The sequence below is a fragment of the Schistocerca americana genome, chromosome 5 (genome assembly GCF_021461395.2).
Source record: "Schistocerca americana isolate TAMUIC-IGC-003095 chromosome 5, iqSchAmer2.1, whole genome shotgun sequence".
NCBI lineage: Eukaryota > Metazoa > Arthropoda > Insecta > Orthoptera > Acrididae > Schistocerca > Schistocerca americana.
The window spans coordinates 155,754,402-155,898,580 of NC_060123.1; the positions used below are offsets into that span (position 1 = coordinate 155,754,402).

General features: G+C 39.8%; 1 protein-coding gene across 8 annotated transcripts; it reads left to right on the forward strand.

Annotated features, from left to right (window-relative positions):
* Window positions 1–2,483: 2,483 nt before the first annotated feature.
* On the forward strand, window positions 2,484–101,130 carry LOC124616037. 8 transcript variants are annotated; one of them, XM_047144260.1, is made up of 6 exons: window positions 2,489–2,603; window positions 6,217–6,369; window positions 42,310–42,454; window positions 49,161–49,379; window positions 99,919–100,024; window positions 100,135–101,130. In XM_047144260.1, coding segments are annotated over exons 3-6 (540 nt in total). In that variant the 5' UTR covers window positions 2,489–2,603; window positions 6,217–6,369; window positions 42,310–42,452; the 3' UTR covers window positions 100,348–101,130. The 8 variants fall into 8 exon arrangements, 5 of the variants coding, with proteins under 5 accessions (XP_047000216.1, XP_047000215.1, XP_047000217.1 ...); XM_047144259.1 differs by lacking the exon at window positions 6,217–6,369 and having other exon boundaries at window positions 2,491–2,603; XM_047144261.1 differs by lacking the exons at window positions 2,489–2,603; window positions 6,217–6,369 and adding an exon at window positions 36,035–36,094.
* The last annotated feature ends 43,049 nt before the right edge of the window (window positions 101,131–144,179 follow it).

Genomic DNA, 144,179 nt, shown 5'->3' on the forward strand with positions numbered 1-144,179 from the left:
ATCCTTTATAGAGAGCCCCTCCTCCTGCCAGCAGAATTCGTGGAGGACGCATCGTTGGCCGGCGCCATCGACCTTCTGGCCCTTGTAGAATGGGTGCGGGAGCATGTTGCTCGCCTACAACCACCCCCACCTCGCCCTCATACCATGCCACCGGTGTTTGTTCACAAAGACTTGGCATCATGTGAATTTGTGATGCAGCGCGATGACTCTCTGCGTGTGGCCTTGCAATCACATTACTTGGGCCTGCACTGCGTCTTATGTCACAGAGTGAATACTTTTGTAATACATCTCAATGGACGACCTCATACGGTTTCTGTTAACCGCTTAAAACCTGCATGGTCCCTCTCCAAAACGCATTGCGATGCTTCCGATCTACCTGCCGTCGTCACCGCCACGCCTGGTGACACTACCGACGTGACCTCGAGCGACGTTCTGCCACCTACGCAGCAGTCTGACGCACGTGACGCTGTCGGCGCGGTATCCGAGGCGCCCACTTCTCGCGGTGGACGCCACTTTCCACCGTCAATCGCCACGCTGGCATGAAGATTCGGGTTCGATTTAGATAGCTTCCTTCGGCCGTGCACTGCATTGCCGGGGGAGGGGAGTGGGGGGGGGGGGGGGGGGGCTCTGTGGCTCCTCTTGCGTAAAGCACCATATATTTGATTTTGACTCGATCATCTTTGATTTATCTTTGTCTGTGCTTATTTGGCGCGCTTCGTTTGTAGAGCCATGTTGAATTTGGTTTCTTATATGTTTAAATAAATGTATATCCGACATGATAATGGAATGTAGTCAAATTAAATCGGGTGATGCTGAGGGGATTAGTTTAGGAAATGAGACACTTAAAGTAGTAAAGGAGTTTTGCTATTTAGGGAGTAAAATAACTGATGATGGTCGAAGTAGAGAGGATATAAAATGTAGACTGGCAATGGCAAGGAAATCGTTTCTGAAGAAGAGAAATTTGTTAACATCGAGTATAGATTTAAGTGCCAGGAAGTCGTTTCTGAAAGTATTTGTATGGAGTGTAGCCATGTATGGAAGTGAAACATGGACGATAACCAGTTTGGACAAGAAGAGAATAGAAGCTTTCGAAATGTGGTGCTACAGAAGAATGCTGAAGATAAGGTGAGTAGATCACGTAACTAATGAGGAGGTATTGAATAGGATTGGGGAGAAGAGAAGTTTGTGGCACAACTTGACTAGAAGAAGGGATCGGTTGGTAGGACATGTTTTGAGGCATCAAGGGATCACAAATTTAGCATTGGAGGGCAGCGTGGAGGGTAAAAATCGTAGAGGGAGACCAAGAGATCAATACACTAAGCAGATTCAGAAGGATGTAGGTTGCAGTAGGTACTGGGAGATGAAAAAGCTTGCACAGGATAGAGTAGCATGGAGAGCTGCATCAAACCAGTCTCAGGACTGAAGACCACAACAACAACAACATATTCGACATCTAAAGTATGTTATTACCACTCTATGACACGTAATTTCCACAAGTCTCTCTGATTAAAATGAGGTCATCTTCCTGAATAGTAACACTGTCCATCATCAGTCGAACTGTTTCCTGTGCGATTTGCTCGCCCGTCACTATTGCGTTTGCATTTACAAAGTCGGAGGGGTTTTCAAAAAGGAGAGATCTATCGTTGTAAACAGACAATGCATAGCGTAAGGCGTTCATGAAAGTTCTCCTCGTAATTCATCAAATTCCTCCTTTCTTTCGTCATGACATTTGCTGGCTGATTAATTTGAGTTGTCAGACTTTTAAATGCCGCACACTTACAAAACCAATGCAACAGGAAAACGCAAAAAAAATAGAACTAAGTTATGATTGGGTAGAAATTCACCAACGATTTTAAGCCCAATGGAGAAATGAGAATAAATAAGAAAGATAAAATGACTTGGCAAAGGATAACAAAACTTAAAAACATTGCATATGAAGCAAATAAATGAAGAAAAATAAAATTAAAAAAAAAGAAAATTCTTTGAGGTATTTACCGTCTATGCAACTAATTGAAGGCAGTTTGATTATTACTGTAAAGGTTTCGCTTCTTTTATTTGTGAAGCATCTTCAGTGGCCTGTAATACATGTTTCTTCTTGGTAGTTACAATATTTTACGATTTCACATTTTGTCGTGTTTCTCCCTTGGTTTTTAGGCTGGATCCATTCTGTAGCACAAATTTCGTGATGTGAAATTATCGTTCAGTGTTACGATTTCCAGTGCTGGTAGTCATTATGTTTGGTCCTAAAAATGTGTTCGTTAGTCTCCACGCTCCAGTTGGACGATTTCCGGTGTTCTTTCACCCACATTTGATTCAACACATCGCATGCATCACTTGCATTTTACGTTTTGTGTTCCACATGTGACTTTTTCAGTGTGTAGTGTTGCCAACTTTCTCTGTGTGTTTATCATTCGTCTTTTGTTTGTACTGTGTGTGTGTGGTTTGATATTTCGTTTGCTGTGTGTGTGTGTGTGTGTGTGTGTGTGTGTGTGTGTGTGTTGAACCAAATGTGGGTGAAAGAACGCCTGAAATCGGCCAACTGGAGTATGGACACTATGAACACATTTCTAGAATAAACAATAAGGTCTCCCAGCGCTGGGATCGTAAGTAACACTTAATGATAATTTCACATCACGAAATTTGTGCTACAAAAGTTGATCTAACCCAAAACCAAGGGAGATACACGACAAAATGTAAGATAGTAGCATGTTGTAACTACCACATGATACATTTGTTGTATGTATAAAAAGATGCTTCACAAATAAAAGGAGCGAGACCTGTATGGTATTAAATAAACTGCGGTCAATTAATTGCATTGACGGAACATACCTCCACGGATTTTGATGCAACTGAGAAAACAAAAGAAAAATGACGAAAAAAAAAAGACATGAACTGAACCCACCATCTTGAGTTTTCTCATCTGTTACTCGATCCATTACACTACGGTGGCAGTCGATAGCATAGAGTTAATTTAATGCTCTATTGGAACACGCTAAATTATTTTTTCACCTTTTATTCGTAAACGCGGGTCCAGGAGGGTGAATGGCTACAGGTGTGACACCTGGGTTCTTTACCTACGCCACCATATAGGTTATTGCAAGATGTCGGTTGCACCATTGGAGACCTCTCCACGGAAGTGGTTAAAATGCGCTGCTCCAGAATCAGGTGACCTGAGTTGCACAAAATGTCCTGAACGGAATTCTCATTCTGCGCATCCAGTTGCTCATTCCATACATATTTATAGTCTGTCTCGCGTCCAACTGAGTATTTCTCAGATATTTTTGAATATGGAAACAATTGCGGGAACAAACCACTGCAGTAGTCCATGAAAGCATAACTATGGCTGTGTTTAACTGACAGTCAAACACAAAGGGTACATCTGCAGCTATTACTTTTCCTTGCTTTACACGTCCCTGTTAGGCAAAAAAGAACTTACTTCCATCTGCGTTCTTGTGGCTGACTGTTGAATAGAAGTTCTGTGTGTTCCATGTTTGCATGTTTTTTAAATAATATGAGTGGCACACAGTACAATGACGATTTATATCTTCTTGAGTTTCTACTTTTTGGAAGGCATGACCAAACTTCACTCCATTCAATATCGAACTTATTTCTCAACTTTTGTTTCTTTAAAGTACTGACTCTTCTTTTGTTTTCCTGTCTGATGACAAATCTGTGTTCCTAAAAATGTTTCACGAAGAAAACTGCATAACACTACTTCGTTACTCTTGCATCGAATGACTAAGCACTGTTCTGATCGACTTCTGACTCGCTACTCGAAAACAATGTCTGTTGAGTAAAGTTCACTAGCTTATTTCCTTGACCAAAACTAAAAGCAGAATCTTAGATTTGAGTAACTTTTGCAAGACTACCCCTCAGTTTTAAACCAATAATGAAAATTTTAAACTGGGGACCATAATATTAGTAGTAGGGCAACAGGGGTGTTGCTACATTTTGTTAGTGTGGGTTACCTAGGCAAGTACACATTCAGGTACAAACTATTGTTCTCTTTTGATTGACAGGTATTTAACCAAATATTCTGCTAAGTGGATTAGTACCCTCTAGGGATAATCCATCGTTTTGATTGACAAGTCCTTAACTTATTGTTTGGTTAACAAGGGGAGGCCGCCAATTGTGAAATTCAGATTCGATTCATACTGCGCATAATTGAAGCTCATGGCCAGAGGTGTAATGTGGCAAAGCACCAAGATGCACTTCTCAGCCGTTGTCGAGAAAATCTTGGTGCTTTGCCACATTACGCCTCTGGCCATGAGCTTTTATTATGCGCAGTATGAATCGAATCTGAATTTCACAATTGGCGGCCTCCCCTTGTAAGTGGTTTTCCAAAAACCCATAGCCCTTCTCCTCCTCCTTCTCCTCCTCCTCCTCCTCCCCCCTCACTTCCTCATATCCCATCCCTCTTGGAACTTCTCTCGCCGATACAAGCACATTTTTTATATCACTTTGATAGACTAATCATTTTAATCGATCTATTAATTAACCCCTGCACCTCTGGGAAACGAGCCCTCCCCTCCCCCACCAGGAAATTGGCGGGAAGAAGACTAAATTGATTGGCCATTTGGAAGGAAATAGATTGCAATGTATGGAATATTGTTTAAACAATTTAAACAATGTGTGGAATATTGCTTATTTAAATAATTTATGGGATACAAGGAAGTGTATTGAATATAGTTTATTTACTTAAAGAATTTGGTGGAAAATCAATTTCAGTGTATGGAATATGATTTCATTTTCTGGTGACAGGCTGTGTGGAATATTGTTTATTTAAACAATTTATGGGATTCCTAGACGGAGTTTGGAATATAGTTCATTTATTTAGTCAAAGAATTTGTCGCGAAACTGACTACTGTTTATTTAAATAATTTGTGAGTGACAAGGCAGTACAGAATATTTAAATAAAGGCTGATGTTTTTTATTCTGATCGCACATGGAAAGACTGAGTGGGCTTAGTTTATATCTGCCGATGGAGTCAGGGATGTTAAGTCTCTTTTTTTTTTTTTGTCTTCCTCACTTTTTGAAGCACACTGGTGTCTAAGAACGGACTGGAAAACCAGAACAATTGCATATCTAACAGTTCATGACATATTTCGAATCACACCACTAATTTTTGCAGAAGGACAAATTACTAATTGCACTGATAGTTAAAACCTGCAAAAGTGGTCTACAAATCACGAATGGAATGAAGTGCTGTATAATCGCCACCGTTTCGGGTTGCCCGCGCCTGTGTCTATAGTCAGGGAGCCGCCACGGAGGTCAAAACAGCCCAAGGTCCCAATTACAGATCACGTAACTAAATACCACGGACCGCATGTCGGCCTCATTTGATATCATGACCCCCAAACAAAGCATCACGCGGTAATAAAACATATACAAACGTTATGCAAATCAGTTAACGAAACTTCCATCGAAAATAGATCGTAGCATTAAATATACTCGAGGTCTTCTATGCACTGACTTTTCAAAGCACCCTCCTCCACCATAACGTTTCCACTAAACATACCTGGTGAAAAAAAATTCTGTCGATTTCACAAACTAGCGGTCACGAGGCGCGCGCCATCCAGCGACTACAGTGTAGCACCGTCCGCACGGGCCGAGAGAGAGACCACACAGGCCATGCCTAACGTACCAAATGCATGCATGCTCGCAGTACAACTATCGGAAACAATGAATTGATCAGTAGGGAATTTGACGATGCGATTGGGTTTTTAAAGACTATAGAATTCCTAAACTGGTTCTCTCTGCTACATTCGGAAGAAGGAAAGCTCTATTGCGTAGCAGGATAGAGACAACAGCAAATACCAGTGCAAGGCAGAATCCACTGCGATGCTTTGAGAAGCACTGAAAACGATACACTTAAACCACGACCCAGTCCATAGTAGGGTCAGACAAAACCGTTCTTTTCAGAGATTGCATCAGAATGGGTCGCTCACTGGAATGAACTAGCTCTTTTTCATCACTCAGCATTCACCATTCGCACACAAAAATAAGGAAAAGGAAGTTACATTACTTTTTTTAATTCAGGTCACTAAACCTGTATTTTTATATTATTTGGTCCTATTTTGAAAGAACATATAAAGAGGAGTAATAATTTTGCGTTATGTCCCTAGTAATTTTCAAATTAAAGTTTTGTCTACAGTCAATATTCTTTCTTGAGCTGATGCTGTCGAAAAATCCTTCAGCCCAGAATTTACTGTATAGGAGGAGTTGCAGTCCAAAAGATCAAGCTTAATTGTTGACCCACTGCTGCCCATAATAACTGCTGCTCCTTAGACCTTGAAGCTCTTGCCTGGACAACACAGCAGGAACACTCGTTCCTGTCAGACAAGAAGCACTAGAGATGTGATTGCTAAGGTGAGTAGCTAGATACCTTCTGTTTGACAGGTGAGCGAATATAGACATCATCAAAGCACTGAGAGTGAAAAACTTAAATAAGCAGTTTAAAGAATACAGAAAGAACGCGAAGGATTATCTCACAAGAATTGAAGACGGCAGTTTACCAAAACTGGTGATACTTATTACCCAGTAGGCAGAAGATATTTAGGAAGAGGGCGTAAAAGGCAAATGTCTATTACATGCTGAGAGAAGAAGAAGAGATATTATATAAAAAATATCACGATCTTTAAGAAACTGCGATTTTAATGAGTTTTGTAATTACATATAAAACTCTAGTCTGACATAAGAGGCCTCCTGAAGGCATGAATCTGTTCAGGTTAGATAAATAGATACAAAATTAAACATAATATACAGCTTGTCCCAAGGATGAATGGTCTGTGTTCAAGGATATGAAAGGAACGATCACAAAATGTGGACACATGTACTATTCTGAATGGTTTCAGGGATAGAACACATTTAATGTACTTTGTTACTTATTTTCTTTATTGTTCAGTACATTTTCGTCGTTTACAATGTACTGTAGTAGTGTATACGAAGTCTAGATGCAACAATTTTATACAGCACACGTGGTTTAACAAGTCAGGAAACCACCGCAGAGCCGGCCGAAGTGGCCGTGCGGTTAAAGGCGCTGCAGTCTGGAACCGCAAGACCGCTACGGTCGCAGGTTCGAATCCTGCCTCGGGCATGGATGTTTGTGATGTCCTTAGGTTAGTTAGGTTTAACTAGTTCTAAGTTCTAGGGGACTAATGACCTCAGCAGTTGAGTCCCATAGTGCTCAGAGCCATTTGAACCAGCCAAACCACCGCAGACTGCCTTACCTACACCTCAACGCATCCGTGTTGCGCAAGATTTTCTGTATTCTCTCGCTCTCTTCACGCAATCTGTAAGTCCTTGAGAAAAAATGAATAGGGCCTTTTTGAAGGAAATTTAATGTAGTTTAATTTTGTACAGCGACAAGTTTTCGCTATAATCCGCTGATTTCGTGTTTTTCAAGAAAAACCTGTAAAAGTAACTTTAAATACGTTCTATCCCAGAAATCATTTGGTATGGGGCATTGTCCATATTTAGTTTTTTGCTTCAAATGATCGTTCCTGTCGTATCTCGGATTATCGACCATTCCTCCTGAGACAACTTTTATACGTGTATGTTAAACTAATTTGCCTCGGTAGCTGCACGACCAACGTGGTGGAATGTGAAGTGAGAGAGTCGAGGTTAGATTCGCCATTCTGTTATGCGTCAGCGCATTGTCAATGTATGTTCGGACATTACGGAAGGTGAACTACTCGCTGTTGAGTGTGTCGACACTTGGATGATGTCGTCCAGGATACCGACATAGCACACCCCCGTTGGGCAGTTTGATCACAATAGCCATACATCAACACGATATTGACCTCTTGCGCAGTTGGTAAACGGTCCATTTTAACACGGGTAATGTATCACTGGCGGAATGTTACTTGATACCACGTACTTATACGTTTGTGACTATTACAGCGACATCTATCCCAAAGCGAAAAAAGTGGTCCAACTAAAACATTCATATTTTTTTACGTACTACACAAATATGTAATAAAATGGGGGTTCCTATTTAAAAAAAAAAACGCAGTTGGTATCCATTTGAACTATGGCAGCGCCATCTAGCGGGCCAACCATAGCACCATCTGGTTTCCCCCTTCAACCTAGATGAGTTTCGTTCTTTGTAGGGTTTTTTATGCTTATTTCGTAAGATATTTGGCCTGGTCACTATCAATGGACCACCCTGTATGTATGTATATATCTGTGTACTGGCATCGAGCATATGTGGCGATCCTATTAAACATACAGGTATCAATGCATTGGAGCAGGTGGCCAGTGATCGAAGTTGCTTGCACAGAGCCTTGTAAAGTTTCATCACATGTAGTGTAGGAGGACCATATCCCATAGACTACCAATCGCAAGAGAGGGTCCCTATTTTGTTCCTGATACATTCGTTTTTTCCGTTGCAACACGTCCAAGCACAGTATTACTACAGCTTTGTACACAGCCATACATTTTGTTCTTTCCACCATGACTTCAGGGTACGTTTCAGGTTCTAAACTGACATTAACATGTTGCGATCCATTGGCTCTCACAGAAAACTGAACATCACACTGTGTAAATCATGTTGGTGCTGCTCCCACAACACACAAACTACATGACTGAAATAAAAGACAATTTCAACAAAAGGAAACTGGAAAGTTTTTTGGCATTATGGAGCATTTCCAAAACAGCTATCCAAAATTGATTGACGACCTCTGCATTTTATCTCATCTTTCACAGTGTCACGGTGTTCCTTTTAAAATGATCCTCATATTTCAGTCATGTACGTGATCCATATTTCATGCCCAGAAGGTGTTGCCCCTCCATCAATACTCTTTGTCCATCTCAAACAATTGATATCAGTGAATCAGTTTGTGGTAATCAGCAGCATACCGGAGGATGGATGGGATGGAAAAGACACTGTCAATGTACTGTAATAATCATCACAATTGATAGTGCGATTAATTTTAGCAATTCTACCAGTTTTTCAATGCTGACCAGTGACACAGCAGCATGCTTCCCAAACAGCGATCTACATATTTCTAGCAACTCAATCGAAGGTCGTAATTTACAATTGCAATTGCTCATCTTTCCCTATGCAGGGGAGAGTCACAAAAAATTCTCGCATTCTTAGGATAATCGCTGATTTAATTTGCAGCTGACCAGAAGTAGACCACTACATTCCATGTCTCATGAAGGAGCAGTGCAGTTGGGTCCCATGACCCAGAGTAGAACTAAGTTAGTGTTTAAGTGTGGAACTGCCACCTGTTATATCTGGAGTGATACTGGGATGCAGATCCACAATCTATCACATCTGGCATAGTGTTTGAAGATGGATCTGCAGCACGTTATATGCACAGTGATGTCCAGAGACAGATCCACAACAGGTCACATCTTGAATAGCGCTCGATGGTGGATAAACCATGCATTACATCCAGAGATGTGTTCTGTGTTCAAAGTTGGATCCGCCAGTGGGAGGTCCGGATCATGGGAGCTGTCCATGACACATGCACCACCACAGACATGCAGAAAACAGAGCTAACACACTGCAACTGTAGAACATGTGGTTGTAGGTGAGTGGATGCTTTCGTGTACAGTGCTATACTACACCGTCCGACCAGAGTAGTAGTGCATTTGCGCTAGGTGTTGGCAACTGTACTACATTTATAAGCAATTTTAAAGTATGGAACCAGAAGTGATTTCATGATTGCATGGGGAGCAGTGACATAAAATCAAAAAATAACGGAAAATACAAATAAATTGAGGAAAATACCCCAAAATGTTGGGGGTATTGAGGGAGTACTTACATGTCTTCTGCTTAGTGCAGGACAATTCTTGCACATGGGAATGTATTTGCAACAACTAGAGGAATATGAGAAAATGTAGGCATGGAAGCACCGGGAACCAAGGAAGCAGTCATTCTTTGTCGACAGCGATAATATGGTTGGAATAGAATGCTTGCTGTGGATGACCGCCAAATGCAGAGTAATAAATTTATACATGTCGGATCACAAGTCCAATGTGACCCTGAAGTTATTGACAGTCACGTTATAAATTTTTATAAAGTGTCCTTAACTAAAGTGCATTGAATTACCAACTGGGGCAACTGTTGTGTACAGCTACAGAATGAATCGCACGTTTGACCCTGTGCGGGACTATTTAGGTGTTTTAAACCCTAACAAACAGTATTTACATGTGCTTCTCTGTACTCTCTGCCAGCCACACCTTGCTTCATCAGCTAACGAAAAGGGGAACATGACAACATTTGACTGTATGTCCACTGAAGTTATAGTGATACATGCAAGCCGACTGCTGTCTTTGATGCTTTCCTGGAAAAGTGAGCCATCTGCCTCTAAACTTACGTGGATCTGTGTTTAAGGACAATAAGAAGTAGATGGAATGATCAGTTGAGAGGGATAGAGGGAGATGTCGCTGCAGATCTTTTATCATGCTTTAACCATTTTTTTTTGGTTGTTCTCTCGGGGTGCATCAGTTGTGTGTTATAGTCTGTGATCAACTTGTATACAATCGCGTGTTCTGTGTGTGACTTAGAGCACTATCTGCCTGTGATCATTAACAGCAAACCTATCCAAAGCCCAGTCATCAGAGGACTTCCAACTCATGTGTGATGAAACTTGTCCATTGATGGAAAACATATTTCAGTACCCTCCTCTAGATAAAAGAAGATGTATGTGATATAGAGCATTTCTCTGTCACATCTTAGACATAAATCGAGTCTTCAGTTTCATATTGGTACAAAGTGACTGTTATTATACTTTTCCTCTGTCCTAAATGCATGCAAGTGGGCCATTGGGGAGCGAGCAAGTCATGCACCTATGGAAACCTATGTAGTGCTAGTGTTACAAAGAATTGATGTTTTCTTTGGTGTACAAAATAGTAGTTTCATCACTTTACAGTTTGTCACCATATTTTATTATAGAGAAACTTGCATGGAGAATGTATGTCAAGTGCTTGGGATATATTTCCTACACTGGGGTACAAACAGCATTGCATTACGAATGACCAACAGCTTGGAAGTCGCACCAAGCGTGTTTTAAGTGCAGAATGTGTAGCGTTAGGAATGCATGTGTTTATGTCCTCTCTTACCAATACCTTCTTGGTACTGACCACAGACACTAGGCAATACTTCTGAATCGATAGTGCAGTAAATTTACATAAAATATTTCAAACTACGTCTACCTGGTGCTCCATCTTGCATAAACCACACATTTTTTCTTCATAACCGTCTGTTGTATCACCACAATTTTTTCATATCTACGGTAGACAGATAAGGGATGCTAACCTCCTCGACGTTCATCCATCTGGAGAGATCTTGTGCACTTGGATGGGTGCTGTGAGTAAGACTGGTGCAGAACAACATTTACGAACTCTCGGCTCACTCTGCTCCTTCACAAGACGTGGAATGTAGTGGTCTACATCTGGTCAGCTGCAAATTAAATTGGCGATTATCCTAAGATTGTGAGTATGCTCTGTGACACCCATCTGTGTAGGGAAAGACAGGTAATCATAATCATAAATTATGCCCTCTGATCGCGGCACTAGAAATTTGTAGATCGCCATCTAAAAAAACAAAGATGATGTAACTTACCAAATGAAAGCGCTGGCATGTTGATAGACACATAAACAAACACAAACATACACACAAAATTCAAGTTTTCGCAACCAACGGTAGCTTCATCAAGAAAGAGGGAAGGAAAGGGAAAGACGAAAGGATATGGGTTTTAAGGGAGAGGGTAAGGAGTCATTCCAATCCCGGGAGAGGAAAGACTTACCTTAGGGGGAAAAAAGAGCCCGTCAGCAGCTGAAGGTATTAAATTAATTCTAAAGAGAGGGAAAGGCTTTTTTGGTTTATCTTGTTGCAGAAAATGTGCAGGGAGGCCACTGTGGCACAAAGCAAGATCCCTGCGTTTACTGATGTCAGTAGAGAATCTCTTTTTTTTTTTTTGTTAGGTGTACAAATTTGCTTCCACTGTTTTCAGTAGAGGACAGTAGCGCAAGTAATGGTGCAGGTGGTAAGTAGCAAGTGTAATACAAAAACCTTAGTTATTTGTAAACATAATGCCATCATAATATTACTCAATTTGTCTGTATTTACGGAAACCCAGTATTGGAAAATAAGAGAGAATTTTTTGAAAGGTTGACATCTTATTAAACACATTGTTTTTAATGAAAGTTAATGTAATTCTAATAGCTGATTTTAATATTAATTTCAACTCCAGTACTTCTGACAACTTGGAAATAAATAGCTTAGTTAAAAGCTATGTGATGAATATCATGCTGAAGAATGTAATCACCAGACCTGGTAGTGTAAGCATGGGTACTTGTATAGACAATACTGTTACAACTTCTCGTTCTTCAAAATACAATACAGATGTGATTGACACTCTTCTTTCTGGTCATCATGGAATTATTATTCATGTAAACATGGATGCAATGATTTTTAATGCCACCAAGCCTTCTGTGATTTATAAGACACAACGTACAATTAGTGACTGTAATATATCTGTTTTTATAAAATATCTCTGAGAAATTAATTGGTTGTGTGTGTATGGTAACACTGGAGCAGAAAACCAGTCCAACAACTTTTTTGAATTATTCATGTGGGCAGTTAACATTGGCCTGCCACTAAAGAACAAATGTGTTAAAATGAGCAGGGTATCAACTATCAATAAAAATAAGTGGTAGACACAGGAACTACGAAAACTTAAAGATCAATGCAACAATTTCTACTACCTAGCAAAGAATTCATCTTGTCTGCATGTCAAAGTAAGATATAAAGAATGCAAATATCAGTACAGAATGGGTATTAAGAAAGCTAAATTAGAATATAATTGCAAATTGGTTGCACAAGCTATTAATAAACCAAAAGAAATGTGGAAAATTATTAACGAGAATCTAGCATTGGGTAGCAAAGAATTTGTATCTAGATCCAAAATTAGTGCTGATAGTTTCAATAATTTTTTGTAAACAGTGTAGATAGTGTAGTTACTAAGATACCTGATACTAAACATGAACCTAGCTACTATTTGGATGTTGCCTATAAAAACCAAAATGCTATGGAAAATGTGTTTTATTTTGAACACATTTGTGTGAAGATGTACACTCTGTCATTCTTTCTCTTAGCAAAAGTGATTCACTGGATATTTACAATATCAGCTCTAAAATATTGAAACTTAGTAGTCATAATATAGCAGAGGTTCTCTGTCACATCATAAACTACTGCTTTGATGAAAGTTGTTTCCCTGAAAAATTAAAAGTAGCTAAGTAATCCCAGTCCACAAAAAAAGGTGACAATAATTTGCCTAGCAATTATAGGCCAGTTTCTCTTGTACCACTTTTATCCAAGGTCATTGAGAAACTAATGAGTATTCAAATAATCAATTTTCTAGATTCTCATCAATTACTTTCAAATAGCCAGTTTGGGTTTAGGAAAAATCTATCAACATGTGATGCTGTTATGTGCTACATACGTAACTGTCTTGAAGCAAAAGAAGAAAAATTTATTGTAAGTACAAAGTTTTTTGATTTATCAAAAGCGTTTGATACTGTGTGCCACAACACTCTGCTGCTGAAATTAAAAACTGTAGGTTTCCCTGTCACTGCTGTTAAAATTATTCAGTCATACTTATCTAATAGATCTCAAACTGTTTACTTCAATAACCAATATTCTAGTTTCTTACCCGTTAACCATGGTGTTCTGCAAGGGTCAACCTTGGGTCCTCTCTTGTTCATATTATATATGAATGACCTACCTACCAATGTAATATGTGATACTACAAACTGTTACTTGGTTTCAACATTCCATGAACTGTGATTTTGACCTCGAAGACCGGGATGGCATTGTAAGAGAGAAGGGTTTCAAAGCTGCTGAAACCGGCGGAAACAATCACAGGAGATTGTTATCGAAAGTAATTAATGTATGTGAGCTGAAAACTGAAAATGGTCACAATACAGCGATAGACATGAAAAGCTGTTTTGCAGCATCACAATGCTTGACCCCATGTTGCACACCCTGTCAAAACACACCTGGAAACATTGAAATGGGAGTTATTACCCCAACCGCCGTATCCTCCAGACATTGCTCCAGTCATGACGTTACTAACAGGTTTTCAACTATCAGCTTTTGTGAGCGTGTGTGACTGACACCACTTCCTTTGTAGAGTGTGTGTGTGTGTGTGTGTGTGTGTGTGTGTGTGTGTGCGCCACAGTATGCCCTTTCAAAGCAACAGCACATTGAAAACATATCACAAACATATAACATATAACACTTATCATTAAATATCAGTTAATTAAACATCAACCATATAAGCCTTCAAGAGATCTTATCATAAACAAAACATGATACAAAGCTTAAATGATGAAGTTGTGGCATACCAAGTTGAAAGTGAGGAGAAAGAAGGCTGAAATAAATATTTGGCTGTTTATTTCTGAATACATGGTGATTTTCGAGTGTGTGGTTAGCCAGGGACCTAAGAGGACAGCTTAAATTGCTGAAACATTTCTCACTACATCTGAGCTTTTCTGCCGCTAACATGTCCATAAACATCACTTCGGTGCATTGCGATCGACATATTGATACTGTAGTGTCATTTCTGGTCACCCTCACAGTGCCACCACATCACGATTACGTCAGTTCCAGCAAAAAGTAATGTGTAATATAGCAGATGCTGCTCTCTCTGACTATTATCTTTTTTTTTACCAATGGCACACGCCCTGGCTAACTAGCACTTCTGATTGTATGAAGAAATGCAAAATTGGATTGATTCATGGACCCCCTATGGGATTCGTATGCTGCTCGAAAGATGGGAGAAAGTAATGGCCAGCGATGGCAAATACTTCGAATCATAAATTTCTTTTAAGTTTTTCACAACAAAGTCTGGAACTTCAAGAAATAACAGCAGAAACAAGTTGTAGGATTGGACAGGCATGAATTTCATAAACATGCACCCCCCCCCCCCCCCCAAAAAAAATCCCGATCACCACACGGGCAAGTCAGCTATTGTGTGGAAACATGTAACATGACTTGCCCAAGTGGTGACGGGGGGTTTATGTGTATGACATTCATGTCTGTGGAAACCTGACCTTAGGTCAACAACTTGTTTCTACCGTTATTTCTTGACGTTTGAGAACTTGCACACTGGCATTCAACTGATGTGGAAGTTATGGAAGTTGAAAGCATTCTACTTTTTTGGCCAATGTCGCTTCCCCTACCATCAACTATGAGCTTCAGCAACTGCCAGTGGGTGAACCTGCTCTCATTCTGCTCTGGTTTGCTCGGCAGTATAGATGTAGAATCATTTGTATATGTATGTGGAAAGTTAGTGTCATGCTAAAATACTAGGTTTCAACTAAATAAATAAATATTTTCTAAAGCAGCAAAACATTCTTCAACAGTGTGATAGGAATATCACACTAGCATATAGCAACTCCTTATAATCACTCATTTTTAATAAAGACACCATCATTTGAAATGATGAAATAGATTATAATGTACTAAATCTGGGAGTGTAAACTTCCTGAGATTCATATTACCTCAGAACAGTCAATACTGTAAATGTATTTTTTATTTCAGTATAATAAGTTTTTGCTTTAGTCTATGACCATAAATATTACCATGAAATGGAAATTTATTTGTGACCTTAGAGATTTAAAACTACTCTTGATTCTCATTAAAACCCTATGTGAACATAACAATGTTTGTGTTGGTGATATCACTGAGTAATGCTTGTTCTGCAAAGAAGTACAAACTCTGGTTACAAAATCAAGCTCCATACTGGTAAACAAAACATATATTTACTGCACATGTGACATTTCACAATTTTGACTAACTCTGAAAATAGAAACAAAGCTGAACTTTTGAGAGAAAAACCTTGCTTTCCAAAGTATGTTCAGTGTATTGTAGACAACAGAAAAATTTAGAAATAGTGCTCTTTGGAATCAGTTGCATATTGCTGTGACTCAAGTTGCTAGATGCTTCAGTGTTACTTGTAATTGATGTGATCTGGCACAGCATCTCACATACTGCATCAGATGTTTTTTACAGGGCCAGAAATATGGATCAAAAAGATTTAAAAATTGATTTTACTCATTCAAAAATGATTTTTGAATGAAACATCATCCTCATCAGATAACTCCATGATTTGCACATTTCATGTTCTCAAACAATTCCTACGAGATGCTCATGTCGATATCCAACATCTGCATGTCTGTTTTTCCTTCATCAATGTAATTGAAAACTCTTCAGCTAAAATCTGTGCAGCTCCTGTAGGAATAATTTCACTTGTTGCTGTCTTGAAAGATGCATAATTGTTTTCCAACTCAGGCCTGTGGAAACACTAATGTGCGTGTAAGGGTATTCGTGGTTGGTTGGTTGGATGCATGTGTGAAAGTATGTTGACTACAGATCAGGAATGACCTCCTGTGACATCATATCCGAACTTGCCATCAGGATGTGCCTGTAGGCCTGACTCATTAGTCTCTTCCACAGCCCACTTGTCACCTCAGTCTGTTGTTGTGTACAAGTGGATTTGACTCATTTGGAAAGGAGAAAGTTTGCAAGTATAACTGCAGACTCGCATCAGTCCCGCTACATGTGCAACCATTTTGAAGGAAATTTCTACCATTAAACTGTAAATTAATATTCCTTTGTTTTGTACAATCATTATAGCTATTCTCACAAGGAGTTGATGTCACAAAATGTCCGACCTACGCAAATGACAGATGCAACCGTTGGGCATTACAGTCATTATATACCAGCATAATGAATGACTGGTTACAGTGAATATTGTTCTGTTTATGCATACTTAGATATTAGTAAAACTTTTCTGCTGTAAATTTACTTTAATATTTAATATCCATTCAGAGAACCTGCTCAACCAAGGCGGGAAGATCCTCAGTTGCGGCTGATGGTGAATACTCGACGAACGTGGCAGGAAGAAGGAGGGGTTCGCCGTATAGAATCCCAGCAAGTGAGGTGTTCAAATCTTCTTTAGGGGCTGAGCGAATACCCAGCAGGACCCATGGGAAGGCCACTGACCATAGGCCACTGTGGCACATTAGCGCGGCCTTGACTATGCGGTGCCACCACTCGACCAGGCCGTTCACCTGTGGGTGGTAAGCTGTGGTGTGAAATTTGGCTATGCTGCAGAGTTCACAGAATCATGCAAAGAGGGTGGACTCAAACTGGCACTGCTGGTTGGTTGTTAGAGACAGGGGACAGCCGAAGCAAGCAGCTCACGCTGAGACAAAAGAACGGGCGACAGTCTCGGCCATGATGTCAATAAGTGGACCACCTCGACCAAGCGGGTCACATGGTCAGTGATCAATAAGATGTATCTGTAACCTTTGGAAGGGAGGAGGGGACCAACAACATCAATATGAGCATGCTGAAAATGCCCTTTTGGAATGTCAAACTTGCCCAATGGGGCTTGAGTATGCTGTTACAGAACACAGGCATGGCTCAAAGTGTGACAGTCATGGTTCACACCAGGCCAGATGAAGCACTCTGTAACCAGCTGCATTATGGCTCGTGTCCCAGGGTGGGCTAAGGTGTGCAAGGCAATAAAGACCCTATGACACAAGGCGGTAGGGACCAGGGGGTGGACAGTGCCCATAGAGGCGTCACAAATAACAGGGATTGTCAACCCAGATAGTATATGAGCCTGGACAGAGAGCAATGATTCGTTGTCTGTTATTATTCACTGTGTATCATCATCATTGGCTTGTAGTCAGATGAGCTCCTCCAGATTCAGCAGTGCGGTTAGCATGCAGATGTGGGAAAGGTAGTCTGCCACAACGTTCTCCATGCCGCGGATGTAGCACGCATTGGAAGAGTGCTGACAGATGCAGTCCATATAGCGGAAACACCTCAGAGGAAGGTCCTTAGCCAGATTACGAATAGTGTCCATGAGTGGCTTGTAGTCTGTAAAGATGGTGAAGGGTCGCTCCTCAAGGTTACTATGGATTTGTTTAATTGCCTCGTACACACCAAGGGGCTCACGGTCAAAAGCTGACCACTTGCACTGGCTCTTAGTGAGTTTCTTGGAAATGAAGCGGAGGGGGTTGGTGGAGTTGGCTGTGAGCTGTTGTAAAACAGTGCCCACAGCTGAGTTGCTGGCATCAGTCGTGATTGATACACAGGCCTCAGGGTCAGGGTGAGTGGGTGTGATGGCTTTGGCTAGGGCAGTTTTAAGGTTACCAAAAGCATCAAGCATGGGTTTGGTCCAGCCCAACTTACATTTCCCAGTGGTGTGTTTGCCAGAGAGATTAGCGGTGAGGGCCATTTGGACAGAGGCAGCTTGAGGAATATGGTGGGAGTAAAAGTTTGCCATACCCAGAAAATGACAGAGCTGACCATAATCCTCAGGGAGAGGAAGATCAAGTATGGTTTTGACACAAGAATTCATCTGTCGGAGGTCGTTAGCAGAGACAGTATGACCTAGAAAGGTAACTGATTTATCATGGTTGATCACCACGCTGTTGGCAGCAAGAGCCAAACGGACTGCATCAAGGTGAACTTAATGCTCCTTAGTGGAGGAGGAAAAAGTCAGTATATCATCTAAGTAAGCATAAACAAATGGCAGAGGGAGCAAAAAGGGATCAATGAACCACAGCCATGTCTGTGCAGCATTTTTCAATCCATAAGCCATGTAAGACAGTACTGAAATAGGCCGATGGGTGTGAGATGGCTGTCTTCAAAATATCTGGTGGATGCATCGGGATCTGATGATATGCCTTGGAACAATCTAAAATGGAGAAAAAGTCAGAACCATGGAGAAATTGTGTGAAATCCTGGATATGTGCGAAGGGGTAGTTATCAATAATGGTGCGAGCATTAAGGGACCTGTAGTCCCTGCAGATGCGTTAGGTGCCGTCCTTTTTGGGAACAAGGTGAATAGGTAAAGACCAGTTGCTATCAGAGGGGTGGAGGATGCCTGAAGCCAACAGATCCTGAACGATCTCCTTTGCATGCAGAAGTTTGGAAGCATTAAGGTGCATGACCCTATAACAAACAGGTGGGCCGTTGGTGGTGCGAATCCAATGACAAGTGCCATTACTGATGGCTGACACTCACGTAGAAGGGTTGGCAATAGGAGTCAAGAAGCTACCCTCAGGCAACATCAGTTCACTGACCTAGGTGAACTGGGGCATCAGCTGAAATCAGTGATGGAAGACGCAATGCAGGAGGGGAGCATGCAGACGCATCTTGTAGATTCATCCATGGTGGTGGGAAAACACCAGCAGGCGGTGGAATGCTCGACAGGAGCAGATTGGTGAGAAGTTGTAGAGGTGTGTGATAGATCACCTCGTTGTGGGTCTGCAGATAGGCGATGTATAATATGTTGTGCATGTGACAATTCAGCAGAGGCACAGGCGATTCAGGTGCATAAGGCATTGTTGTGGATGCAGAGTTCATCAGTTTGTGAGCGCACATCTGACAGGTCAGAGAGCCATGTAATAATATGCTTGATCAGGACACACATGTGGAAAGCGTTGCCAAGGAGGCGCAGAGCAAAGTCATGCTGAACACATGTGAGCATGGAACAGCAGAGTCAGATGTGGGGCAGAGTGCAGCTGCTTGCAGATGTGGTGAAAGTTCGTAATGGTGTAGAAAATCCAACACAACCACAGATTCATCCACATCGGCAATGTGGAAGGTCCAATGGTAGGTGTGTACTGGTGCCAGGTGAAGTGACATCTGGATGGAGCCATGCACTACAATAAGAGAACAATTGGTGGCAATCAAGGCAAAGGTAGCATGCACTACAATAAGAGAACAATTGGTGGCAATCAAGGCAAAGGTAGAAGGTGACAGAGGATTGACAGTGTGTTTGACCAGGATTACACTATCATTGGTGCCAATGTCGACAAGGAAGCGGATGCCCGTTGACATGTCTGTGGCATAGAGGCATCAGACGATAGACACGGTGAAGGGACAAGGAGGAACATGGCACCTAAACATGGCCGCTGGTCTTGTTTGGGTAGGTGCAAGGCACGTTGCAGTTGCAGGCAGCATCCCCGTAAGTATCATGGAACCAGCACAGCAAGTAGGCCGGTTGGTGGGGCAGTACAGTGCAGGAGGTGGCCACAGCTGACTGCGTCGGGGCCAATAGCTGATTGGGTTGCTGCTCAGGTGAAGTTGGCGGCTGTCCAGAGCCCGCTGGCAGTACCTCATGTAGGCTGCTAGGTGGCAGCTCCTCACTGACAGCTGAGGTTGCTGAGGTGAGCACGCTGGCCTCTGCCAGCAGGGCATGGATCGGGAGGTGCAGGCATGCCAACTGATGGTGATGGAGAAGTCGTTTGTGACAGGCGGTGCTGGTGAAAAATGATAGCATAAGCCTGAACCGCTGTGTATAAATGGATCTCTAGTGGGTCGGCAACGTGAGACAGTAGAGAAAGATGCTGATCCAAAGGCATCTACACCATCCACAATGTCAGGTAACGCTTGATCATTGATTAGTGCATGTAATTGTTGCCAAAGCTGTGAAGGGGTGTGGTCGTCGAGGTTCTCATCATGATTAATGTGGTGGATAGCCTCCACCGGAGGGTGAGAAAGGCATTGGATAAGCAGTGCTTTCGCCATTGAATATTTGTGCGAGGCAGGTGGTGAGAGAAGTAAGTTGCTGATGAGGTCCATATGAGCATGGAGGTGGCTCACCAGCCAGACAAAATGGGTGGTGACATCCGAAATGCCGTGTATATCCAGTAGGCGATCCACTAAGATGAACCAAGTCTTTGGGTTATCTTTTTGCAAAGCAGGTAGCTTCAGAAACCTGCCAGGTAACACATGTTGAGGCAGCACCAGCAGACGGAGATCGGTGTGAAGAGAGGGCTGTGTCTGACACCGGAAGTGTGGCAGCAGTGGACAGTGCATTGCCCGAGGTCTGCATGGGGCAGTGGCTGCGTGCAGCCTACAGTGCAGAGGAAGCAGGCATATAAGTCAGTATGGTGTGTCCAATGTGCAAGCCTGATGAAGAACATGGTGCGAGTGTAACGGCCAGTGCCATTGCAAAAGTGGATGAGAGGCGGTAGCGGTGAAGCCACAGGGGGCTGAACCGGTAACCGGCAAGGGTGGAACAGCCAACGCCATTATGAAAGTGAGCGGAAGGTGGTTGTGGTGCAACCATGGTGCAATGGTCATGGAAGCTGGCACAGTCAAGGTGACTGGCATTGCCGAGATGGCGAACAAGGGCGTATTAGAATATGCTACCCCATGCATAGAAATGTTTGATTCACAGTTGTGGAACTTCGTTGGCACATTAAACCACCCCAAAGGTAATGACATAGATGAAGGATAAACCACAATGTCTTTAACTGGAAAGTTGTCCATGTTGTCGTTAGGTGGCGAGCACTGTTCGTGTTGTGGCTGTTGTTGTGCCGCCACAATAGGCGGTGACCATGTTGTGCTGGGTAAGGTTAGTTGGCCACCGGCATGGCCAGGCTAAATAATTGTTCACCTTTAACCAGCTTTGAAGTAGGTACACTTGTCCACTCATGGTTGCAAGCATAGTTAATGAGCCCCATTACACTTGCACTGAAAGACACTGGTAGATCCATTGTGGTGCAAACAATGTGGGCTGGTACACGAAATTTGTAAATGATGAAAACAAGCACAAAATAACTCGCAATGAGACGATGATGGTGTCGGGGTTACCATTGTGGTTATTACGTGGGGTCGGTCGGAGATAACACAAATTGTGTATCGAATAGGCATTTATTAATCACTGATACATAACAAACATGGCAGTAGAACAAGTTACATGCCAAAAGTGAACACTAGAACAAAGCAATCCAAAGAAGAAAAAGTCACAAAGATAGCGTACTCTGTGCCAGAGAAAATTAATATGTGTAATCAAAAAAGTGAGTCATATAACCTTTGTGATTTGTGAGACCAAGCATTTTATAAGTTGTGGATTAGATGCAAGAAATAGCTCCAGAGTGTGATGTGGCAGCTGTTAAACTAAAAATTAATTATTCGAAATGCATATATCAACAAATACAAAAAGATTCTAAAATTCTGGAAGGCTGGCGTATCTGTAGATGATATTTATATGCCAGCTGTTGGTTAGTTTGTCACTGCAGACAGTATTTTCGTCTCCTAATGTTATTTATATTATAAAGGTGTTTGTGGCCCTTGATTTATCCCTGTGTGAAATCTATTTTCAGATCCAACATTTGGATTTCATCTTTCTTGTGTTTAACTCTTATCATAACTTGAAAAGGCCATAACCTGCACTATGACATTCACATCTGCTCTTATGATTTCAATTGATGCCGTACTGATAGCTGTGCAAGTCGTAAAATTTGTGGTGTCCTGTGTGAGCAGTAGCTCATGATGCCACTACAGAAAGCCACAAGCTGTGGCGCCACATTAGATGCATGTGTGAACCTGGCTTAAGAGTGGCATGTTTGCAGGTCATATTTACATTCCAGCTGTTGGTTAGGTTGACATTTGCAGACAGAGTTTCATCTCTGAGTGTTATTGCTTTTATAAATATGTATATGGCCTCTGACTTATCCCTGTGCAAAAGCCCTTTTTGGATCCAACACTTGGGTTTCATTTTCCTTGTATTTATCTCTTGTCACAGCTCTAATGCCATAACCAGCCCATGTGATTTCAGTTGGTACCATATTTAAAGCTGTGCAACTTCAGCGAATTTGTGGTGTCCTGTGTTAAAGGTAGCTCATGGTCCACTACAGAAAGCTACAAGCTGTGGCACCACATTAGATTTTGTGTGAACCCGGCATAAGTCACGACTAACCCTACACTCCTACAAGTTGCGTAAGAGAGAACAAGCCGACAAGTTTGAAGTGAACGTGGCGCCACAGTTTTCCAATTTCTCATACTCGTGGATCTACAGCGGGAACGAAGGAAGCCCATTAACACTGATGTAATGGCGGCACCTTGATTTATGAAGTATACAACTTGGAACATTAAAATCATACGCACTCCATTTCTGATCTCTAATGTCCACTCGATGCCTCTCCCCTCATGTGCAGTTGCAGACACATGGGAACAAAAGAGCACTATCAATTAGCAATAGCATGAATGTTCATTCACAGTTTTCATATATATTTTTCATAAATTTCTGGTTTATTATGCTCTCTTTTCCTACTTTGAAACTTACGGAATTATATCCATTACTGTCACATTACCAGAGATTTTTTTATTTAATACTTGATGCTCAGGACATCATGCCTAAAATTTTTATTCAAATTATCTTTAAAAGCAGCTTTCCATAAGACTTATCTTTGTCAGGAATCATCTTCTATTTAAACGTGCTTCCTTTGGAATCAACAAATAAATAAATTGCTTTAGAGCATAACCTGAAAACAGTACACAATGAAATGCACCAGGCCCCCAGCCTCCTGTCGTCTGCTCTAAAAAGCACAAAGATTTCTACTGAAGATGGGTAGCAATGTGCTGAATGCACAGCCCTGTATTTGCAAAGTTGAACAGAAAAAAAGCAATGTGCACACTCATCTTGTGAAATTCATGTCTTTGAGACCAGGTGTTAATAAAGTAGGATCAGGATTAACACACCCTGTTATGAAAGAAATCAAAATAAGAGGAGAGCCCAACAAAGTGCTTGAGAATGAACAGAAAAGTAAGATTAGCTTATTTCATCTGAATGTTACAGGACTGAGTAATAAGGGAGCTCTGGAAAGATAGATATCCTGTGCCAGCCTGAGCAGCACGTAACTTGACTCCTGCAATTTGCAATTGGGCAATAGGGATAAGTTTATCCTGTCTTTTGATGCTATCTTTTAAGGTGTGTAGTCTTTGTTTCACTGCATCGAATGTAACATTACATACATTTTGAAATGATCCTAATTTTTCATTAAATTATACATGCCTTCAATATCAAATTCCAATTTCTGGGTCAACTGCTGAAATTGATCATCCTGCTTTTGGTTAAAGTCTGTAAACATATGATTTATTTGTACAGTTAAAGAATTACTTAATTCATTCTTTAAATCTACTCATAAATTTTCCACTTTATCATTTAACACCTCAAATTTAGAATTTAAAGCTTCAACCTGTGCTTCTAGTTTTTCACTTAAAGTTGTACTTATTTCATTTCTCAAGGAGTCAATTTGAGCAGTTGCAGCTACACTTTGTCTCTCTACTTTTTCCCTTAACGAAGAATTTTGAGCATTTAGTTCTTGCCTTGAAGAAGCTGAATCATTATCTAATTTATCACTTAAGAGGAAATTTGGCAGTTATTAAATTTGCTTATTTAGTGCAATCTAGGATCTCTCTACTAATTCTTATGGCCATGACCGGTTCAGAACTTTCTGTTGGTAGTTGTTCCTACTCCATATTTTTATTCTTTTTTTGACCTTGTGAACATTAAAAAACGACCTCTGTGAATAATGACCACACTACATTACATTCAAATAGTTATTGTCTTTAGCTCAACCGGCATAGAGTTCTACGCTGCACTGGTGAGGTTAGAATCGGCACCAGTGAATAGCACGGGCGCCAGTAGCATTGAACGTTGGTCGCAGCATCCGAGTTGGCAGGCAAAGTCAGCAACTCAAATGGCAACCAGCAACGGTGGCAGGTTACTGCATTGGCATCAGTGGCAGCTGGTTACTGCGTCGACATCGGCTGGTTAGTGCGTCGATGTCAGCTTGTTACTGCGTCGACGTCGGCTGGTTACTGCGTGTGTGAGGACTGCTTTCTTCCAACACCCAAATCTTCTTAATTGAATCCTATGAACCAATTTCTCTGTCTTGATATTAAGGTTTGCTATGACAACTCTCAACTTCTTCTTGTCTCAATTTACTCTTAAAAAAATTCCTCCTTTTCGAGTCCTGTCACAGTCGCCACATTCTGGCAGTTTCCGGCAACTAGAGGGAGAAGTGTGGTGCTGGTGTGCCAGACTCACACTCACAGTTTATTATTGAGGTTATGTGGAGCTCTTTCAGTGACCATCTTTTCAGGATAGCCAGCTGCGATTGTCTGCCCAAATTCTTCTCCGAAGATAAGGTGCTGTTTTGGAGGAATTTTTTATATTCTTAAAATAACTCTGTACACTCAGGATACTTTTAAACCAACCTCACTTATTTTCACTTCCACAAATAAGACACCACATAAATGATTCATTTTTTGTAAGCCCAACAATTACTGGTCTCACAGATACTCTTACATACTTTATAACAAATACAATCTAGAAAGCTCTAGCAAATCCGCCATCTGGACCTCACGAAAGTAAGTGAATAAGTAAGTGTCTTTTCTTCTCCTTAACAACAATTAACTGTTCTTAATAACGACTGATGTAGCACCATCATGGAACGTCACATTTGCTCCTTGTGCTGGGCGTGTAACTTCTGAGGCGAGCGCTGTGACTACCTGCCCGTGCTGATCAACTGTCCAATACATGCCAGTCCTGCACACACATAATCATGGCGCAGTAGACATAGTTCCACTTTCACACACTCATCTTTGAAATAATGTGTGTTTGAGATGGTGGAAGTATGACTGTCTCTAGAATTTACCCCGAAATTCTCAAACCACTACAAACTATGAATGTAAAACATCATGAACCATTTTTCATCAAACCATATGGAGTACCCATCTCAAAAAGAAAAGTTGTGGAGAAAGAACTACAAAAGATGGAAGAATGGGAAGTAATTGAAAGGTGCAATAGTGCATTCAATAACCTGTTGGTGGTAGTTTCCAAACGTGATGGTGGCGTAAGACTTGTGCTCGATTCAAGACATTTAAACAAATACCTTGAGAGGGAAACCCAGAGAACATAGATGAGTTATTACATAAGTTTGAACATATGAATTACATGTCTAGTTTAGGTTTCCATCCGGTACCATCGAAGATTCAGTCCATAAAATATACTGCATTTTTGTATGGAGGAAGATGTTATTGCTATTGTGTTGTACCATTTGGCCTTGATGTATCAGTTGCAGAATTTATCCGAGCACTGGATTTTGTTCTAGGAAAAGAACTGTTAAGCAAACTATTCCTTTATGTTGATGACATACTTGTAACAGGAGAGAGTTGGGAAGAACATATACCTTTGTTGGGTGAAGTGTGTTACAGACTGAGACAGGGCGGCATGTCATTGAAACTAGAGAAGTGCAAATTTGCAGTTAAACTTCTCAAATTTTTAGGCCATACCATATCAGAAGAAGGAATCTTGCCTGATGAAGAAAACCTTGAAGCCATTGCAAAATTTCCTGTGTCCAAGACTAAGAAACAACTTAAATCATTCTACAGAATTTGTGGTTACTACTAGAAGTTTGTCGGTAATCAAGCTTTAAAAGCACCATGTTTGAACAACTTGTTGAAGAAGAACACCATTTGGGTATGGGACAATGATTGTCAGGACAGATGGGCAATAGTAAAATGTTATACAGACCTAATCTTACAGAGCCATTTTGCATTATGACTAACATCAGTGACTATGGACTGGGAGCTCATTTGTTCCAAGAAAAGATTGTAGATGGTGTGTTGGAGCATAGATCAATAGCCTTTGCCAGTAGAACTTTACAAAAACATGAGAAGTCATATACTGTCACTGAAAAAGAATAGTTAGTAGTTTATTGGGCTCTCACCAAGTTCAAGAATTACTTGTTAGGACATCAAGTAGTAGTATACACAGACCATAAGGCTTTGATCTATATTCAAGAGTGTACTTTGCATCAGAGCAGGAGAACCAGGTGGGCACTATTCCTCTAGCAGTTCAACTATATGTAGTAGTAGTAGCAGTAGTAGTAGTTTATTCATCCAGAGACAATTTACATTGCATGGATTTCGTCAAAAAAATACATAGTATATATATATACACACATATAGGGTGAACAATACTATACAAAATACAGATGTGCATAGTAGACTACGTAACATCAGACCACATTGAAATAGCATGTACAACTTTGAACTTTGATTATTTACATTGATGTATGAGAAAGACTTCTTACATGGAATACACAGTTGATATTTAGATATAACACATACAATTCTAGCACTTTTGTACATATTATTTATTTAGATCATAGCAACAGTCAGATAAAAATTACTATTGGCACAGAGTACATAAATATAATTGTTTAGTATGGAGCTATTCCAGGTATTCTTTTACACTATAATAGCAGTTGGTCATTAAAAATTTGAATACTGCTTCTTTAAATGAAGACAATTTTTTTATTTCTTTTATCTTTACCGGTAGTTTGTTATACAATCTACTTCCTTGTATGTTTGTTTGTTTCTCCGCCAAAGCCTTGTTAACTCTTTTTATATGAATGTCATTGCACTTTCTTATGTTGTAAGTATGTAGATCCGAGTTGGGTATGGTGAAGTGTATAAAAGGTGAAGAAAATCTAATTGCTGATGTTCTGTCAAGATTGCCAATGGGAGGAGAAGGTGAAAATAACAGTGAAGAGTGTGAAACGGAATTTCGGATTATGTATCTAAAGGGGGCAAAAGATGAGAATGAAATTAGGAAAATTTGTAATGACATCCTTAGATATCAGAACCATGATTCCATCAGGAAGTTAGTTAAAAGTTGTCTGGGTAAGAGAGGATATGAAAAAGTAGAGCAGTATTATAAAGTGCACAAGGGTATACTTTTCAGAAGGTACAGTGCAGACAGTGATGCTTGGAGATTGTGTTGGCTAGATCAATGTTTTGAAGCATTGATAAAGTATGTACATGAGACTTTTGGACATTGTGGGACACTGAAATGGATCCAAAAGATCCAAGAAAATGTGTACTTTTACAATATTGCCAGGAGAGTGAGGAAGCAATTATCTACATGTGACAAGTGCCAGAGGGTAAAGGTTAGTAATCAAACCTACAAAGGATGTATGCAAAACATCTTGCCAAAAGAACAACTACAACTTGTAGCAGTTGATCTTTATGGATCATTTCCTAAGGCTAAAGGAGGATTTTGTTACATATTTGTCATGGTGGATCTTTTTTCAAAATTCATTAAACTATATCCGTTGAAGAAAGCCACAAGTAAGAACATCGTTTTGAAAATTAGAAGAGACTATTTCACAAAGGTAGGAAAACCAAAGAGCATACTTTCTGACAATGCAGCATAATTTACTTCTAAACTTTGGAAAACATTTGTTGAGGATGAGAACATGAACCATATTCTGATATCTGCATAGCACACGTCAAGCGATACAGCTGAATGTTACATGAGAGAAATGGGGAGATTATTCAGAACTTAATGCAACAAAAATCATGTAAGTTGGATAGAGTATGTAGACAGCTTTGAAGATGTGCTAAACAGTTTATGCGATTCGTCTACTGGGTTCTGCCCATATGAAATAATGTATCACAAGAAACCACCGAATCTGATCAATGAATTAATTGAATTCTCAGCATGTAAGGCTATGAGTCCACAGGAAAGAGAAGAAATAGTCAAGAAAGTAATGGAACAACAAGGGAAATTGAGGAAAAACAAACATGATAAGAAGCTGAAACCTACAAATTTTAAAATCAATGATCTGGTCCTGATGAAGATACATGAAAAATCCAAGGCTACAAGTAATGAATTTAAAAAATTCTTTGACATCTACATTGGTCCAATCAAAATTCAGTCTATGCCACACCCAAATGCATACAGGTTAGTGTATCCGAAGTCTGGAAGGTTATTTGGTCTACGTAATGTAACTGAACTGAAACCCTATAAGCAAGTGTCAAACACCAAGAGAAATGAGATCATGAAAAAGCCCTCAAGAGGACACCATTTCTTTGTGTCAAGTGTGTGGCGAGCACTAGGTCTCCGAGCCATGAAGCATTCTATTTTCTTCTTTTCGTTTTTTGGATGCTACACTTTTACTCATCTATAAACCTGTAATGAAGTTATCTCTTACTGAAAATACTATCCATTCTCTGTAGTATAAGTTTCCTGTATGTAATATGACTATTGAGTGACTTTATTTGAGGAATAATTTGAAGATGTAAATTGTGTACTAAATTTGCCTTTCCTACAGTAGTAATTGACCAGTTGTAGTTATACTCTGTAGAGCATGTATTTGATTTTGTGGGTGGTTCTTTGAGAATTACAGGCATGATCATGATTTTATGAATCTGCTAATGAGATATACAAATGGACAATGTTAAAGATGTACACGTGTTACTACATGGACAAGTTGCACTGTGACAAAAGACATTTTGTGAAAAGTTGGTTATTACAAGATGGTGTGATGATGAACAGTCTGTGAGTTCATGTTTGATAAGATAAAGAGTTAAATGAGATCGGGGGATCAAATATACTGTATAGTGGAATATACTGAAAAAAACTGAATCCAAACTGTAATTAATTACATAACTAAAATAATACAAGAGACATTATTGTAATTAAAGTTCAGATGATACTATAAAAATTATGTCAATTAATATTGTATTTTATACCTTATTCAGCTGTAACATCAGTTTCTTTACGTTTTGTAAATTTTAATTGTAACATCAAAATTGTACTAAATTAATAATGAGTTATTTTGAAATTTATTGTTAAAGTTCTATATAAAGAAAAGCAGTGATGCTGCAAGTTAGTCAGTTGTTGAGTTGTTTTGTCAGCCGGTCAAAGAGATCTGTGAAGTATGTCAGTCAGTGTTTTGTTAACATGACAAGTATGCAGTTCAGTTGTCAATAAATTTTGTGAAGTTGGAAACTGTTATCTTCTTTTATAAAATGATCTCCATGCAATAGAAAGTTAAATGTAACGATCCAAGGGGAATGTTATAGAGGTTAAGAAATTCTGGAAAGTTAACGGGGTGATTTGGGGGCAGTGGGCATGGATTATGGTTGGATGGAGGAGTGAATTGAGTCAGCCAGGGTTCAACATTGGTCTTTGGTTGAGTCTGATTGGTAGGGTGCGATGTGGGATCCAGGAATTTGGAATTGCATAACAGGAGAATATTATGAATGGAAAGGAGGTATTGCAAGGAGGTTTGGGCCTGACTGATATGATTTTGCACGACTATGTTGGTTAGGGTTAAGGACTGGTGGAATATGAACAGATGGAGGTTATTGTGGAAGAAAGGGTGGCAGCCAGAGATACGTAATTTGGTGGTAAGGCTACTTGAGGGGATTCCATGAGCCAAGCAACAATGCAGGGATACTTTGTGGGACTGGTTTCTGTCTAGGGATAAGGAAAGTTTTCTGCATTGACGCAGATGGAAGGAGCAAGGATCCATGGTGGAAGACAAAAAAATACATAAAAATACGCAAATAATGTAGAAACACACCCGAAACAGTTTGCAAAAATACACTGAAATAGGTGCAAAAAATCGCTAAAATGATGAAACAGATAAATCAAAGGGAAACAAGATGAAATCTGTGGAAGTTGGCCAGATAGTGAAAGGCAAAAACCAACTGAAATTGGTCTGAAGGCACAATGAGATCAAATAAAAAAAATGAATAAAAAGATTGTAGTGTGTGTGCAGCTCGGTGAAGTTTGAGAAGGGGGATGGCAGTTGTGACTAGATTAGACGATGTTAGAAGGGGGGGGGGGGGCTGTTGATAGGATGTGATGTGTATGTGGCACAGGAAGGTATTGGATATAACATGGGAAAATATGTGAGAGTGACGCAGGAAGAGTGATCAATTTGAAGGTATAGGGTTAATGATAACGGCAGCAATATTGAGGGACATGAAATGTTGCTCCAATAATCAGTGTGGTTGTGTAACCATCAGTTGTGTGCAGCTGAGATTGTTCTTACAGTGTGCCTGATAAGTTGAGCATACTGTGAAGTTTGGAAGGTGACAAAAGAAACATAGGAAAGAAGAGAAAGGTGGGTGCACACTGAGCATAATAATGCATTAGAAAATTGTATCAGAGAGAAACAGCACTGGTTTACGGGATGGAAGAAATGCCGTCACGCAAACTCAAACAGTGGAACATCCAGGATGGAATGTTTCAGTATTATGAAAGGGATAGTTGCTACTCACCATATAGTGGAAATGCTGAGTCACAGAAAGGCTATCAAAAAGTGAACTATCAGTCAACAAGGCCTTTGTGGGAAACAGACAATACTCACTCACTCACTCACTCACACACACACACACACACACACACACACACACACACACACACACATGCAAATGCAGCTGACACATTCATAATCACAGTCTTTGGCTGATGAGGTGAGATTGTGAGCAGCAGTGCACAATAAGAGAAGCAATCAGGTGGAGGGGTTAAGCAGGATGCTGAGGCAGGGAGGGGGAGGGATAGCTGCATCAGGGTTGTGGGGTGGTAAAATGCTGCTTGTGAGGGCATAAGCAGATGATGTGGAGAGTGGGTAGGGCAGCTAGGTGCAGTTGGGAGGTTGGAAGCTGGGTGGGGGGTGGAGGGTGGAGAGGATAGTGGAAAAGGAGAGAAGTAAAAATACTGTGGGTGTGCTGGCAGAATAGAGGGCAGTGTAGTGCTGGAATAGGAACAGGGAAGGGGCTAGATGGTAAGAACAATGACTAACAAAGTCTGAGGCTAGGAGGGTTATGGGAATGTATGATATATTCCAGGGAGAGTTCCCATCTGCGTAATTCAGATAAGCTGGTGTTGGTGGGAAGGGTCCAGATGGCACATGCTGTGAAGCAGTCATTGAAATGAAGAGTATTGTGTTGGGCAGCATGTTCAGCAATGGTGTGGCCCAGCTGTTTGTTGGCCACAGTTGGTCAGTGGCCACTTATGGGGATAGATAGTTTATTGGTTGTCATGCCCACATAGAATACAGCACAGTGGTTGCAGCTTAGTTTGTGGATAACATGACAGGTTTCACAGGTAGCCTTTGACGGGGTAGGTTATGCTTGTGACCAGACTGGAGTGCCTGGTGATGGGAGGATGTATGGGACAGGTCTTGCATGTAGGTCTATTACAGGGATATGAGCCATCAGGCAATGGGTTGGGTGCATGGGTTGTGTGAGGATGGATGAGGATGTTATTAGGGTCGGTGGGCAGTGGAGTACCACTGTGGGAGGGGTGGGGAGGATAGTGGGTAGGACATTCCTGATTTCAGGGCACAGCAAGAGGTAGTCAAAAACCTGGTGGAGAATGTGTGGGACTTTAGGATGTAATGGGTGATTGAAGAGATAAGACATGGCAGATCTATTTTTGATTACTCTCGCTGCATCACTCTCATGTATTTTTATGTATTTCCTGCTCCTTCTTGTGCCACACTCACATGTAGCTCATCCTACAAACCACTCATACATTTAAATATGTGTCATACATTTAAATATGTGTATGATAAATTGAGAACAACTGGATCTTTAATGCATCAGAAACATATCCGGCAAAGGAAAGTTACTAATGAGGAAATGGAAATTGGTACTCTTGCCACTGTTGTTTGAGGTCCTTGTGTTAGTTTGCATCAAATTGCAAGGGAATGTGGCATGAGCCAGAGTAGTGCTGTTCGTGTTCTGCATCGCCATGAATATCATCCTTACCATATCAGTCTCCACCAAGAATTCACTGGTACAGATTGTATGCATCATATTGAATTATACCAGTTGGCTCAACTTCAGATTCAGAGGGATGACACATTTATTAATTTGATTTTATTTACTGATGAGGCTACATTCACAAATGATTGAAATAATAATTTGCACATTACGCATTATTGGGTAACTTAAAGTCCACATTGGCTACAGCATGTTGCACACCAAAAACGGTGGTCAGTGAATGTATGGTGTGGGATTCTGGAGGACAGAATTATAGGCCCTTATTTAATTGAAGGAAATCATAGTGGTAAGAAGTACACCACATTCCTGCAAGAAACATTATGTCTGTATTTGGAAGAAATACCTTTAGGAACAAGGAACAGAGTGTGGTATCAACACGATGGGTGTCCGGCACATTTTTTGCTAATGGCTCGGAATGAGTTGCAGAGACAATTCCCAAATTGTTGGATTGAACACGGAACAGATGGGTCACGGCTGGCTCATTCACCAGACTTGACACCTCTGGATTTTTTCTTGTGGGGATTCATAAAAGACGTTGTTTATAAAGATGTTCTAACTATACCTGAAGGTATGGGGAGAGAATTGTCAGAGCACGTGCTTCGATAAGTGCTGATGTGATAAGGAATACCACTCAATCCATGATAAGAATATTGCAGCACTGCATTGATACCAATGGTCATCACTTCAAACATCTTCTGTAAATGGACATTCATGCCACCTTTGTGACCTTTGTTGACCTACAAAGACCTTACTGTTACACATTATTGGATTCATCTCGATAGCCACTATCAGAAAATAAGCACCAAACTATAGCATCCCATTTAAAACAACAAAGTTGACCTTCATATATCTGATGTGACCCTACCTAGCAACGAAAAACCAATGTCATATTATGGCCCCCGTTGTCCCATACAACTTTTGTCCCACAAACTTTTCAGCCCCGATCATACTTTCATAGTTACTCTTAGTGGCAATAGTTAGTGATTCATCCTGTATAAAAGAGATGGACAACAATGTGACAGATACCTTGTCCCATCTACCAATCATAGAGGAAGAGTGTGAGGAGGAAATGAAGTCTAAGAAAGAGTTCCAAATAATGTATATAAAAGGTGTTGGGGAAGAGAAGTAGATGAAAGCAATATACAAAGATATGTGCAGGCTCCAAAACAGGGATTCAACATTGAAATTTGTTAACATTAATTTTCGGTGTACAGGATATGAAAAAATTAAACAGTGTTATAGGATTTATAGGGGTACCGTATTTACTCGAATCTAAGCTGCACTCGAATCTAAGCCGCACCTGAAAAATGAGACTCGAAATCAAGGAAAAAAAATTTCCCGAACCTAATCCGCACCTGAAATTTGAGACTCGAAATTCAAGGGGAGAGAAAAGTTTTAGGCCGTGCCTCCAAATCGAAACAGAGTTGGTCCATTGTAATATGAGACACAATTTAGGTCGAACGAATGACGATACAGTTACAGTAGTTTGGTTCGAGTCGTAAGCTTAGCAGTTAAGCTTTACCAGATAACCATTGCTATGCGTCAGGCGCTCCGTCCGTATTTATACGGATACCATCCGTTTTCACGTGCTTCGTCTGGTTTGAATAGATTGCTTATTTTTCTTTGATCTGATAAGTGCCATTCTCTTTGTTATAGGTGTTTACGTCACTCTAAGCTGAAAATGCATTACTGTACTGTGTCATGCATTGTTTGTCGCATTCTGATAATGAATGTTTACGGCCTGTCACCGCTCACGGCATGGCTTGCTTTTGTGCACGCTACCGCCGCTTACAATAAAACAGAAAAAAAAGAAGAATCGTCTCATTAGCGAAACAATGGCAAGAGATTGCTATTTGTTGTTACTTACACTGCTGCTTTCTTTGATAATGATCAACAAGAACCAAATAATAGACTGCGTGTGGTGGATGATGTTCTGAACGAGAGTTTAGCGAAAATTTTTCTCCATTTGAAAATCTTTGCAGACATCTCTTTAGTATATTACATTCTGCACAGAAATTAGAATAATCTTAGATTTAAAAATCTAATCAATTGCCGTGCTTCATTTCTGACTGTATCACTATTAGGCATAAGAATAGTACGAATATAAACATAACATGATATATGTATTCTTCCGCGTTTGCTGTTGGCTCACTCCAGTTTCGAAGTTCATTAGGCAGGCAGGATTTAAATGAGATAGCAGCAAACACAAAAGAATACATGGAAAAATGTTTATATTCGTATTATTCTTATGGTGAAGAGAATACTGCATGTGATTCACAATTCATAAAAGTTCCTATTAGCAACCATCTCTTCTCACAGGTAGGAAAATATTCAGAAATTAGAGTTGGCCATATTGACAAACTTCCCAGTCTTGCCAGTCGGATTTTCGTAGTACATTGAATTGCTGCTACATTCGAAGATGAACAATATGGAATTTGTATTTATTTCGTTGGATAATGTACGAAAAGGCAGTGGTCGAAACTCGGGGCGGAGAAAAAAGCTCGTCTTCCACCTTTTTTTTTTAATTTATTTGCTGTCGCAGAGGTTTTGGTGCCAGTATTTATTTTTGTGCCTGGTTCAAATGGCTCTGAGCACTATGGGACTCAACTGCTGTGGTCATAAGTCCCCTAGAACTTAGAACTACTTAAACCTAACTAACCTAAGGACATCACACACATCCATGCCCGAGGCAGGATTCGAACCTGCGACCGTAGCGGTCGTGCGGCTCCAGACTGTAGCGCCTTTAACCGCTCGGCCACACTGGCCAACCTTTTTTTTTTTTTTTTTTTTTTTTTTTTTTTTTTTTTTTTTTTTTTTTTTTTTTGTGCCTGCAAAGCATGTAAATGCAAATGTATGAAAAGACAGTGGTCGAAACTCAGGGCGGAGAAAAAAGCTCGTCTTCCACCTTTTTTTAAAAATTTATTTGCTGTCACAGAGGTTTTGGCGCCAGTATTTATTTTTGTGCCTGCAAAGCATGCCTATGTAGCGCTACATGTATTCAACGGCAGAAGTTAGTTGTGGCGGCACCAACCAACATTTCTCAGAACTTCCGCTTACTTTGCACTCGTTTCTAAGCCGCAGGTGGTTTTTTGGATTACAAAAACCGGAAAAAATGTGCGGATTAGATTCGAGTAAATACGTTATATGATTTAGACAAAACATTTTTGAAAAGGGAAGAATGAAAGCAATTTTTCACAGATGAACAGCTGGAAACATTAATTAATTATATTCATCAAGGCCATGGGGACTGTGGAGAAGAGAAGTGTTTAGAAATAATGCAGGAACATGTCATCCTTAATAACATTGCTGTTTGGCACAGTAGCTATGCTCAGAGAAATCCAGAACACCATCAGCAGTAGAGCAGGTGGGTTACTGGCTATCGATTAATTTGGCCCCTGCCAGCAGGTCATATTGGACTGAAGTATATGTTATTAGCAGCAGATGTATCCTGTAAACATGTCAAATTGTACCCTCTAAAAAGAGCCACAAGGAAGAGTGCAATTAATAAACTACACTCATGCTCATAAATTACGGATAATGCTGATACATGGTGAAACAACACTCTGGTGGGCTGTTTGCAGGTTTAAATCACCTCCGTGTGTGACAATGCGGTGCATTTGCCCTACGGTCGTCGCACAGTGGCGCTGGCAGCAGTCCACATATGCAAAGGTGTGTTGGTGCATGTCAGAGTATGGTGCAGTGAGTAAGTGTGCAGATGTTTTCAGACATGCTAATGGTGACTGTGTGTTGAAAATGGCTCAAAGAACACATATTGATGACGTTATGAGGGGTAGAATACTAGGTTGACTGGAGGCTGGTCAAATACAGCAGGTCATAGCACGGGCCCTCCGTGTGCTCAAAGTGTGATCTCAAGATTATGGCAATGAGACCAGCAGACAGGAAACATGTCTAGGTGCTACAGTACAGGACGTTCACAGTGTACAATACCACAAGAAGACCAGTATCTCACCATCAGTGCCCACAGATAGCCACAGAGTACTGCAGGTAGCCTTGCTTAGGACCTTACCGCAGCCACTGGAACAGTTGTCTCCAGACACACAGTCTACAGATGACTGAACAGACATGGTTTACTCAACCAGAGACCTGCAAGGTGCATTCCACTGACCCCTGGTCACAAGACAGCCCGTAAAGCCTGGTGTCAAGAACACAGTACATGGTCATTGGAACAGTGGTTCCAGGTTATGTTCACAGACGAGTCCAGGTGTAGTCTGAACAATGATTCTCGCCGAGTTTTCATCTGGCGTGAACAAGGATCCAGATACCAACCCATTAATGTCCTTGAAAGGGACCTGTATGGAGGCCGTGGTTTGTTGGTGTTGGGTGGGATTATGATTGGTGCATGTACACCCCTGCATGTCTTTGACAAAGGAACTGTAACAGATCAGGTGTATCAGGACAGCATTTTGCACCAGTATGTCTGCCTTTTCAGGGGTGCAGTGGGTTCCACCTTCCTCCTGATGGATCATAACGCACAGCCCCACTGAGCTGCCATTGTTGAGGAGTACCTTGAAACAGAAGATATCAGGCGAATGGAGTGGCCTGCTTGTTCTCCAGACCTAAACCCCATTGAGCACGTGTGGGATGCTCTCGGTCGGTGTATCGCTGCACGTCTTCAAACCCCTACAACACTTCAGGTGCTCCAACAGGCACTGGTGCAAGAATGGGAGGCTATACCACAGCAGCTGCTCGACCACCTGATCCAGAGTATGTCGACCCATTGTGCGGCTTGTGTATGTGTGCGTGGTGATCATATCCCATATTGATGTCGGGTACATGCACAGGAAACAGTGGCATATTGTAGCAAGTGTTTTTCGGGATGGTTTTCTCAACTTATCACCAGTACCGTGGACTTACAGATCTGTGTCGCGTGTGTTACCTATGTGCCTATACTATTAGTACCAGTTTTGTGTAGTGCCACTTTGTGTGGCACCCCATTCTGCAAGTATCCTTAATTTATGAGCATGAGTGTAGAAAAGGACTGCATAGTGAATGTCAAATTGCCTGAAACGATCACATCAGACAATGGAGCACAATTTACTTCCTAACTGTGGGACAAATTTGTAGAAAGGGCAGGCATTAGACACACAAGGATATAAGTGTGCCACCTGGCAAGCAATCCTGCTGAGGTGCACATGCAAGAACTGTGTAGGTTGTGCAGCACCTACTGCAGTGAAAAACACATTTCTTGGGTGGGACATGTGACTGTATTTGAAAATCTTATAAATAAGTTAAAAGTAGTGCCACTAGTGACTAGTTACTCTCCATATGAAGTGATGATAGGAAGAAAACCTGATAATTTAATAGCAGAAAATATTGAGTTTCCTTCAGCTAACCTTTTAACCGGGCAGGAGAGGTATGCACTCATTAATAACATTTGCTAAAGAAAGATTCTGAAAGAAAGAAAAGACGTGATGGAAAATAAAGAACAGTTAAACTTAAGTGGGGAAATAGTCTTAGAAGTAAAGAAAAATGCAGTGAAATTGATGGGGAAACCAAAAAATTATTTGAACTTTATCATGGGCCATTTGAAGTAACAGAGTGGACACATCTCAATGCCACAGACTGGTGTACCTAATGTCAAAGAAGCCCTTAGGTCTGCAAAGTATAATTGAGCTGAGGAGGGATACTGAAAAGTGAATAGGGAGAATGCAGTACGCTGAAGTGTATATAAATTTTATATCTATTACCAAGTTGTATAGTTAAGTAATTTACATTTATATTTATTCCTATTGATCCCACTTCAGCCCTCATCCTTACATACTTTAGTGCTTTTTTTTCCACACATGCCCATGCCATACGAACTTTTGATCCTCGACCTAACCCATCCTTCCTCCCTCTCTCTTCACTTATTGCAAAACACACACACACACACACACACACACACACACACACACACTCCATTTTCATCCACATTTCTGTACGTTTTTAACATATTTGTCTGTATTTTAACAAGGTTTCACATATTTTCGCATATTTTTACATATCTGTGCGTGTTTCTGTTCGTCTTTATGCGTATCCAGTTTCTCTCACAACCATCAACACTTATTTCACATATTTCTGTGTCATTTCCATCTTTCTTCACCAGTTTGGTAAAGAATCCCTTTCCCTGGCTAAAACTCAGTCCCACATCCTGTTTCTCAAATGCTGCCTAAACCATGGAATCCCACCAATTGGCCTAACTGTAAAGATTTCTTTCTCTGGATCCCACCCCTCATTTCACAATGGACTACATCTTTTCTGGTTCTGCCAATCCCTGGCCCTCACAAACCTGGTACTACAGAAACACACCTCCATGGCACAGACATCCCAGAACCATCTCTGCTCCCTCTGCAACATACTACTACTTTGCAATCCCTACTCCATACAGCATATCTCTGAAATAGAATTCCTTCCTCTCCAGCATCTGAAGAAGCATTCCAGACACCACCTCCATAAGTTATCCAAACTACTGAAATCCTACTGTTGCCTCTTGGTGCACCACTATCCAAACCCTATCGTACCCACAGTGTTTCTCCTTGTCCACCCCTCATAGCAGCTAAACCCTGCCTAGCTGACCTTCTCATCTTGCCACATACCCCAAAACTCCCTACCAACTCTGCACCATGTCCAGAGCCAAAACATTCCTGTAACACTGTTGTTAACCTTTCCACCAAAACCCCCATCTCCACAATAGTTTCAGTCTTATCCAAAGGCCTCACCTTTTGCTCTACACCCCAAGTTTAACCATGCTGGACTTGTCAAAGACCTACTCTCCTTCTCCTGATCCCTGCAATGGAAGCACTTCTTAGCCACCAATCCCTCCAACTAAAACTACCATAATTTCAACACTAAACCATCCTCTTCCAGTTAATAGCACCATCCAACTGTGATCATCCCCTCCTCCCACCTAACCACCTGTTGGTCACCTTCCAGGAATTCCTCACTTCCAACTTAGACTCGCCATTCTTCCACCTGTCCCTTCCTCAGAACACCAACCTTTCAATAGAAATATGAACAGCCACACACAACCTCAAACCAAATCATGACCCAATCATCCTACCTGCAGACAAAAGTTCCACCGCTGTTGTTATGAATCATGGTGACTATATGGCAGAAGGCCTCCATCAATTTCTGGCCCCTCCACGTATACAGTCTGCCAGAGGAATCCTATCCCAGAAGACCAACACAAACTTCAATCTGTGCTTAAAACTGTAGGCCTTTCCCAGAACATCTCCCCTAAATCCATTTCCCTCCTCACCCTTATGACATCCCACACACACACCTTCTATATGCTCCCCAAAATCTACAAATCCAACAATCCTGGATGCCCATTGTGGCTGGATATTGTGCCCCCACTAAAAGAATTTTGACCCTCACTGACCAACATCCCCAACCAATTGCCCATAATCAAGCCTCCCATGTCAAAGCCATCAACCACTTCTTTACTGACTCTTCACCATTCCCAGCCATTTACCTCTTGGATCCCCACTCGTCACTGTTGATGCCACCTCTCTCTACACCAACATTCCTCATGCCCATGGTCTTACTGCTATTGGACACTACCTTTACCAATGTCTTTCAGACTCCAAACTCACTACCTTATACACCTTACTATCTTTTTCCTAACCCACAAGTACTTGGCATTTAAAGGGAAGGTATATAAACAAACCCATGGCACAGCCATGGCCACCCACATGGCAGCCTCCTGTGCCAACCTTTTTATTAGCCATCTAGAGACCTTCCTAGCCTCACAAAGCACCAAACCCCTAGTTTGGTTCAGGTTCATTGATGATATCTTCATGATCTGGACTCGGGCCAAGACACCCTATCTTGCTTCCTTCACAACCTCAACACCTTCTCTCCCATATGCTTCAGATTGTCCTCCTCAATCCAGTATGCCAGCTTCCTAGATGTTGACCTCGTCCTCTCTGATGGCGTCATCTGCATCTCTTTCCACATTAAACCCACCAACCACCAACAGTACCTGCCTTTTGACAGCTGTCATCCTTTTCACACAAAAAAGTCCCTCCCATATAACCTGGCCACCTGGGGACAGTGTATCTGCAGTGATGAAAAACTCGTTTGCTCAGTATGCTGAGGGTCTCACCAAGACCTTCACAGACAGCCACCATCCCCCAGACCTAGTCCACAAAAAGATCTCCTGTGTCATTTTCTCTCACACCCCCAAACCTCCCACAAGAACCAACCACAAAGGAGTGTGCTCCTTATCACCCAGTACCACCCTGGACTGGAACAACAGTACCACATCCTTTGCCAGGGCTTTGATTAACTATCATCATGCCCTGAAATGAAGGACATCCTACCCAACATGCTTCTCACACCTCCTAAAGTGGTGTTCCTTCACTCACCCAGCCTCCATAACATCCTAGTCCATCTCTATGCCACTCCCAGTCCCAACTCTTGCCACAAGGGTCATAACCCTATGGAAGCCAAGCGTGCAAAACATGCCCAGTCCACCCACCCAGCACTTCTAATTTCAGTCCTGCGACAGGTTTATCCTACCCAACAGGAGCTGGGCCACCTGTGAATGCAGCTATGTCATTTACCAGCTCTGCTGCAATCTTGTCACAGTTTTTTATATTGGTATAACTACCAACCAGCTGTGCAACAGGATGAATCGCCACTGCCAAACTACAGCCAAGAGCGAAGTAGACCACCATATGGCACAACATGCAGCGGAACATAACACACTTGATTTCAATGGCTGCTTCACTACTCAAGCAATCTGGCTTCTTTCGTGAACCACCAGCGTTTTTGAACTGCGGCAATGGGAGTTATCCTTACCACACATTCTCCGCTCCCATAATTATCCTGGCCTCATCCTATGGTAACATAATGTCCCCACATCCTCTACCCAGCAGTTTCCACCCACTCTGTCTTGTCATCTCCTTCCCATTCTCATCTCCCACCCTTTTTATTTGCAGATGTGTGCTAACGCATGCACCCATCTTTCCCTGCTTGTTTCCATTTTTGCTCCTTTTCTTCCCCACCTTCCTGCCCCACAACCTTCTGACACTGCACCAGTTGGCAGGCTAGTCCGTCCACACTGCACCAGACAGCATTCGTCTCTCCCCCATCCCCTCATACTTCTCTACTTATGAAGCATATGGCCAAAATCTTTGTGTGTGTCTCTTTTAATTGTGCCTGTCTGCTACTTGACTTGTCTTATTTACAGTAGGTAGCAATCTATTTTGCTGTTCATGACAAGATATGTGTGTGTTTACAGTATATTAAAAAAATAAGTGATTTGTTATTGGTACATGAGTGAACACAAGGAAATTTAAATCTTTACAATGATATGATTATCAGAGGTAAAGGAAGAGTTATGAGGATATATGCATAAACGTGGGAAACATTAGATAAAACAACTGTGTCATGGGAAATAACTAATAGGGATTAAGTCTGGTGCATTGGGGTAAGACTGAACACTGGGATGCACACAGTACATTGTTTGATTGTTCCCTCTTGTGTCAGAACGTAAATATAAAGTTCAGATTTAGAATCATGGGAATCAGTGGTTTGGGATTAGGTTAATCTAGTTTTGTGGCTATTTGTGCAGATGTGAAAGCCAGAATTAACTATTTATTTTGTCAATTAGTATCATGAGTAACTTGTGGGATGCAAAAAAAATTATCTAAAAATTTAAAATGATTTGTTTGTTATCAGTTAATATATGGAAATATTCATGTGTATTAACACATATGTAAGCATTTGTATTGTATTGATAAGTCTCAGTAGAGATCTAAACACAGTGGATACATGGTGAACCAGGAAAGGGCTTCTGTAGCCTGTTCACTGGGGAGACATGGGTAAAAAGTAATGAACACTTACTCATTGGGGGTTTTATTTGGACATTTTGATAGGGTATGGCTTCACTGGTGATGGATGGCACAGCACTGTTGGCTGAAAATGATGAGTGTGGAAAGTGTACAACTGTACCAAGACTGACTTGGACACAAGAAACCAGCTGCAACAACCTGGCACAAATAGAGGAACAACTGTGTGTATGTATGTGTCCAAAAAGGTGAAAGTGATAGCGTATTCTAATCTTGAGTGCTGCATGCAGAAAGACTTATATTGGTCTTATTTCGTGTAAAATCATTTTGGTCGCCAGTCCTTTCAAAGACTTGATTATCAAATTATTAACAACGTGTTTAGATCCAGATACATCAATTCTGTTAAAGTTAATATGTGTATATGTATGCCAGAGATAATGCTCATGCTGATTGATTCACCACTTGCTAAATTATCAAATGAGTTGTGGCACAGTTAATATATAAAAAAGATTGGTATTACTTGTCATTATGTGAATGGTGTGGTATGTGCTACTTCATGTATGACTCAGCATGTCAGACATATATGAAGGCAGTGTATGTGACGTTACAAACAGCTAGTTTGACTGCTGCAGGATGAACTAAATCTGACAGCTCGGCTGTGGGCTTTAATAGTTAAAAAGATATTGACATTATTACCATTATTGTTTACAGTAAATTGTAATAACTGACTCAATCATGAAAGTCACACTCATGATACACCAGATGAAAGCAGATAATGCCTGCAACATAATGAACACATTAATTTTCTAATTAAACAACTCTAAAAACTATTATAAATGATTTAGTTTATTTGTTTAAATAGTGTCATCACTATGAACTCCTCCACAGAGACACAAATGATCTTATCAGCATGAGTTTCTTTCCTTAATATTCCGATAACATTCAATGTGTATTGAATTGTAGTTGTGACTTATAAAATACATCAAGTTAGTGTTTTGACTAGAGTACCAAATGTGGTGATTTGTCTAAAATTGTTAAAAAATTGTATGAATGAGTTTGTTAAGAGATTTTGAAAGACTGCAAAGATTTTCATATGTTTCATCATAAGTAATTGTTGGAAATTGTTTTGAAAATTATGAATGGTGGTCAGGATGATAGTATCTGACAGTAAAAAGCAATTACATGTTTACAAGGATTGGGTCCAAGAGAAAGCTGTAAGGAGCACTTCAGCATATTAAACATAATGACACTCCCAAGTCTCTATATGTATAACTGCTTAATATACGTAAAAGAAAATATACAACAATTCACACAGAGAAAGAATTTACATTTGCACAGCACTCAAAACAACTGCATGCTTGATATACAATATTCTAGGCTGTCACTGACACACAACAGTCACAAACACCTAAGTCTAAAGTTATATAATAGACTGCCACAATCTGTCAAAACCCACACCCACTTTAAATTTAAGGAGGTATTAGACACATGGCTCAAAAATAAAGCATATTACTCAATTGAAGAATATCTTGGAAGTAATTTGAAAGGAATGTATAAACAATAAAATAATATAACTATCATTAACTAAATATGTAAAACCATATAATTAATTCTGTATAATGTTTATTGTTGAAATTGTCTGATTAGTAAGATGTTTATGTATTTATATGTATTTATGTGTATGTAAAATGATGATGTGAGTAAAATGCGCAAATCACTAACTACTAAAAAGATGTATATATGTATATGTATGCATTATGTATAATGTAAAAATTAGTAATAACTATACTTATATGAAATATGTAAAACGTATTTTGACAAAGCCAATTGTTTGGTAAACATGCTGAATGGCTAATAAATAAACATATGAAACATATTTCTGCACTGAATTGAGGGGTGGTCATGTGAGTGAATCTTTAAATAAACATGCAGGGCAGAGCTTGTGGTCTTTCGTCTGTTGCCTTGCATCTGGAATGTTGGTGGAGATATTTTGTCTGGAGCTGGTAATGCTATGGGTGGTGCGTATACTGCAAATGTTACTTTTATGAACCAGGACTTTTACGTTTTGATTTAGTGCATGCTGCTGTGTATAATGTTACATCTGCACAAAGTAATACCAAAGATTACACTGGTGATAGACAATGTTCTGTTATTCAGTGAGTTATCTGTTTATCGTCACCATTCACAAACACTGTGTTTCTCTAAAAAATAATTAAAATGGATTTACATAAAACTTAAAATCAATATGTTTTGAGCAACGTTATTATCCTTTGGGGTTTTGACCAACAGACCCAGCCTCAGTACTTGTTTTATTAAATTATTCACTAATGTCTCACTGCTAATATAAGGCTTTGGTATTAACATTATAACGTTGTGTTGTTGGGCTAAAGAACAACAATGTTTGGCCATCCCCTCTTGGTGTTAGTGAGCATGCTCAAAGTTAATAGCCATACATTGCCCACACCCTGGTAAATGGGCGAAAATGTTGTAAAATTTTCCTAGTATAATGAAGGTGGTGATCACTCTGGAGGATGAAACAGTTTCAATTGTAGCAGCAAATAAACTTGAACTTTTGGAAGCTAGAAATGACTTGACTATCATTGTGGCAGAAATTGGTTTCTACAGCTACATCTACATCTGACTCTGCAAACCACTGTGGCATGCGTGGCAGAGGATACATCCCATGGTGCAAATTATTATGGCCTCTTCCTGTTCCATTGGATGTGAGAATAATGTTTGTTTTAGTGCCTCTGTGCAAGCAGTAATTATTCTAATCTTATACTCATGATCCCTATGTGACCAATATGTAGGGGGTCTTAGTATTCCTAGAGATATAAATTTAATGTCTGTTCTTGTATCTTCGTTAATTGAATTTCTTGGTGTAGTTTAAGTTTATCTTCAAGAGTCTTCCAGTTCATTTCCTTCAGTATCTCTGTGACACTCTCTCAAGGATTAAACGACCCTGTGACCATTTGTGCTGCCCTTCTCTGTATAAATTCAACATCCCCTGTTAGTTCTATCTGGATACAGGTCCCATACACTTGAGCAATATTCTAGGGTGGGTTACACAAGTGATTTGAAAGCTATCTTCTTTGCAGACTGATTGCACTTCCCCAGTGTTCTACCAATAAATTGAAGTTTACCCACTGATTTACCCATGTCTGAACCTTTGTAATCATTCCATCTCATGTCCCTACAAAATTTTATGCCTAGGTATTTACATGAGTTGTCCAATTTCAACAGTGACTCATTGATATTATAGTCATAGGTTACTACGCAAAATTTAACATTTCTGAACATTTAAAGCAACTTGCCAATCTCTACAACACTCTGAAATCTTATCAAGATCTGACTGAATATTGCTGCAGCTTCTTTCAGACAGTACTTCATTATAGATAACTGCATCATCTGCAAAAAGCCTGATTTTACTATTGTCTGCATTGTCACTGATATACAGCATTAACAGCAAAGGTCTCAACACACTTCCCTGGGCACACCCAAAGTTACTTCTACATGTGACAGTGACTCTTCATCCAAGATAACATGCTGCGTTCTCCATAGGAAAAAGTCATCAAACTAGTCACAAATCTCATTGGATACCGCATATGATCATACTTTTGACAGTAAGCCTGCCACGAGTGATCTGCCATCTTCAAGAAGTAGGGCGGCCTTTGACAATGTCGGTGAAAATTGTGGATGATGCAGTGCAAAGACTTGAGAGTGTGTCAGGGAAATGGGGCTCCCTAGGAAAAACTGTAAAACATTGTTTTTGAAAAATCCTGTTCTTGACAAACTTAGAAACATTTCAAAAATTCTTAATGTGACAATTCTATTGCAGTATTTGATGGACCCCACAATAGTTCATAGTTTTACTGTTGCTCCAGTTACCTCTGGAGAAATTTAGAGGTCATTTTCTCAGATGAAGACTGTATTATCTAATTGGAGACTCAACATGACTCCAGAAATTTAAGAGCATTTGGCTCACATGTACAATCAGTAAGGTTATACACCTTTGAATGCATAGGCTTTCAGGAAACATTTCATTTTCAGTCAAGTACAATAAGCATTTTGTTTAAGACTTAAAAGTTACTATAAAAAATATAATACAACACAATTTGAACATAAATATGCTGACTGTATGATTGTTAATAGTGCAATCTTGTAAATAAATAGGTATAATGTAAAGCTCTTTATATTGTCTTTTATTGCCTATTTTAGCTATTTATAAGGGCTTTTAATGATTTATGATCCTAACTTCTGGTCTCTGGTTATAAGCTTTAGTATGATTTGAAAGACATCTTTATGGATAATACTTCAACAGTGGAATGTTTGTAAATGAGAGCAAAAAAACCTTAATGAGTTTATTCATACTTTGTATATTTCTTATGTCAATGCTTATTACAAAATTTCACAAATTTATATATAAAATTCAATATGCAATAAAATGAATTTTTCAAATGCTTGCTGATAAACTTAAGATTTTGCGAATATTAATTTCTTCACTGTAGTTATTTAAATGTAATTATGAAAATAATATGTAAGAAGTATGAGTTAGCTTTTGAAGTATCTTCAGAGGATGGTCTACAGCATTCTGTACAAAATTTACAGATTATGGCCATGGCCTTCTGCAGAAAATGCCCACTACAAAATAATATTTGTTTGGAAAATAAAATTCTATGAATAATGAATACATTCACATGTTAATAAACTAACCTTGTGTGAAGAAAGAACCCTAGCCGAAAAGCCACCAGGTGTACAAAACAATGTAATGAAACATATGCTAGTTGAGAAGCACACCAGAGCATTCCTTTAAAAGACCACAGCAAAATCTGTGCTGTGGTAGGGCAGTGAAGCCTGGACAATAAAGACAAATGATACAAAAAGACAAAGACTAAACTAAAGACTAATTCTTGAGATGGACAGCTGCGTACACCAAATGGGATCAGAAAAGGAATGAAGATGTATTGGAGGAACTTAAAATGGGTTAATCACACAATATATTCAAAACTACCAAAACAAATAGAGGAAACTTCTATAAGGAACAGCTCAAGCATGATCCCAGAGTCCATGCTACACTACCATTACAGTGGGTAAGACTGCTATGTTAACAAATGAGAATATGGTTGGAGAATTTCATGACAACACAGTAACAAGTAAAAAGAACTAATACTTTGAAGGAAGATGATGATTACGATGATAAAAGGTAAAACGTTTATAACTGTTGTTCATTTGTGTAAGGCTGAATATGAATTGGAACAGTTTTGCAACAGATATTTTGGCAAATATGTACCAAATTTTGTGCAAGTTTGACATTGTGTGTGATAATGTGATAACACAAGTTTGATTCATTGCTTAGTTGAAAAACTCACCTGGGCATGTTCTTATGTAAGACTCAAAGAACATCACAGTGAAACAAAATCAACAAGATACGTACCATATATATGTGAATAATTCACACTTTTTTTTCTGAATTTAAGGACGAAAAGCTGGTGTGTGTGGATTAATTGCAATAAGGCTGGTAGTGCTCCATCTCCAACAATAGATCATGTTTTACTATAGTATTGTTGCAGATTCAGTCTGTAATGCATCAGTAGCATGTTAGAAGTGAAGTATTAATGACATGTTAACTTGTTAATTATGGGTACAAGTTCTTGTTATTGCTCATACACTAGTAAAGAAAAACTTAAAATTACTAAATTACTGATGAAGCAGAGAGCACTGGAAACTGTGCAGTGGGGAGAAATTATAATGTAAGTAAGGGTTTTATTTGTGGTGGTCAAAAATATAAAATATGGCTTCAAGAAATGAACAGTAATCACTGGGCATTTTGTGGGAAAAAAGTGAAGTATCCAGACCTCAGACAAAAGGCTCTGTGGTTATGTAGATGAGAAGTGACAACATGAATCTGTGTCGACTAGTGAAACATGCCAACTCACACACTGGTTTCAGCCAAAGGACTAGGCATCACCAATTTCAAAGATAGTCATGGCTGGCTATCAAGATTTTTCAGTTGAAATGGATTACGTCTCAGCAGGAAATCTACCACTGTTTAGTGGCTTCCAGCTGGTTATGGATAAAAATGTTGTGAATTTTCATTACTATGTGATATATTCGCACTGCGGACATTCCTGTATATTATCACAAATTGCTAACACAGATGAATCCACCGTCATGATATGAACTGGTGGCAATGAGAAGAAAAAGTGTACAGTAATGTGTGTATCTAGTGCTGGATGAAAGCAACCACTTTGTGTGATATTTAAAAGGAAAATGTTTCCTCAGTCCATTACCGAATTCACATAACATGTCAGTCCTTGACAGTTCCTACAGACATACAACTGAGGAAGTGGCGTACAAGTTACAAAAATGGAAAACTGACTTGGTCATTATTCCTGGAGGTCTAACATCTGTCCTGCAACTACTAGATTTTTGTGTAATTGGCCATTCACAGCTGCACTTAAACAGTGATATATGAAATGGATGGTGTACACACACAAATACAAATTCAAACCAATATTTCTTTCTTTTTTTTCCTCTCTTAAAATAAGGGTGCACAGAATATTTGATGGCACAGACTATTTATGTATATAGTTTGAAGTTCTGCATACTCTTCCTGTTTTGTGCTATAATAACTGTACATAATTCTCTATTAATGAAAGAGTATGTATGAAGGTGGAATGTTCTGACAAGTTACTCAGAGCTGACACTTGATTAGGAGCCATTGTTGTATTTGTTTTGTAATGATGATTGTGTTCTTACATATTGACAAACAACATGTTCTTCCTTTTCAGTAATTTGGATCATGAAGTATTAACTTCTTTTCCTTTCTATTACATCTCATAATTAGTATTACTATTTACTTCTTGGTTATCATAGTTTGTGAAAGTGGATCATGAAACCAAGTAACATTTACCTTTATTGTTTTATTTTATATGTAGGCAGATTTTGGATGAATCTGATCCAAAGGATAACAATCCATTTAACCCTAAGTGTAGAAATTACTTTCTATCTGCATACAAAAATTTTGGAACATCACCTGCACAGACAGCAACAAGTGAAACACATGATATGCTGAAACAGATTCTTGATACTATGTGCATTCCTAAACGGAGTCCCAGAGAAAGTATTCTGAACTTCTTGTCATATCCTCTATCAGAGTAAGTTTGTTTTATAGCTTAATCAATTCTAATACCATTACAATATGGCTAACAAATTTATGGGTGTGATAAGGCATTAAATTATAAATGATTCAAAGCAACAATAAATAAAAGAGTCTACAAAATTCGAATTGTTGTGCAGCTGTTCTGAAAAAAATAACTGTCAAAAATTCTTGAGTTATTTGAAGGAGCTGATATTTTCCTAGTTTTCTTACAGTATTGATAACTTTGAATGATAAATGTTTCAGCCACATTTTCAGATTTCATCAGTACTGGAGAATTCCTACGCATGAGTTTGCATTGAAGCTTCAATAAAATCAACAAAACATTTATGAGAGCCTTTTCAAGGAATTGCATCTTCTATTAATGAAAGAGTATGTCATGAAGAAATCAGTTCTCAGATCATCAAATTGAAGGGGCAACAGTGTCAAAATCGAGAATGCCTGAGAAAGAGGATGAGACTGAGACCAAAAAAGAGAAGCAAAAAATTGTTAGTTTACCTTATGATGGCCCAGTACCTGGAAAGATCAGAAGAATCGTACAGAAACATAAAATTCAATGTATTTTGGCCCCTTCAACTAAGGTAAAACATATTCTTTGTAATGTTTAAGACAATTAATTTCTGCAAAAGACACGTGTGTATAAATTCCACGTGAACGTGGCATGTCCTACATGGGACAGACTTTCAGAATAGTTGACATGAGATGCAAAGAACATCAGCAACCACATGACTAAAACAATCTAGCAAATCAGCTATTGCTGAGCACTGCCTCGAACATAATCATGAAATGAAGTATGATGAGACCAGTATCATGGAGCAAACACCAAGTTTCTGGGATAAGTATTCTATGAAAATAAAAACCTAATGAACAGAAACAGAAGTTTCAATTTCAATAATGCCTGCTGTCCATCACTCAGTTTATTAAAATCTCAGTAGCCATTAAATACACAAGACCTGGAAAATCTTGAGACAATGTGTGGAATGTAAAAGCAAGCTCTGAAAAACTAAAGGGCATCAAAGTGTGTTAATTAAATGTAGGTATCACAAATAGTATACAGAAGACTCTAATTGCAATTATAAGTGTTAAACCAAAGTGTAAAGAATATCAACTGAGAAACTGATACCCTTCAAACTGCACCTCAGTGCTTCAAAAGAGATCAGATTATATAGTGAACTGACTGATATCTAGCATAAAAGTGAAGTTTTAGCTATTGTGAAGCTGTTAGATGCTATGGGGGCTCATGAAGGAGAAGCTGGCTATCTAAAGTGTGTTGTGTTGGAAGTGCCTAATTCTGCTCATATGTCAGAAAGTAATGGGGTTGAAGATCATTTAAATACTGAATTATTCACAGTGTGTGGAACCAGATATTTCTATGGGAAAAACAAAATTTGACTGAGTTTCCTTTTGAGAAAAACTGGCAGCAATATGTAAACAAATGTATCCAGAGTGGTGGAGGAAATAGGATAACATGTTTTATAAATACTTTAAAGAGAGAATTAGTAAACGTAGACAAAATTCAGTAAATGTGCAGACGTAGGAGGTCACAATTCCAAAGTGAGCATTAAACTACCTGAAAGAGTAACTGATGCCGATAATAGTAAAGATATGGAATTGGATGATATAGAAGGAGACTTATCACAAGAGCCTGTGGATAAAATTCCCTGTGATTTAGTAGGAAGCCCTGTCACCATCAAGGTTGAAACCTGGGAAAGAAGGCACCTGATAGACTCAGGCACAATGTATGAATGATCCACATTTCAGTTTAAGTAAAATTTTGAGAAAGAATGCCATCAGTAAATGGGACGAGAATTATCGAGAAATTTTAAACAAAATAAAACAAGCTTTATGTTACTGTAACAGCTCATCTAGTCCTAACTTTACTTTACCATTTTTTGTGTTTTGACTCCAGTGATTATGGGCTGAGAGCCCATCTATTTCAAATAAGTGTAGAGAATAGAGAAACAGTACATCATACCATCACTTTTGCCAGTAGAATTGCACTGAAACATCAGAAGAGATTCACAATTATGGAAAAAGAATTATTTGCTGTACACTGGGCGTTTAATAAGTTCAAAATTTACTTAATGGGACATATGGCGATAGTATACTCTGGCCATTAAGTTATCTGCAAGAATGAAGATTATATCATAGATGGTTAATGATGTGGACATCTTTCTCCAACAACTTGGTTATGAAATAAAATAAATAAAAGGTTCTGAAAACAAAGCAGCTGATGCTCTTTCACGGTAACCAGAATTTGCTTGACACTGAAGATGAAGACTTTAAACATATATAAGGGGTAAAAGACAAGACAAGAAAACAACTAGAGAAATATGTAATGTCATCAGGAGGAATCAAAACAATAATGAACTGAGGTTAGTATACAGTCTTTTAGGTAAGACAGCGGAAGATAAAGTTGTTAAGTTTTATAAGTTCACAAAGGTGAAGAGCTTGTCTAGCTATGTTGGAAGCTATGTTGACCAGAGCAGTTCATAGAAAAACTGGTAAATTACACCCACGAAAGTTTGATCATTTTGGTACACAAAAGTTACAGGACAATGTTTATTTTCACAGTATGGTAAAGCAGATAAGGAACTACACTTCAAATTGTCATGAACGTCAGAGAGTCAAAGTAAATAATGAAACTGTCACAAGAATAGACACAAAATATTTTGAGACAAACCTAAGAGAGCCTCGTCACTATCAATGTCTATGGCCTCCTCCCAAGTTCAAGAATTGGATACAACTTCATTTTAGTCATAGTAGATGTGTTCTCCAAATTTATTAAACTTTATTCTGTAAGAAAAGCTACCAGCTGAACCATTGTGTTAAATATAGAATACAAATACATAACACAGACTAGGGAAACCTTGGGTTACCTACCTGTCAATGACTCATAGTTTATTTCTAAGGAAATGGAAATTTTTCATTGGCGGGACAGGGTTAGTATATCTTACTCTCATCATATACTGCATCTAGCAACATTATGTGCATATTTCCTTGTGTGTTCACTCAGAACATATTTACTTTCTATGTCATTAAGAATAACTTATTCAATTTTTCACATAAAGGAGTAATAAATCCTATATCAAAATCACACTTGTTTACTAATTTAAATCAAATTGTGTGTGTGTTTTTGCGGGAGGGGAGGAGGGAGGGAGGGAGAGAGGGTGTGAGTGAGGGCTGCCAACAATGAGGTTATTTCCCACACAAAATACATCAAATTTTAGTCTATAGGAATAACCTAATTATAGGCAAAAAGAAAATGTCTTAATTATTTAATATTATTGCTAATTTATCTGGAAAACGAACATTGGACCAATTTCTGAAGGACAGGGGTTATTTCTAGAAACTGCAGCACCTGATCTTGAGAACATAACGTGGTGTTCACAGAAACTGCAGCAAAACATTTGATATACTCCCTTGTCAGAAAAGATTTTTTTTCTGAGTTTTCAACACCATAAAGGGACAATTGTTATTTTTATGTTACCTGATATGTGTGCATCTTTGAAATGACCTTGGCCAGGTTACCCTGCAAGCTCACTAGGTGGCAGGGCTGTGCTTATCAACACACTATTTGGGTTCTCTGTGCATTTGTAACGGTGACAAAATGGGAGCTGGAATGAAATGTCATGTGGCGAGGGCCTCCCGGTGGTTAGACCTGATCACCTGGTGCAAGTATTTTGATGTGACACTACTTCAGCAACTTGTGCATTGATGAGGATGAAACAATGATGATGAAGATGACTCAAACACTCAGTCCCTGAGTAGAGAAAATCTCCAACCCAGCCAAGAATCGAACCCAGGCCCCCAGGCACAACAAGCCGGCGTGCTATCCACTGAGCTACAGTGGCAGACTACAGAAGCAGATTTTAAGCTAAGAGTGAACAGTAAGTTCTGTGTTTCGGTTGGAGAACCCTACTGATGAAGTAAGTATATTCAAGTGAGGCACAAAAGGTTTCGTGATGGCTGAGATTCACTGCAAGACAATCCCAGAGCTGGTTGCCCATCTGCAATACATATGGATGCAAACATGGAACATGTAAGGCTGTTACTGCAAGAAGACCATCATGTAACTGCATGCAGTATCAGAATAACTTGATTTGAATCATGATGTGTGTCATAAGATTTTACTTGAAGATTTAGGGGAATGGAAACTAAATGTAAAACTTGTATCTGACCCACTAAGAGATGGACTGAATGAGGAATTTCTGCTGAACTACTGGATAGAGCTAGATGTGATTCCAGATTTCTGTCAAAGATTATTGCTGGGGATGAAAGTTACTGCTACCATTATGACAGAGTGCTGAATGATGGAGTCCTAAAAAACAAAATCAGGTAACAGCCTTAGAGAACAGAGACAATGTTGATCACATACTTTGATAGAAAGGATTAGTTCACCATGAACATATTCCTTCAGATTAAACAGTGAACCAAACTCTTTACATCCAAGTCTTGAACTATTTGCGACAAGCAATTCGATGTTGCTGCCCTGATACGTGATATTCTCAAGATTGATTCTTAGTGCATAACAGTGCATGACCCTACACTGCTTTATCTGTTACTGAGTACCTAGCTCGGCATTCTGTTATTGCTGTCCCAAACCTGTCATATTCGCCTGATCTCTCACCTTGCATTTGTTTTTCTTACTTCCTTGAGTGAGAAGGTGACTGAAAGGAAAGCTTCATCAAGATATTGCAGGACATCCAACGGTCTGTGACATACGACCATACAAGCATCACAGTTGAAGATTTCTCTGATTGCTTCTGAGAACTCCACAGACCTTAGCAGCTGTATATAGGTAGCCAAGGGGACTACTTCGATGGGAGCTAGAACAATTATTTCGTAAGTGCAATTTTCTATTTTTTTAAAACCTGTCCTGGAACTTTACTGACAAAGAGAGTATATTGTTTGAAATGCACAAATAACATTTATATGTGTATTAATTGGACAATTTTCATTTTCTTAATAATAGTTCATATGTTTGCTAGTACATAAGTTACATGCTTTCTCTAAGTTTCAATTTTGCTGTTATATTTAAAAGAAGTTGCCACTCACAGGATAGTAGCATATAAGATGGCTTTCGTGAAAGTCTACTGAATTTTGGGGAAGCTCACTTCTGATACTTCTAGTCTTTGCTTAGATTTAAAAATATTTTAAACATTTCTTTCCATGCAGTAATTTTATGCAATATCTATTATTTTAATTTAAGGGAATTGTGTTGTCCCAAATACAGAATTGTATTTTCCATATGAGGGTTTTCATTTCAGAATTTATTTTTTTGTTATTCTCCATGGGTATGTTGCCCACCTTTCTCTCATTAAGGACTAGAAAGACAAAATGTCATGTTTGTAGGTAAAACAATTCTGTAGTTGTAAAGGATTCCACTGTTGTTGGAGAAAAGCACATAGGAGAGTCAATCTGAAGAGGAAATATCTTATTAGTCAAAGGAAACAAAGCACCACAATTGATCAAAAATGCCATCTCGATGGGTCTTCAGACTTCTTTTATACTTACAAATTTATTGGAAAAGCGATGTTAACTTCACAGCTTACTTTGTACACAGACTAAAATTTTTAATACTAGTTTAACTACTCAACTGCTTTGGTATATTCCATTTCACACTTTGATATTTTCACTATATGGTTGTTATTTGTTCATTATATGTACCTATATTCACACATTCTTAGGTACACAGAATTACGGTGGAAATTTACCAAGTGTACATAGTATAGAATTCCATCATTAGTGGAATATGAATGGGTAGTGTAACACCTTACATTAGAAATCGGATAAACGGTGAAGCAATTTAAATCATAATACCTTTCAATCTAGTCTGATGTGGACCACAACTCATAACTGACTATTTAAATCACTACCTTATTAGAAGCAGAACATAAATTGATGAAATACATAATTTGCAAAGTTACCATGTAACAGAAGGTAATTATGTTCTTAAGCTTTTATATCCCAACAGGAAGGTTTGGTGACAGAGAATCCGGAATACATTCCATTCTAGTGAGGTTTTATTGAAACATGTAACATTCAAATTGCATCATAATTTACAACTTTAAAAAAAAGTTGGTTGGTATACTTGCTAACAGCCAAATTATGTTTAAGCTTTTTAAAATACAACTGGTTCATATACTTGTTGACAGTCAAATTATGTTCAAGTTTTTGCATCACTAAATTAATGAACAAGACTTAAAAATCACATTCTAAAAAAACTAACTTCAAAATGTAAATTTGCCAAGCAGGTTTTCTAAATGACTTCTTACTCAAATTAACTGTACTATTAACAGCAGAAACTGTAAAAATAGATTTCCATAAATAAAAGGCACTACAAAAATGTATTATTTATCCAAGAAATTGTTAACATGCAGTTAATTTTTAGCACTATCATTGTTTCCTGTTAATCACCTGCATAATGTCATATTTTAATAGGTAAGCTGATATAACAATTGATCTATGATCTTGGACACTTTGAGACTGAAAGTCATTCTCAGTTTGGATGTATTAAGGAACTGATGTGATTGTCAAGTACTCTGTATATGGAATTTCTGCATGACACTATTATGGACTACGCATTTTATGATAACATTGGGTAGAAGTTATTCAACAACTGAATAAATGAAGCTGTGTAACAAATTTTATGGCCAGTGTTTCTGTTTAAAACACATTCAACACAGTATGTCAGAGTGCACTGGAAAATACACAATGCATTTTCAACTTGTAGAAGATCAGCATGAATCAAATTAAGTAAAATCAAACAATTTAAACACTCCAGGTAGGAATATCAGCAACATAGAGATTGCTACTTACCAGAAAGAAGACACATTAAGTTGCAGACAGGCACAATTAAAAGACACACAAATCTTTCAGCCACAGCCTTCATCAGGAAAAGAGAACACACATTTATTTATTTATTTCATGTTCCGTAGATCCAGTTAGTGAGTCAATCACAAGGATATGGAACGTGTCAAATTGTACAGGTTTCAATTTAAACTTACAATAAATTCAAGGGCAATTCAATTCCAAATTGTACATAGTTTAAGTAAGACATACTATAAATACAGTAATAGATACAATGTCAGCTAGATAACATAACAACCATTTAACAGAAAAAGGAGTTTCAAATAAAGGTTATAAATAAGAACAAATGGTTCAAATGGCTCTGAGCACTATGGGACGTAACTTCTGAGGTCATCAGTCCCCTAGAACTTAGAACTACAGTAGAGTGTCGATTATCCAAAGTAATTGGGGGACATGGGTGTTCGGAAAACTGGTTTGTTCGGATAATTGAACTGTACATGTTTATTTTCCAAAAAGAAGTACTGTACAGTAAATTTATTCATAAAAACAGGCATCTCTTTTAGTATTACAAAGTAGCATACAAAGGCAACTTCAGTGGGAATATATAGTATATGGCACAGTTTATTAAACAAAAATATACACATATTACAAACACATTTTGCATGAACAATACACACAGTATACACAGTTTTTCTCCCTGTGTTGTAAGCTCACGAATGCCATGTCTTGACTTGAGGCATTTCCCAGCCCATGCTCACTTTAAAGTTCGAAGGCCCTCCAAGTTTTTCGTTGAACTGCATTGCCTTCTCACACAGAATGGGACCTGAGATAGGTTCTCCTTCCGATCTCTTTTGTGTAAACCACTTGTAAACAGCATCATTTAGATCTGTGTTAGCGGTGAGCTTCAAAGTTTTATGGCTTGTTGATCCATCAGTAGAATCAAGCATAGCTATAAAATTTGCTACGCTCGTCTTTTGTTTTTTTATATCCGTACTTGTCGACTTCCCCACCTTGTACTCATTGGATAAAGTGGTTGCAGATCCACCTTCTTCTAACCTTTTAATAATCTTGTACTTGTCCCTCATAGAAAGGACAACACGTTTACATTTAAGCATTTTGTATCGTCAAGTTCACTTCTTCACGCAGCAGCACACAAGTGGTCGTAACAGAGAACAGAAGGTGACTGTTTGTACTGTGAGAAGCTCTTCTTGGGGGTACGCAATCCTTCAAATTGCGCAGAGCAGCACGCCTCAACTCTAAGCTGGCGCAACTGTTGCTGTGAACAGCTTTGATACTGTCGCTACTTCTACTACCAGTGCCAAGCTGACAGAAGTGTGTTGATTGTTGAAACACAGCGACTGGCAGCTTGGCCAGTCAACAGCGCCTTGTGAAGGCCCCATTAGAAGCAATGTTCTGCCAGCAGTGGCCCAGTGCTGCGACTACTGTGGGAAACTTGGTTTGGAAGTGAGGGGGATGATGGACGGTAGGGTGGGAGAGTAACAGGTGTGAGCGAGTACACAGTTCGGTTAAGCGGTTGTTCGGTTGACTGACGTTCGGATAATCGATGCTCTACTGTACTTAAACCTAATGACATCACACACATCCATGCCTGAGGCAGGATTCGAACCTGCGACCGTAGCGGTCTCGCGGTTCCAGACTGCAGTGCCTGGATCTGCTCAGCCACTCTGGCCGGCTATAAATAAGAGCACAAAGTTAAATCAGATATTAGGCCTACAAGAGTAAATACAGGTACAGCCAATCTGCTGTTACAAAAAGTGTGATAATGCTCAAATGCTCAATAACATCAATTGAACTAGTTCTAGACACAATAAGTTTAGTGATTGTGTACATTTTCTTTCAAATATTCATCCACAGTATAAAAAGATTTCTCTGTCAGGTAATCTTTGAGAACTCATTTAAATTTTGGCAGTTCTGCAGGAACACATTTGATATGTCATGGGAGAGCATTGAACAGCTTAATGCTGGAGTAGTAAACTCTTGTACCAGAGTGAGATGTTTCATTTCGCCATGTAGATTGTTTTTGTTTCTGGTGTTATAGCCATTGAATTTCTGTTGTCTTGGTAGATAGAATAATTTTTGCACAAAAAGGTCAGCAAGGAAAAAATATACTGTGAGGCAGTTGTTAGGATACCTATCTTTTGAAACAAGTGCTTGCATGAGTGTCTTTGATGGACCCCACACATTATTCTGATTGCTTTTTTTTGGACAGTGAAAACTTTTTTGCAAGTGGTTGGTTCCCCCAGAATATGATAGCATATGAAATCAATGAGTGGAAGTAGCCAAAGTAGGCAGCCTTAATGCTGTCAACTTCAGCCACTGAAGAAATTACCAGTAGAGCAAATGTTGCTGAGCTAAGTATTTTACATAGATGAATAATGTGAACTGACCAATTACATTTGCTGTCTATATAAGCCCCCAGGAATTGTGTATCTTCAACTTTCTGCATTGGTTGATCTCTACATTTTATATTAATTTCATCGAAATTACTTTGTGATGTATGGAACATCACATAATGAGTTTTATTTGCATTGAGTGAGAGGCCATTTGAGGAGAACCAATTTAAGATGTCATTAAAAACAGTATTTGTAGTTTATTCAAGATTGTGATCTATCAAATCATCAATTAGAATTGTGGTATCATCAGTGAACAGGGTAAATTTGCTGTTTGTCTCCGAATGAAGAGGAAGATCATTAATGAAGATGAGGAATAGCAATGGGCCCAAAACGGAGCCTTGAGGCACACCACACGTTATCGCGCCCCACTCAGACGAGGCAGGTTCTCCAGAAGAGCCTTTTAGAATTACAGTCTGCTTCCGATCCTTTAGATATGATTGTAGCCACAAGCCAACAGTACCACTTAAACCATAGTATTCTGCCTTTTTCAAAAGAATTTGGTGGTTTACACAGTCAAAGGCTTTCATAAGATCACAAAAAATACCCACTGGAGACATTTTTTGTTAATGACTTCCAAAACTTGGTTGCTGAAAGAGAATATTGCCTGTTCAGTACAAAGACCAGCATGAAAACCAAACTGATTTTTGCTTAAGATACTGTGGAAGTTGAGATGATCTACAATCCTCCTGTGCATGAGTTTTTCAAGAATTTTCGATTTGTTGAAGAGAGGAATCACTGCAACCAATTTTAGTCTGTCATGGACAATACCTTCTTGTAGGGATGTATTGTATATGCTGCATAAGACAGGACTAACAAATTTATAACAGTGTTTCAGTATTTTACTAGGAATATTGTCCACACCAGCAGAATTTTTATTTTTTAATGATGTAATTACTCTTATGACTTTGCTTACAGTAACTGGAGGTAAAGATAACTGTGGGATTCTGTTGCTAATAGCTGTAGGAGGGACAATGATTCTTCCATAGAACCTTTACAGCCTGTCTTCTCTGCTGCTCTCAAAAAGTGGTTATTAAATATTTCTTCAACCAACTCAAGTTTTAATCTCTACCTGAGACATGTTCCCTGTTTTCCTGCCAGTTTCCCTCTTTATTATGTTCCATATGGTTTTAATTTTATTTTCTGAGCTTTCAATTTCTGATTTTATGCACATACTTTAAGATTTATTTATAACCTTCTTGAGAATGCTACAGTAAAGTTTGTAGTGTTGTCGTTTCTTTGGATCATTACAAGTCCTGAAAGAACTGTATAACATCCTCTTTGTTCTACAAGATGTTATTATCTCTGTAGTGATCCAAGACTTCTTGGCATTGCCTATGTAACTATTTCTAACTACTTTTTTTTTTTTTTTTTTTTTGGGAAAGATGGACTCAAATAAAGACATGAATTCATTTAAAAATGAATTGTAATTTTTGTTTACATCTTTTTCCCTATAAACTGGGCTCCAATCCATCTCTTTTAGGCTGTCACTGAATTTTTTAAGGTCTTCTTCATTCATTATCCTAATAGATTTCCAAAAATGCTCAGGACTGTAGCACACACTGATGTAATTGAGCTTAAGCAATTGACCACCATGATCAGGAAGGCCAAGGATTGGATGTACAGTGATCTCATTGCATTTAGATGTATCTATAAATATGTTATCTATCAGACTTTCACTGTTAACAGTAACCTTAGTTGGGAAATCTACTATTGCCATCAGATTATAAGACTCCATTAAATGTACTAAACCAGCTTTACTATTGCTCTCATTTAGGAAATCAACATTAAAGTCACCAGTAATTATCAAGTTCTTTGACTTTGAGTACAGTTTGGATAATAAAGAATCTAAGTGCTTAAGAAATACATTCTAATTCCCTGAGGGAGATCAATACAGTGCTAACACTAGAACCGTGAAGTCATTTGCAGTAATCTCAACACCACATACTTCAATTTTTGGCTCTATACAATGGTTCTTTAAATCTAATGCATTGTAAGATATGTTGTTTTTTAGATAAAATATCAATCCACCTTCTTCCATGATGGTTCTAGAGTAATGCGCTGCCTGACAGTAACCACTAAGCTGCAACCTTTCAATATCTTTTACATGATGTTCACTAAAACATAATACATCAGTATCTTTTATTCCTTGTGGTTGCTCTAACAGAACAGTAATGTCATTTACTTTATTACCAAGTCCTCCCACATTTTGGTGAAAAATTGTCATTGCTTTGGAATTACATGCAGATGTAAACTTTTGCCTAAAAACTTATCTGAAGCTACAGAAGTTGTACGTTCCTTACTACTAACAGTTTCCTGAAATATTTGAGTTTGAAACTGAGTCTGACTTGGTGGCTGGAGCCATTTAAGTGCGATTGGTTCCAGCTTTGGGGTACATTTGTGGACTTCTTCCAATATTTTTGTTTTTAAAAGGGTACCTAATTCTTTTTTTTTTCCTGATCTGTTCAGATTTGATTGATTGATTGATCCATTTTCATCTACAGCTGCACAATGTGCAAGAGATATTTGGCTTTTTATGTTAATATTAACAGTTTTACATATAATATACCTATGTACATAATAACACACATTAATATATCAATTAATGATGATGAATACTTAAATAAATGTTGTTACGCTATATACAGTGAGATAAAACACAAATGTTATTTTGAATGAGTCTACATTGGGTTTACATAGAAAAAAATTTAGTTTTGTAGATATTCATTTACTGTTAAAAGCAGTGATCAACCAAGTATGACTTCAATTTAGATTTGAAGTGACCAATGTTTTGTATGTGTTTAATGGTATCTGGTAAGGCACTGTATAGTTTGATACTAGGATGGATAAGGCCATTTTGAAATAACTTTGTGTTGGCACTTTGAACATGTACATCCAATTTTTGTCTTGTATCAGAGCTGTGTATTGTGTGATTTTGAGTGATGAGTGGTCTTTTTGTATGTAAGTTTTGCTTTAAATACATTATATTTTCAAGTATATATATGTAAGGAAGTGGCAGGATCATTCTTTTTTGAAACAATGGTCTACATGATTTGCGATTATCTACCCCTTCCATTACACTTATAATTTTTTTTTTAATTTTGAATGTTTTCATGGCATCTCCACGTGCATACCATGTCTTGTAAACACACTACTGGCCATTACAATTGCTACACCACCAAGAAATGCAGATGATAAACGGGTATTCATTGGACGAATATATTATACTAGAACTGACATGTGATTACATTTTCACGCAATTTTGGTGCATAGATCCTGAGAAATCAGTAACCAGAAAAACCACCTCTGGCTGTAATGCCTGGGCATTGAGTCAAACAGAGCTTGGATGGCGTGTACAGGTACAGCTGCCCATGCAGCTTCAACATGATACCACAGTTCATCAAGAGTAGTGACTGGCGTATTGTGATGAGCCAGTTGCTTAGCCGCCATTGACCAGACATTTTCAATTGGTGAGAGATCTGGAGAATGTGCTGGCCAGGGCAGCAGTCGAACATTTTCTGTATCCAGAAAGGCCCACACAGGACCTGCAACATGTGGTCATGCATTGTAGGGTTTCACAGGGATTGAATGAAGGGTAGAGCCACGGGTCGTAACACATCTGAAATGTAACGTCCACTGTTCAAAGTGCCGTCAATGCGAACAAGAGGTGACCAAGACGTGTAACCAATGGCACCCCATACCATCATGCCAGGTGATACGCCAGTATGGTGATGACGAATACATGCTTCCAATGTGTGTTCACCACGATGTCACCAAACACGGATGCGACCATCATGATGCTATAAACAGAACCTGAATTCATTCGAAAAAAAGAATGACGTTTTACCATTAATACACCCAGGTTTGTTGTTGAGTACACCATCATAGGCACTCCTGTCTGTGATGCAGCATCAAGGGTAACTGCACCCATAGTCTTCAAGCTGATAGTCCATGCTGCTGTAAACATCATTGAACTGTTTGTGCAGATGGTTGTTGTCTTGCAAACGTCCCCATCTATTGAGTCAGGGATCAAGATGTGGCTGCACGATCCATTACAGCCATGCATTTAGATGCCTGTCATCTCGACTGCTAGTGACATGAGGCTGTTGGGACCCAGCATGGCGTTCTGTATTACCCTCCTGAACCCACCAATTCTGTATGTTGCTAACAGTCATTGGATCTCGACCAACGTGAGCGGAAATGTCGCGATACGATAAACTGCAATCACGATAGGCTACAATTCGACCTTTATCAAAGTTTGAAACGTGATGGTACGCATTTCTCCTCCTTACATGAGGCATCACAACAATGTTTCAACAGGCAGCGCCGGTTAACTGCTGTTTGTGTATGAGAAATCAGCTGGAAACTTTCCTCTTGGCAGCATGTTGTAGGTGTCGCCACCAGCGCCAATCTTGTGTGAATGCTCTGGAAAGCTAATCATTTGCGTATCATAGCATCTTCTTCCTGTCGGTTAAATTTCGCATCTGTAGCACATCATCTTCGTGGTGTAGTAATTTTGATGGCCAGTAGTGTAATTCTCATCCAAAACTGGTTATATCTACACAAGTATTGTTAAAATGCTTACACAACTTTGCTAATTTAGAGTTCATTTGTGAGATAGCCTCATTTACACAGGACTGTGGGATTTAGTCATGTCACTTTGGAATGTTCACAACAAACACACCCCACTACAACTTCTTGAAGTTTAGCACCTGGTTTCACGATTCCACAAACATCGACACCATTAAAACTGCTTTTCACTATATCAGCCATGCCTCTACCATGACCATCAGCGAAAATGTGAAGACAATTTGTTGATGTTTCACTCACAGCATACTGGATCACGCCACTGCCGCTTTCACTGCTATTAACTGAACGTTGTGGCTTTAGAAGATCAAACCTAACTTTTTTCTGATAGTTTACCAGCAAACTCTTCTTATGATTGTTTTCACTTTTTGTGAGACTATTACTAGAACAAAGTACATCAAAATTGTTTACATTCTCGAACCTCGAAACATTTGCTGTAGACGACGTTTTAGCACCGAGTGTTTGATGCTTGTTGTGTACTACCTTCCATTTTGATGATTTATCAGCGTCATTTTGCAACAATGTATCCATGTTCTGGCAAAAGTTTTTGTTCTTCTGTGGATCCATCTTTTGCTTCAACTTCAGCTCCATATTTTCAGTCTTCAGGCTATCGGTTTCTACTCTTAGACTGCTGATTACACATTGTAAACTAGGAATACGTTCACTATACTTTAAGAATTCACTTTTGCACTTTACCCACGAATTTTTGATGGCTTAACACTATTCAGACACATAAGCAAGCTGTCCTCATGCACATGACTGCTAACTTGTAATCTTACTGTCCCACACTTCACCATTAAAGTTCCCATTCTTTGCACAAATTTTGAAAACTTCGAGAGGAGTAAGATAACAAAAGAAGAATTTTTTTTACTTATATTCATTATCTTGTTGTTGTAGGTTCCAAGTCTAGAGGTACATCCTTGCTGCTGAAATTTTGATTTAATGTGTTTCTGCAGACGAAATAACTGATGAAGATTAGTCTGTTGCTATGAATATCTTTTTATTTTATCCCATTCTTCTAAATCACACTGACTTTATAATTTCCACATAAAAAAACAACAATTATATTGTTGGTGACAAACTTATAATAACATCTACATCCGGCTGAGACACGCCCACTACTACTCACATTGTGCACTCTGCAGTAATCACAATTTCCAAAGAGTTTACAAAGCAAATGAGTTTACAAACTTTCTCAACAGGAGAAGAATCTTTACCAAATTATATCATTATTTCGTAAATAAACCCGGAAACAAATTTAATAATTAGTGTTTGATTGTGCAATTAATAATATGAATTTTAAGTATTCCAGAAATTTTATAATTTCAATTATTCTTAAAAGTAGAGTAATTTTAACTGTTAGTACATATCAATTGTAACACATTAAATTCCTTTTTATACATTTTAGCCTGAAATATAATGCATCATACACAGAATCATATGAATTCTTTTAGTGAAACAGCTGAGACGAAGGGGAAAGGATAGTATTGTATGGGTGGAGAGAGAGCTGAACACTGTCTGGCAGAGTGCAAAGGGACTAGAATGCCAACAGGCACAGTGTTAGGAGGTTGTGGAGTACCTGTTGGCATTCTAGTCCCTGCACATCAGACAGTGTTTGCATCTCTCCTCAAGCACACACTATGATCTCTTCATTTGCCCTGTCCCTTGCAGATTGCTGCTTGCTTCCCACATAATAGTTGCATTCTGGCTCAAGATACTGTAGATGGTAGTCATGTGTGCAAGAGGTGTGCTTGCTTGTGTTTATGAATGGTGTGTGTTTCTCTTTTGCTGATGAAGGCTGTGGCCTAAAGTTTTATGTAAGTGTCTTTTAATTGTACCTGCCTGCAACTTAGCATGTCTTCTTTACAGTAAGTATCAATCCATCTTTTCCTACATTGTTCAAATTAAGTAAAGATTTTCTTGAACCATTTAATCTTTCTTGGGCAGTGCTTACCTCTTGCAATGTGAGTGAACCACAAATTGTATACAAGAACTCTGAATGACATTTCACCAAGTCAGTCAGCTGTTACCAAGCACTAAATCAAATGTAATCACAAAAAGCAGTCTGATGAGATTAGAATCAACGTGGAAATGCCAAGTTTCTGGGACAGCATAATCAAAGTGTGTACTGGAATAAAGATTTCAAAAGACCTACTACACAGAGAAGGAGGTTTCAATTAAAATAACGGTTGGGGTCCAGCACTCAGTTTTTTAAAATCTGCCTGGCTGTCACATCCACCAGAGTTAGAAATACCTGAGAGGATCTGCCTTTCAAGGAATATGAAGTGAGCTCTGAAAAACAAAAGTGAATCAAGGGTGTAGTGGATATTGGGAATCGAACTCTGCTATATACGCTGGGGTGAGACCATCAATAGTTCACAGTCTTGCTGAGGTCCACACAGTAAGTACACATAACAGCAAAACTTGCAGCATCTGAGCAAGATAGCTGGGTTGATTGTCAAAATGTTGTACATGGAATGAAAGTAAAATTCAGCAGAACATCCAGAAGTACACCATTAATTAATCGTGCTGAGAAATCCTGAGAAGTGACTACCACTGTTAAAAGGAATGTTATTGTTGGTTCGTTGATTCAGGGAAGGGTACCAATCAGCGAGGTCTCAGTCCCATCAGATTAGGGATGGATGGGGAAGGAAGTCAGCCATGCCCTTTCAAAGGATTTTCTGAAATCTTTGCAGAACACTGAAATTGTATCAAGAATGGACTGGTTATTTCTTCAGCTTTTTTCATATAGTACTTCATTATAGCTAACTACATCCTCTATAAAAGATATGAGGTTACTTTTAAAACTATCTGCTAAGTCATTTATATATTACATGAACAACAAGGGTCCCGACACAATGTGCTAGAGTATGTCTAAAGTTAGTTTTAGTTCTGCAAGTCACTCTCCATTCAAGATAACACCCTGAATTCACCCTATCAATAAATCATCCATCACAAATTTCATTTAATACCTCTTATCATCATACTTTTGTTAGTAAACTTTGATGTGGTATCGAGTGAAACACCTTTTGGAAGACAAGGAATACTGCATCCACATGACTGCCTTAAACCATGGTTTTCAGCATGCCTATGAGAAGAGCACAAATCGTGTTTCATATGATTGATGTTTTTGAAATCCATACTGGATGGCAAGGAGAATGTCATTCTGTTCAAAATAGTATAACATAGCAGAATAGGGAACAACATCTTGAAACTACAGATACCAGGATTAATGAATAACATGCCCCTATTACTGTGTATTTTTCATGTGTGCTATGTGTAATTGCTAATTCCTTTACTTCTATTTCCACTTGAATATGAACTTTTTATTTACTTTGAAGTTGTGCAGACATAATTTTTGGTTTTTAGTTCATTTATTCTGATGTAGATTTATTTCCTTTAGAACAGGCATATACAAACAACAGCCCATTGGCAGCAAGCAGCCTGTGATTGATGTGATGGCAGCTCACTCCTCAACAATCATATTTGCAATTTTTTATATCTATCATTCATTCCTTTCTGTAAAGGTGAGGGCAGGTCCTTGCAGAACATAGTTCTTTTGAGCGTTGCCAGTGTAGGTGGCAATGGAGTAGGGAATCACAATTTTGAATAACAGCTTGTGTCATGGCACAGTATTTTTTACATTGGCGCTTGCCCAACAATGCAGTCACTGCGACTAATAAAAGATTTTGCCCGAAATTTAGCAACTTCACTAATATGAAGCCATCGCAAAACTGTACAAGGTTAAAGTAAAGCATGATTTCCATTTATTTTGTTGTTAGTGATGTGGTGAATCTAATAAACCATGTCCCAGACATGTATCTGCAGTAGTTTGTCAGAACATTCAGAGAAGCAAAGAAGTAATATAATAAAATTTTTAATTTATTAACTACTTGGCCCAGTTTGTTTTTTAAATTCCAGACATACACAATATTTGTTAACTGCAGCTGTAGCATTACCATCACATTTGCCATAAATAAACACCATATCGGCATATTCATCTGTCGTAAATTTGAAAGGCATCCCTATTTCATAAATAATCTACAAACTACAACAGTTACTATATGGTATTGTTAGGTGAAAGAACATAATAATAAAAGTGTATTTAGGTGAAAGAACATAATAATGACAGTGTATTTAAACATTGTCATTATTATGTTCTTTCACCTAACAATACAGAAAACTAACTCATTTAAAGGTTATGAAACGACTGAAACAACTCACTGATGGTCACCAACAATTACAAAAACGTTTCTACATTCTTAATGGAAAGTAAAAAAAATTATTTGTATAATAATCTTTGTTTCTCTGGATTTTATGGAAAACTACTGCAGATACATGGCTGGGACATGTTTTATTAGATCCACCAGACCAAAAACAACAAAATAAATGGAAATCATGCTTTAATATAACCTCGTACAGTTTTGTGATGCCTTCATATTAGCAAAGTTGCTGAATTTCAGGCAAAACCTCTTATTAGCCATAACTCCATAACTAAATATTTAGGGACCTATGTTTCTATTCTAACAGTTTCGGCAACAAGGGAAGCAGTGCAAAGCTCAAAGCTGGACTGTAAACTTCACACTTCTCTTTCTACAGTTGACTCACTTGAAACTTTTAGCTGATCCTCTTCTCTGGATATGCAGCTGTGTCGATCTCCACAACTTCTTCTCGGTAGAAATAATGCTGGTTAGAGGAACTATCAAATACTCTCTCTCACTAGAAATAACTTGGTAACCTCATTACTTTTGAATACATTATGGGAGTGGCAGTGATCAATGTGTTATAAATATTTACTATTAAAAACAGTCTTGATCACGATTTATTTATCAAGGTGACTGGTTTTGACCACTACTGTGGACATCTTCAGACCACTGAGTAGGAACCTCTTTCCATTGGAGAATTCTCCAACAGAAAGAGGTTCCTACTCAATGGTCTGAAGATGACCACAGTAATCGTTGAAACCAATCACCTTGATAAATAAATCCTGATCACGACTGTTTTTAATAGTAAATATTGGTAACCCCATACTTTCAGTCCAGTTCAGGTATATTTTCATCTCCACAAGTTTCACATAAACATACAAATCCTTGTAAGTCAACTACGATGACACCCATTAGATACAGTTAAACATAATCACAATTGCCTGGTTTTAACAACCAAATAATTTATATATGTCCCCTGCATCTTGCTTCATTCAGAGCTACAATACGAAGTAAGTTAAAAGTCTATAGTCAAATGTTCGTTGTCCCCCCCCCCCCAACCCCCAACCCCCACCCCCTCATCCCCCCTACCCCACCCCACCACCCCAATCAATCTCACTGACAAACACAGCAAAGAGTAATATTTAATTACTCTGTGTCCTCTCCTACATTGTCTGTGGTGCTTGCAGCAAACACTTGTCGGTGCCACTCACCTGACGCAGCTCCTGTCTTCCCATGATAAATGTCAATCCTGCACACACAGACATGTGTTGTGCAGTAAATAGGCCCTCTCTCACACTTATCTTCAAAATATTGTATGTTTGAGGCAGCAGAAGGTTGAGTGGTTCCAGAATTTAGGTGTAAATTCTCAAAGCACTACAATATGAAATTTTTCTTCAGTTTTACTAGTAGAATAACATATTAAAATATTTGTATATCTTTGAGAATCACCCTATATATACAGGGTGTCCCATTTATCTTGACGACCCTAAATAACTGTTTGTACAGATGCAAATTACAAAATTTTTCAAGCAAATGTTCTTTAGCTGTCAGGAGGACATCAATCAGTATGATTTTCTTGATTGTAGATTTGTTTTTTACAAAGATATGAACAGTGGCATTATTTTTTTAAGTGGCACCCTGTATTTTTTATTTGGTAATTCATTGCCTGTTCAAAAATGTATCACAGTGTACCATTCACTGAAACACCATGTTATTAATTACATAACACAACATTGAGCCCGGGATCACAAACTCATCCACTTGCTGGAACTGTCAGAAAACAAATGAAAACCAAGTAAAACACAACACAATATGGACTTTGACTCTCCTGTACCATTGCCCAGGAGTAGAACATTCAAAGGTTCTCAAAGTGGTGACCCTGAACACCAATACACTGGTGCACTCATTGAATGAAAGAATTATTTACTGCTTCCAGTGTTGCCTGTTGAAGAGAATTGCAAGCAAGCATGATACGTTCCTGCATGTCCTCTGGAGCTGTTGGAATATCGCAATAGACAATGTCTTTACTGCATCCCAAAGCAAAAAGTCCAGCGGATTTAAATCAGGAGACCCAGCAGGCCAAGTAACTGTTCCTCCTCGACCAATCTGGCAGGATACTTTTGGTTCAGAATGCAACATACATGCAATGCATCATGTGCTGGCCATCCATCATGTTGATACCATATGAGCATTCTGGTCCTTAGCAGCACTTTATCCAGAAGAGGAGGAAGAATTCATCTGAGAAAGTTGGCATATGCTGTGTTGTTTAGGCTACCATTGATGAAATAAGGCTATTGATGAAATGAGAGCCAATAATGGTAGGACCAAGCATCCCACACCAGATATTAACTCTCGATTGACGCTGATGTTCCACCTGTCTAAGCCATCATGGGTTGTCGCTGGACCAATAATGCATGTTCCTCATATTTACCTGTCCCTTGTTTGAGAAGGAACATTCATCGGTAAATAGAACATCAGAGAAGTAGTTCAAGTTGGCGAGTATTTGCTGCTGTGCCCACTGACAGAACTATACATAATTCTGGAAATCATTCCCATGCAATTCTTGATGATTACTGTTCTGCTAACTTACATTTCCCATAGATGAGTAGCATTTCTACCATCTCTTCCTTGGTGTAGATTCTACTTACACAACTCTTCAACTGATGATGGTTGACGGAATGAGGGGTGTGCATTCTACTTATGTTTACATTTGTCCTCTGTCAATGTCAGCATGTGGATGTGTTCCATTACTCCGAGTACCTGCACTAAGCACAGGGAGCGTCAATGTCAATGTTGTGTTATGTAACTAATAACGTTTGAGTTTCATTGCCTGTAATGCATGCACATACTATGTTCAGCCGGTATCCTATGTGATTGTTCACATGCAGTAACCTAACACTGAAGTAACAGAAAGGCAAGTTTTATGTGGCAAGTGCCTAGTAATTCATTAACACATTCCTTAATTACACTATCCTTGAAGTATAACTGTCATATCAATATGAAAATTGATGTGCACAGTGAGTGTAACATAGAAATAACACAGTTCACAGTACAATACTACTGTCAAAGTGTACAGAATGCATTGTTGAAGATTAACATAGTGCTGAAATTTAATGTAAATTCCCAGTCAGTCGTTAAAAACAGTCACTGAATTACAGAATGATATCCTGGATGTGAAATTTAGATAGAACTAAGCACACTGTATGAGTTGTAATTTGTGCGACCTCATCTGTGGTACAGTTCCCCTTATCAGCAGATATAGATCTCGCATTTTTTGTAGCCTTCTGAAGGCATTAAAATGGGTTCCAACACACTCTCTTTTATAAGATTATAATAATTACAGTTACTTGTATCTTTTTACAAATTACAATTGAACAATTACATTTCTAATTAGCTAAACAGTGGAGAGAGATTCTTCTGTATGTGAACTTTTAGATACAACATCATTGCTATTGAATTACGCTATTTAGTTTGTCAAGATATGGTATTCTAGATCATAAACAAAATTTTAATTATGAATATAATTACTCTGAAATTAAATTAAATCAGAAGTTGCTAACATATTTTCAACATTAACTGTATAGATGCTACAACGCCATACACGAAATTTTTATGTGTATTGTCAGAAAGTTAGCAATCACGTATATGTTTGAATACAAACAATGGTGGGCTGTAATTAGCCATATGAATGTAATGAATAATAAAGTTTAATTGGCTAAACCCTGACCTAATATTCAAGATTTGTGGTACTGTGCCAATGCCATATAAATGATCATATTCATGATTATTAAAAAAAAAAAATTGTGGTGGTAGTGGGGGGGGGGGGGGGGGGGGTGAAGAATAACATAACAGCTGAAGAGAATCCACCTGCTTTGTTACATCACCCTTACATTTGGTTATATAGACTGATATTTCCAAAAGCTGATTACATATTACAATGTGTAGACAAATAGCAACAAAATTTTTGCAAAGTAGTTCACACACAAGATTCAAAAATATTTTGGTTACTTAACATTGCCATAAACTTATAGTACAAAGAAATATTAACTGTTCAAACCACACTGAAATACAAAATCATATACCACAAAGAATAATATAAGCTGGGGAAAGAAATTGCAACACCAAAAAATAATTACTGTAGATTATTGAAATTTTGGGAATACATTGTCTAGGTAACATATTTAAGAGGCTGACATTGCAAAATCACAGGTTAGTGTAAGTGTGAGATAAGCCATTGCAAATGTGAAATTCTGGTACATTAATAACTGGTTAACCACCAGAATTTTGAATGCAAGCATGCAAATGTAAATGCATTGTGTTGTACAGGTACCAGATGTCAGTTTGTAGGATGGAGTTCCATGCTTGTTGCACTAGGTCAGTCAGTACAGGGATGGTTAGTGCTGTTTGTGGATGATGCTAGAGGTGTTGTTGGATGTTATACCATATGTGCTCAACAGGAGACAAATCTGGTGATTCAGCAGGCCCAGGCAACATGTTGCAGAGCAAGTTGGGCTACAACAGCAGTATGTGGGCAAATTTTTTCCTGTTGGGCAACACCCTCTGAAATTCTGTTCATGAATGGCAGCACAACAGGTTGAATCACTAGACTGAAATACAGTTTTGCAGTCATGGTGCATGGGATAACCATGAGAGTGCTCCTGTTGCCATAGGAAATCACACCACAGACCAGAACTCCAGAGTTTCTAGCATGCAGACAGGTTGGGTGCAGGCCTTCAGCTAGCCTGCTTCTAAAAAACACAGTCATTACTGGCACCAAGGTAGAGCCAGCTTTCATCAGAAAACCCAACAGACCTCTTTCCTGCCCCCCCCCCCCCCCCTCAATGAGCTCTTGCTTGACACACTGAAATCTCAAATGGCGGTGGTTTGGGATCAGTGGAATGCATGCTACAGGGCATTGGCTCAAAGCTGTCCTTTAAGTAACCATTTTGTAACAGTTCCTTGTGTCACTGAGGTGCCAACTGCTGCTCAAATTACTGCTGCAGATACAGTATGGTGCCCCACAGCTATACGCTGACATGTTGGTCTTCCCTCTCGGTAGTGCCCTGTGGCCATCCGGAGCGCAGTCTTCTTGCAACTTTATATTCTCATGACCATTGCTGTCAGCAATCATGTACGGTGGCTGCATTCCTGCCAAGTCTTTTGGGAGCATTGCAGAAGAAATATCCAGCTTCTTGTAGCACATTACATGACCTCATTCATACTCAATGAGGTGCTTATAATGGCGTCTTTGTCATCCTAGAAGGTCTTGACTAACATTAACTCGACATGTCCAGTCTCAAAGGTAACTAATGCCCACGACCACTAAAGCACGTATTTAAAGCAAACCTCATTTGGCACTAATAGTGGCACTAATGACATCACTATTAAGCAACCGGCATGAAATTTTAATAGACATCATCTTTCAGATGTAGAAATACACCTTCCAACTTTTGTTTATGTCATGAAACCCCTTTTCACTGTTGCAATTTTTTTCCCCCATTGTATTTAAATATTAAATATTTGTCCCTGAAAGTCAGAAGCTTCATAGCATAAAAAATTAGAGAAACTACAATTCTTATTTTTTCAAAAGAAAGAAATCTCTCATCACTTCATTGAATTCAAAAGTCAAGTTTCTTGCATTATATTTTGAATGACCTAGCATATATTTTTCACATTATAAAGAGCAAAGAGAACAAAATCTTTATTGTAGTTAAATCAAATTAAGGGACCGAATGAGGTGGCACACCAGTTGATGCACTGGACTTGCATTCAGGAGGATGACGGTTCAAACCTGCATCCGCTTATCCTGATTTAGGTTTTCTGTGATTTACCTAAATTACTTAAGGCAAATGTCAGGGTGGTTCCTTTGAAAGAGCATGGCTGACTTCCTTCCTGTCTTTCCCTAATCTGATGTGACCAATTACCTCATTGTTTGGTCCCCTCCTCCAAATCAACCAACCAACCAATTTTAGGGGATGAAAGCTGTTTCAGATTATTATGTTAGTTCACCCCCCCCATGAACCATGGACCTTGCCGTTGGTGGGGAGGCTTGCGTGCCTCAGCGATACAGATAGCCGTACCGTAGGTGCAACCACAACGGAGGGGTATCTGTTGAGAGGCCAGACAAACGTGTGGTTCCTGAAGAGGGGCAGCAGCCTTTTCAGTAGTTGCAAGGGCAACAGTCTGGATGATTGACTGATCTGGCCTTGTAACAATAACCAAAACGGCCTTGCTGTGCTGGTACTGCGAACGGCTGAAAGCAAGGGGAAACTACAGCCGTAATTCTTCCCGAGGGCATGCAGCTTTACTGTATGATTACATGATGATGGCGTCCTCTTGGGTAAAATATTCCGGAGGTAAAATAGTCCCCCATTCGGATCTCCGGGCGGGGACTACTCAAGAGGATGTCGTTATCAGGAGAAAGAAAACTGGCGTTCTACGGATCGGAGCGTGGAATGTCAGATCCCTTAATCGGGCAGGTAGGTTAGAAAATTTAAAAAGGGAAATGGATAGGTTGAAGTTAGATATAGTGGGAATTAGTGAAGTTCGGTGGCAGGAGGAACAAGACTTCTGGTCAGGTGACTACAGGGTTATAAACACAAAATCAAATAGGGGTAATGCAGGAGTAGGTTTAATAATGAATAGGAAAATAGGAATGCGGGTAAGCTACTACAAACAGCATAGTGAACGCATTATTGTGGCCAAGATAGATACGAAGCCCACGCCTACTACAGTAGTACAAGTTTATATGCCAACTAGCTCTGCAGATGACGAAGAAATTGAAGAAATGTATGATGAAATAAAAGAAATTATTCAGATTGTGAAGGGAGACGAAAATTTAATAGTCATGGGTGACTGGAATTCGAGTGTAGGAAAAGGGAGAAAAGGAAACATAGTAGGTGAATATGGATTGGGGGACAGAAATGAAAGAGGAAGCCGCCTGGTCGAATTTTGCACAGAGCACAACATAATCATAACTAACACTTGGTTTAAGAATCATGAAAGAAGGTTGTATACATGGAAGAACCCTGGCGATACTAAAAGGTATCAGATAGATTATATAATGGTAAGACAGAGATTTAGGAACCAGGTTTTAAATTGTAAGGCATTTCCAGGGGCAGATGTGGACTCTGACCACAATCTATTAGTTATGACCTGTAGATTAAAACTGAAGAAACTGCAAAAAGGTGGGAATTTAAGGAGATGGGACCTGGATAAACTAAAAGAACCAGAGGTTGTACAGAGATTCAAGGAGAGCATAAGGGAGCAATTGACAGGAATGGGGGAAATAAATACAGTAGAAGAAGAATGGGTAGCTTTGAGGGATGAAGTAGTGAAGGCAGCAGAGGATCAAGTAGGTAAAAAGACAAGGGCTAGTAGAAATCCTTGGGTAACAGAAGAAATATTGAATTTAATTGATGAAAGGAGAAAATACAAAAATGCAGTAAGTGAAACAGGCAAAAAGGAATACAAACGTCTCAAAAATGAGATCGACAGGAAGTGCAAAATGGCTAAGCAGGGATGGCTAGAGGACAAATGTAAGGATGTAGAGGCCTATCTCACTAGGGGTAAGATAGATACCGCCTACAGGAAAATTAAAGAGACCTTTGGAGATAAGAGAACGACTTGTATGAATATCAAGACCTCAGACGGAAACCCAGTTCTAAGCAAAGAAGGGAAAGCAGAAAGGTGGAAGGAGTATATAGAGGGTCTATACAAGGGCGATGTACTTGAGGACAATATTATGGAAATGGAAGAGGATGTAGATGAAGATGAAATGGGAGATATGATACTGCGTGAAGAGTTTGACAGAGCACTGAAAGACCTGAGTCGAAACAAGGCCCCCGGAGTAGACAATATTCCATTGGAACTACTGACGGCCGTGGGAGAGCCAGTCCTGACAAAACTCTACCATCTGGTGAGCAAGATGTATGAAACAGGCGAAATACCCACAGACTTCAAGAAGAATATAATAATTCCAATCCCAAAGAAAGCAGGTGTTGACAGATGTGAAAATTACCGAACTATCAGCTTAATAAGTCACAGCTGCAAAATACTAAGACGAATTCTTTACAGACGAATGGAAAAACTAGTAGAAGCCAACCTCGGGGAAGATCAGTTTGGATTCCGTAGAAACACTGGAACACGTGAGGCAATACTGACCTTACGACTTATCTTAGAAGAAAGATTAAGGAAAGGCAAACCTACGTTTCTAGCATTTGTAGACTTAGAGCAAGCTTTTGACAATGTTGACTGGAATACTCTCTTTCAAATTCTAAAGGTGGCAGGGGTAAAATACAGGGAGCGAAAGGCTATTTACAATTTGTACAGAAACCAGATGGCAGTTATAAAAGTCGAGGGACATGAAAGGGAAGCAGTGGTTGGGAAGGGAGTAAGACAGGGTTGTAGCCTCTCCCCGATGTTGTTCAATCTGTATATTGAGCAAGCAGTAAAGGAAACAAAAGAAAAATTCGGAGTAGGTATTAAAATTCATGGAGAAGAAATAAAAACTTTGAGGTTCGCCGATGACATTGTAATTCTGTCAGAGACAGCAAAGGACTTGGAAGAGCAGTTGAATGGAATGGACAGTGTCTTGAAAGGAGGATATAAGATGAACATCAACAAAAGCAAAACAAGGATAATGGAATGTAGTCTAATTAAGTCGGGTGATGCTGAGGGAATTAGATTAGGAAATGAGGCACTTAAAGTAGTAAAGGAGTTTTGCTATTTGGGGAGCAAAATAACTGATGATGGTCGAAGTAGAGAGGATATAAAATGTAGGCTGGCAATGGCAAGGAAAGCGTTTCTGAAGAAGAGAAATTTGTTAACATCCAGTATAGATTTAAGTGTCAGGAAGTCATTTCTGAAAGTATTCGTATGGAGTGTAGCCATGTATGGAAGTGAAACATGGACGATAAATAGTTTGGACAAGAAGAGAATAGAAGCTTTCGAAATGTGGTGCTACAGAAGAATGCTGAAGATTAGATGGGTAGATCACATAACTAATGAGGAAGTATTGAATAGGATTGGGGAGAAGAGAAGTTTGTGGCACAACTTGACCAGAAGAAGGGATCGGTTGGTAGGACATGTTCTGAGGCATCAAGGGATCACCAATTTAGTATTGGAGGGCAGCGTGGAGGGTAAAAATCGTAGAGGGAGACCAAGAGATGAATACACTAAGCAGATTCAGAAGGATGTAGGTTGCAGTAGGTACTGGGAGATGAAAAAGCTTGCACAGGATAGAGTAGCATGGAGAGCTGCATCAAACCAGTCTCAGGACTGAAGACCACAACAACAACAACATGTTAGTTCACTCAAATTAGATGACAGTAGAACCCCACTATTCCAAAAAGCTGCCTATTCTGAATAGAATTCAGAAAAATATCTATTTTTTAACTTAAAAACAGAAGAAATTAAAAAGATGTTTGTGAAAAAATGTTCATTTATTATTATACAAAGAAGTTAAATCAAAACTTGCCTAGAGCCTAAGTTTGTTGAAAACACCTGAAACCATACTGGAATGAAAGCTGGTTACTGACAGTACAGTACAGACAGCACATGCTGACTCCATTTATGCAGTTCTGTAGAATCAGTTTTAATCACAGCTAAACACAAAAAATAACCAATTTACACACACTTAGGAAGTAAAGTCAATCATTTTTTCTTGACAAAGAGCACTTAATCGATGTGAGGACACAGTGTTCTGCAATTGCTGCATGAACATAATATCATTTGGTGCTGATGAAGTGTGCTGTCTGATGAAGTGTAAGGCAAGGTCAAGACCATTTGTCACGTCTTTGTGTGATATGGTTTCAGTCTGAGCATTCACCTCCTCCTCGCTTTCCTCTGAATCAGTCTGAGGTGATGAGCCCTGCACCATTGCTACGATGTCTTTGTCTCTGAACTCCTGGTGGCCATTGTTGTCAACAGTAGTCCACTCCTCAACACAGCTTTCTTCTGTGTCTTCGCAGCTAGAGCTTTTCCTGACTGATGTAAGAATTATTTCAACAATTTACAATTTAGGCCAGATATTTTTCCTCAATTTTTGTAATACACCTTCAGTGATGTTATCTCATGCTTCAGTCAATCAGTAAATCACACATTTTATTGTAATTTTCTTAATTTTTTTCAGGATTGTGATTTCATTTTCATCCTCTTCAAGTAAGGTGCAAAGCAGCATTTTTCTGTGTTTTTGTTTAATGGCCTGCAACATACCCTAGTCCATAGGCTAGCCTATTACTATAATTTCAATAAGCCGCAGCCAATTGATATAAATAACTGGGCGTAAAAATTTGTTGAGGTATGAAATGAAATAATCACAGTTGCTGTTACTGTGCAAAACGAACTGTGTGAGATGCAGCTAAGTGGCTCAGTTGCAAATGAAGCAGGGGGTAAACTTTAGTTTATTGGCAGGATACTGGGAAAATGTTTTCAGGCTACAAAGGAAACTGCTTACAAGTCATTTGTTCATCCCATCTTACAATATTGCTCAAGTGTGAGGAACCAATACCAAACAGGTCTAACAGAGGATATTGAGCATATTCGAAGGAGGTCAGCATGAATGGTTGTAGGTCACTTGACCCAGAGGAGAATGTCACAGAAATACCAATACATCTTCACTGGAAGGATCTTAGAGATAAATGGCTTTTATCCTGTGAATGCCTACTTACTAAATTTTGAGAACTATTGAAGAATCTAGAAATGTACTTCAGCCCCCTCCATATTACTTCTGTAGAGAACATGGAGACTAAATTAGACTATGTAATTGCAGCGAGCACACTCCAAAACTGTTTGGAATGGGAAACGACTTTAACATGTGATACAGTGCTGCTGCCATGCACTTCATGGTGATTTGCATAGCATGTACGTTACATACATGTTTGAAAGGCTTAAGCTTTCTCTACATAAAGGGGGACAATATTACAGATATTACTGATCTCCTTCAATTACAAAAAAGAAATTTTAATACATTGTATATGGTCTGCTACTTAATGCATTTTCTGAATTTGATGAAATTTCATGTATAATGAACAAGATACATTCCTCAATCAATCTGGGTGTGAGTACGTACCCCACTGGCTTGAGTAAACTTTACAAATTGGGTATACAAGAAGTTGTCCACTAACTAATAGCTTGCCTCAAAAGCTATCCACTCATCCAAACACTGGCAAGCAGAACACCTTTAGATAAAGTTCTTTCCTCTTTTCAAAAGTTTTTATCTTTTTTTCTGATCCAGATGAACAGATGGTTAAGTTAAGAGCCATACTTGTGATGAAGCAAGTGGGGATATTTTTACTTCCACCCTTGTTTTGCCATCTGCCACCTTAGAATTCATTTATCCACTTTTAACTAAGTACCATTAACATACATAAGCATAATTTGCAATTTCATAAAAGAGAAAGGTTGGCCCTCAGTTTTAAAGAATATAACACCAGATCTAATTTTGTGATTAGTTTTATGTATGTAATTGATTTTCTAATTGATTTTGACTATTCCTAGTTAGTATCTTTCATTATAGGGTGAAATCAGTAATTGTTTCGTAACTTAAATCCTATTGTTGACATATAAACAAATACAAATTCTGCAGTAATTATAAACATTTGGAATACGAAATACTAGTAATCTTAAAAGTATCTATTTGGTTCTCGTTGGAAACACATTAGCAGAACCAGCCCTTAATTAATTCCAATGTAATTAAAAGTTTTGTCAAAAGTATTGTTTGCATAATAATATATGTTAATTTCATGATTTAAACAAATAATTCAGCCTAATTTTTGTAGAAGAGGAAACTGTTAGAAAACAAAATTTTTTGATGTAGTCAGTTAATTTAATAAGTTAAGTTTTAATTGTAATTTCTGTAAATTTATTTTGAACAATGTGTAGTTTCAGCACCTATTACTGTGATGATATATAAGGGCCCAATTTTTGGTCACGAAACAGTCAGTCCATTGGCAAGTTTCAGACGAGGAACCTGTGTTGGTTAGAACGAGACCAATGCTTCAACTTAACTGTGGTGTGTGTTAAACAATTAGGCCATGTGTTAAAGCAATAACAGTGTCTACTCCTTACATACATGATTATTCTTCAAGAACTGTGATCTTTTTGTTAAGTTTTACTGCTCGTAGATGTTCAACAGTAAACTATTGTAGCAGTATGTGGAGATTTGCCATGTGGCTGCTTAATATTGGTGGTGGTGGTGGTCTGTGTGTGTGTGTGTGTGTGTGTGTGTGGGGGGGGGGGGGGGGGGGAGGAGGCGGGTGTTGTGAACAGTGAAAGTAAACAACTGTGAAACTCAAATGTGCATCTGTCAGATACATCATTTACAGCATACATTAGTTGCACTTCACAACTCATTTTTCAGCTAGTATGTCAACACCAAGGACAACAAACGAATAGATAAAGCAGGCCAATATTATCACACACTCTCTAAGTTATGCAATATTGCATTGTGCCACACTCCTTGGCAGTGACTGAAGCAAACCCAGTGACCTTAACTTATCTCTGAACTCTCAAATCATGGTTCACCAAACCGATATATAGGCACTGTCAGCTGAGATCCTTTATATATTTGTCATTTATAATTACCCAAAGGGCACAAGCAACTTTACAGGAAATACCTTTGATACATTGAGCATTACACATTTGGCTATGGACTGATCTATATGAATGACATATAGCTTATTTCACCTTGGGAATCACTGCTCATGAATCTTGGGTTTGTGAGACAACTGTTGCTCTTCTGCTGCAATTCCTCTCCCTCCCAAAGTGAGTTCAGTAATACTGGGTGATCAAAAAGTCAGTATAAATTTGAAAACTTAATAAACCATGGAATAATGTAGATAGAGAGGTAAAAATTGACACACGTGCTTGGAATGACATGGGGTTTTATTAGGACCACCCCATATTGCTAGATGCATGAAAGATCTCTTGCGTGTGCCATTTGGTGATGATCGTGTGCTCTTAGCCGCCACTTTCATCATGCTTGGCCTTCCACGTCCCCAGACCTCAGTCCGTGTGATTATTGGCTTTGGGGTTACCTGAAGTCGCAGTTGTATCGTGATCAACCGACATCTATAGGGATGCTGAAAGACAACATCCGACGCCAATGCCTCACCATAACTCCGGACATGCTTTACGGTGCTGCTCATAACATTATTCCTTGACTACTGCTATTGTTGAGGAATGATGGTTGACATATTGAGCATTTCCTGTAAATAAAATCATCTTTGCTTTGTCTTACTTTGTTATGCTAATTATTACTATTCTGATCAGATGAAGTGCCATCTGTCGAACATTTTTTGAACTTTTGTATTTTTTTGGTTCTAATAAAACCCCATGTCATTCCAAGCATGTATATCAATTTGTACCTATCTATCTACATTATTCCGTGATTTATTCAGTTTTCAAATTTATACTGACTTTTTGATTACCCAGTATATTTCAGAGTGACATGAAATTCAGTTACTTATAGTAGTAAGTAACTGAACAGTGCTGGTAACAAGTGTGTCAACGTGGTAATGGTGGATTATGGGCCTAAATTCTGGGGAGACCAGGAAATGTACTGGAAAATATCCTCTCCCTCGCTTTTAATGTACACCCACGCAGCATTCCTAACGACCACCGCCACTACTACTACTACTACTAATAGTGAGATGATGATGATAATGACTACCACTACTATTACTACTGCTAACAATAATAACAATAATGACAACATTATGAGAAGGAAAGAGTTGCTACTCAGCATATAGCGGAGATGCTGAGACACAGATAGGCACAACCAAAAGACTCTCACAATTAAAGCTTTCAGCCTTTAAGCCTTCATCAACAGTACACCCCCCCCCCCCCCCCACACACACTCATACAATTGCAACTTACACACACGACTGCAGTTTCAAGCAACTGAAACCAAACTGCGAGCAGCAGCACCCATGCATGATGGGATAGAGTTTGGGTGTGGGGTAAAGAGGAGGCTGGAGCAGGGAGGGGGGGAGGTGTAGTATGGCAGAGGTGGTGGACAATGAAGTTGAATGAGATGGGGAGAGGGGCGGGGGGGGGGGGGGGATAGTGGAAAAGGAAGTAAGTAAAAAGACTGGGTGTGATGGTCGAATGATGGCTGTGTAGTGCTGGAAAAGGAACAGGGAGAAAGCTTGATGGATGAGGACAGTGACTAACGAAGCTCGAGGCCAGGAGTGTTATGGGAACGTAGGATGTATCGCATCCAGAGTTCCCACCTGTGCAATTCAGAAAAGCTGGTGTTGGTGGGAAGGATGCGTATGGTACAGACTCTGGAGCAGTCATTGAAATGAAGGATGTCATTTCAGATAGCATGTTCAGCAACAGGGTGGTGCACTTGTTTCTTGCCCACAGTTTCTTGGTGGCTATACATGTGGACAGACAGCTTGTTGGTTGTCATGCCCTCATAGAAGGCAGCAGAGTGGTTGCAGTTTAGCTTGTAGATCACATGACTAGTTTCACAGATAGCCCTGCCTTTGATGGGATAGGTGATGTTCGTGACCGGACTGGAGTAGGTGGTGGTCGGAAGATATATGGGACAGGTCTTACATCTAGGACTTTTACAGGGGCATGGGCCATGAGATAAGGAGTTGGGAGCAGGGGTTGTGTAAGGATGGACAAGTATATTGTGTAGGTTTGGTGGATGGTGAAATACCACTGTGGGAGTGGTGGGAAGGATGGTGGGCAGATCATTTATCATTTCAAGGCCAACGGAAGGTAGACAAAACCCTGATGAAGAATGTAATTCAGTTACTCCAGTCCTGGCTGGTACTGAGTTACGAGGGGAATGCTCCTCTGTGGCCAGACGGTGGGACTTCAGGAGGTGGTGGGAGACCAGGAAGATAAGGCATGGAAGATTAGTTTTTGTACAAGGCTGGGAGGATAGTTACGATCTGTGAAGGCTTCAATAAAAAAATTCAGTATATTTCAAGAGGGACAGCTTGTCACTGCAGATGTGGTGACCATGGCTGGCCAGGCTCTACAGAAGGCACTTCTGGGTATGGAACGGAAGCCTTAGCCCCACAGAAACATAAGTCCTTTCCGATGGCCTTACCTTTTGCCCCACTTCCAAATTCAAATATGCAGGACTTGTTAATGACTTTCTCTCATTCTCCCGGTCTCTACAGTACAAAAAATCTTTTTTAGCACCAACCCTACCAATCAGACTCAACCAAAGACCAATATTGAACCCTACCTAAGTCAGTTCACCCCTCCATGAAACTGTGATCCCCCGCCCACAAATCACCCATTGTTATCTTTATAGAATTTCTTAATCTTGAACCCTGCCTCACCATCATTCCCAAATCCCTCAACATGCAAACTAACCTTACATCTGCAGTAAGAACCACAGTACACCATCTAAAAATTGATCCCAACCTTATAATCCTACCTGCAGACAAAGGCTCCACCACTGGTGCTTTGACCCACAAGGATTACCTGGCAGAAGGACTCCTCAGGCTGTCAGATACTTCCACCTACAAACCTTGACACAGTGATCCCATTCCATAAATCCAGCAGGATCTCCAGTTGCTACTCAAATCTTTAGGCGTATCCCAGAACCTCTCCCCAGAGTCCACCTTTCTACTAATCCCTACCACTCCCTGCACTCTTACCTTCTACATGCTTCCTAAAGTCCATTAACCTAACTACCCAGGACACCCTATTGTGGCCAGTTACTGTGCCCCCACTGAGAGAATCTCTGCTCTCGTAGACCAACCCCTTCAACATATTACCCAGAATCTACCTTCCTATATAAAAGATACCAACCATTTGCTTCATTGACTCTCTGTAGTTACTGTCCCTTTACCACATGCTTCCCTGCTTGTCACTATTGATGCCATCTCCCTTTACACCAACATTCCTGATGCCCATGACCTTACTGCTATTGAACACTACCTTTCCCAAAACCTGATGGATTCCAAACCAACAACCTCCTTCCTAGTCACCATGACCTACTGTATCCTCACTCACAAATACTTCTCCTTTGAAGGCATTACCTACAAACAAATCCAGGGTATGGCTATGGGCACCTGCATCGCACATTTCTATGCCAATCTATTCATGGGCCATCTACAGGAATCCTTCCTAAAAGCCAGAATCCTAAACCCCTCCTGGTTCAGATTCATTGATAACATCTTTGCAATCTGGATTGAGGGTGAGGACACCCTATCCACATTCTTTCAGAACCTCAATAACTTCTCCCCCATTTGCTTCAACTGGTCCCACTCAACCCAACAAACCACCTCCTAGATGTTGACCTCCACCCCAAAGATGGCTACATCAGTACCTCTGTCCATATCAACCTACTAACCACCAGCAATACCTCCACTTTGACAGCTGCCACCCATTCCATATCAAGAAGTCCCTTCTGTACAGCCCAGCCACTCATGGCCATCACTTCTGTAGTGACGAGCAGTCCCTCTTGAAATATACTGAGGCTCTCACTGAAGCCTTCATTGATTGTAACTATCCTCCCAGCCTTGCACAAAAACATACCTCCTATTCCTTATCTTTCCAGTCTCCCACCACATCCCATAGTCCTAGCATCTGGCCACAGAGAAGCATTCCCCTTGTAACTCAGTACAACCCAGGACTGGAGCAACCAATTACACTCTCCACCAGGGTTTCAATTACACTACTGGCCATTAAAATTGCTACACCAAGAAGAAATGCAGATGATAAATGGGTATTCATTGGGCAAATATATTATACCAAAACTGACATGTGATTACATTTTCATGCAATTTGGGTGCATAGATCCTGAGAAATCAGTACCCAGAACAACCACCTCTGGCCATAATAATGGCCTTGATACGCCTGGGCATTGAGTCAAACAGAGCTTGGATGGCGTGTACAGGTACAGCTGCCCATGCAGCTCCAACATGATATCACAGTTCATCAAGAGTAGTGACTGGCGTATTGTGACGAGCCAGTTGCTCAGCCGCCATTGATCAGACGTTTTCAATTGGTGACAGATCTGGAGAATGTGCTGGCCAGGGCAGCAATCGAACATTTTCTGTATCCAGAAAGGTCCGTACAGGACCTGCAACATGCGGTCATGCATTATCCTACTGAAATGTAGGGTTTCGCAGGGATCGAATGAAAGGTAGAGCCACGGGTTGTAACACATCTGAAATGTAACGTCCACTGTTCAAAGTGCCGTCAATGCAAACAAGAGGTGACCGAAATGTATAACCAATGGCACCCCATACCATCATGCCAGGTGATAAGCCAGTATGGCGATGACAAATACATGCTTCTACTGTGCGTTCACCACGATGTTGCCAAACATGGATGCGACCATCATGATGCTGTGAACAGAACCTGGATTCATCCGAATAACTGACATTTTGCCATTCATGGACCCAGGTTCATCGTTGAGTACACCATTGCAGGCGCTCCCGTCTGTGATGCAGTGTCAAGGGTAACCGGAGCCATGGTCTCTGAACTGATAGTACATGCTGCTGCAAACATCGTCGAAGTGTTCATGCAGATGGTTGTTGTCTTGCAAATGTCCCCATCTGTTGACTCAGGGATCGAGATGTGGTTGCATGATCCGTTACAGCCATGCAGATAAGATGCCTGTCATCTTGACTGCTAGTGATACGAGGCCATTGGGATCCAGCACGGTGTTCCATATTACTCTCCTGAACCCACTGATTCCATATTCTGCTAACAGTCATTGGATCTCAACCAACGCGAGCAGCAATGCTGTGATACGATAAACTGCAATCACGACAGGCTACAATTTGACCTTCATCAAAGTTGGAAATGTGATGGTATGCATTTCTCCTCCTTACATGAGGCATCACAACAACGTTTCACCAGGCAATGCCGGTTAACTGCTGTTTGTGTATAAGAAATCGGTTGGAAACTTTCCTCTTGTCAGCACGTTGTAGGTGTTGCCACTGGCGCCAACCTTGTGTGAATGGTCTGAAAAGCTAATCATTTGCATATCACAGCATCTTCTTCCTGTCGGTTAAATTTCACGTCTGTAGCACGTCATCTTCATGGTGTAGCAATTTTAATGGCCAGTTATGCCCTGAAATGGGAAATGTCCTGCTCATTATCCTTCTCACCCCTACCACAGTGGTATTCCACTGTCCACTGAACCTATGCAATATGCTTGTTCATCCTTACACAAACTCTGCTCTGAATCCCTTACCTCATGACTCATACCCCAGGAATAGACCTAGATGCAAGACCTGTCCCACACATCCTCCCACCATCACCTACTCCAGTCCAGTCACCAACATCACCTATCCCATCAAAGGCAGGGCTACCTCTGAAATCATTCATGTGATCTACAAGCTAAGCCGAACCACTGTGCTGCATTCTATGTGGGCATGACAACCAACATGCTGTCTGTCTGCATAAACGGCAACCAACAAACTGTGGCCAAGAAACAAGTGGACCATCCTGTTCCTGAACACGCTGTCAAACAAGATATCATTCATTTCAATGACTGCTTCACAGCCTGCGCCATATGGATCCTTCCCACCAACACCAACTTTTCTGAATTGCACAGGTGGGATGTTTCCATGCAACACATACTACATTCCCATGACCCTCCTGGCTGCAATCTTCATTAGTCAACGTCCTCACCCATTCAGCCCCTTCCCTGTTCCCATTCCAGCACTACATAGCCGTCATTCCACCATCACATCCAGTCTATTTATTTTTCTCCTTTCCTGCTATTCTCCCCCACCCCCTTCCCCACATCTCCTCTGCCCTCCCTCTAACCTGCAGCACTTCACTGTCCCCCACCTCTACCACACTATCTCTCCCCTTCTGCACCACAGCCTCCTCTTTAGCCCCTTCCAGTTGCCACTCCCGTCATGCACTGGTGCGCTGCTCGCAGTGTGGTTTCAGTTGCTTGAGACTGCAGACAGAGTGTGTGTGTGTGTGTGTGTGTGTGTGTGTGTGTGTGTGTGTGTGTTTTGATGAAGGCTTTAATTGCCGGAAGCATTTATTGTGAGAGTCTTTTTGTTGTGCCTATCTGAGACTCAGCACCTCTGGTATATGGTGAGTAGCAACTTTCCTTCTCATAATATTGTTACATTCCATCCTGGATTTTCCATTGTTTAATAATTCATTTTGATTTACAAATGAGCTTGTAGATTAGACATCTGGGCATTGTTACTGATAAAACAAGTTACCTCAATAAACCTTTTTCCTCCCAAACCTTTTGATGATTTATCATATCATGTGTCTTGGCTTCAAAGTATTTGCTGCACTGGTTTTTCAACTGAGGTACAAGCAAGAGCTGATAAGCAATCCTGCATCATACTGTTCTTCAAATATGTTTTTACGTGTTTAGGACAAGAAAAACTCCTTTCGACTGAAAAACTTGTTGCAGGAATTGTGACTGTTAGACAAAATTGTTTGAAAGCTTCTGGAAGAATTTGGTCTGTTTCATTCTCAATCATTCTTTTCATAGTGTCTCCCAAACTGATAGAGTGAAATGTTTATGCTGGGAATAAAATACAGTCTCCAGTTCATCACTCATCTGTGAGCAACTGAAGGATGCACCATACATTTGTAAAAATGAATCCATACCATGTACATGGAAATGCACACAGTAGTATTATGTTGACTCCCACAAATGAAAATGAAATATTAAAGGTGATAATGAGTCTAAAACCACACATGACTACAGGTGTGATGAAGTGTCTATGTCACTAATTAAAAAAGTTGCCCAACAAATTATAAAGCCCCTGGTATGTATTCCAAGTTGTCACTCAGTGAATGTTACTGCAGAGGTTGAAAATATCAAAGGATAGGCCTCTTTTTAAGAAAGGAGGCCCACGCAAGGTAGAACATTATAGACCAGTTTCCCTTCTCCAACCATTTTCCAAAATTTTAGAGATATTAATGAAAATCAGACTCATAAATTACTTAGATGCATACAAACTTCTGAACTGCAATCAACATGGCTTCCGTTCAGGCCACAGCACAGAATCAGCCATCCGTGCATATACTGAAGAGATTGTCAGGAATTTTGACAATAAAAAATGTGTACTGGGAATTAACTTAGATCTACTGAAAGCCTTCAATACAGTAAATCTCCAAATTATGGTAAAATAGATGGAGGCAATAGGAGTAAGAAGAGTTGTGTGGAACTGGTTTGAATCTTTCCTTCAAGACAGAACTCAGGTTGTAGAAATCATCTCAGATCATAATAATGATAAAATCAAGTGGGTTTCAGATGCAGAGAAAGTGGAAATAGGTGTCACACAGGGAAGTGTCCTTGGTCTCTTATTATTCTTGCCTTATTTAAATGACATATAGAATCCAAATATTGTTACCAATATTATGTTGTCCACAGATGACACAAGCATAATTATAGGTGATGATAAAAAATCACTGTCCATCACAACTGTCATAGTCCTGAAATACATACAGCAGTGGTTTAATGCAAATGAGTTAACACTTAACTTCAGTAAAACAAATTATATACCATATGGCAAAACAACCCAAGGAAATGATCTACAGTTAAAACTGAGTGACAAAGAGATAAATACTGTGCAGTCCACAAAGTATCTGGCATGCACACTGATCAAAATGTAAGGTAGAAAGACCATATCAAGTATTTATTTGCCATGTTTTGCACTGAGAACAGTATCTAGAGTATGCAGCATGGAGTGTGCTAGATTAGTGTATTTTGCTTACTTTCAGTCTATTGTATCTTATGGTATAGAATTTTGGGGTAAAACTAAATCACACTTAATAGATACCTTCAAATTACATAAAAGGGCTATTCGAATTATAACACACAATTCTCCAAGAATGCATTGTAGGCCCCCGCTGTTTGTGCATATATTTAAAAACATTCTATGTGCAAGAGCACACCTGAACAATTTACGTGCCAATGAGGAGTGCCACAATTACAATACTTGCAATTGTAGAAATTTACATGTAGAAGGAGTATGGACAAAACAAACTCACAACTATGTAAGTTATTTTGGAATGAAACCTTACAGTGCTCTGCCAGTGTAAATGAAGGAAAATTTAATACTGAACTTCAAAATGAGTTTCTATGACATAAATGAATACTTTGAATAATTGATAAACTGAGTAGTATTGCTTATTTCAAGAAAGAGTAGTTAATCACAAAGTGAAAATCTTCTTTCAGTTGCATTACAATATTATCCAATACCTCGAAATACATCTGTTTGTATTTTGATATCAGTGCGTGGTGTCTCTGATGCAAAGTGACAGTTCTTTGACTATGCTCTTTGGTTTTGTCTTCTTATCTGTTTGTTCTAGCACTATATTCGACAGCCATCTTTCTGTATTTGCTCTGTTAAGTGATGAAATAAATGTCGTTTCGATCCTAAAAGTGTGTTATTATGGTTCAACGTTATGTAAACCCCACAGTGGTCAGCCCGACTCCAACATTATGCATTTGCCCACATTGTCTTGAGAACAATGAACCTACAAGTGTCATTTTGTGCAAATGTGTCACACCCTAGCAATTGTGCTTGCATTTTTAATAGTGTTCCTAATGTACAGTTGGTTAAAAGTGAACAATTTACTGTCCTCTGCCATGCCAGCGCCCACTTAACCATTGTCAGCCCAACATGGCCACCGTTGAATGCTACTACGCAGCAAGGCCTGCTTCTGGACAGTACATGCTGCCCACCGTCATTGTGAATGATAACCGTGTGAAGGACGTTGTGTTTCACCCTCCAGTTGGTTTGATGTGCAGACACAGTTCGAGAACTGTACTCCGAATGCTTTACGCATGGGGTCACACATTCTTACTTGCTCTGATGTCATTGAAACATTACTGTCCCCCCCCCCTCCCCCCCCCCTCCCACTACACACGCCGTCTCAGCAACACCGATCACCTCATCCATGCCAGTTGCTGCGACCATCGCTCCATGGTCACATCAAGATCGCTTTCTGCCCACTCTAATAATGGCACCGGCTGTTTTTTCCGTGCTGGTTTTGGGTTCAGTCCCCCTAGGGTGTATCGTGACCACCTCCTGCGTGCTGTTGCAACGGCACCAGCCGTTATATCCATGCTGCACCTGCCTCTGGGCATGCCATTGGGACACATGTGTGCCATCAGTTCCACCGGCCCACTCCTCTTCATGTGCTGCTCGCGGCTGCCCCCCCACACAGACCTCGGGCAACACATCGCCCACTGCTACTGCACTCCCGGCATAAGGGGCTCCCTCAACCGCCGACACAGATCTTTGCCTGCCAGTGCTACATCAAAATGTGTTACCCACCAGATTTCCTAAGCTGTCTGCGTTGCAAAATGGCAACCCTAAGACTTGGTTCACCCTGGTGGGCATCTACTGGATATCCACAGGATCTCGGACGACGACATACTTTTCGTCTGCCTGGTGCGCCACCTCCACGACCATCCTGACCTAATCAGTGATCTGCTACTCATGCTGTCCTTTCGCTTAAGTATGTGATGGTGAAATCTTTGCTTATCAAATGCCTTTCTCACCCTCTGTCCAAGGCCATCCACCACATCATCCATGACGAGCACCTCAACGACCATACAACTTCACAGCTCTGGCAGCACCTTCATACATTGATTGATTACCAAGCGCTACCCGACGCCATGCTGTGGACTCTGTGGATGGACAAACTACCATTGGGCCTACAGCTTCACCTGCTATCACATGTCGCCGACCCTCTGAAGGTCCGCCTACGCGTGGCCAATCGGGCCTATGCAATCATTCGTCACTGACACCACCTGTCGCAGACCACATCGCCTCCACCTTCAGTTGGCAGCCCTGCTTCGCTGGTCCCATGCGCCACCAGTAGAGGCCAGCATGCACACCTCAGTAGCTCAACAACCTACCAGGAGCTGCCTCCTGGCAGCGTACAGGAGGTACTACCTGCACCCCCGACAGCAACTGACCTCACCCGAGCAGCAGCCTGAGTGTTCTTGAGCTACGATGCAGCCAGCTGCATGCCCTGCCCGCTCTGCAACACCTCACCTCCAAGCTTACCCACTTTGACGATGACATGCAACCTACAGGGACACCACTCACAACTGCCATGAGCCTTGTGTGTACCCAAGTAACTTTATCAGGCACGTGTAGGTGCCATGTCCCGCCATGATGATTAATGGTGCCTACCTTCCAACACCGCACTGCTCGCACTAGTGGCACAACTCCTCTATGTCACGGACTTGTCGTCAGCATTGTCAGTGTTATTCCAGTCAAGCATGCGGGCAACACGCTTTCTCCTGCTAACTTCGCACGGATCACCAAGAATCACTCTCATATTGTGGTCCTTGGCTCCATCAAAAAGGTCACTTCATCTGTGTCAGTGCGTGACATTACCTGGACCTTCCACGTCGCCGACATGGACGAACCTGTGATCAGGTTGGACTTTCTACACCATTACAAGCTTTCGCCAGACCTACAGGCTGATATACTCTGTCATGTGTATGGTTCTACTGTTCCATGCTCAAAAGAGTGCAGCACGTCTCCACTCTCCGCATCCTTGGCCATGCTTCCCACATGTGCTTCTCTGCTTGAAGGCATTACAGCTCGTCTCCAATTTTTTGGACTTCCACAAGCAGATCAATGGACTGTGCACTCGTAATGTGGAGTTATGTTCCCACATTGCTACCACCTCTGCTGAATTGGCTTATACATGAGTTACCGTATGCTGCCTCTCTGCAGAGTCGCTCCTGTCAATGCAGCCTCCCTCTCGTACTGTGTCTTTGGTCTACTTCGCTCCTGTGTTGAGCTGCACCTTTCCTGCTGCCGGTTACACATGGATGGAGTTTGACCTACAGGATGCTCCTGTCCCTGCTTCACGGGATCCTTCGCCTCGCGTAGCTATCGCACCATGCCCACTGTCGCCGTCTCCCGCCAAGGCACTACCCATGTCATTCCGGCCCGGCTCAGATGCTCATATTCCCACTTCACAGGATCGCTCACTCTCCATGGCTACCATGTCACGTGCTCAGCCATCGCCATCACGTGCTCAGCCATCGCCTTCTGCTGGCACTTTGTACACGCCATCCTGGCACACCGAGGTCAGTCAACTGCCGCCGCTCATGCACCCCCTCTTGCCCCGCCATGCATGCCTCCCTTTGTGGGTCTTGGCAATCAGCAACAGCACCTGCTACTGAATCTGCACCACAGACAGCCCTCCTGTATGTCACAAATCTGGATGTCTTAATGCTTTGAAATTGTTGTGAGCAAAAGAGATAGTCCAGGATTTACTGGCTTTGGGTATCCTCTGACCATTGGACAGCAACTGGTCCTCTGCCATCCACCTAGTGCCTAAGAAAGATGGTTTGTTCTGCATGTGCGGCAACTACAGGTCCCTTAATGCTAGGACTACTATAAATAACTATCTGATTCCTCATATCCAGGATTTCATGCAGTTACTGCATGGCTCGAAGTTCTTTTCTGTCTTGGACTGTTCAAAAGCAAATCACCAAATTCCAATGCACCTGCCAAACATTCCAAAAACGGAAGCATTACAACTTTCAGCCTTTTCTAATACTGCTTCATGCCCTATGGTTTAAAAAAATGCTGTGCAGACATGGCAACGTTTCATTGATTCGATTTTGCTACCACTTCCTTTCACTTTTGTCTCTTTGGATGACATACTTATCTTTTCTTCGTCTGCAGAGGAAAACCAATTTCACTTTGACCCAGTTCGTGCAGCTCTTGCGGCCAATGGCATGATTATCAACCATGAATATCGCAGCTCTATTCCACATCTGTAACTTTCCTTGGCTTTATGGTCTCAGCCGATGGCCTCCGCCCTATTGATTCATGAATTGCAAACATCCTCACCTGCCTCTCCCTGAGGATTACGCACAACTGCACTGTTTCCTAGGAATGGTGAACTTTTATCAGTGACATATACCTTGGGCTGCCTCCATCCAGTTGGCTCTAACCAATACCCTCTCCAGGAAAGCATAAACTGGACTGGACTAGGCCCATGCTGGACACTTGCGGCAATTTGAAATTGGCCATAGCCAGGCTATCACTTTCATGCACCCTGACCCCGAGGCACGGATTTCTATCACTACCAACACTAGTGAGTTGGTGGTAGTTGCTGTCCTCCAACAGCACACTGCCAACTCAATGCAGCCGCTCCGTTTCTTCTCAAAAATGCTAACAAGGAGTCAATGTAAATAGTCGGTCTTCAACTGAAAGCTCCTTGCCTCTTATGAGGCAGTCAAACATATCAGGAGTGATGTCAAAGGACACACTTTCACCATCTATTCAGACCATAAACCTCTTGTTGACACGATCCACAACCCAGCAAAAGATATCCCGCTGTGCCGCTTCCGGCACATGGACTTTATTTGCCAACATTCTTCAGATGCTTCTTACATCCACAGTGTGGAAAATATAGTTGCTGACTACCTGTCCCACATTTTGATGATCTCCACCTCATTGAACTTAGAGGAACTGGCCTGGCTTCAGGCTGAAGATGCAGACACACAACGTCTTCTCTCGGATGACCGATCTTCGCTCATCATCAAACCTATTTCCCTGCACAAGTCATCAACTCCTGTCATCTGTGACGTTTCTACTGCTTCACCCCACCCCTTGGTGCCTTCGCCCTTTCGGCATGGGATTTTCGATGTGCTATATAATCTTGCCTACCCCAGAATGTGGGCAATGACATGACTCGTAACCGAACGTATCGTGCCGCACGCACGATTGCCACTCATGGTTATGCGCATGCGTTCCTTGTCAATGGAGCGAGGTGAGCAGACATGCGCAACCACCTTTAGGACAGTTTGACATCCCCAGGGGCTGCCTGTGCCACGTGCACATTGATGTGCACATTGACATGGTTGGTCCTCTTCCCCTCTCCGATAGATACAAATACATCCTTTCCATAATCGACCGCGTCACCCATCACCCATTGGGTTCAGGTGGTACCCCTGGTGGGCATTACAACTGAGACAATCATTCGCACATTCATTTTGGTGTGGGTGGCTAGATTTGGTTGCCCCCCGTCACTTACCATGGAGCAGGGCTGCCAATTCGAGTTGTTGTTTTTTGCTCGCCTGTGTGAGTTGTATGGGGTGGCGAAACTTCACACTACTGCATATCGTCCACAGGCCAATGGGCTAGTGGAGCAATGGCACAGAATGCTAAAAGCAGCACTCATGTGCCACGGCAGGCTTTGGTCTAAGGCTCTGCCATAGGTATTGCTGGGAATCTGCTCCGTGCACAAGGACAACGTCAATGTTTTGTTGGTTGAGATCCTGTATGGTGAACCGCTTGTCCTGCCTGCCAAATTCATTGAGGACACTTCTCTGATGGACCTTACTGACCTACCGGCCCACATCGAATGAGTGTGTGCTCATGTGGCCTGCCTTCACCCGCTCCTACCTCGCACTCACACCACGCCACAGGTGTTTGTTCATAAGGACTTGGAATCATACAATTTCATCATGTTACGAGATGACTCTGTGTGTGCAGCTCTTTAACCTCTGTACTCTGGCCCACACAATGTATTACATCACAGGGTCAATACATTCATGATTCTACTCAACGGCTACCTGAGTACAGATTCGATACTACATTTAAAGCCTGTGTGGTCCCTCCCGAAGTCACTTCTCGCCACTCCCTGCTGAACTCCACTGATGCCTCACCCACTGCAACCGCCACTGTGGCCCCTTTTGAATCACCACCAGCTGCACGTGGGACTCTGGCGATGACGAGCCTGAGCCATACACTTCGTGTGCCAGACACCACCTCCGCCCGCTGCACTGGCACGAAGATTTGTTTTGTGGACATGTGCTAGCTCCGTCCTGCCATGTTCCACAAATGCCGGGGGGTGGGGGGTGGGGCCTCTGTTGTGTCTCTGACACAAAGTGACAGTTCTGTGACTGTGCTCTTTGGTTTTGTCTTCTTGTCTGTTTGTTCTAGTGCTATGTTCAACAGCCATCTTTCTGTATTCACTCTATTAAGTGACGTAATAAATGTCCTTTCGATCCTAAAAGTATGTTATTACAGTTCAATGCCATGTAAAACCCACAAGTGGATTGCCAATGTATTCATCCATTATTTCAGCTTTATTCATGGAAACTTCAGCTTGAGAATTTGTCAAGTGTTTTGTGGAATTTAAAAGGTTGATCAATTTATCTTCATTTCTTAAGTTTTTCTTCTAACCTATTGCATTCTTGAGACAGCATTGTTGCAACATTATGTGTCATTGTTTTTTCTGAAGAATGTTAAACTGCAGCTAAGCCTTTAAAAATATGTTTTGAAAAACAGACAGAAGAAAAACAAAGTCAAAGTGTAGGAGGCTACTTTTAAAACCACAGGCTGCTCATGCAGTCATTGCCCTGGAGTCTCAACTGTCAATCAGTTCATTTAAGACCTCAATTAGCACTGAACAGATTCATTAATGGCAGACAATATTCTAGCATTACAAATTCATCTTGTTTCACTGTTTGAATGATTGTGCTTACCAACAATACTGTCGATAATTGCTGTCCATTTGGAAGACTGGTGGAAGGAAGTAGGAATATCCTGAAAAGTGGGGAAAAAAATTCTTAATGGTTCTATATAAGAACACCTCTGCTGCAATATTAATTTTAGGTGATGTTGAATTGAATTGAATTGAATTTTATTTGATCCTGTAAGATTACATCGTGTACAGTAAATGTACATGTAATATAGGACATGTCAAAGTATTAAAATTGTTTATCAATTATTTTTCTACACCTTTAGCTTACATTTTTACATCACTGATAATGAGTAAGACTATATACAAATTTAATGGCATAAGTATTCTGCAACACTGTAAAACTCTTTTTCAATGAGATAGTCTTTAAGATTCTTTGTAAATTCGTTGTGAAGTACACTATCTTGCAGGGTTTTGGGCAGACTTCTTAGTAGTCTGATACCAGAGTACTGGGGTCCTTTTTCTAGCATTGCCAGCCGGTGGGGTATGCTCCGTACTTCATTCTTCTTTCTTGTATTGTGGGTGTGTACACTAGCATTTGTAATCCAGTCCTCACTACCTTTTGTGATGTACATTATTGTTTTGTATATATATAATGATGAAAAAGTTAAGATACCTAAATTCTTGAAACAGTTTCTGCATGTTTCAGAGGTCTTTCTTCTTAAAATGATCCTAATTGCTTTTTTTTGTAATGTGAACACTCTTTTTGTCTCTTGTTTGTTTGAGTTTCCCCACACCGTCACTCCATACTGTAAGTATGGTTCGAAAAGTCCATGATACACTGTACACAGAAGGTTCTTGTCTGAATACTGTGATAGCTGCATCATTAAGAATATGACAGAGCTCAGTTTCTTACAGACATTATTAATATGTTTTTTCCATTTCAGTTCATTATCCACAAGAATACCTAAGAATCTAGCAGATTCTACTTCTTCCAGCCTTGTTCCGTCAACCTCTAAATCCATGTCTACAGCCTTTTCCTTGTTTTTAAACACTGTATACATAGTCTTTTTTAGATTTATAACCAGTTCATTTTCCAACAGCCATTGAGCTGTTACATTTGCAGATATGTATGCTCTTCTCTCAAGCTGTTCCATATTTTGGTCACTATTTAGTATTGTCATGTCATCAGCATACAATATTTTCTTTTCTTCCTCCTCAACACCTATATCATTAACAAATACATTAAATAACAATGGCCCCATTACCGAACCCTGCGGCACTCCATATTTGATGGGTTTGGTTTCTGATTGGTACGAGTTTCCTAATGATACATACTGCTTGCGGTTGCACAAGTATGATTTTATCCATTCACCTGGTTGCCCCCGAATGCCATAGTTGCTTAGTTTTTGTATCAGCATTTCATGGTCAATGGTGTCAAATGCCTTTGAAAGATCCAGAAACATTGCAGAGACAACCTTTTTCTCATCTAAGGACTGTAAAATGTATTCTGTTAGACTGACAATTGCTGATTCTGTAGATTTACCCTTTGTGAAACCATGTTGTGAGGTCATGAGAATGTTATGTTTGTCCAAATAGTTAACTAATCTGGTATACATAAGCATTTCTAGGATTTTTGAGAAACCTGATATCAGTGAAACTGGTCTGTAGTTGTTGGGATCATCCTTACACCCTTTCTTGTACACTGGCACTACCTTCGTTATCTTCAGTTTTTCTGGAAAAATTGCATCTCTGAAAGAACAGTTTGCTATGTTCAGCAGTGGTGTTATTATCTCCTCACATACCAGCTTTATTACATGATTTGATATTTCATCATCACCAGCTGATTTCTTGGACTTCAGTTTCTGTATAGTTTTCCGCAATTCATCTTCCGTGACTGGTCTTAAGAACATAGTACTGCATGATCTTTTTGGTACCTTAATACCCTTCTGTTTTTGACTATTTCTTTCCAATTTTAGGTTTTCTACTACACTGATATAGTTATTATTCAGTATGTTTGCTATTTCCATACCATCTGTGACCACTGTGTTGTCTACTTTAATTGACCTAATACCTTCTTCTTTGTTTGACCCATCTTTTTCCTTTCTTTCAGCATTGATTGCATTCCAAGCTGCCTTTGCCTTGTTTTTTGAGTTTGCTATAGTGGTGTCAATTGCTCTTGCTTTCGCTTCTCTTATTGTTTTTCTATACTTCTTTTTTAACATTTTATAGTTTTCAGCTTCGCCCATCCGTCTCACATCCTGAAGCTTCCTTCGCTGTTCTAGTATTTCACTCGTAATCCACTGTGTTTGATCTTGATGACTTTCTTGTCTCTTTACTTTGGGAAATGCTACATTAAAATGGTACTTAATTGTTGAAATAAATGCATCATATTTTTCATTTACACTCTGGGCCTGTAGGGTTTCATTCCAGGTTTCCTTACTTAAAATTGTTCTAAAGATGTTGATATTTTGTTCACTGATGATCCTAATTTCTTTGGTTGTTTGTTTTGGTTCTGATACTGTGTCATTACTTCTGCAAAAGCTGATTAGTTGTCCATGATGATCAGATATTTCTGTCTGAACTACTTGTGACTCATAGTTACACATATTAGTAATTATGTTGTCAATAATTGTCTCACTTTGTGAAGTCACTCTTGTTGGTGCAGTTATTGTCACTTTCATGTTATGCTGTATTAACAATTCTTCAAAATCCTGTCTTATTTTTGTGTCTTTTCCCATGTCAATGTTGAAGTCTCCACATATAATAAGATTTCTCTTCATATTCATTCTCAATAAGCTAGCAACTTTTTTTAGAAAGATGCTAATATTGCCACATGGTGACCTGTACACACAAAACACTCTAAAATCCTCTGCCACTATACCAGTAACTTCAAAACAGTGAGTAAAATTAGCTTCGAGAGTAATTTCATGGACCTTAGCTTGCAGCCCATTTCATTCTCCTGCCAGAATGGAAGCACTGTCATAGATTTGACTCATAAGTTTGTTCCTCATGTCATAATTCGAAACATGCCACTTAGCACAGTGAATAAAGCATTAGAAGTTCTAGCTTGGCTAACATTATGAAAATCAAGAAGTGTTCTTCAATGCTACCATTGATGTCCACTAATCTCACAACACTATAGCATTGTCGTTTGTCTGAAATGTCTGTTGTCTCATTCAAAATGCAGGCATAAAATGAGATTATATTCAAATTGAAATGTTTATATTCACAAATCTCAACAATGGAAAACCCAGGATAGAATGTAACAATATTATGATAAGGGTAATTGCTACTCGCCTTATAGTGGGCATGCTGAGTTGCAGGTAGGCACGAGAAGAAAATGAGCTTTGTCAGAGATATAACATACACATGCTCCTGCAAACACAACTCACATACACATATGATCGAGTCTCTGGTTGTTATGATCACACCTCAGCAGTCAGAAAGTGTGCTTTTGCGTGGGCGCACCCATGGATTTTCTGACAGTCTTCTTGTTGTGCCTGCCTTTGACTCAGCATCTCTGCTATATGGTGAGTAGCAATTATTCACAAATCTTCTAATTTCTACATTCAACTAATTCATTCTGTTTAGTTTTTGAAAATCCCTGAAATGCCTCTGAAAGTTTCGGGGTTCAGGGAATCTTCTGTCTCACTGTTACCTCTGAAAGCTAGCTCCTGCTGATGCAAAAGACTTGTGACATCAGTTGGAATTTTAATGATGTGTCTGTTAGGTTTTACTTCATTGTTATGTCTGATTTTCATCAGTTTGTGATGCTCATTAAGTAGCTCTGAAATACTAAACACTTGTTTTCAAAATTATTTATATGAAATAAAATTACTTAGATGATCTTTAGAAGAAGTATGCTGTGATAAACCTCTAGACACATTCTTCAGATCATCAAAACCCTCAGCAGACCACACAGGTTTTCTTGTACTTAAGAGCAAACATGGCCAGCTGAATAATTTTCCTTTTGTAGGGTTAGCACATAACTTCTTGTGCTGCTCATACCATGAACTTTGGAATGCATGTGATTTGAACTTATCATACTGAAGAAAGCATAGTGCCAGTGTTAGATGTCCTTTCTTCAAAATTTCATGTCATTCAGTTTCACCGAGCAAGATGGGGCAATCATTAGCACACTGGACTCGCATTTGGGAGGACGACAGTTCAATCCCCCGTCCGGCCATGCTGATTTAAGTTTTCCATGATTTCCCTAAATCGCTTCAGGCAAATGCTGGGATGGTTCCTTTGAAAGAGCATTGCCAACTTCCTTCCCCATCCTTCCCTAATCAGGTGAGACTGATGACCATGCAATTTGGTCTCCTCCCCCAAATCAACCCAACACATTCAGTTTCGCATCTCCTTGAAAAAGAAAGTTCCTGCAAGGAAGTAATGATGTCTTTGCTTGAAAACATTACATCAGTCCTTGTACAAGGTTGGTCTTCATCCATATTCACTACACACAGGACAACTAGTATAAAAGAAACATAGAGGGCAATACCACAGCTGCTGGCCTCCTGTGACAGTGAAGCACACCACATCATGGCTATGGAAGCCTGTACCACCTCTTCTGTCCCTATTAGTGATGTCAGGTTACCACAGCAACTGAGAATTTTCAGGCAGGCATGCACATATCTGGTCACCTCGCCACATGCTTCACGTCTCTGGTTGCATTAGGTTAGGGTTCAGCTTTCGCACTTTGACTTGCTCTCTGGTGCTGGTGATTTACAAGAAATAACAGAAGCTAATGTCTTTCACTCTCACTGACAAATATGTGTATAAGTTTATTGTAAAAACAATTACTGCTGCTACTTTTACCACAGAAATGTGTGGAAGCTTACCCTCCCATGCCTCCTCTGATCAGCTGCCATTGTAAAAGGGACATGCAAATATCGTGTCTCTTTTCTCTCAATGATCTAGAAGAAGGCCTTCTTTCAGTAACAAAATGAAAGATTATCTATCATCTTTACACATTCCTATTTCTAATCCTAGTTTTTTTTAAAGTGAGTAACAACATAAACTGACTAGTTTCATCTTGTACTAAGTATAGCGTGTGATCACTTATTTTATGATGTTTTAGGTTACATATCTTATTTATTATTTTGTCACTAGTTCCTTGTGTGTGTTGTAGGAAGAAGTTGTCTGAACATGTTGATAAGGAAAGTTATGGTTTAGCTGATTATCGTACTACAACAATGTATGACTATCGACCTCACCAGCAGACATGGACAAAGCCTGTGAGTATAAATGTTTTAGATGATAATTGTTAAAGACATGCAACAAAAATATTTACATAATGAAATATATAACAATATTATAATATTTTTGTTTTTTCTTTTGTACATAGGTCACTCCCATTCCAGAACAACCTCATAAGAATCGCATTTACTTGTCAGAGCTGACAGATGGAAATTCACCTAAACGGAGGGGTATCAACAAGTTTTTTGATGATAATCTGGGAGATTTTTATAGGAATCGCACAGAAAAATATGATCTGTATGCTTCCTACAATCCAGGGACTGGAGAGTACAGAAATATTAAAGAGACAATAAACAAATAATATCTTGAGGATATATTTATATGACAGCATTTACATGTGTTGTTTCACCATAATTTATTTGACATGAAAAAGTAAACTTAGTTTTTCAACTAACAATTTATTGTTTTTCTTACAGTGTATATTGCATGTAGATGTATTGTGATTAAGGGTTTCTTTTGAGTTACACTGAATGCAAGTCAGAGAGTTCATTACTGCTTATAAGGTTGACCAATTATGCAAAGCGCAGCCAATGCAAGAGTGGCAAAACTAAATGATGAGAGAATTTGTTTTCGTTTCTATTCCGTACTATTTATCTTCATTGTCTCTATAAAAATGTTATCAGCCTATCATTTTTGTGTTCAAGTGACCAAGAGTACTTATGATGGTTAATATCCAGCAAATAAAGTTTCTTCATTTGAAAGTTTGATTAGACAGCACAGTCTTACATCCACTACAGTTTTCATTTTACATTTAAACTTTAAACAATAAGGTTAAAGGTCTTTTTTCGTAAATTTTAATGTTCTGAAAACTTCAAATTTTGCCTTTGAAAATGCTTTTTTATATTTATTTACTACACATTTTTTTTCAGAAATCTTATTACATATCAACTGTTATTCTGTTATCTTTAAAGATACTGTATAATCTCCATTTAATTTACCTGCAGTGATATATAATATAGTCATGTAAGAACACTAATAGCTGCACTGTCATTCACCCCACCAACAAAAAATTTATGCTCAGAAATTACAGTGCCTGTAAAGTGGATGTAGCAAAGACTTGAAGTAAAAGTTAGTCAATTGTTAATTTGTTGTATGAAAATTTTATTCAAACTATACCCTACCGATAGTAATCAAAATGTTCAGCTGGATAATTCTTTAGTAAATAATTTTAATTGGCCTGACTTTGAGTTTATTGCAAATGTTAAATAGGATGATACACTTTTTTGTCTACATTTCACAACTTGTGATTTCCCAATTTCTTTTTTCTAATGTTATTATTTCAAAGATACTATTTCTGCATTTGGTTTACTATTAAGCTACAGATACTAGTAACATTAACTGTTAATTCATTTTTTTTTTTCTTGGGGGCGGGGGGGATTACAGGGACCAGACTGCGATGGTCATCGGTCAATTCATAATTGATTGAAACCTTACAGAATATAATATTCGTTAAATTTAAGTTATTTCTTTAATGATGGATGAAGGGCATCATCATTGTAAGTCATACAGAGCAAACTTTCTTGCTTGGCTTTTGACATGCAATTTTCAAAGCTTTCTGAGTTAAAATACACAGTGGACTGTATTTATCACATAAGACATGAAAACTATACAAAGCCTGACAAATCTCTTACATAGAGATTTTAAAATATTTAATATAGATGCAGCAAATACTCTGTTGGAATGCTCTTACTGAAAGTCAGAGAACAGATAAATGGAATTCACTCACACTTTATTGCTTAATATGGAGAGACAGCAAGATATATGGACATGATACAATAGCATGCAGCAGACTGGTAACATTAAAGATATGCACCTTGCAGGAGCTGAACCACTGATCAAAGAATCTTATCATCTTATATTTGCTTTATCGATGGTGAGGTTCCACAGACACACACCCTCTCCCCTTCTCCCATCCCCTGGGAGTGTGAAGCACTGGGGGTGGAGGTTACTGGAGGTTGCAACTGCTGAAGTCATCTTCAAACAGCTGTGTGTGACCAATCGTGCTTTAGCTGGCTGCTATGTATGGCACAGTTGGACCATTTCTCAGTGAGAGGGAAAGAAAAAAAAGTGATGTTATGATCCTCGGAGATTGGTAGGGTTGCTCATAGTGGGATTGTAGGTATGTGCTCAGGCCATCAAGTTGCAGTGGGGGAATTCTTACCTTGGAGGTGAGAGGATAGTGTGTGTGGTGATTTCAGGCTCTGTATTGTGCTTAGAGGTGACTGTTGTATCCTAGGAGCCATGATGGTTAGGAAGGCATTGGTCACAGGTTGTGATGTAATTGTAGCTGGTTCAACATAATTGTAATAGCTTTTATACATAGTTTTGCACTGAATACCTGTCTGTTCAATCGTCACATGCAAATCTAGAGGCATGGAGGATGCATGCAAATTGTGAGAAAAATTCATTGTACTGACTTATGTCTTTGGTGGAACAAGTACTGCATTCTGTCTCGACTGTACATATGTATTCACTGTTGACATCATGATGGTTCCTGTCCCATTCATGTGGATCATACCTGAAGATGCACATAGAGTTGTGTCCTCTGAAGGCAGATGTGTATAAAGTGGCAAGCTACCGGTGACATGAAGTACTGATTCTCCACTATTGGTCTGTATAAGTATTCCTCGGTCAAATCTGGGAAGATATGAGAGCAGTGGAGAAAATCCACACTCAGGATTGGCTCATGAAAATCCATACTGAAGAGCTACCACAAAAGTTTATGGAGGCCAGAGTCTATGGTTCATGTGATGGTGCTGTGGGGTTTGATAAGGGTGTTGTTTGTGGCTCACAGTTGGATGGATGGTGGTGTAAAATCCATTGAAGAATTCTCCCTGGGGATGCAGCTCACGCCCAAGCCAATTTAAATCAGAAAGTACTGATTTGTTGAGTGATCTAACAAATAGAGCTTACCACTGTCTCTGAGAGATGGGGAAAAACTAGTTTGCCCCATGTGTCTAAGCAGTGGGTACCGTCAGTGTTTGCTGCAATCTGTATTTTTTATTGTATTTGGGTGGTTGCATGGCTTGAAGTAATTGTGTGCCTGGTTGCCAAAGTGATCATGGAACCACAGTCACAACAGCCTGCCTGTATCATTCTTTTGTCATCCAGAAGTCTATATTCTAATTTTACTGTGATTCAGTATTATTTCACACATTGTACATCAAGAAAGTGGGAAAATATATCATTTGGAATGTTAGGTAAAAATTATGGTACATTAGCACTGTTATTGTCTGCCATGGGCTCAGTTGGTACAGCTGGCCAAAGACCAGTGGTCTCAAGGTGGGAGCTAGTGACATCAGTCTTGTGAGTGTACAGAACTACTCAGGTCACATTGGCTATAGTGGCTGAAGGCAGTGTATTGTACCAGGAAGGCACTGGCAGTGGTCACTGTTGCCTAGTACATGTGTGAATTGTAGTTGCTGCAGGTTTCCAAATATCTGTCATTTTGTTTTCATGCAAGGCCATTCCCACGTGTATTTCACTACCTGTGGTAGTTTCATAAGCAATAGCATCCAAAGCGTAATGTCTGGCATGAGCAATGAATTGATTGAAATACAGAGATGTCTCTAAAGCTGAGATGGTGTTCTGTTGCCCTTTACGTTGTCATAAATCAGATGTGACAACTGTTTCTCTGGTGTCTTCATGAGTTGGTGGTGTAATGCCTCTTTGGCATTGTTGAATTTGCCAACATTGGGTGTGCTCTTATTTGTTGCTCTATAAAGTGACAAAGTTGGAAATATCACCAAAGATGCTTTGGCTCTGCATTTTGGGATGAAAGGTTCATTATATACAGGGTGGGGCAAATAAAAGTGGCCCAGATTAGTGGATACAGTTGGAAATGAATGTACAAATATAACCACACTCTGTGATGTGCACACATGTGTGCACCCACCATGTGATCCACACTTGTATGGTGATCCAGACTTGTTCAGAGTATAGTGCAGCCTCTGTCAGTCCAAGTGGAGAAAGGCAGAGGGAATGATGGTGCTCACAGTGGAGCAGCAGATGTTTGTTGTGGAAAGTTGGGTGACAACAGAGTAGTGCAAACAGTATGGTCAGTTTTTTGCTGGCATTTGACAGGATCCATTTCGAACAAGTCAAAAAACATTCCAAAATGCACCTGAACACCACAGAATGTATCTGCAGTTCACCAGAAAATGCTTCAGAGCCCTATCAAATCAACCTGACACTTTGCAAGAGATCAGCATATCATGTCGATCATGCAGATGAATACTCCACCAGGACCTGCATGTGCATCCCTACTGAGTGTCCTTTGTTTGTCCATTAAGACCAGCAGATACTCCTCAGCACCTCCAGTTTTATGAGTGGCTGTTCACTGAGATAGCTTGGACATGGATTTGTTCTTTATGTCTGAAGAAGCCTGGTTTCACATGAGTGGTTGTGTTAACTCACAGAATCACAGGTTCTGGTTACCAATGAATCTGTACAACTTCCACAAACACCATTGCATGATCAGAAGATTGAGGTTTGATGTGCAGTGTCCACATGCTGCATTATTAATCCCATCATCTTTCATTAGACGCTGACGTTCATGTGCTACATTGCCAACGTTTTGAAACCATTTGTGGCAGCATTAATGGAGGAGGAAAAGACCTACAGTTACTTCCAAAAGGATGTAGCAACTACCCATACAGCCACCCAAACCTTGGACCACATTTACAGAATCTTCACACCTGACAGAGTTGTTAGGAGAGGTTAGTCTGGTTGTGGCCCTAGCTGGCCACATAGGTCATCTGATCTGTAAGTGTGCAATTACTTTATGTGGGGAGCCCTCAGCTGTAAGATATGTAACAGAAACGCTCATAGTATTTAAGAACTGCAGCAGAACATTTCAGATGAGATTGCAGAGCTTCAATCTACTTTCAGCAACTGACCAGGGCCCAAAGGTGCCAAGAGATGAATGATGGTCACTTTCAACATCCACTGTAGTCAGGTCAGTACTGTATTTCCTTTCCTCTGTTGCGTTTCTTTGTACCCTGGATCTATGTTCTAACAGACCACTTTTATTTGTACCACCTTGTATATTCTCTACAAAATTTTTGTTGTTGATGTTTTAGTTTAAGTAATATGGGGGGAGGCAGCTGAAATCTCAGGGACCACACACAGCATGGATGAGAACCCAAGAACCTCCTTATGTGGCTCAGCTGGCTGGATCTACCACCTGATATGGGTGGACCTGTAAATTCACAATAGTTGCCACTGTGTAAACCTGGAGTAGTTTGCAGAATATTGTCTTGTCAGTCTGAGAAAGCATTGGACTCATCACTGAAATCAGTAAGGAGGTTGGAAGTTGTTCCAGACTGTTTGTGCATACATGCATCACTGTTGTAATCCATGGTATGACATGACAAAATATAACTTTCACATTTCACACTTAATGCAGGCTGATATGGGTAATTGTAAACATTATACAAAGCACTATGATAGTCAATTTCTTGTTCCTGTTTGAAGCAGTTCCACCTGCTTTTATTTCTTCATCTGTTTGTCCTCAGTGTTGATGTACTGTGTTGTTACATGGGCTGAAAAGTGGGATTTGTAATTTGGACACTGACTACTGTAAATAATGTAGCCAACATTTGCACAGTTGCACTGCATGGTCTTTTACTTTCACTGTTTACACAACATGGCGGAAAGACACTCTTGGTGGAGTGGGGAGGATTTCATGAAGGATGGATCTCATTTCAGGGCAGGATTTGAGGAAGTCGTATCCCTGCTGGAGAGCCACATTCAGAGTGTGATCCAGTCCCAGAAAGTATCCTGTCACAAGTGGGGCACTTTTGTGGTTCTTCTGTGGGAGGTTCTGGGTTTGAGGGGATGAGGAAGTGGCTCTGGTTATTTGCTTCTGTACCAGGTCGGGAGGGTAGTTGCAGGATGCGAAAGCTGTTTTCAGGTTGTTTGGTGTAATGGTTCAGGGATTCCGGACTGGGGGAGATTTGTTTGCCACGAAGACCTAGGCTGTAGGGAAGGGACCGTTTGATGTGGAATGGGTGGCAGCTGTCATAATGGAGGTACTGTTGCTTGTTGGTGGGTTTGATGTGGACGGACGTGTGAAGCTGGCCATTGGACAGGTGGAGGTCAACATCAAGGAAAGTGGCATGGGATTTGGAGTAGGACCAGGTGAATCTGATGGAACCAAAGGAGTTGAGGTTGGAGAGGAAATTCTGGAGTTCTTCTTCACTGTGAGTCCAGATCATGAAGATGTCATCAATAAATCTGTACCAAACTTTGGGTTGGCAGGCCTGCCCTGAAATGAGATCCATCCTTCATGAAATCCTCCCCACTCCACCAAGAGTGTCTTTCCACCGTCCACCTAACCTTCGTAACCTCTTTGTTCATCCCTATGAAATCCCCAAACCACCTTCCCTACCCTCTGGCTCCTACCCTTGTAACTGCCCCCAGTGTAAAACCTGTCCCATGCACCCTCCCACCACCACCTTCTCCAGTCCTGTAACCCGGAAGGTGTACACGATCAAAGGCAGAGCCACGTGTGAAAGCACCCACGTGATTTACCAACTGACCTGCCTACACTGTGAAGCTTTCTATGTGGGAATGACCAGCAACAAACTGTCCATTCACATGAATTGACACAGGCAGACAGTGTTTGTTGGTAATGAGGATCACCCTGTGGCTAAACATGCCTTGGTACATGGCCAGCACATATTGGCACAGTGTTACCCCGTCCAGGTTATCTGGATACTTCCCACTAACATCAACCTGTCAGAACTCCCGAGATGGGAACTTACCCTTCAGTATATCCTCTCTTCTCGTTATCCGCCAGGCCTCAACCTCCGCTAATTTCAAGTTGCCGCCGCTCATACCTCACCTGTCTTTCAACAACATCTTTGCCTCTGTACTTCCGCCTCGACTGACATCTCTGCCCAAACTCTTTGCCTTTACAAATGTCTGCTTGTGTCTGTGTATGTGCGGGTGGATATTTGTGTGTGTGCGAGTGTATACCTGTCCTTTTTTCCCCCTAAGGTAAGTCTTTCCGCTCCCAGGATTGGAATGACTCCTTACCTTCTCCCTTAAAACCCACATCCTTTCGTCTTTCCCTCTCCTTCCCTCTTTCCTGATGAAGCAACCATTGGTTGCAAAAGCTTGAATTTTGTGTGTATGTTTGTGTTTGTTTGTGTGTCTATCGACCTGCCAGTGCTTTTGTTTGGTAAGTCACATCATCTTTGTTTTTAGATATATTTTTCCCACGTGGAATGTTTCCCTCTATTATATTCATATCATTAAATTAACATATATTGTTACACAAACAATACTTTTGACAAAATTTTTAATTAATTTGGAATTAATTAAGAGCTGGTTTTGCTAACATGTTTCTGACTAGAACCAAATAGATACTTTAAGATTGTTGGTATTTCATCTTCCAAATGTTTATAATTATTACAGAATTTATATTTGTTTATATGTCAACAATAGAATTTAAGTTACAAAACAATTACTGATTTCACCCTATAATGAAAGATACTAACTAGGAATAGTCAAAATAAATTAGAAAATCAATTACATACATAAAACTAATCACAAAATTAGATCTGGCATTATATTCTTTAAAGTTGAGGGCCAACCTTTCTCTTTTATGAAAATGCAAAATATATTCACATAAGCTAATGGTAAATAGTTAAAACTGAAAAAATGAATTTAAGGAGGCAGATGGCAAAACAAGAGGGAAATAAAAAATATCCCATCTTCCTTCATCACATAACCCCTTCATTGGATGACGAGATAGATATTCCAAATAGCTAACTGTGCATTTCAGTGACCATAAGAGACACCAGAAATTAGGTTTAAAATCTACACACAAAAAGTTATTATATAAAAAAATCTTATCAAAAAGTATAGTACATATGTTTTTTTCAAATTTATACTTATGTGAAATGGCCACATGAAAATCCCCATACAAAATAACAACATACAGTGTATTGTAGAATATCACAAAATATCTACAAGTTATACTTTTAACAAAAATTATGCATTTTCATCATAAATGATTCCCTTTTTGAGTAAGTGAAGATTACATTTAAAACACACTTTGTACAAGTCCTGTCTTGCTAAACAAAATAAATCCTCATGGGCTGAAAAAAGTTTTACAAGCGCTTTCACACTATTAATGGTCTTTAACACACTTTCTTGCCAAGCTGTTCATGCTTTCAACAGGTCCAAGTGGCAGCTAGTTAGGAAATGCACTGCATTTGGTTCCCTTGGAGATGATTCTCCTCTGTCACAGTACATGAAAAAATGAGACAAAACACCCTATTTTAGTACACTTTTACTTCTAACTTAAGTCTAAGAAAAAATTGTTTAGCATTAATGGCAAATCATACAGAAATTAATTACAGTGTTGTCATAACTTTACAATAATTAGCACTAAATTTGACTATAGTATGAAAGGTGTGGACGAGTAAAAATTTAAAATCAAGTGCACTTTACACTAAAAAGCATTACTCTTACGTCATAACTCTCTGAAACTGATTAAACTTGAAAGATTTGGGTCTCTTTCCCATTTGCAAAATAGCAAAAACTCAAGCTGTGCAGTAGCATAGATTTACTAATCATTACATTATGAATAAAGAATAGAGTCACCAGAAAACTTACTTACTACTCAAATCAAAATTAGTGGGATGGAAGTTGTACCAAACCATTGCTCCACTTCTCTACTCAACTCTGAGGACTGCTCTCATTCAACCACAAAACCACCAAATGTTACCAAATAGTTTACCTGTCAGAATATTCACATCACTCTTGCACCACAGTTATCAGTTTATCAGCAAAATTATTGTTCTTCATTCCAGTATTACCACCTCAAGCTCATAATTACTCAGAACACAATTAGAAGTTTTTCAGGTAACATATAGATCCAATAATGCAGCATTATAAGACGTCTACCTCACTAGAATATTGCTCATCCTGTTGAGATCTCATTCCCAGCTGTAGTGTCATGACGTTATTGATCATAAACTACTGCTCGAAAAACTTAGTTGCTATGGACTCCGTGGTACTGCTCATGCATGGTTTAAGTCATATTTATCTGGCAGATGCCAGAAAGTAGAAATAGTTCATGATGGAAAGTCGTACTTTTCTGGTTATAAGGAAGTTAGTTATGGGGTGCCCCAAGGTTCGGTGTTGGGACCCCTGTTGTTCTTGATCTTTATAAATGACTTGCCAAACTATTTAACACAAGCTGATTGTGTACTTTTTGCTGATGATACAAGTCTCTTTATTAAAGCTCAGAATGAGACTGACCTTAACAGCAAAATTGAAACAACAACAGTTGAAGCAAGTAAATGGTTCAGGGACAACAGTTTATTTGTGAATGAGAAAAAAACATTATGGATGAATTACAGACATGTTTCAAATAATATGAAGCTCAATATAACTGTGAAGCTAGGCCAACAGAATATACTACAAATACCAAATACAAAATTCTTAGGAATTTGGTTAGATGAGCATCTAAAATGGGACAAGCATATAGATGTGCTCAATAAAAAGTTAAGTAAATGTTGCTATGTATTTAGAATGCTCAAAAATTGCTGCAGTGATCAAACAGTATTGTGTACATATTATGCATTTATGCATAGTCTTTTGCGATATGGTGTCATATTTTGGGGCAATTCAAGTCAGGCAAAACGCTCCTTTATTAATCAAAAACGAGCGATAAGAATCATAAAAGGAGCTGCACCTAGAGATCCATGTAGGGAAATTTTCAAGGAATATAAAATCATGACTCTTCCATCCATTTACATCTATGAAAGTATATGCTTCCTAAAGTCTCACCCCCAGTTTTCTTCTTTAAACAGTGAGTTCCATGACTATACAACAAGACAGAGTAATGAATTTCACAGAGAAGTGCATAAGAAAGCCCATTACAACAAGAGTGCAATATACCACCCAAAAAATTCTCTATAGTGCTCTTCCCTTAAAAATAAAAAGGATTCAGCAGCTGAGCAGTTTTAAGAGTGAAATCAAAAGAATGTTAGTCAGTAACAGTTTTTACAGTGTTAGTGAATATATGAATTCTTCAGAAAGATAGCGTACCTTCACCTATCTTATAAGTTACTCATATACAAACTTGTGTCATGGGGTAGACTCTTTTATGTACACACAAAAATTAATTAATCTGTCAATATAGAGTATTATAATCATTGTTTCTTGTTGCTGTCCATTATACACAGAATATATGTAACTTATTTGTGTCCTATATTGTTACAAATTTATATCATGTAAGCTATAATTGTTTTGCCCATATATTTAATTCAGATTGTTCACTGATAGTTTTTACATAATATGTTGTTATTCATATTTTTTCTGTATGTAAAATATGACAAATCCCATATCATTGTACATGATAAAACGGGTGCTCAATAAACAAACAAACAAACAAGCACAACATAAACAGTACCTAATGTTGCCTAGTTTGCAATTAGATCATCAATAAAGTTACATGATATTTGTTTGTATACAATTATCTTTTGCATTAATCATGTCTGTCAGCACCATTATTTCACTTACATTTCTTACCTTATTAACTAGTGGAGTGCATTCTCAAAAAATATCCCTATTGCAGAGGCAGGGTCCCTAACCATTAAGGCCCTAACATTATTCATTATTTTCTTATTTCATTTTTGTTTCATTATCTAATAAACAAACACCCACTCTGGTTATCTAATGCAAAATTGACTCTACTGAAAAACACTCCAAAGTAACAGATTCTTACGCTAAGGCAAACTTAACTCTCATTACCAATCAGACAAATTATCACTCAGAAAAAACTATTATTTCACTGTATTGCAGCCAGAAGGCAAGTCTTGCTACTATATTCCACATGCATTACACCAGGCAACTATGTTTAAAAGTTGTAATTCCTTAATGTTAGAAGAGGCTGTGCCATGACACAGATAGATAGTTATCTCCATATACCGACTGCACTGAACACAAGTACTTCTACTATACCACAATTAATATTAAGATCTCATATTGAAGATGGTTTATATTGCACACTGTCTCTGCTGCTGCACCAATTATCTCATTACCTCAGGTGTTAATTATTCTCCACACATGCTGACACCTTTCATTTTCAGTTTAACTTACCTCTTTGTTTGACAGAAATTTCTTAACTATGGTATTATTTTACTTTCTTCCATCCTCTTATGATTGCATTTTTATAACTAACACAACATAATCTGTACACACACAAAGACAACACTAGAGAAACCTTTTCTAATATATCCCTATACTAAATTATCCTACTGTACAAAATTACATGAAATTCAAAGGTAGAATGTTTGTGATTCACTTATAAACTACAGATAGCATAGGAGAAGAGTTTGACTGCCTCAGGAAACAAGAAAAATGAGACAGACAGCCAGGGTAGTCATTATTGCCACATAATGAATCCAACACAGAAATTAGTTCCAAATATTACACCAATGCTGAGATTTTGAATAACCAAGAAATTGCACTCCAACAACGGTCTTGCCAATTTCACAGTTAATAGTATCTCTTGTTTCACACTCTTTAATAGCTTACCAATAGCACCCATAATTCTTATTCCAGAAACATGCATTACTATTATACCATCACTGTTCTTAATAGATTCAAAAAATGCCAGTGAAATACCATTAAAATCACTGTCACTATCCAGTAAACACTTACCATGTACATCTTGTACACTTGCTGTTACTACAGGTTGACACACTTCCATTTTACTTACCAGGTGATCTTCATACCAGAAATCCTCATTATTCCTTTCTTTACTTAACACATTGCCCTCATTATCAATTGTAGATTCAAATACCCCATTACCATCACTACCAGATTTGTCATTGCTATCATCATTACAAATGCTGTCAGATTCAGACCCACTTTCACTATGATTTAGATTTTGTACCTCTTCCACCCTTTTCTCCATTTCAGTCAATTTTGAATCTACAATTTCGTTTACTTTTACCAGTTTTTCCTCTACCACTACTGCACATTTGACTTATACCACAGTTTCTGAATCATTCTTAATGTGATTGATTTGGCTCTCAAGTTTGTCTCTATTTTCGAAAACAACCACCTCCTTGAAAACCTCCATCTTCATACTATTTTCATCACAAAATTCCCTCTCTCTTCTAGACAGTTTTTGCTCAATTTTAATTTCTCATTAGTATTATGTACTACTTCCTTTGAACTATTTGCCACACTATTATTGGCTTTTCCCTGTCCTCTTTCATAGCTATATTATTCATAATATACCTTAACATTGCTTCCACTTCTCCATATGTCATAAACCTTTGCCCTTGCTCACTTTTGCTACTAGATTCCTCCTCCTTACCCTTAACAATCTTACCCACTTTAGTACTGTTTTTGTTCATTTTGCTCTTTACAATGGGACTTTTGTCCCCATCCTTCAAAGTTACATTCATGTATGATTTATAATTACTTACAGCCTTCTGTTCATTTAACAACTTAACCTCTACAGCTTTGGTTTCCATCACACTGCCTTGTTCGTTAAGGTCACTCATTATGTATCACTTAATGCAAAACAGTTTTTGCAATGAATTACCTTGTTTTTAATTACTCATCTTCTGCTGCTCTGCTGCCACTGTGGTTGCAGTTGTCATTTTGATTTTACATCTGCTGCGCATTGTAATTCTCTTGGCGATACGTCCTGTTTACCTTGATCAGCTGTGTCCACCTGTGTGCTGACCATGTACTCAAGGGCTGCTTCCATAGAACCCACTCGCTGATTGGCTGTATCATTATGAACTCCCAGCACTGATTGGCTGTATCATCACTACACTGTAAACCGCTCTTGATTTTACTTTTTGAAATTCACGAGTCCTTATTCATTGCAGTTACGTAGAATATTCCTCACCTGGGGCACCACATGCAGTGGTTCCACCTGCTTTTATTTCATTGTTTGTTTGTCCAAAATGTCGACATACTATGTCTCTACACTGTCTGAAAAATGAGGTTTGTAATTTGGACACTGACTACTGTAAATAATGTAGCCGACATTTGTGCAGTTGCTTTGCACAGTCTTTTATTTTCACAGTTTACACAACCCACCAATAATACACAGTTATATGTGTTTGGCCAGTGGACTACTGTTTAAATTTTCCACATACCTCATTATTAGTTTCCAGGCAAATCTCCACATACTGCTACAATAGTTTACTGTTGAACATCTACGAGCAGTAAAACTTAACCGAAAGATCACAGTTCTTGAAGAGTAATCAAGTAGGTATGGAAAAGTGACTGTTAAGGGAAGATAAGTTGAAGCATTGTTCTCGTTATAACCAACACAGTTTCCTCCTCTGAAACTCAGCAATGGACTGACTGTTTCGTGACCAAAAATTGGGCCCTTATATATCATCACAGTAATAGGTGCTGAAACTACACATTGTACAAAGTTAAATTTACAGAAATTACAATTAAAACTTAACTTATTAAATTAACTGACTACATCGAAAAGTTCTGTCTTTCTAACAGTTTCCTCTACTACAAAAGTTAGGCTGAATTATTTGTTTAAATCATGAAATTAACATATATAATTATGCAAACAATACTTTTGACAAAACTGTTAATTACATTGGAATTAAGGGATAGTTTTGCTAACATGTTTCCAACTAGAACCAAATAGATACTTTTAAGATTACTAGTATTTTGTCTTCCAAATTTTTATAATTATTGCAGAATTTATATTTGTTTATATGTCAACAATAGGATTTAATTTACGAAACAATTGCTGATTTCACCCTATAAAGAAAACTCCTTTACTACTTTAAGTGTCTCATTTCCTAATCTAATTCCCTCTGCATCACCCGACTTAATTCGACTACATTCCATTATCCTCGTTTTGCTTTTGTTGATGTTCATCTTATATCCTCCTTTCAAGACACTGTCCTTTCCGTTCAGCTGCTCTTCCAGGCCATTTGCTGTCTCTGACAGAATTACAATGTCATCGGCGAACCTCAAACTTTTTATTTCTTCTCCATGGATTTTAATACCTACTCTGAATTTTTCTTTTGTTTCCTTTACTGCTTGCTCAATATACAGATTGAATAACATTGGGGAGGGGCTACAACCCTGTCTCACTCCCTTCCCAACCACTGCTTCCCTTTCATGCCCCTCGACTCTTATAACTGCCATCTGGTTTCTCTACAAATTGTAAATAGCCTTTCGCTCCCTGTATTTTACCCCTGCCACCTTCAGAATTTGAAAGAGAGTATTCCAGTCAACATTGTCAAAAGCTTTCTCTAAGTCTACAAATGCTAGAAACGTAGGTTTGCCTTTCCTTAATCTTTCTTTTAAGATAAGACGTAAGGTCAGTATTGCCTCACGTGTTCCAACATTTCTACGGAATCCAAACTGATCTTCCCAGAGGTATGCTTCTACCGGTTTCACCATTCGTCTGTAAATAATTCGTGTTAATATTTTGCAGCTATGACTTATTAAACTGATAGTTCGGTAATTTTCACATCTGTCAACACCTGCTTTCTTTGGGATTGGCATTATTATATTCTTCTTGAAGTGTGAGGGTATTTCACCTGTCTCATACATCTTGCTCACCAGATGGTAGAGTTTTGTCAGGACTGGCTCTCCCAAGGCTGTCAGTAGTTCTAATGGAATGTTGTCTACTCCAGGATGCACAGATGTCAAACTCTTCACACAGTATCGTATCTCCCATTTCATCTTCATCTACATCCTCTTCCATTTCCATAATATTGTCCTCAAGTACATCGCACTTGTATAGACCCTCTACATACTCCTTCCACCTTTCTGCTTTCCCCTCTTTGCTTAGAACTGGATTTCCATCTGAGCTCTTGATATTCATACAAGTGGCTCTCTTTTCTCCAAAGGTCTCTTTAATTTTCCTGTAGGCTGTATCTATCTTACCCCTAGTGAGATAAGCCTCTACATCCTTACATTTGTCCTCTAGCCATGCCTGCTTAGCCATTTTGCACTTCCTGTTGATCTCATTTTTGAGACGTTTGTATTCCTTTTCCGTGCTTCATTTACTGCATTTTTATATTCACATATGCTAATGGTAAATAGTTAAAATGGAAAAAAACGAATTTATGGAGGCAGATGGCAAAACAAGAGGGGAAGAAAAAATATCACAGCTTGCTGTGTCACAAGTTGTTTGCAAAAGTGGCAATTTAGTAATAGCCCCTTGTCATAGCATAGGACGTCAGGCAAAGTACTGTGATTAAGTTGCAGTAGCTGCTATTACTCATTGCAATGTCATCACTCTGAGGATTTCCTGGTTATGATGCTCATAGTGGAATGCAGATAGTAGATGAATGCAATTCATATGCACTTTATTGTTTAGTATGAGGTACAATGAGGCGTAAGTAAATAGCACAATAGTGGACTGTCAGCAACAAATTTACTCTCCTCATGGGAGCTCAATCACTGGCCAAAGAGTCTTATTATATCATACTCACATTATTGATGGTCAGGTGCTTACATATTACATCTCAGACAGTTCTTATTTAGAACACCTTGAGTTTCTGATGTCAAGCTTTGGTTTGACCTCTGCAACAATAGTTCCAACAAGTATAAAAGGATATAGTGCAACTGTGATTGCTAATTTATTTCTAAATACAAATGCTTTTCTTCAGATAGATGTGAGCCCTATAATAAGTGATTTGTCTTACCACAATGGTCAAATGGCAGCAATGAATTATCCCGATCAAACTGGTTTAACTAAAAAAGAAAAGTAAAATTTCATACAATTGTAAATGCTGACATAGTTATACCTTTCAGGAAGAATTTACAGTTGAAAAATGGGTAAAAGTTTGTTAAAAAGACACAGTAGATGAGAAATTTAATTTTTTCCTTAAAATCCAGAACAATAGCAGTGGAGGCGGGCAGTAGGGGCCGGGCACGTGCGTATCATGGACAGCACACAAAACAGCAGCCATCTAGCGGCCAAGACTGGGGATCGCGAGCGGGCTGACACCAGCCTCTCCCCATCCCAACCGGGCAGGCGCCTGAACGCCCCCTCCTTCCCCTCGCCTGACAGTTCAGGTGGCCGGATGAGTACAGCTGACTCACACATATGCTGGTTCCACTGCACTAACAGCGATTCCACTCGCAACTGCTGCCCGCCCTGCGGATTCCCAAACACCACACGCAGGCCGCAGTAGGCACCACAGCTTACAGATACATGCAAGGGCACCCACAGATGTTGCATTCTGTCAGATCCCCCACTTCATGAGGACATCTGTACACCTTTGATTTAGGTTCACGCCGGTATTTTCTCATTGATACCGGAGCAGATGTTAGTGTCATATCTCCCACATTTACTGTAAAGGACATGACACCAGACAAACTGTTCCTTCGAGCAGCAAATAAATCGCCACTCCGTGTTGATGATTTAGCAGAGGTACCTGTTGAACATATACCTGGCAAACAGTTCACTTGGTCATTCTACGTGGCTGACGTAGAAGACCCAATATTAGGCATCGACTTCCTTTTTCATTTCGGACTGTCTCCAGACCTCCAGTTGGCTGCATTATTGCACCATGCCTCGTCCACTCACATCGTGTGTTTGTTCAGTCGGCTCCTTGCCCCCCCCCCCCCCCCCCTCTCCCTCAGCTTCCTGACAATTTCGACACTGCTCTCATGAAGTGCTCCTCACTGGCAGACAGCCTCACAACTTCCATTGCCCAGCTTCAGTCCGAGCGCTCTGCAGTCGACGATCTCCATACTCGCAACACCAAGCTGAATCGTGCCATATCGTCGGCTATGCAAGCCCTCACCAAGGCATGATGCCTCGTACAACACATGTCAACGCCACCACCCACAGACATTGGCGAAGCACCATGTGGGACTTTGACGTCACCATCCCCCGACACCGGAGACACACCTCATGGAACTTTGTCACCACTGACGCAGACAGCCTCCCCGGCACACCAGGTTAGTGACTCTTGTGCTACTGATTCCCATTCGCGACCGTCCCCAAATGAGTTCGCCAGCCCAGCTGAACACTATCATGAATGGCATGACACACAAAATTGTCACAACAGAGGGGCCACCAGTGCGTCATAAAGCATGCCAACTGCCGCCACATAAACTATAACTCGCTAAGGCCGCAGTGGAAGAACTTCTGCAGCCAGGTATTGTTCGTCCATTGGACAGTAACTGGTCTTTGCCCATACATTTAGTCCCCAAAAAGGACAGCACAGTGCATCTCTCTGGTGACTATCACTGCCTCAACATGCGGACTGTATTAGACAATTATCCGATACCGCATATACAATACTTCGCACAAGTACTTAGCATGCATCTTCAGTGTCTTGGACTGCTGCAAGGCATATTTACAGATACCCATGGCACAGAGTGATATACCGAAGACAGCGTTGATCACATCTTTTGGCCTCTAAGAATTTTGTTACATGCCTTATGGTCTCAAAAATGCAGCCCAAACTTGGCAACGTTTTAGAGACTCACTTCTGTTAAATTGCACATATTGTTATGTATACCTCGATGACATACTCATTTTTTCCTCCTCTGACAGAGGACATGAACTCCATCTGTTCATGATACAGGATTTATTGACACATAATGGAGTCAAGATCAATAACGACAAATCACAACTTCGATGCACCTCTGTCACTTTTCTGGGGTACACTGTCTCCTCGGGAGGTATATGCCCCCCTCTAGAGCAGCTTGACTGCATTCACGATCTACCTCTCCCAGTATCATTCTGTGGATTATGCCAGTTTTTAGGAACTATCAGTTTCTACTGTCGTAACCTACCGATGGCGGTAGGCGATTCAAACCCCTTTGACTGACGTATCGGCCGGGAAACAAACCTCGGTCAATCGCCGAGTGCAGTGGTCTGACAACATGGTGAGAGCTTTTGAAGACCTTAAGTCAGTGTTAGCATGTGGTGTCACTCTCACCCTCCCTTTGCCAGATGCCTGCATCTCTATTACAGCAGATGCAAGTGATTTTGCAATTGGTGCAGTCCTCCAAAAACACGTTGGTGACATGATACAACCACTCCATTTTTTTTTCCAAAAAACTATCTACAGCTCAACATAAATGGTCAGCATTCGACAGAGAATTGCTTGCAGTTTATGAAGCTGTAAAATATTTCTGCACAGACATCGAAGGAAGGAACATAATTTTCACAGACTATCGCCCCCTCGCAGAGGCTATCCATAACCCTGCTGTTGACCTTCCCCCGTGTAGGTTTTGGCAGATGGGCTTAATTTGCCAATACACAACAGACATCCTTTATTCTGAGGTTCAGAAAATGTGGTGGCCGACTACCTATCATGTATCACTGCAATTTCATCCCCTATTAATTTTCATGAATTGGCCCGCTTACAGGACAATGATGCTGAATTGCACAACCTCCGACAGGACCCAGATACTTCCCTCCAGATCGTTTCCTGCAACCTACCAGGCTTGGTCAGGCCACTGTGGTGCGATACATCCATGGCCACAGCCCAGCCTATTGTTCCACCCGCGCTGCGTCACCAAGTATTCACTATGTTACATAACCTTTCACATCCTGGTGCTAAGGCTACTATGTGCCTTGTTATAGAATACTTTGTGCAGCCCAATGTGAAGAGGGATCATCATACTTAGGCTTGTGCTTGTTTATAGTGCCAGCACAACAAAGTTGGCAGGCACACTCAACCCTGTCCAGGTAAATTTGACATCCTGAAAGGCCACTTCCGACATGTGTATCTAGACCTCATAGGACCGTTACCCATGTCTGATGGTTTCAGGTATATCCTGTCTGTCATCGACCGCATTACACATTGGGTGGAGGCAATACTCCTGCAGGACATCACAGTGGATTCCATAGCACATGCATTCATGACCTCCAGGATAGCTCAATTCGGCTGCCCTACATCCATCACCACTGACCAGGGAAGGCAGTTTGAATCCCTGCTGTTTAACAAATCTGCATACTCTGTGGGGTGGATAGATTCTGCACTATGGCATACCACCCACAGAGCAACGGACTGGTCGAGTGGTGGCACAGGACTCTGAAAGTGGCCCTCATGTGCCACGGTGGTCAGTGGTCCGACGCCCTTCCCTGGGTTATGTTAGGAATATGCACAGCTTACAAGACAGATCTCCAGGCTTCACTTCCAGAGCTCCTGTATGGTGACGCCCTAGTTCTCCCCACAGAGTTTGTCAACAATGAAGGAATCGTCGACCTGTCTGACCTCCCTGCTCTAGTTGAGTGTGTCTGGACACACATAGGTGCAATCCGCATACCCCGTCCATGACCACACATCCTACTTTGGGTCTTTCCGCATTTGGCACTGGACTATTGCTAGTTCATTAAGTTATGGGATGACACAGTCAAACCAGCTTTACAGCCACTTTACTCCAGCTCACATCAAGTAGTGTCTTGCATGGACAATACTATGGACATTCTTGTCAGTGGCTGTTGGTAGACAGTGTCCCTTCATGCATGAAATCAGCCTGGATGATTAAGGAATCTGTACCACACCCTCTTGAGTCAAGTGTTCCTCCATCAGGTGACGACTCCGATCTCACACAGACCGCCTGCTTCCCTGCACCTCACCATGATCGTATGTGCACCGAGCCCACACCTGTGGGCAGCTCAGTTGTTTCATGTGATGATACTCTACCCTTGATTCACTCAGGAACTGCGTGTGACAATCCACAATCTTAGCCCAACCACATGTTGCATGTGACATTACCCTGTCACAAGTGGCAGCACCGAACGCCACCACAGAATGTTCCAGTGTTTCTCTTGAACTGTGTTATTTTCCCCCACCACCTCCCCTAGTGCCCCCTATGTCCACTGTTGATGAAATATGCATCTTGATCAATGCCTCTGAGTGCCCTCTGAGAGCTTTCCTTTCAGCTCCATGAGGGATCAATCTTCATCCTCTGTATAGGGGACACTACGCATGAGTCTACTCCCATGTCACATATCACCATCCCACGCACAGTCCCCATCCCAAATGGGGTGGATACGGCTGGCATTGTTGCAACGTTCAGCACTGATGGGATGCTCAAGATTCACATCCCCCTCTCCACCTGTACTGCAACACCGACATCTTCCATGCCAGTCCAGTTCACACAGGCAGGTCAACCAGTCCGTCCCACCCCACTGGATGGTGGACTATACCAGTGCTAGTCCACCCTGCTCTGTGGCGACCATCAACCACCAGTAACTGCCACCTACAAAGTGCAGAGTAAACAGTCTTTGGGGACTCTTTGTTCATTGGTGCGGTCTTGTGTCCTGAGGTTACAACGTGCGTGTTGTGAGTTTCTGTATGGATTTTCTTGTGTTTTGTATAATTATGCGAACCTTAATAAAGGTGCCTGATCATAGTAAGTTGGAGTTTCCTGTACGCCAAATGCTATAGCTAGAAAACCCACACTACTTTAAGCTCATAATTCCCCAGAACACAAATAGGAGTTTTCAGATAACCTATTGATCCAATGATGCAGCATTATATGACTTGTAAATATTGCTCTTTCTGTTAAGTTCTCATTCCCAGCTGCAGTAACATGAATTGCACAATATACACAGTACCTGCTCTGTGGCGACCATCAACCACCAGTAACTGCCACATACAAAGTGCAGAGTAAACAGTCTGTGGGGACTCTTTGTTCATTGGTGCGGTCTTGTGTCCTGAGGTTACAATGTGCGTGTTGTGAGTTGGGTGGCTTGCGGAGTATAAATGTAGATGTAGATGTACCCAATGTTGCCTCTTCACAATTAGATCATCAATACAGTTACAACACATTTGTTTGTATACAGTTACCATTTTCATTAATCATGTCTGTCAGCTCCATTATTACACTTACAATTATTACCTCATTAACTAGTGAAGTGCATTCTCAAAAAATATCCCTACTGCAGAGACAGGCTCCCTAACCATTAAGACGCTAACATTGTAGTGGTTAATAAAAAAGAAAAAAAGAGAAGAAAAGAAAAGGTTGAAAATGTGGGAAGAAATGGTAAATAAAAAGGAGGTTTTAAAATCGTTAATAACCGTGAAAAAGGGAAAGAATGAAATGCAAATCCAACTTCATATTACAGAAAAGTTATCGGACTTCATGATTCAGAAAAGCTATTGTTGGGGTCGTCCTTGTGGCGTTTCTGAGCAAAAGTCAAACCAATTTCCACTACAAAAATTATTGAAAGAGAACAGAGAATAACAAAATGTGATTAACAGGGGGAAATGGCGTAGATAAGAGTTCATCCTTTACCACGTTAACATGTCTTCTTTCGTGTGGCGTCCAGGTCTTGTTCTCCGAAAATCTCCTGCTTCATTTCTGCATGAAAAGTCGTAGCTGCTCCGAAATCTTGCAATCGTCCAGGAATCACTAATTTATACAAATCAAAATCGCCTTGATACTAAATGCAATGTCTTTTATGTTGCTGCTTCCATCCTCTGAATTTCATACAAATTTCCACAATACGTCTGCACATCAATAAGTTGTTTTTCATCTTAATCAGACCAAGACTAGCTAATAAGTTTTTACATCTGAATTAAGCTTCCGCTCTCAAGAGAGACAAAAGTGGGTAGCAAAACAAAAAGAGTTACAATTTTTTGTACCTTCATTTTCTTATTTTCTCTGCTGTCGAGCGCTCATATAGCTGCGACGGTATAATTTATATCTGAGGGAACGAGTGTAGCGCGGTGAAATTCAAAGTCCCGCTACATCGCCCCCTCGACTGTCACGCTAAAACATTTAGCATGGCAGGCTAGCAAACAATATAATAGATATACCTAAATGTCAATATACACATATTTTCATAGGAAAGGCCACGTGCTTTCGTAGGGGATAATCTTTGTCAATACTTACTTTCTAAACCTATATACTAAATACAATTGTTACAGTTTTGATCCCTATTACAAAATTACTATACATATATTTACATAGAGTTTGTTTGAGGAAGCTGCTTGCCAGCGTGGATAACACTAGAGAAACCTTTTCTACAAAATTTCTATACTAAAGTATGCTACTGTACAAAATCACTTGAAAGTCGAAGACAGCTTAATTCTGATTCACTTACAAACTGCAGATAGGATAGGAGAAGAATTTGACTGCCTCAGGAAACATGAAAAATGAGACAGACAGCTGGGGTAAACATTATCGCCACATAATGAATACAACACAGAATGTTGAACTGCCTACTTGCCATTTGCACAGTAATTAATTCCAAATACTACATCAATGCTGAGTTTTGAATCACGAACAAATTGCACTCCAACAACTGTCCTGCCAAGTCCACAGTTAATAGTACCTCTCGTTTCACACTCTTTGATAGCCTGCCAGTAGCACCCACAATTTTTACTCCAGAAACATGCATCACTACTATGCCGTCTGTGTTCTTAATAGATTCAAAAAATGCCTGTGAAATGCCATTCAAATCACTACCACTGTCCAGTAAACACTTAACATATAAACATTGTACACTTGCTGTAATCATAGACTGGTACACTTTCTTTTTGCTTACCATGTAATCTTCTTCATACAACAAATCCTCATTAATTCTTTCTTTACTTAACACAATGCCATCATATCAATTATACATTCAAATATCCCATTCTCATCATTACTGGATTCGTCATTGCTATCATCATTACAACTACAGACAGAATCAGATCCAATGTCACTTAGCTATGCTTTAGATTTAGTACCTCTTCCACTTTTTTCTCTATTTCAGTCAATTTTGAATCTACATTTTCATTTACTTTTACCAGTTTTTCCTTTACCACTAGTGAACACTTGGTTTCTACCTCTGTTTCTGAATCATTTTTAATGTGATCGACTTTGTTCTCAAGTTTAACCCTATTTTCGGCACACTGTTTCTCGAAAACCTCCACATTCCTTCTACTGTTATCAAAAAGTTTCTCTCTCTCTCTTCTACACATTTACTACTCAATGTTAGTATCTCATTAGTATTATCACAATCTCTAACCACTGCATCAAATGTCTTACTTAATTCTGAAAGATTAGCACTAAATACCTTAATTTCCTTTTTTATTTCTTTCTTCAGTTCATCCTTTAAGTTAACCATGTCAGTTCTAATGCTATCAGTTTTCTTTTCCACCCTACTAATGCCTTCTTTCATACTATTGGTATTACTCAAAATCTGCCTTAGCATCACTTCCAAATTTCCATCTGCCATAAACTTTTGCCCTTGCTAGTTCTTGCTACTAAATTCCTCTTCCTTAACCTTAACAACTCTACTAGATTCCTCCTCCTTAACCTTAACAACCTCATCCATTTCAGTACTGCTTTTGTCCATTTCACTAAAATCCCCACACAATGCACATGACTCTTTTATCATTCCATCTACAATAGGGCTTTCGTACCCATCAATCAAAGTTATATTTATGTTTGATTTATAAACACTGGCATTTACAGAACCAGCCGCACTTACATCCTGCTGTTCGTTTAACAACTTAACCTCTAAAGCTTTGCCTTCAATCACACTGTCTTGTTTGTTAAGGCCACTCATTATTTATCACTTAATATGAAATGGCTTTTGCTGTGAAATTATCTTGTTTTAAATCACTTGTCTGCTGCTGCTCTGCAAGATGTAATTTTCTCGGCAAGGCATCTTGTTTATCTTTGATCAGCTGCGTCCACCTGCGTGCTGCTTGGCTGCCCCTGTACGCAATGGCTGCTTCCTTAGAACCCGCTCACTGATTGGCTGCTGCACCTTCTTCGTTATGAAACCCCAGCGCTGATTGGCTGTAGCGTCTCTTCACTGTAAACCGCTGTTGACTTCAGTTTTCAAAGTTCGTGGTTTGTGAGTCCTAGTTTATTGTGCCCACATACAATATTCCTCACCCACAAGGGCACCACATGTAGTGGTTCTGACTGCTTTGTTTATCTCTTTGTTTGATGTCCTTGGTGTCAACGTATTGCGTTGCTACACTGGCTGAAAAATGGGGTTCGTAATTCCGACACTGACTGCTTTAAATAATGTAGCTGACAGATGCACAGTTGTGTTTCACAGTACTTTAATTTCACTTTTCACAACCCCTTAATAATACACAGTTATATGGCCAGTGCACTATTGTTTAACTTCCGATAAGCCTCATTAATAGTTTGCAGGCAAACCTTTTAATGGATCTGGGAATGTGTTTTTTCTACCAGATTTGCCGATACCAAATCTAATGAGGGAGGTTGTAAATGTTTTCTTATATTTTTGTCAGAATATTTGTAATTTGTCTTATTTTAAGCTAATTTGCTTATATGTTCGAGAGTGACAGCATATTGATTAATATTAGTAGATGTGACGAATAACATCAAAAAGACTGATTACAAGTGGAAGCTTGTGTGTTGTGTGAAATGTTTTTGATGCTGGAGTCATCTTTGACCGTAGTCAGTTGGCAGTGAACACTCGGTGCGTGATGGTGAAACAATGTACAGGTCCCCATTATAATACTTTGCAAGTGACAAGCAAAAATGAGTTATTCTACTGCTTTTTTATATAAACATCAAGAAGGAATCACATTCGGAAAAATGGTATTTGAAGCACCAAAAATGAGGCAAACGCATTGAACCAGGACATTTCTGCAGCCGACGAAACAGCATTATGGAATCATACTTTCACTAGATGACTGAAGCCAACACAAAAAAGTCAAATATCATCTTATAAACATCCACAGAAAAGTGAATACTGTCACGAAATATGCTAAATTCAAGTATATAAAAATAGTAAGCATATTTCAACCTTCACCTATTGCTACGATAGTTTCCTGTTGAACATCTAAGAGCAATAAAACCTAACCCCAAAGTTCACAGTTCTTGAAAAATAGAAAGGTATGTATGGAACAGACACTGTCAGTGTTTTAACACATGACCTATTGGTGTAGCACCTATTGTTAAGTTAATGCACTGTTGTCATTCTATTATCACAATGTCCAATCCTTGAGCAACAAAACTGATGACTTAAGCATTTTGCTGACCAGTGAACTCAGTGATATCCCAGTAGTATGCCTAGCAGAGCAGTGGCTCTGCAGTGATGTAGTTAATTTAATCTCACTACCGAACTTCAAATTGTGTGAACACTACTCCAGATCAAATGATGGACATGGTGCGGTTGCCATCTTCATCAAACAACACATTGAATATAGCCCACTTCCTACCCTAAAGGAAATAGGAACTGACAAGATATTTGAATGTGCAGCCATAAAGCTTACAGATCTAAATCTAATTGTAGCTACAATTTACCATCCCCCTTCCAATAGTATTAATGATTTTCTGCTACAAATGGACTTGTTTCTATCGAAAATGAGTCAGTGGAAACAGGATATGATTATATGTGGTGACTTTAATATTGACTTTCTCACTCACAACAGAAACAGGGAGACATTAACATTGCAAATACTTATAATCTGCATGGCCTTGTAAACGAGCCCACTAGAATAACACCCACATCCAAGACAACTCGAGATCAAATTTTTGCAAATAGAAATAAACTTAACCCGACTCTAGACGTATACAGTGCAGGATTCAGCGATCACCAAGCTGTCATTCTAAAGGTCGATGTTAGCAAAGATACCTCAAACCCAGTCCCACCTAAAGCTTTATGAAGGTTTTTCTCCCAAGACAACATGAACAAGCTAAATGCCCTCCTTAGAAAAGAAAAGTGGACAGAGATGTACACAGCCAATGATGTCGGCATGAAATTCAACATATTTCTTGACAAAATGATCCACCACTTTGAAGAGGCCTTTCCACAAAAACCAGTAAGAATGAATAATAATAATAAGAGAAACAAGACTTGGATTACACCAGCCATAAAAATCTCTTGCTAACATAAAATAATACTCCACATGTTATGTAAACAAAGTAGTGACCCCTCCTCCCCAACTAACTACACATGTATCCTAAGAAGAGTGATAAGACAAGCAAAAAGGATGCAAAATGATGAGTACATTGACAAATTCAGCAATAAAGTAAAAGCAATGTGGAATATCATAAAAAGGGAAAGAGGGGAAATGAAAGCTACACACACGAACATAGAAATCAAACTCAACAATGAATCTATATCTAATCCTGAAGTTGTGGTGAACTCTTTCAACAATTTCTTTACGAGCATAGTTGAAAAATTGGTCAAAAATAATCCTAACACAAATTACCAACTATCAAACCAAAAATATCACACATGTGCAGAGACAATTTTCATTACCAAAGTCACTGAAAATGATGTTGCAAAAGCCCTCAGAGAGTTAAGAAATTCATATTCAGCTGGAATTAATGGTATCCCAGCAGCTGTAATCAAAAATTGTGAACACACAATTGCTGAACCATTAACTCATCTCTGTGACTGTTCTTTTCAGGCAGGTATTATCCTTGAAGCTCTGAAACTTTTTAAAGTAATTCCTGTCTTCAAAAAAGGTGATAATAAAGATATGAATAACTATGGACCTATCTCAATCTCATCCTGCTTTTCTACATTTTTTGAAAAAATAATGTACAAAAAAATGATGGACTTCATTGAAAAAAAAAAAAAAATTTCTAAGTTCAGCTCAACATGGGTTCAGAAGCAACAAATCTACTGAAACTGCAGTATATGATTGCATAAATACGCTATTAGATCTTTTAGATAGAAAACAACCCGTAACAGACATATTTCTGGATCTGTCAAAGGCTTTCGACACTGTTGACTACAAAATATTGCTGGAAAAAATAGAACACTATGTTATCAGAGAAATTGCAAACAATTGGATTGCTACATTCCTAACCAATCGGATGCAGAGAGTCAGCATGAAATACACTAATAGACAAAGCAACTCAAGAATCGAAATACTGTTGAGTAATAAAACTGTAAAGCAAGGTGTTCCACAGGGTTCAGTATTGGGACCCCTACTTTTCCTCCTGTATATTAATGACTTGAGCCTGAATGTTGATGCACACAAAACAATAATATTTGCTGATGACACAACTGTACTCCTCAAAGGGGAGAATACAGAGGCTGTGCAAAAAGCTGTGAACTTGGCCACTGAACAACTCAGCAACTGGTCTAAAATCAACAGATTAACTATCAACACCAAAAAGACAGCTTCCATGAACTTTCACACAACACAAAATGCAAATACCTCTCAACCATTTGTCACTGTAAATAACCAGCCAATAGATACCGACACTGTTTTCAAATTCCTCGGTCTGTGGGTTCAAGATAAACTGAAATGGAATACACATAAAGGAAAGGTAAATGCCAGAATTAGTACTGGCTGTTATGCATTGAGCGTACTGAAATCATGTGCTAGCCTGAAAACATTAACCAGAGCGAACTACGCTTACCTAAAATATGGTGTGATATTCTTGGGAAATTCTCCAACTGCTCTGAGCACATTCAAAAGCCAGAAGAGGGCAATGAGGATTATTACTGGGAGCAAATCCAGAGACTCCTGCAAACCCATCTTCAGAAAGTTGGAAATCCTTACACTGCCTTGCCTATACATTCTCAATCAGAAACCAAATAGTGCCAATTGACACCAGAGTCGTAAAAAATAATGAAATTGAAACTTCCTGGCAGATTAAAACTGTGTGCCCGACCGAGACTCGAACTCGGGACCTTTGCCTTTCGCGGGCAAGTGCTCTAGAGCACTTGCCCACGAAAGGCAAAGGTCCCGAGTTCGAGTCTCGGTTGGGCACACAGTTTTAATCTGCCAGGAAGTTTCATATCAGCGCACACTCTGCTGCAGAGTGAAAACCTCATTCTGGAAACAACCTCCAGGCTGTGGCAAAGCCATGTCTCCGCAATATCCTTTCTTTCAGGAGTGCTAGTTCTGCAAGGTTTGCAGGAGAGCTTCTGTAAAGTTTGGAAGGTAGGAGACGAGGTACTGGCAGAAGTGAAGCTGTGGGTACTGGGCGTGAGTCGTGCTTCGGTAGCTCAGTTGGTAGAGCACTTGCCCGCGAAAGGCAAAGGTCCCGAGTTCGAGTGTCGGTCAGGCACACAGTTTTAATCTGCCAGGAAGTTTCATATCAGCGCACACTCCGCTGCAGAGTGAAAATCTCATTCTAGAAACATCCCCCAGGCTGTGGCTAAGCCATGTCTCCGCAATATCCTTTCTTTCAGGAGTGCTAGTTCTGCAAGGTTCGCAGGAGAGCTTCTGTAAAGTTTGGAAGGTAGGAGACGAGGTACTGGCAGAAGTAAAGCTGTGGGTACTGGGCGTGAGTCGTCCTTCGGTAGCTCAGTTGGTAGAGCACTTGCCCGCGAAAGGCAAAGGTCCCGAGTTTGAGTGTCAGTCAGGCACACAGTTTTAATCTGCCAGGAAGTTTCATATCAGCGCACACTCCGCTGCAGAGTGAAAATCTCATTCTGGAATAATGAAATTAATGAACACAACACCAGGAAAAACTCAAAGCTGCATGTTTTACGTACAAACACTCAACTGTGTAAAAAGGGAGCTTTCCACATGGGTCTCCAACTGTTCAACAGGACATCGAGGACAACATAAAATTTAGCAAAGCCGTGAAGTCATATTTGTTGTGTCACTGTTTTTACTCTGTAAATGAATACTTAGAACAGTAATCTTGCTATTTGTGTTAAATTGAAAACATTGAGCAATATAATACATTAGGATACTGTATGTTAATACATGTTAACAATGTTAACTGATATTTTCTGACATCTGCCAACACACTGTGTACCATCAAATCACATGAAATAAATAAATAAATAAGCAACACAGGTTCCTTGTCTGAAACTCGGCCTTGGACTCACTCTCTCATGACCAAAAACTGGGCCCTTATATACCACCACAATAATAGGTACTAAAATTACACATTCTTCAAAGTTAAATTTACAGAAATTGCAATTAAAACTTAACTTATTAAAGTAACTGAATACATTGAAAAATTACATCTTTTTAACAGTTTCTCCTACTATAAGAGATAGGACGAATTATTTGATTAAATCATGAAATTAACAAATATTGTTATGCAAAAAATACTTTTGACAAAACTGTTAATTACTTTGGAATTAATTAAGGGCTGGCTTTGGTAACATATTTTCGAATAGAGCCAAATAGATACTTTAAGATTAGTAGTATTTCGTCTTCCAAATGTTTGTAATTCGTACAGAATTTATATTTGTTTACACATCAACAATAGAATTTAAGTTATGAAACAATTACTAATGTCACCCTATAATGAAAGATACTAACTAGGAATAGTCAAAATAAATTAGAAAATCAATTACATACATAAAACTAAGCTGAAATTAGATCTGGTGTTATATTGTTTAAAACTGAGGGCCAACCTTTCTCTTTTATGAAAATGCCGATACTATTCACATATGTGAATGGTAAATAATTAAAAGTAACAAAATGAATTTAAGGAGGCAGAGCATAATTAAAATTATCTAAACTTGCTTCTTCACACAGATCAGATTAAAATTGCCTGTACAGTAAGTAACTAATTCACGTGGTAGGAATAGTACCATTACTTAACATAAAATAAGAAAATGATGTATGCGAGTATAGCAAAAGAGTATATTAAGAAGACAATTGCAAAGTGGTCATATAATTTAAAGAGAAGAACTATAAATCTGAAAACTATGCCAAAAACAAAATGATTATGAAGTACAATATTCAGATTTCCACCAGTACAATACTAGAAATAAAGAAAGATTTTACATTGGCAGCCACAGAACAGCACTTTACGAAAAGGGGCCTCAGTATGCAGGTATAAAATTAGTTAATGCACTACCTAGAGCAGTCATGGCTCTTCCTACAATTAAACTGAAACATCAGCTTAAGAAATTTTTAGTAAAACACCCTTTCTACACATTAGAAGAGTACCACACTTATATGAAGAACAACAAATGCTTTGTGAAATTATGTGAACAGAAATAAGTAGACACCTTATTGTAATTTTGTTGTAAATTAATGACATATTCAGAAGAATGTGTCTTGTGTATTGTACAAATAACTTTAATCATTACCGTTTCTTTGTACATATGCAGTGTACCATTCGATGTTGAATAAAGCAATTATTATTATTATTATTATTATTATTACAATATCTATCTTGAGATGTTTATATTTTTCCCACCTCCGCATTGCAAATATTTTGAGTGAAATGCCCAGTCGATGCGCTGTTGTTTTCACCAATTCTACCAACATTTAGAGTTGTTTAGTTCTCGGGGTTTTGTATAATTCCTGGATTCATGTCTCTTCGCTGTGCAGCCTATGAAAAGGATTGCGGAAGACTCCCAAATAAATTCCAGAGTACAGTGCAGTTTTAATACCAATATATTTCCAGTACTCTGGTGTCCGAGCCTGGTGAACTGTATCGGTTACATCACATGTACCCAAAGTTGACATCAAATGACACAGAGTTCACAACAATCAACAAACAAGTGAGCCTACAATACATTTGCTCGCAACCCTAGCCAAAAAACGAGTGCCCCAAGGCGCCTGTGACCTCTATTTATACTTTTGTTAACAGTTACCTACAATGAAAATTACAATTTTATGTAAAATCACAATTAAAAGTTAAACTGAATATGAGATACACATTGCTAAAAATTTACAATCTCAGTGCTGAACAAGGTGAACCTATTTTCAACTTAGTTACGAATTAATATAACATTTTCTGACTAATTATGTTACAGGTAACAATTACATTTCTAAATTTGTTTATAACAAATCAACTAGTGCCTGAATTTTTGTGCTAACGTATATCGAAGATTCAATTAACGTGCTTTATTTATATGTTCTATTTAATTTTCTGTAGTAATTTTATAATGATAGGTTTACTGGTACATCCTGACCATGTGCTACATTTCTTTCGATTAGTTACAGTATTAATTTCACATTTACATTGTGTTTCTCACATAAGAACAATGTTTATCAGCAAAGCATCGTTTTCGAATTATATGTATACTGAAATAGTGGTTATTTTTGTATGTAATTTGGAAACAGGTCACTTTACAATTGGACAATAACAACTGGTGTTTATTTTTAATGCTCTCCGAGGGGTTCCGATAGGTAGCAATGAGATACAGTAATATTTCAATCTGTTATACAAATGGCCCTATGTGAATAGTAATATAATGTCTTCTGTATAGATTTGTGGATAAACAATTATAGACACCAATAGTAAAACAAAAATAATGTGTAAGACTATAAACCAGTAAACACTGTGTAAAACTCTGCAATGTGTATTATTTAAAATATTGAAAGAAAGATGGAATCATGACTTTGTATCATTAAGTACTTCAGTAAAATTAGGAACCACTTCTGTGTGTTAGTTTGTATTTGCACTTTCACAGTTAGCTGACAAGGTTTGTTGGGAAAGTATTTAATAAGTATACAGACAAGAGGAAATAAAAGTGTAACATTCATTTTATTATGGTAAATTATATTTATGGTTTTAGGCAACATTTGGTACAATAACTGTAACTTTTAGTACATTAAACAAGAATTTCATGGAGTTTTAACAGTATATGCTACTGCATAACTTATTGTCTATATTATCAGAAGTTGTCAGTTTCACCTGTGGTACCAATTGCTTTAAGTGAATATGTACTAAAAGAATAGATACCATGGTAACTAACTAATTGCAACACACAGAGTAAAATGAACATTGTAACAGTGAGAAAGAACAGTAAATTTAAGTCTGTATCGAGTAAAGTAATTTGCTTTGAGTGAAACCAGTTGAGGTTAAAAGACATCTTAGAGACCCTTGCCTGAAGTAATTAAGAAATGCATTTCACACACTGATAATAAATGTTAAATGCAAAATAAAAAAAATTTTGGTTATTCTGCTTCAGGTTTAGAAAAAGTCATTACTTTGCCAACATAAGTTATTTTGTATGTACTTTTCATATAATCAGTTTGTGTGCAAAATTATACCATGGACTCTGTAAGGATTGCCTGGAAATGAACTCACTGCCTGGACATTTGGAGGCTGTGAACAGCGGTGCTTGTGAAATTATCTGGAGTACATGTGAAATGTGTGGTGAGTGTATAAAATGCAGTTACTCATTTGCAAAATTTTTTCTTATCCAAGAAATTTATTGCCTGTAAGTTTGTAAAAATACTGTATAAAATTTGCATACACCTGTATGGAGAGCTATGGGCAGTCCTAGCTCCAGATCCAGATCAAAGTTTATGATTGCATATTAAAATTCTCTGAAAATCTGATAACTGATTGGCAATGAATCCCAAGATATTTGTAACTGATTGTTGTATGTTGCATTATACAGTCAGCTATTTATCATGTGAGGGTGATGTCACATAGCAAGTTGGGTGTGTTCCAACTGTTATAACTTCAACTCATGTAATAGTTTTTTTTTCTTTTTCCCCATTGCTTGTTTCTCAAATTTTGTACATTCTCCAAGTAGTGTACACATGGGGGGGGGGGGGGGGGTGTTCAAATACTTCAACACATTAAACTGTTTCTCTCTTAAATCATTGTGCAAAGTGATATTTTTGATGTGTGAATCCTAATGCTGTACTTACTTTTATAGGGAAATAAATTAATTGAAAGTTATATCTTACTGAAAATTCCGCTTAACTGCATAATAAGGAAAACTTTGTAAACTAATATGTGTTTCAGGGCACAGTGACCTTACTAGACCACCAATCCTTCTTTCAAGTTCTGTAAAACTGATTAATTTATGAGATAATTAATATTCAATTTCAGAGGTATCTATATTTCCCACTGAAGATTTTGCCTCTATGTTTCTTAAATTCCAACCTTTGACATTTTGCTTTTGTTAACCCAAATTTTATGCACGAAAGTCCATTAATTGATTAAGCCATTATTTAAGATTTTTGCATGATTTACAATAATTTTCAAAATTCCATTTGTACTTATAAGCTGTCTAATCCCAACACATGATATACAGGACATAAAATCCCATCTGAGGCCTGCGATCATTTTTATGTTAATAATTGGCAACCAATGCTGTACAATCACAATAAAGTCATGAGATGTTCAATTGACTCTTTCATTAGAACAAGTTACACATTTCGGGATTACACCCATCTTCAGACATCTGTTACAAAAAGTACAAAACATAAGTGAACAGCACTCTCGACATGACTCAACATTACAGAAAATGAGATCGGGTCATATGAGTTACATACCACAAACTTCAACTCCTTCCTAACCAACCAGGTGTACAGTCTTAACAACGCAAAGAAAGTGTCCAGTAACATATGACTGTAACTGCAACACAAGCAGTCTTGAAGCAGAGCGTACACTGACGATAAACAAGTCAACTAGCAGCAAAGTGCCCTGGGTAGGGGGTACTGCATGGTCATGTGTTCCATGCATTCATACATAATTTAATAATAATATACTCAGCATATAACATCTAACAGGGTGTAATTATGAGTAGCAACATTGCTTCGGCTGTTTTCACGGCTTTTGTATTGGCATAGTGTGTTAGATAATCACTGCAAATAATAATCTATCTATTGCCACTAGCAGATGTTGGAAATCATCTGCGAGGACAATCCCAACATGCTGGAAAAGTGTTTCGGCTGGTGGAATTGGTATGAGATGGCAAGGTGGTTTCTGAGGAACTGCCTTCCTCCTCTGGCACTCTCTACAGTGCGACACCTAGTGACGGACACTCCTAAATAAACCTGGCCAGAAAAATCTCTTGTGGATTTTATCATAGGTATAATAAATCCTAAATGTCCAGCATCAGGTGTGTCATGGAATTTCTGTAGAAGATCTAAGTGCACGTGTTTAGGAATCACTGGTAGCCACCTCTTTCCAAACGGATCAAAGTATTTCTCGCAAGGTAATCCATTAACTACCTTAAATTGTGCTTTCAGATCCTATGACTGATTTAAGGCAAGCACAATTTGAGATATCTTGGCGACCTTCTTCTGCTCAGCAGAGAGATCCTGGAGTACAATGAGACAGTCACTATCTTCATCAAAGTCTTGGTGGTCTTGCACAAGTTTTCTTGAGAGACAGTCGGCATCTTGCTGTTTTTTTCCACTTTTGTACACTATGGTGATGTCATACTCTTGAAGACATAGTGCCCACCTGGCGAGTCATCCTGTTGGATCCTTAAGACCTGTCAGCCAACAAAGTGAATTATGGTCTGTAACAACTGTGAATGGCCTTCCATAGAGATACTGTTGAAATTTGCTCATTGCCCAGATCACAACAAAACATTTCTCTCGGATTTTGTAAGTGTCCTAGAATCATAGGCTATAACCTTCTCTTTTCCATTCAAAATTTGCACCAGAATAGCACTGATCCCATACCCACTGCCATCTGTGTGTTGTTCTGTGGGTGCTCTCTCATCATACAGACCAAGTACAGGGTCTGTCACCAGAGATTTTCACAGCACATCAAAAGAATCTTGTTGAGCACCACCCCATATGAACTTAGCATCAGATTTTAACAACTCTTGGAGTGGCCTGGCTGTGATACAGAAGTCTTTGATGTTATTGTTGCTGTGGTCTTAAGTCCAGAGACTGGTTTGATGCAGCTCTCCATGCTATTCTATCCTGTGCAACGTTCTTCATCATCCAGTACCTACTGCAACCTACATCTTTCTGAATCTGTTTAGTGTATTCATCTCTTGGTCTCCCTCTATGATTTTTACCCTCCACGCTGCCCTCCAATACTAAATTGGTGATCCCTTGATGCCTCAGAAATGCCCTACCAACTGATCCCTTCCTCTAGTCAATTATCTTCTCTCCAATTCTGTTCAATACCTCCTCATTAGATATGTGATCTACCCATCTAATCCTCAGCATTATTCTGTCACACCACATTTCAAAAGCTTCTATTCTCTTCTTGACTAAACCATTTATCGTCCATGTTTCACTTCCATACATGGCTACACTCCGTACAAATATTTTCCGAAACTATTTCCTGACACTTAAATCTGTACTTGATGTTAACAAATTTTTCCTCTTCAGAAACACTTTCCTTGCCATTGCCAGTCTACATTTTATATCCTCTCTACTTTAAGCGTCACATTTCCTAATCTAATTCCCACAGCATCACCCGATTTAATTCGACTACATTCCATTATTCTCGTTTTGCTTTTGTTGATGTTCATCTTATATCCTCCTTTCAAGACACTGTCCATTCCATTGAGCTGCTCTTCCAGGTCCTTTGCTGCCTCTGACAGAATTACAATGTCGTCGGCGAAGCTCAAAGTTTTTATTTCTTCTCCGTGGATTATAATTCCAATTCCAAATTTCTCATTTGTTTCCTTTACTGCTGGCTCAATATACAGATTGAATAACATTGAGGATAGGCTACAACCCTGTCTCACTCCCTTCCCAACCACTGCTTTCCTTTCATGCCCCTCGACTCTTGTAACTGCCATCTGGTTTCTGTACAAATTGTAAATATCCTTTCGCTCCCTGTATTTTACACCTGCCATCTTCAGAATTTGAAAGAGAGTATTCCAGCCAACATTGTCAAAAGCTTTCTCTAAGTCTACAAATGCTAGAAATGTAGGTTTGTCTTTCCTTAATCTATTTTCTAAGATGTGTCGTAGGATCAGTATTGCCTCACGTGTTCCAACATTTCTACGGAATCCAAACTGATCTTCCCCGAGGTCGGCTTCTACCAGTTTTTCCATTCATCTCTAAAGAATTCATGTTAGTATTTTGCAGCCATGGCTTATTAAACTGATAGTTCAGTAATTTTCACGTCTGTCAAACACCTGCTTTCTTTGGGATTGGAATTATTATAGTCTTCTTGAAGTCTGAGGATATTTCGCCTGTCTCGTACATCTTGCGCACCAGATAGTAGGGTTTTGTTAGGCCTGGCTCTCCTAAGGCTGTCACTAGTTCTAAGGGAATGTTGTCTACTCCTGGGGCCTTGTTTCGACTTAGGTCTTTCAGTGCTCTGTCAAACTCTTCAAGCAGTATCATATCTCCCATTTCATCTTCATCTACATTCTCTTCCATTTCTATAATACTGTCCTCAAGAACATCACCCTTGTATAGACCCTCTATATACTCCTTCCGCCTTTCTGCTTTCCCTTCTTTGCTTAGAACTGGGTTTCCATCTGAGCTCTTGATATTCACACAAGTGGTTCTCTTTTCTCCAAAGGTCTCTTTGATTTTCCTGTAGGCAGTATCTATCTTACCTCTAGTGAGATAAGCCTCTACATCCTTACATTTGTCCTCTAGCCATCCCTGCTTAGCCATTTTGCACTTCCTGTCAATCTCGTTTTTGAGACATTTGTATTCCCTTTTGCCTGCTTCATTTACTGCATTTTTATATTTTCTCCTTTCATCAACTAAATTCAATATCTCTTCTGTTACCCAAGGATTTCTATTAGCACGCATCTTTTTACCTACTTGATCCTCTGCTACCTGCACTATTTCATCTCTCAAAGCTATCAATTCTTCTTCTACTGTATTTCTTTCCCCCATTCTTGTCAATCATTCCCTAATGCTCTCCCTGAAGCTCTCTACAACCTTTGGTTCTTTCAGTTTATCCAGGTCCCATCTCCTCAAATTCCCACCTTTTTGCAGTTTCTTCAGTTTTAATCTACAGTTCATAACCAATAGATTGTGGTCAGAATCCACATCTGCCCCTGGAAATGTCTTACAATTTAAAACCTGGTTCCTGAATCTCTGTCTTACCATTATGTAATCTATCTGATACCTTCTAGTATCTCCAGGCTTCTTCCATGTATACCACCTTCTTTCATGATCCTTGAACCAAGTGTTATCTATGATTAAGTTATGCTCTGTGCAAAATTCCACCAGGCGGCTTCCTCTTTCATTTCTTCCCCCCCAATCCATATTCACCTACTACGTTTCCTTCTCTACCTTTTCCTACTCTCGAATACCAGTCACCCATGACTATTAAATTTTCACCTCCCTCGACTATCTGAATAATTTGTTTTATCTCATCATACATTTCATCAATCTCTTCTTATCTGCGGAGCTAGTTGGCATATAAACTTGTACTACTGTAGTAGGTGTGGGCTTTGTATCTATCTTGGCCACATTAATGCATTCACTATGCTGTTTGTAGTAGCTTACCCACATTCCTATTTTCCTATTCATTATTAAACCTGCTCCTGCATTACCCCACTTTGATTTCATATTTATAACCGTGTATTCACCTGACCAGAAGTCTTATTCCTCCTGCCACCAAACTTCACTAATTCCCACTATATCTAATTTTAACCTAGCCATTTCCCTTTTTAAATTTTCTAGCCTACCTGCCCAATTAAGAGATCTGACATTCCACACTCCAATCCGTAGAATGCCAGTTTTCTTTCTCCTGATAATAACGTCCTCCTAAGTAGTCCCCGACCAGAGATCTGAATGAACTGCTGAAAAGGCTGCTGCCCCTCTTCAGGAACCACACATTTGTCTGGCCTCTCAACAGATACCCCTCCATTGTGGTTGCACCTATGGTACGGACATCTGTATCACTGAGGCATGCAAGCCTCCCCACCAATGGCAAGATCCATTGTCCATGGGGGGTGGAAGTCTTTGATAAAACAACAATAATAAGAACATAATCTGAGGAAGCTTCTCACATCTCTAATACTTTTAGGAATAGGAAATTCCATTATAGATCTCACTTTTTCTGTGTCTGGCCACACACCTTCATTTGATGCAATGTGTCCAAGTATTCAGATTTCTTTTGCTCCTAACAGACACTTTCTTGAATTAAGTTTCAGTCTGCCTTGTTGAAGACGCTTAAGAATGGCCCTCAGTCTTTTTATATGTTCATCAAATATCTCTGAGAACACTACAATGTCATCTAAATAACAAAGACACATCGTCCACTGAATGACGAACACTAACTTCACTTAATGGAAGTTTATTCAGCACTTGTACATACAAGTGCACGGAGCAAATTGCCTCTGGCTGGAACACATACATTATGTATACAGCTACAGAACATTCCATTACAGTGATTCTTGATATTTGTGGATACTTCTAGAATGTACTCAAACCAAATATAGAAATTAAAATTGTACAGTCCAGGTGAGTTTTGAACTCACGACCCTCCATGCAATAGTTTAGTATCACAACCACTACACCACAGTGCTACTCAGCTTCTTCTATGACAATATGTTATATTTACTTACACTCCTGGAAATTGAAATAAGAACACCGTGAATTCATTGTCCCAGGAAGGGGAAACTTTATTGACACATTCCTGGGGTCAGATACATCACATGATCACACTGACAGAACCACAGGCACATAGACACAGGCAACAGAGCATGCACAATGTCGGCACTAGTACAGTGTATATCCACCTTTCGCAGCAATGCAGGCTGCTATTCTCCCATGGAGACGATCGTAGAGATGCTGGATGTAGTCCTGTGGAACGGCTTGCCATGCCATTTCCACCTGGCGCCTCAGTTGGACCAGCGTTCGTGCTGGACGTGCAGACCGCGTGAGACGACGCTTCATCCAGTCCCAAACATGCTCAATGGGGGACAGATCCGGAGATCTTGCTGGCCAGGGTAGTTGACTTACACCTTCTAGAGCACGTTGGGTGGCACGGGATACATGCGGACGCGCATTGTCCTGTTGGAACAGCAAGTTCCCTTGCCGGTATAGGAATGGTAGAACGATGGGTTCGATGACGGTTTGGATGTACCGTGCACTATTCAGTGTCCCCTCGACGATCACCAGTGGTGTACGGCCAGTGTAGGAGATCGCTCCCCACACCATGATGCCGGGTGTTGGCCCTGTGTGCCACGGTCGTATGCAGTCCTGATTGTGGCGCTCACCTGCACGGCGCCAAACACGCATACAACCATCATTGGCACCAAGGCAGAAGCGACTCTCATCGCTGAAGACGACACGTCTCCATTCGTCCCTCCATTCACGCCTGTCGCGACACCACTGGAGGCGGGCTGCACGATGTTGGGGCGTGAGCGGAAGACGGCCTAACGGCGTGCGGGACCGTAGCCCAGCTTCATGGAGACGGTTGCGAATGGTCCTCGCCGATACCCCAGGAGCAACAGTGTCCCTAATTTGCTGGGAAGTGGCGGTGCGGTCCCCTACAGCACTGCGTAGGCTCCTACGGTCTTGGCGTGCATCCGTGCGTCGCTGCGATCCGGTCCCAGGTCGATGGGCACGTGCACCTTCCGCCGACCACTGGCGACAACATCGATGTACTGTGGAGACCTCACACCCCATGTGTTGAGCAATTCGGCGGTACGTCCACCCGGCCTCCCGCATACCCACTATATGCCCTTGCTCAAAGTCCGTCAACTGCACATACGGTTCACGTCCACGCTGTCGCGGCATGCTACCAGTGTTAAAGACTGCGATGGATCTCCGGATGCCACGGCAAACTGGCTGACACTGACGGCGGCGGTGCACAAATGCTGCACAGCTAGTGCCATTCGACGGCCAACACCGCGGTTCCTGGTGTGTCCGCTGTGCCGTGCGTGTGATCATTGCTTGTACAGCCCCCTCGCAGTGTCCGGAGCAAGTATGGTGGGTCTGACACACCGGTGTCAATGTGTTCTTTTTTCCATTTCCAGGAGTGTATATATACTTAACAAAGACACATCATCCACTTCAGGTGACGTAGAAGATTATCCATAATCTGTTCAAAAGTTGCTGGTGCATTACACAATCCAAACGGCATTACCTTAAACTCAAACAGGCCCTCAGGGGTGATGAATGCAGTTTTCTCATGATCAGCCTGATCTACTTTGATTTGCCACTATCCTGAGTGCATGTCCATGTCTGAGAAAAAATTAGCCCACTTCAGACAATCTAGTGTATGGTCAATTTGTGGAAGAGGGTAAACATCCTTTTTAGTTATCTTATTAAGCTTCCTGTAATCAACACAAAAGCATCAACTGCCATCCTTCTTTTTGACAAGGACCGTGGGCTCTGTGAAGGCTGAATGATGTCATTCTTCATCATATTCTCTACCTCATCACGAATTATTCGGCATACCATTGCTGACACACGGCATGCTCTCTGGCTTATTGGTTGATGGTCTCCAGTACTAATCTGGTGCTTCACCTTCAATTTGTCTAATTTGCTCTTCACCTGTGGATTGAAGCATTCAGATAACTCTTGAAGAATGGTAAATAGCTCTTTCTGTTGTTCCTTAGTGAGAGCTGGTGATAGTGAAGCTAGAAGATCTTATCTTGTAGTGGTAGCGCTATTTTCGCCCACAGACTTGGCATGGGAGGTTTCTATGACACTCAGCTGTTCTTCAATTAATGGATCAGCATTTGCTACACACATGCATCTTGGAAGTATCTGCGGTTCTCGGCGACAGTTAACTATCCACAATTCACTGAATCTGTTCCTAAATGTGACAACAGAGGCTGGGATGACCAAGTTATTCTTCAGTGGTATGCTTCTCTTACATTCCACTACAAGATCCATGGGTTGATGCATGACATGACACATGACAGTTACCTTTCTAGCGCTGACTGCCAGAATGATCACTTCATCCAGCACACATAGTCTCCACACACTCGGATGTGCATATTCCTGTCCACAGTATCTTATCTCGTCCAGCATAATCTACAAGTGACCACAATCTACAGTTGCCTGAGAAGCTTTCAAAAAGTCCCATCAGAGAATGATGTCATGACTACACTCTTGTAAGACGATGAATTCTAAGGGCTGTGTTTGGCCATTTATACCCACACGAATGGTACATCTTCCTGTAGGTTTTACAAATTTCCTATTAGCCATTTTCTAAAGAGATGTTTTGTTGATAATGAATTCTGTTTTCTACAACTGGCAATGGTACTTCTCCTAAATGACTGAATATGATGCTCCAGAGTCCACAAGAGCTTGGTGTGGTCTGCCATCCATGAGGATATCTATGTAGTTTCGTATCATTTTTGTAGTGATCGATGGAGGAGGATTTTTCTCTTTGGAGGCTTCAAGGAAAGTTGCAGCCTTTAGTTTTCCAGGTTGTGATGGCTAGGTGATCGGCTGGAGCTTCTAAATGGTGATGGAGACCTTGACCGGTGTGTTGAGAAGCGTCCTCTCCAGCAGATAGCTTGTGGCGATTGTGGCCTACGCCATCCTGTACCCACATCTCCTTGTTCATTTTCGTCATCCTGGAGTTGGCATTTGCGTTAGCTAAGACCGGTCTGCTGTCTTCTGGCATGGGCATACTCAAATACCTGACACCTTTCTCAACAATAGCACACCACCTGTCCCGGTCATCTGCAGTGGAAAAATACTGGTTGGCTATCCTGGGTCCTCCAGACGTCAGTCTTCCTTGGTGCCCAAACAGGTTCCTCATGCGGCATTGTAGGAACATAACTCTGCCTGTGTCTCAACTTTTTCACCATTTTAAAGGGAAATGAAGCATGAGAGATGGCTTCAATGTCTGTTCCACTTCCTCCCATATGACTTCTTGAAGCGTCTCGGTTTTTTTGATTGCCGTGCAATCCAAGTGCGTTCTGAACTTCCTCTCTCACTATCTGATGAACAACACTTGTGAAATCAGTTGCTTCCTCCATCACAGACATTGATACGATGTTTAGAAGCCTTTCAAATTTGTTGCATGTAATTCTTTTTTCATGCCTTGTCTCGATATACTGGCACCATTTTATGAAGTCGCCTGCTGTCGAAACCTCCATCAGGAGTAGAGCTTGATACATGTCCTCAGCAACCCCCTTCATGAGATGTGCAGCCTTATCTTCCTCCTTCATTCTAGGATCCACAATTTTACACAGCTCCAAGACATCTTGAATGTAGGATGCTGTAGTTTCTCCTGGACACTGTGCCTTGCACTTTAATTTATCTTCAGCCTTGCACTTCTGTCGTTGTGCGTCACTGAAATACTATCGCAGTTCCACATAGAATACTTCCCACCTTGCGAACTTCTCCTCATGGTTCTCATACCATTGCTTGGCAGTGCCCTCCAAGTAGAAAAATACATTAGCCAAACACAAGGTGTCACCCCATTTGTTAAATTTGGCTATATGCTCATATACCTTTAGCCACTTGTTTGGATCTTGGCCATCATCATCAGAGAACCTGGAAGGATGTCTCATGTGGTGGCACACAGTTGCTGTAATCGTAACATCCTCTTCTTCTTCTTCTTCTGTCTCCGGTAGACAGCAATCTGTTGAATATGGCTCGAACTCGGGTTTCTCGCCATGTAAATGGTGGCTCTGGTGTGGCCTGATGGAAGCCACTGTGTCATCGATAATGTGCACTATCACAAGTTCCGATACCCAGTGCCTCCACCAGAATAATGTCACATAGAAGAAGGTATAATTAGATGAATGACAAACACCAACTTCACTTACGAAGGTTTATTCAGCACTTGTACATACAAGAGTGCGGAACAAACTGCCTCTGGCCAGAACACATACAGTATATATATGGCTACAGAACATTCCGGTACAATGATTCTTGATATTTGTGGATACTTCTAGAATGTACTCAAACCGAATATAGAAATTAAAATTTTACAGTCCAGGTGAGTTTTGAACTCACAAATGCAACAGTTTAGTATCATAACCACTACACCATGGTGTTATGCAGCTTCTTGGCTGATTCAAAAATTTTAATAGCTATGGAAAGATAGACATCCTGTGCTTGTTGAGTACCATGTAATGACAGTGTTAGATACATTACATATAAAAGATTACACTCTAACAGCTTACTCAGGCAGAACTAATACAGGAAACAGACTTGTTATATACGAGGGTTATTCCAAAAGTAAGGTCCGGTTATAAAAAAAAAATCAAAACTAAAATGTTTTTTCAAAACAATTGTTTTATTTACATTCCTTACATCTTTATCTATTTTTCTACATAACTTCCATACTTATTTAAACATTTGTCACATCGTTCAACAAGCTTTTGAATGCCCATGTTATAGAAATCGGCCGCCTGTGACGATAACCAGTCCTTAACTGCTTCTTTCACTTCATCATCTGCGTCGAAGCGCTTGCCGCCGAGAAACTCCTTTAAGTAACGGAACAGGTGGAAATCACTTGGCGCCAGGTCCGGACTGTAAGGAGGATGGTCCATCTGTTCCCATCCAAATTTCTTGATCAGAGCTTGTGTTTCATTTGCAGTGTGGGGTCTGGCATTGTCATGCAACAACAAGATTCCAGACGACAAAAGACCACGTCGCTTATTCTGGATTGCACGTCGAAGTTTAGTCAGGGTAGCGCAGTAGGCGGCTTTATTAATCGTTGTTCCTCTCTCCATAAAGTCGACTAACAATACTCCACGTCTATCCCAGAACACAGTCGCCATAACCTTACGTGTTGAGATTGTCTGCTTTGCCTTGACCTTGACTGGCGATGACGTGTGACGCCATTGCATTGACTGACGTTTAGACTCTGGAGTGATGTGAGAAACCCATGTCTCATCCCCTGTGACAACATTGTCTAAAAGACTGTCACCTTCCTTATGATATCGCTCCAAAAAATCAAGAGCAAAAGCCATTCTTTTCATTCGTTGGGGCTCAGTAAGCAGCCTGGGAACCCAACGGGCACACAATTTGTGAAACTTCAAATGTTCAGACACAATTCTGTACAAAGTTGTTCTACTCACATTCGGAAAATGCATGTCTACGTCTGTAATAGTGAATCGGCGATCTTCACGAATTTTTTTGTCAACCGCATTGACCAAATCGTCTGAAATCACTGATGGTCGGCCACACCGTGGTTCATCGTGCACATTATCCCGTTCTTCATTAAAAGCTTGCACCCACTTGCGCACTTTACTGTCGCTCATTATGTTAGGACCGTACACTTCAGTAATCTGCCGATGGATTTCCGCCGCTGAATTGTTTCTTGCAGACAAAAACCGTATCACTGCCCTTACTTCACAATCGGCGGGCTGATCAATTGTCTTAAACATTGTAAAGTGACACTGTGAACTACACTCAGCAACAGTAACAAAGCGAATGGCGGCGTTTGACGCACAAGGCTTGCCGGGAGTCGGCGCGCATGCGTGTTTTGTCATTGGCACCAAATTTCAATAGTTACGGCGAATCGGACCTTACTTTTGGAATAACCCTCGTATATTAAGACAACACACAAATTCAGAAACAATGAGAAAACTAGATTTTGTAGTGGACAGCACACATAAGTGTGCACTTATGAATCAATATTGAAAAATAGTTCATGTTTAACTGTAACTGTATACAGAGACCCTCTCCCCTGTGAAATTTTGAACTG

Bases quoted from the DNA above. Each gene is read 5' to 3' on its own strand.
- LOC124616037 (XM_047144260.1), top strand. The intron at 49,380-99,918 runs GTAAGTTTGTTT...TGTGTGTTGTAG, and splicing joins TTGTCATATCCTCTATCAGA to GAAGAAGTTGTCTGAACATG. The intron at 100,025-100,134 runs GTGAGTATAAAT...TTTTGTACATAG, and splicing joins AGCAGACATGGACAAAGCCT to GTCACTCCCATTCCAGAACA.